The sequence below is a fragment of the Cynocephalus volans genome, chromosome 6 (assembly GCF_027409185.1).
Source record: "Cynocephalus volans isolate mCynVol1 chromosome 6, mCynVol1.pri, whole genome shotgun sequence".
In the NCBI taxonomy this organism is placed as follows: domain Eukaryota; kingdom Metazoa; phylum Chordata; class Mammalia; order Dermoptera; family Cynocephalidae; genus Cynocephalus; species Cynocephalus volans.
This window is the reverse complement of record NC_084465.1, coordinates 161,906,646-162,050,824: the sequence shown is the minus strand read 5'-3', so window position 1 is coordinate 162,050,824 and position 144,179 is coordinate 161,906,646. Positions and strand designations below refer to the sequence as shown.

The 144,179-nt window shown below is 43.2% G+C and overlaps 1 protein-coding gene and 1 long non-coding RNA gene across 3 annotated transcripts; one reads left to right on the top strand and one right to left on the bottom strand.

The window, feature by feature from the left end:
- Positions 1–2,474: 2,474 nt before the first annotated feature.
- On the top strand, positions 2,475–14,561 carry LOC134381121 (putative serine protease 47). Its single transcript, XM_063101168.1, has 6 exons — positions 2,475–2,766; positions 3,047–3,073; positions 3,898–4,060; positions 5,538–5,815; positions 8,644–8,810; positions 14,244–14,561. Exons 1-6 carry the CDS (start codon positions 2,475–2,477, stop codon positions 14,559–14,561), a joined length of 1,245 nt encoding a protein of 414 aa, XP_062957238.1.
- Positions 14,562–22,667: 8,106 nt separating this feature from the next.
- LOC134379786 (uncharacterized) lies at positions 22,668–133,057 on the bottom strand. Of its 2 annotated transcripts, none has more exons than XR_010023829.1 (6): positions 132,734–133,057; positions 131,021–131,147; positions 79,191–79,292; positions 61,131–61,302; positions 26,376–26,534; positions 22,668–23,204 (listed from the first exon to the last, which is right to left on the bottom strand). It is a non-coding gene; the product is annotated as an uncharacterized LOC134379786 (long non-coding RNA). The 2 variants fall into 2 exon arrangements; XR_010023830.1 differs by lacking the exon at positions 22,668–23,204 and adding an exon at positions 24,244–24,392.
- Positions 133,058–144,179: the final 11,122 nt, after the last annotated feature.

Below are 144,179 nucleotides of genomic sequence, written 5' to 3'. Positions count from 1 at the left end.
AAAAGCACATGATTGGCACAACATGCTGACATATCAGGATAGGATGTGGAGGGGCATGAGAGACACCAGGAATTCATCTGTACGACAGGGAAGGAGTTACTGGAACATTCCAGAAGTGATGTCAGCACTTTTTATTGGCAGGAGGATTCACATAAGCAAGAAAAGGCCAGAAGGTCGACCTCAAGGGACACAGACCCAATTCCTCCTCTTAATTCCCACGTTTCCCACCCACTATAGCCAGGCTCAGCCATGCATCCCTGTACAAGTTGGCTGAGACCTCCACCTGCAGCTCGGTGTACCCCAACAGGAGCACATGAGGAGGCTTCCCCCACCTCACCTGAGGCTGTGGCGAGGCTGGCTCCCCACACTCGGTATCTAGCTTTTGTCCCAGGACCCGAGCCCATGAGAACTCAGGCTTCCTTGCACCTGCTCTCCCCAGGCCCAGGTTTTTAGGTCATAACTGCTTACTTGTCACTTTGCTCCTAGAATTACAGCTGAGGTCCAGGCACAAAGCTGTGTCCAACGCCTCCCACTGCAAAGCTGATGCAGACCCTTGTCCCCAGGGCAGGAGCTGCCTTGGACTACTCAGTCTGAGTGCTTATCTGCTGTACAGATTTTCAGAATAACGTGGCAGACGTTTATTTCTGGCTTCACCAGGAGAAAGAAGGGGACAGCACATGCCTTTGACTCCCTTTTTTGACCATGGCCACTGAGACATGGCTCCTAACACAGAAACCAAAGATTACTCTCAGGACTGGGGACCTGCTGGGGCCTTTCCTGTTCCCGAAACCTCAGGTTTCCATGGAGATAGATTGTTTGAGAACTGGTGATACAGACACCCTGGAATCGATCTGCATGAGGAGGAACCAGAAACCACCAACATTTATGTAGATTCTTTGGCCTTAAAGGATGACCCAACTGGTTAGGAGCAAGGCAATGACTCAGAATGACCAGGGTCAATACACACACACACACACACACACACACACACACACACACACACCAGTGGTGTGCTGGCAAATGCTTCATAAAATGTTCTCTTGGGAGAGGTGTAAAGGCCTTGGTTTGTGGTGTTTACCTGATATACATATCCCAGCAGGACTGATTTCAAGTTACCAACCTGATGTCACTGGTCACAGAGCAGGGACAGATGTGCACCATCAGCTGCCCGAAGCTGGTACAAGCCAGCTCCAGCACACTCATGTCCACTTATAATGAATGAGTTATATGATATACAAATATGTATTATATACATTAATAAGGAGTCTTACATAAATACAGATCTAAATTATACCTAATTTAGTATTTCTATGGTTTAAGTTTATCCCATGCTGTCATTTACTGGCTCCTTTTTCTTATTTGGCTCCTTCGTATGCTTTGGTCTCTACATTTAACGTGGTTCTTATGCTCTTCACCCCCTTTGAGATCAATCTTATATTCCCTTTCACAACATGTATGAATTCTTCTTTCAGTCCTTCTAAAGAAATATATATTTTTCCCTACACTAACGTACTTTTGCTAAACCCTAGATACTGGTTTAACAATTAATTGAAATTAAGTCCTTAATAAATAAGGCTGTGTGACCTTTGGGTTCTGCTTTCATTATAACAATTATTAAACTGATATTTTAGTGTATGTTTGTTACTATTGATTATTTAGCGATATTGATTATTAAATTGATATTTTCATGTATACTGTGTGCAGTGCTATCTCCCTTATGCCTAGACTTAGTGGTGAATAAAATAATAATTTCCCCCGGTTGTCTGGAGTTTACAGTGTAGTGATGAAGACAAAGACAGAAATAAATGTAAAATGAGAGGATCTCACTTCTAATAGAAACAAATTCAGAAATTACATCATGAAATACGAGGGCACCTCAAAACGTTTGCAGAAAAATGGAATCGAAAGACAATATGAATCTTTGCATGAATTTTTGAAGTTCACTCATAGAAACGGGGAACGTGTCTTTGAAACTTAGATCCCACTCCCTTTCCACCAGTCTATGGAGAAGTCACTGATTAACAAGAGATTGGAGATCTTTATCGCTCTCATAAAATGTTTGCCATTGATTACTGAAAATGACACGTTAATGTTCATTTTCCACATAACTAGTTAGACTGAACGTTTTCCCCTGTGTATGGGTCTTTTAATTCCTTCTCCCGTGAATTACCTTTTTAACATCCTTTCCCATATTTCGTGTCATTCATGTGCAGGAGCTCTTGATTGCGTCGTGGTCGTGCCATACTCAGACCGGTCAGGGGCGGGGTCAGGGTTGGGTCTGAGGCTGGGCCGGGCAGGTGTCAAGGCTCTGAAGAGAGTCAAGGTCTGTACTGGGATGGGGTCGGGGTGAGGTCAGCCTGTCTCTGAAAGTTCAGGGCCTGTCTGGGGCTGGGGTCAGGGCGGGGTCAGGGCGTGGCCAGGGGCGGGGTCAAGGCCTGCTCCCGCTTCCCACCCTCTGGCGCGGGTGTCGAGCGATGGGTGTGGAGTCGCCAAGGACCCGAGGCCGGCCGGGCCGCCTGCTCTGGCCGCTGCTGCTGCTGCTGCTGCTGTCCCCGAGACAGGAGGAGGCGGCCCCCAACCAGCAGCCCCGCGTCCCCAGCCCCTCGCAGGCTCCGGGGGAGGCAGGAGCGAGCCCGGGGGCTCAGAAGGGCCGGGGACCCACGGGCAGCGGGCCCCAGGGCTCTGCAGCCCCAGACCAAGGTCCCTTTGAAGCAGACCGTGTGGGGCGGAGCCGGGCCCCGGGCAGGGCTGGCACACTGGGCTGGAGTGGGGGCCCAGACTGGGGTGCTGGAGGGGGCGATCAAATGGCGGTGGGCGGGGGCCGAGGGCGGCTGGGGCTGGATGGGGCTGGATGGGGCTGGATGGGGAGGCTAGAGATGGCCAGGGAGGCCCAATGGCTGGCTGGCTGGCTGGGGGCCCAGACTTGACGGGGCGTTGGGAGGTGCTGGCCAACAAGGGGAGGAGGCGGAGAGGGCCGGCTGGAGGCCAGGTGCCCTGTGCTGGAAGTCACCTGAGGCTGTCCTCTCTGCCCTCCCCTCTCAACCAGGTGGCTCCACAGACAGCATCAGCCAAGGTGGGTTGGGGAACCTTCCTCAGGGCCTGGTGTGGGAGGCGTGGATCTGGACAGATGACAAAGGCCTGGCCCTGGGGCTGGGCGGAGGGAGAGAGCGCCAGGAGTGCTGCTGAGGGGCCCAGAGTCAGGTGGGCCCAGGGGCCTCATGCCCCCTCCCTGAGGCCGGGGGACCACAGGCCTGCACCAGGGCACTGCCTCTCAAGGCTGCAACCACAACTCCCCTCCCAGAAGTGTCTTAGAACCAAGGTTGCCTTCATTAGCCCACCCCCTTCCTTTTAGAAATGGAGGATAATGAATCAGAGAGGGGTAGTGACTTTTCCTGGGTCACACAGCACAGACTCCTGCCAGTGATTCTCTCTCCCTGGGATACTGGAGTGAGGTGGAGGGGGCATAGCCACTTAGAAGCCATGACCTTGAGCAAGCACCATTAGTAACCTCTGAGACCTTTGGTTCTTTGACCTACAAAGCAGGCATCCAGGCGTGCTGGGGGAAGGAAATAAAGGCACAGGGCCTGGGTCCCAGTCCACTGCCCTGGCAGGTCCACTGAAGGATGAGCTGCTGTGGCCACACTCAGTCACCCTTGCCCCATTCCCCCCAGGCCCCTGGGTCCTCTTTCCCCCAGAGCTTACTCAGTTGTGCTCGGCCATCTGTCCTTGGTGCTGGCCACTGAAGGCAGAAGCCGGGCAGCCCTCAGTCATTTGGCCAGGTCACTTGTCCTCTGGCCTTGGTTTTCTCATCTGTGAAGTGGAGGAGGGGGCTCTTTGGGGTGGCCTTCGGGGGCACCACCTGTGTTTCTAACAGGTGGGTGGGGGGTGTCTCCACAGTGTGCGGGAAGCCCAAGGCGATAGGGAAGATCTACGGTGGCCAGGACGCGGTGGCCGGCCAGTGGCTGTGGCAGGCCAGCCTGCTCTACAAGGGCTCGCACCTCTGCGGAGCCGTCCTCATTGACTCCCGCTGGCTGGTTTTGACCTCCCACTGCTTTCTCAAGTGAGTCCTCCTTCCGTGGGGACCCCAGCAGAGGGGCTGGCAGGGGAGGATGATGTGGGGGAGGAGGGGGAAAGAGGGCTGGGGTCCTGCGCCTTTCTCCTCAGGGCTTCCCTCTGGGGCAGGCTCCTGCCACCAAACACACGTGTTTCCCTTTGACCTGCAGAACCCTACACCTGGACTGTCCCCACTCGCCACCCAGTGCTCCTTCATGTGCCCAGACCCTCCTCATCCTTCATCCTCAGCTCCAGCAGGGAGCCCTCGGCCTCCTGTGTCTGTCCCCCCAGCAGTGACATGCCCCAAGAGCACTGGCAGTGGCTGCAGGGCTTCTCCTCACTGTCCACACTCCTGAGTCACACTCTCGGCAGGGACCTGGGACTCTTCAATACCACCAGTGCCAGGCAATTCCTTTATCGTTCATGTAAAACTGCATGCCTGGGAGGAGCCATGGCGGTCACAGTCCCTGAGTGCCAGGTGGGAGGGGTGGGGCCCTTGACCTTGGAGAACAACGTGGACGGGCAGGAGTGTAACTCCTCTGACCCTCCTGGGTCTGACTCAGTTCCCAGCTTCTGAACAGATGTGGAGGGGCCCAGGAGTAGGGTCCCCACGGTCCAGGTCAGGAGTCACAGATGGGAGCTTCCTGGCTTTGAGACCCCAGCTGGGTTCTGTTGGCAACTACCCTGTGCCACTCTCACCTGAGACCCTCTATGGCACAGGGGATGGCAAGACCCCACATCCAGGGGTCTCCATCCTCTCAGGAAGGCGAGACACAAGCCCCAGTCGTGTGATGCGGCGGGAGAGAGCCCAGAGGGGGTGAGAAGGGCAGGCTCCCAGGTGGGGGGTCGAGAGCGAGGCGGCTGTCGGGGAGGCCTGGGGGCTGCAGGGGCTGCCCGAGGGAAGACGGGCACAGGGAGTGTGGGGAGGGCCTCCCCGGTGGGCGGTGGGCGCCTGTTGAACAAGCCATGAAGGCAGGGAGCGGACCCGTCGTGTTGGGGAGGCAGGAGAGCTTCAGTTTCGGGCCCATCTGTGCGCTTAGCCAGGCCCTTCTGAGCGCTTCCAGCGACGCGGACAACACCCTCAGGGAGGGGAAGGAAAGGTGGTCAGGCCAGGGGCGGGCTGGCCTCGGAGGCCCTCAGAAGCTCGGGCTGGAGCTGGGATTGAGCCAGAGCTCCTCTTGAGTGACATAAAAGGGCTTGGTTTGGAGACCTTAGCAAGGACCCATCCAGCGGTAGGATTCTCTGCTCCTCCGATTCAGGGTATGATGGGAAGCCACGTATCCCGAGACTGTGAGTAGAATATCCTTCAGCCTCAAGGAAGAAGCGGTCCTGACTGTTAAGAAGGGGGCGACAGAGCTGCTGGGAATGATGGCGAGGTGGAGGAGCCCGGGAGGTGTGGGCAGTGAGATGAGCATTCAGGAAGAGGGTGCTGGCCCCACACCTGGGGACAACTGTGATCATCATAATGGCACTTCCTCCTCCAGCAAATCCCAGGCCCCGGAGGACTATCAGGTTCTGTTGGGAAACACCCAACTGTACCAGCACACCCAGCACAGCCAGAAGATGTCTGTGAACCGGATTATCAGCCACCCGGATTTTGAGAAGTTCTACCCCTTCGGGAGTGACATTGCCATGCTGCAGCTGCACCTGCCCGTGAACTTCACTTCCTATGTCATCCCTGCCTGCCTCCCACCCCCAGACATGCAGCTGCCCAGTAACACGTCCTGTTGGATAACTGGCTGGGGAATGCTCACCGAGGACAGTGAGAGGGTGTGGGAGAGGCAGAGGCTGAGGGAGGGGAGGACAGGGGAGGAGGAGGAGGAGGGAGGCGAGGGGAAGAAGGGAGCAGAGGCTCCACTAGGCAAGGAGGCCCAGGCTGGTTTCTGAAGCCACTGGTCCTTGGCCTGATGTGCCTCATTTCCATGACCTGAAAGATGAGGACGGGACCACCTGGGGCCATTCCCATTTTGCAAGTGTGCAATTCCATGGCTCCAGAATCCCGAGTCCCAGGCTCTGAAAGTCTGCGAATCTTTGACTTTCAGCATCAAGGGTCTGGGTTCTTTGGGTCTTCATGGTCCTTGATTTTAATGCTTTTAATCAGCCATGGGTCTGAGATGACTTGATTCAACTCAAAAGTCAAGCTTGGGGGCTGGCCCATTCCAGGTCCCCACCACACACCTCGATTTTCCCTTGCCGTAGAAGATACGTGGGGAAAAGCGGAGAGAAAACATTGTGGCTTCTGACCTCTGAGCCCGAACGATCAAGTCAGAATGGTTACAACACGGGGGTGCCGAGCCTCTCCCGACCTCACTTCACTCTTATCCTAACCTAGGCCAATGTCTACTTCATACTCTCATTAGGTGAACTGAGTAACAGAGAAGGAAGTTTTGTTTGATTAGATTGAAAGAAGAAAAATGTAGGCAAAGACTTATGCATAAGAGTGTTTATTGAAGGAAGTGTTTATGGTTTGGGGAAATGCTTATGTTATAATGTTAAGGGGGAAAGAAAGAACATACTTGTAAATGTTTTGGGAGTCATAATTTGTTACAGAGTTTCTCAACAGAGGTGCTACAGGTATTTTGGACAGAACATGACTTCATCGAGTGGGGCTCTGCTGGCATCCCTCGCCCTTGCCTAATAAAGCCAGGAACACTTCCCAATCATACGACAACCAGCCTCCTGCATTTATATACACACATGCACACGCACACACACGCACATACACACACGACTGCTTACTCTCTGACTTGGTTGCACTGCAGTGCTACCATCTTCTTGCCTGTAGCCCCTGAACTGGCTTCCCAGCTTCCAATCTTGTGTGCATCCACACAACTACCAGAATATTACTTTAAAACTTTGGTCATGTCACTACCCTGTTCAGTACCTTCCAGTGCCTTCTCATCTGTGCTTAGAATAAAATCCAAACTCCCCACCTTGGCTATAAGGTCTTGCATGGTGCCGGCACCTGCCATCTGCCTCATCTCCTACTGCAATGCCTCACACACACACACACCCCAGCCACATGGGCCTCCTTGCTGCTTCTTGAATATGCCAAGGCCGTTCCCATTGCAGAGCCTTTAGCTTTGCTGTTTTTCTGGCCTAGCTCACTCCATCGTGTCATATTCGCATGACTGGTTTCTAGTTTACATTTATAATTCAGCTCCTCTCGTGAGTTTTACTTAATCATTTATATTAGTCCATTTCATGTTGCTATAACAGAAATACCTGAGACTGGGTAATTTATAAAGAACAGAGGTTTATTTGGCTTACGATTCTGGGACAGCTGCATCTGGCACAGGCCTCAAGCTGCTTCTACTCATGGTGGAAAGAGGCAGGCAGCCGGTGGGTACAAGCAGATCACATGGCAAAAGGAAGCATGAGAGAGAGAGGAGGTGCCAGGGTCTTTTAAACAACCAGCTCTTGTGGGAACTAATACAGCGAGAACTCACTCAGACCCCCCCCGCCCCAGGGAGAGCATTAACCCATTCATGAGGGATCTGCCCCCATAACTCAAACTGCCACACTGGGGATCAAATTTCCTCATGAGTTCTGGGAGGACAATACATCCAAACTCCATCATCATTTGAGCTAAAAGAGGCCACCCCTACTATCACATCTCTGTTTTATTTCCTTTATACCACTTAATAGATCAAAAATAATTTTATTTATTTATCTACTTCACTTACTGTCTCTCCCAACTAAAAATGTATTCCTATGTCATTAGTGTCTAAAAGACACCGAGCATGGGGGTAGATGAAGAGAAGAGTGATTGAGTGAGTGGATGGATGGGTGGATGGATGGATGGAAGGAAGGAAGAGTGAATGGATGGACATATGGATGCGTGGATGGATGGATGGATATATGGATGGATGGATAGAAGGACCAGTGAATGGATGAATGTATATGTGGATAGAAGGATGGGTGAGCACATGGATGGATGGATGGATGGGTGGGTGGTGTTTATGTGGGTAGATGGATGTGTGGATGGAAGGATGAGGGAGTGGGTGGATAGTGGGTGATGTGTTGATAGATGGAGGGAGGATGAGTGGGTGACTAATGGAGGGATGGATGGAGAGATGGATGGAAGTGCCGATGGATGGGCAAACGGATAGAAGGATGACTGGATGAATGGGGTGTGTGGGAAGATGGTAGATGGATGAAGGAATGGGTAAGTGAGTGAATGGGTGGGCAGGCAGGTGGATGAAGAGATGGGAGAAGAGTTAGTGATAGATGTGTGGAGAATGGATGGGACAGTTCATGAAAGAGTAGGTGGGTGAGAGAATGTTTGCTAAGCTGCAATGAATGGGTCGTGTGTTGGCAGGTTTTGCCTCTTGTGGACTAGGAGAGGTGTGGCCTGTGGCTGTAAGAGAGGTGGAAGTAAAGGGTGAGTATGTGGAAAAGTTTGAGAAAAAGGAGAGGAGCCTATCAAGGATGGTAGAAGACTCAAACAGTGTTGAAAGCCCAGCTGTTTTGAGAAAACCCACGTCTGGGGGGTAGTGGGGTGCAGTGGGAAGAGCGGCAGTGCAGAGTAGCCTGGGCTTCCTTGGCTCACCTACGCTGCACGTCACTGACCTCCCCTTATCTTTGCAGTGCACCTGTCACCGCCCTTCTCTCTACAGGAGGGTAAGGTAGGCATCATTGAGAACACGTTCTGTAATATGTTATATGAGCAAAGAACTGGAGAAGACAAGAACTCCCCTGTGCGGGAAGAGATGCTGTGTGCTGGGGACTTCTCGACGGGAAAGTCCATCTGCCGAGTGAGTGAGGCCATGTCGGCTGTTCTCTTGCCTGTCCTCTGGACTTTGGTTTCCCCAGGGGGACCTGTGTCGTTGCCTCTGCTCTCTGTGGAGCCCCCTGCACTTCCTGTTTTCTCCCTTCTGCATGTCTTCCCGGGGCTCCACTTCTCAGCCATCTCCCCCAGACTGTTCCTTTCCCCAGCCCATCCCAGCGTGATGGCGTCTGCTGGAAGGATCCACGCACAGCCTCCATTTTTGTTGCATTTTTTTTTTTGTCTTTTTCGTGACTGGCACTCAGCCAGTGAGCGCACCGGCCATTCCCATACAGGATCTGAACCCGTGGTGAGAGCGTCGCTGCGCTCCCAGCGCCGCACTCTCCCGAGTGCGCCGCAGGCTCCGCTCTGCATATTTTAAATTTTTACTGAAGCATAACATACATAGGCAAGAGTACACGATTCATAAGTGTATAGTCTGAACTTTCCCATACTGACAGACATGTTCCCAGCACCCCACAAGCCCCGCTCATGTCCCCTTCTTGTCACCAGTGCCCAAGGATGACCACCATCTTCACTTTCAACCCCTTAGAGTAGACTCTGAGTTTATAGTTGTTACTCTGTGGTGTCCTAACGTCGTACGTGTGAGACTCACCCACACTGTGACACAGTGACAGCTCGCGCTTTCTGGCTGCTCTGTAGTGCACTGTGTGTGCACTGGACTCTGTTATCTGCTCTACTCTGGGTGGGTATTTGAGTAGTTTCCAGGTGGGGGGTACTACAGGTAGCAGTGCCCTACACACTTTGTACTTGTCGTTGGGACACAGATGAACACCATATATTTCATATTGTCCACAGAAGCCCACAGGCACGACCTCTGGAGGAAAGGCGTGTGCCCCGGCTGGGGACAGTTAGCCCGTAGCCTGCCACAGCGGCCAGTGGGGAGCTCGTATCTCAACAACACTCGGCGCTTCCATTTTTTCTTATTTGGGCCGTTTTGGAGAGAGTGTAGTGATTTGTAGTTTTAATTTACATTTTCCTGATGACTAATTAAGTTAAATTTATTTCCATAAGTTTATTATCATTGGATATCTTCTGTGGTTTCAAGTTTGTTTGTCCCCCCCTCTCCCCATGTTCCTGTTGGGTCGACTGTCTTTTTCTTCTAGGAGCTCTTTATGTATTCTGGATATAAGTTCACTATTGGACATAGGGATTGTGAAGATCTCCAACCCTTTGTCATGTCCCTTTTTACAGATGGGGAAACTGACACCCAGAGATGGAAAGTGGCTAGTCTACAGAGAGGAGGCACAGCCTAGGCCCAGGTGTTCCGACTCCGAGGCCAACCCTGCCTCTACCACACCTGCCACAAGGTCCAGCCTCCTGAGCTGGCATTTGCAGGTCGAGCATTTGCATAGAAGCCACCATGGAGTGGACAGGAAAGTGTTAGGACCCTGTAGTCAGAGACATTGCTCTGCTGCCTGTGCCTGCCCTGTGACTTCAGATGGTCTCTTCACCTTCTGAGCCTGGGTCCTCCTCTGTAGTGTGAGATTCCGAGGTCTCCTTCATGGGCTTGTTGAAAGGATTGTGTAGTGGGTTGAGTAGCATCTGCCAAAATTCATGTCCACTCAGAACCTCAGAATGTGGCCTTATTTGGAAATAGGGTCCTTACAGATGTAATTAGTTAAGAATCTCAAGACGAAGCCGTTCTGGATTTAGGGTGAGCCCTAAATCCGATGATTGGTGTCCATATCAGAGGGAAGGACAGAGAGAGACACACAGAGAAGGCCACGTGAAGAGACTGGAGTGATGTTGCCCCAAGCCGAGGATCACCTGGGGCCACCAGGAGCTGGGAAAGACAAAGACGGATCCTCCCCTAGAGCCTTTGCGGGTAGCCTGACCCTGACAACACCTTGATTTTGGACTTCTGGACTCCAGAACTGTGAGAATAAATTTCTTTCTAAGCCACCAAGTTCATGGCAATGTGCTACAGCAAACCCCTGGAAATGAACACATTTAGTTAAGGCCACAGCACTAAACAAAAGGACAGATTGAAAACTAGAATGAGGTCTTGTTGTCCCACAGTCTGAGCACTGAGACCCCTGGCCCTAAGAAGGGCCCGCTGACAGCACTGTTGTCATTACTGCCCCGTGATCTGCCTGAACCAGAGGGGGGAGCTCGGCCCACCTGCCCCGTGGTGGGAAACAGCCCTGGGTTTCTTGGTTCCCAGGCCACGTGCCATCTTTCCTTCTTTCCAGCTGTCTTGTCTGGCCCACCCTCCTCACAGAGTCAGCTGCACCCACAGGTGAAGGGAGGAGACTGTGGCGTGCAGGGGCCGGTGTGGGGGGGTGTCTGCCACTAGCCCCCAGCCCAGCTGGAACCCGGGCCTCCTTCACATCGTTCTCCACCTGGCTTCTCCTGCGAAGGCTGTGCCCATGGGCTCCTGGGCAGCGACCTTGAGTGTATGCCTGTGGGACGTCCCATAGTGCCCCCTGGACCCCGCCCCTTGTCTAGTTCCTTCTGCAGGGTGAGGACACCACTGAGCAGACACCCCTCCCCCACTCTGTGTCTTCCCTCCTTGGTCTTTCAGTCACCACAGCTTGTCTGTGAGGTTCTGTCTGGACTCTTATCCTGCTGAGTCACCTGCCTGGCATGTGCCGTGATGAGCTAAGTTTTCCTCAGCCATGAAATAGGGTCGCTAACAGCCTCCACTTCGTAAAGCTACTGTAGAAACTTAACTTTACATTACATCCTGGCATAGCAGGTGCTCAACAGGTGTTGGCCTTTCTGTTCCTGGCCTGGCCCGTCGCCCTCCACCTGCGTTGTGCTTGTTCTTCTGGGCCTGCAGGACCTTCCTTTCACTCAAGGTGGAACTGACCACTGTGGCCCTGGCCCCGCCTCACACGCGCCCCCTGTGGTTTCCCCTGTCTCTACAGTAGTGCCAACCGCAGCTCACTTGTCATGGGCTACACTAGTGTAGGGACTTCTTCTGCCTTCTCAGAGCCCCCAGGGGCCAGGAGGCTGCTGGAGTCCTTCCCATTCTCCCCAGACTGGCTCAGAATCCAGCGTGATGTTGGCAACCACATGGCTCATCTGCGTGAGTTGCTGAGGCCTGAGTGAACAGGAGCCACCGCCTGGAGGGTCAGGCCTGCCTGTGGCCTGGAACGAGCTGGATGGTGGGACACTGTGAGGAGGGGCAGGGGCACTCTGGATGGGGAACCTCGAAGGAAGGGCTGAGACAGCGAAGGCACATTCCCACTCTCAAGAAGACCCTGTGCATGAATTTGCTAGGGCTGCAGTAACAAATCACCACAAACCGAGTGGCCAGAGAACAGTTCTGGAGGCTAAAAGTCTAAAATCAAGGCGTCAGCAGAGCTCATTCCTTCTGGGGGCTCTTGGGGAGACTGTTTCCCGGCCTCTTCCAGCTTCTAGAGGCTGCCGCATTTCCTGGTTCGTGGTCTCTCCCTCCATCTTCAAAGCGCATCAGTCTTACCTCTGCATCTGTTGTCACATCCTCTTCTCTGACTTTGACCCTTCTGCCTCCCTCTTTCCCTTAGGAGCTCTTTGTTACCTATCTCAGGGTCCTCCACTCAACCCCATCGGCAAAGTCCCTTCTGCCCCATAAGACAACATATTCACAGGTACCGGGGGTGAGGACGTGGATGTCTTGGGGGTCCTTAAGCGATGACCACACTGTGTCACACCCTCTGTACCCTTCAGGCCTCCGTTCCTCAGCCCTGACCCTCCTCGCCCTCAGCTCACGTCTTCTCATTTCACTGAGGAGATGGAAGCAATGGACTGGCACTCGCTCATCTAGGCCCACAGCCACCCACCCCTGCCCTGGCCCGGTGTCCCAGAGCCCTCATGGCCCAGCCGGGTAGGTACTCGGGCTCCCCCCGGCTCCATGTCCTCTGCTTACCCCCCACATCTCCCACGGAAATGACAGCAGCAATCCTCTGCAGCCACTGCCCGATTTCTCTGCCTGCCTCCTCTGGAGTCTCCTCCCAGAGCTGACCGCACCAGAGCTCTTTAACCCACTCCACTCCGGCTCTGTCCACCCGTGGCATGGAGCCATTTTGTCCATAGCTTCTGTCTTGCCAGAGTCATCACTCCCTCGCCATGTCACTTGTCATATGCAGCCCCTCCTGAGTGCCACACCCAGCTGCCCCACTTGGACTCTGCCATCCGTTCCCCTCAGGCTTCAAAATGCTGAAGGCCCCAGAGCTCAGTCCTCAGCCTCTTCTCTTCTCTCTCTGCACCTTCTCCCTGGTTGGGGGGAAAGGGTTAGATGTGACATTTCCTTTGGCTCCTTCTTCAAAACACTGTCCCAAATCTGACTGTCTCTCACGGCCTTGGCCACCTCCCTCCTGCAGTGCCTCCCTGGTCTCCCCTCTCGACCTGGTGCTTGACATCCGTCCCTTCTCCACACAGCACCAGACTGGCCCATTTGAACAGGTCATGTCCCCTGCACAATTCTCCAAACTCCCCCCACCATGCCAGCCTGTGACTCCCTCTGTCCCTGCGCTGCAGACCCCGTGGCTACTACCTCCTCTCCTTGTTTGCACCAACTGCACCCTCTGTTCCTGGACCTTGGAAAGCCAGGTTCTGTTTCCTATTTCCACTCAGCTCAGGAAAGCTTTCTGTGACACAAAGGCCATGTAAAGGGTCTGTTTGCTTGTCTACGGTGCCATGGGGGAGGGGCGTTGTCTTTTCACCCTGCGTTTCCTAAGAGCAGTGCCTGTGCCAGGATGCTCAGCAGGCCTGTGGGTTAAGTGGACGGAGGAGCCTGCTGTGGCCCTGCCACCTCCCACTGCCAAGGCTAAGGCCCTTTCTTTGGGCCTCAAATTTTGGCCTCTGAAGTAGGGACTTTCCAGCTGGATGATCCTACCCTGCAGCATCCCAGGACTCCAGTAACTCCCAGCAACTTCCTGGAGATCCTCCCCCACTCCCCTAGTGATGTGGGCTACCTCCCCGAGGCCTAGGCCTGGGTATTTTCTAAAGATGCTTAACAAGGAGTTGAGAGAGACCCAAAGACCCAAAGGAACAAGAAGGGGACCGGACAGGTGCACTTTGCTGCGGTTCAGGTTTACAAGAGCTGGGGTCTGCACAGAGGCATCAGCTGGGCCGGCTCTGCTCACAGGCTGAGCCCCTCTTGGGCCCCATCCATGCAGAAGTCTCCTCTGGGCCCCAAGCAGCATGATGTCTTGGGCCCCTGGGCGATGGGTGCAGAGGGTGGGGTCCACGTGTGGGCAGACTCAGATCCATGACTGTCCACCATTAGGATCAGCCAGGAGCTTCTTGATGCTTGACTCCAGTGTCCCAACCCTGAGATTTTGACCTGATGGGTCCACAGTGGGATCCTGACTCAGATAGTGGGTCACAGAGTACCCCATGGTGGCACCTGGTGTCTCTGATGGCCCAGTCTCCCACCCCCACCGGTGCTAACCCCCCTCTCTCTCCTCAGGGTGATTCCGGGGGACCCCTCATCTGCTACCTCCCCAGTGCCTGGGTCCTAGTGGGCCTGGCCAGCTGGGGCCTGGACTGCTGGCATCCCGCCTACCCCAGTGTCTTCACCAGGGTCACCTACTTCACCGACTGGATCAACGGAATCAGGAGGCTCACTCCTGTCCCTGACCCTGAGTCTGCTCCTCTGGGCACCAGTTCCCCCCCACTGCCTCCGAGGGCTGCTGCCTCACCCGGGCCCGGCACCACTCTTATGCCTCCTCAGACCTTGCTGCTGCCGCCACTCATCCTCAGGGCCCTGCAGCCGGCCCTGTGGTGACCTCGGCCCAGTCTCCATGCGGGACCCCTCCTCTCTCAGCCCACCGTCTCTCTAAATGCTTCTTTTTCCTCAGCTTTTCTGTCCATTAACTGTCTTTTCCCAACCAAGCCTGGCAAAACCAAACTAGACCAAATAAAAGCCCCGCCTGGCTCCTCCTGAAGCCACACAGGCGTCCGGGCCCTTCTGCTCCAGTGCCCGCCCTCCCCTGGGGTCAGCGATTTGCCTCTCTGGGCAAGGATCTGGACCTTGCCGAGGGCTTCCAGGAGGAAAACAGGAGAGGGGGGCACGTTGAAGGGACGTGGCTGCTCGCAGGCTGCTCATGACTTGGGGAGGTCGTTCTTTCAGAGGAGGCGAGACTTTGCACCCCGTGTGCCAAGTCTGGGGGAGCAGGGGCTTCCGTGAAGCAGAGGAACAGCGCTCCTGGGGCATGTGGGAGGGAGGGCTGACTCCCAGAGGAGACGGAGGGAGGGAGGGGAGACCCTGGAGCATGCAGTGACTGAGCGGGAATGGGGTATAGGACCCAGGCCATGAGGAAGGGGGTCGGCCAGCGGCTAGAGGGCTTTCAGATGTGGGTGGCTGGGGAAAGGGATGGGAAGCAGGTGGAGGAGGCCCCGATGACTGGCCGAGGGCTGACGTTTAGGCCAGAAATGCTCAGATCCTTATTCATAGCGTCAATTCCCAACACCTTCCTCACCTGTCCCCATAGGTCCTGCTCTCCCCAAGTCTGCAGGAGCCTGGCCCCCCACCCACTAACCTCTAACCCTGCATGAACCTGCTCCCTGCTGTCCAAGGCCCCAGGCCAAGCCTGCCTGGAGTGTCCACATACCTCCAGCAGTTGGAGCCTGGTGTCACTTTTGCTAGTTAGCTGACCCAGGACTTAGTGGCCTGGCAATAAGGCCTGAAGTAGTGTCCTAGGCTGTCCTTCCTACAAATCTGTGGGACAGAGTCCTGGTGCAGCCAGCAGGAACCTGGCAGGCCTGAAGGTGCAGCCTGCCCCAGCCTACAGAGCCCACAATAAAAACTGAGAGCTCCCACTTAGCACATGTCCATATGGATCGGGTGCCAAAGGGTTCAGTGAAAATTCTTTATTATCTTGGTATTGCCCAAATTTCTGGACCCTCACTTGCAGGAGGGTGCAGCTGGACTCACATGCACACCAGCACCAGGATCTCACTGGTTCAAATCCTCTGCTACTCATGCAGGCACTCTCATCCCAGAACAATCTGTAGGACCTCAAGAGTGTTTTCACAGGGTCTCCTCCTGTAGGGATGTTTCTGGCAGTTCCTGTGTCCAGCTGGAGCTACACCACTGAGGTTCCACTGTGCCTAGCTGTACACCTGCTGCTAGTGTCTGGCCTTAGAGCTCAGCAGTCTCTGAAGGGGGTGGCAAAAGCATTCTCTCCCCTAGTGGTGAGTTCAGTTACAGACCCTGGGAAGACAGGGAGTCACGGAGACAGCGTGTGGTTCACACGTGTTCTCCTCAAGGTCAGGGAAGCGTGGGCGGTTCGGTTAGTATTAGCAACGCCACTTGCCCCAGAGTTACTGTTCTCCTCCCAACTGTGGCGGCCTCAAGTGGCCCTGGGGGCCTAGGAGTCATACACCCTTCTCCAGGAGTTAGGTGTTTCCTGTCTCCCCAGACGTCCTCAGACCTTTAAACCAAGGAACTTCAGCACATGCCTGGTCCACACGACAGACCATCCAAATCTCAGCTCCAGCCCAGCCAGTTACCCAATTACCCAAAACCAAACTAAGTGCTCAGTATTATTACCCTGGTTTAGTTTCTTTTTATTTTTTTATTTTTATTTATTTATTTGTTTTTAAAAAATTTTTTATTTTATCGATATACATCGTGGCTGATTATTGCTCCCCATCACCAAAACCTCCCTCCCTCCTCCCTCCCCCCCTCCCCCACAATAATGTCCTTTCTGTTTGCTTGTTGTATCAACTTCAAGTAGTTGTGGTTGTTATATCTTCTTCCCCCCCTCCCCCGGTTTGTGTGTGTGTGTGTGTGTGTGTGTGTGTGAATTTATATATTAATTTTTAGCTCCCTCCAATAAGTGAGAACATGTGGTATTTCTCTTTCTGTGCCTGACTTGTTTCACTTAATATAATTCTCTCAAGGTCCATCCATGTTGTTGCAAATGGCAGTATTTCATTCATTTTTATAGCTGAGTAGTATTCCATTGTGTAGATGTACCACATTTTCCGTATCCACTCATCTGATGATGGACATTTGGGCTGGTTCCAACTCTTGGCTATTGTAAAGAATGCTGTGAAGAACATTGGGGAACAGGTATACCTTCAACTTGATGATTTCCATTCCTCTGGGTATATTCCCAACAGTGGGATAGCTGGGTCGTATGGTAGATCTATCTGCAATTGTTTGAGGAACCTCCATACCATTTTCCATAGAGGCTGCACCATTTTGCAGTCCCACCAACAATGTATGAGAGTTCCTTTTTCTCCGCAACCTCGCCAGCATTTATCGTTCTGAGTCTTTTGGATTTTAGCCATCCTAACTGGGGTTAGATGGTATCTCAATGTGGTTTTGATTTGCATTTCCCGGATGCTGAGTGATGCTGAGCATTTTTTCATATGTCTGTTGGCCATTTGTATATCTTCCTTAGAGAAATGCCTGCTTAGCTCTTTTGCCCATTTTTTAATTGGGTTGCTTGTTTTCTTCTTGTAAAGTTGTTTGAGTTCCTTATATATTCTGGATATTAATCCTTTGTCAGATATATATTTTGCAAATATTTTCTCCCACTCTGTTGGTTGTCTTTTAACTCTTATTTTTTCAGGGTGTATATTTAAATCCTTAATCCATTTTGAGTTGATTTTAGTATACGGTGAGAGGTATGGATCTAGTTTCATTCTCCTGCATATGGATATCCAGTTATCCCAGCACCATTTGCTGAAGAGGCAGTCCCTTCCCCAGTGAATAGGCTTGGTGCCTTTGTCAAAGATCAGATGGCAGTAAGTGTGTGGGTTGATTTCTGGATTCTCTATTCTATTCCATTGGTCAGTGTGTCTGTTTCTATGCTAGTACCATATTGTTTTGGTTATTATCGCTTTGTAGTATAGCTTAAAGTCAGGTAGTGTTATGGCTCCAGCTTTATATTTTTTGCTCAGCATTGCTTTGGCTATGCGTGGTCTTTTATTGTTCCATATAAATGACTGGATAGTTTTTCCCATTTCTGAGAAAAATGTCTTTGGAATTTTGATGGGGATTGCACTGAATTTGGGTAGCATGGACATTTTCACTATGTTGATTCTTCCAATCCAAGAGCATGGGATATCTTTCCATCTTCTTGTATCCTCTCTAATTTCTCTCAGCAGTGGTTTGTAGTTCTCATTAGAGAGATTTTTCACCTCCTTGGTTAACTCAATTCCTAAGTATTTTATTTTTTTCGTGGCTATTGTAAATGGGCAGGCTTTCTTGATTTCTCGTTCTGCATGTTCACTATTGGAGAAAAGAAATGCTACTGATTTTTGTGTGTTGATTTTGTATCCTGCTACTGTGCTGAAATCATTTATCAATTCCAGCAGTTTTTTTGTAGAGGTTTTAGGCTGTTCGATATATAGGATCATGTCATCTGCAAACAGGGACAGTTTGACTTCATCTTTTCCAATCTCGATGCCCTTTATTTCTTTCTCTTCTCTGATTGCTCTGGCTAGTACTTACAACACTATGATGAATAGGAGTGGTGAGAGTGGGCATCCTTGTCTAGTTCCTGTTCTTAAAGGAAAAGCTTTCAGCTTCTGCCCATTCAGGATGATATTGGCAGTGGGTTTGGCATATATGGCTTTAATTATGTTGAGATACTTTCCCTCTATACCTAACTTATAGAGGGTCTTTGTCATGAATGAGTGCTGAACTTTACCAAATGCTTTTTCAGCATCTATAGAGATGATCATATGGTCCTTGTGTTTGAGTTTATTAATATGGTGTATCACATTTATTGATTTGCGTATGTTGAACCAACCTTGCATCCCTGGGATGAATCCCACTTGATCGTGATGAATAATTTTACGTATGTGTTGCTGTATTCTGTTTGCTAGTATTTTAGTGAGGATTTTTGCATCTATATTCATCAAGGATATCGGCCTGTAGTTTTCTTTTTTGGTTATATCTTTACCTGGTTTTGGTATCAGGATGATGTTTGCTTCATAGAATGAGTTTGGGAGATTTGCGTCCGTTTCAATCTTTTGGAATAGTTTGTAAAGAATCGGTGTCAATTCCTCTTTGAATGTTTGGTAAAATTCTGCTGTGAATCCATCTGGTCCTGGGCTTTTCTTTGTTGGGAGCCTTCAAATAACAGCTTCAATCTCCTTTATTGTTATTGGTCTGTTCAAATTTTCTACGTCTTCACGGTTCAGTTTTGGGAGCTTGTGTGTGTCCAGAAATTTATCCATTTCCTCCAGATTTTCAAATTTGTTGGCGTATAGTTGTTTATAGTAGTCTCGAATGATTCCTTGTATTTCAGATGAATCAGTTGTAATATCGCCTTTTTCATTTCTAATTTTTGTTATTTGAGTCTTCTCTCTTCTTTTTTTTGTTAGCCATGCTAATGGTTTGTCAATTTTATTTATCTTTTCAAAAAACCAACTTTTTGATTCGTTGATCTTTTGAATTGTTTTTTGGTTTTCAATTTCATTCAGTTCTGCTCTGATCTTAATGATTTCTTTCCGTCTGCTAACTTTAGGTTTGGATTGTTCTTGTTTTTCTAGTTCTTTAAGGTGAAGTGTTAGGTTGTTCACTTGCCATCTTTCCATTCTTCTGAAGTGAGCGTTTAATGCAATAAATTTTCCCCTCAATACTGCTTTTGCAGTATCCCACAGGTTTTGGTATGATGTATCATTGTTTTCATTAGTTTCAATAAATTTTTTGATTTCCTGCTTGATTTCTTCTTGGACCCATATGTCATTAAGTAGAATGCTGTTTAATTTCCATGTGTTTGTATATTTTCCAGAGTTTCGTGTGTTATTAATTTCTAGTTTTAATCCATTGTGGTCTGAGAAGATACATGGGATAATTCCAATTTTTTTGAATTTATTGAGACTTGATTTGTGACCTAATATGTGATCTATCCTGGAGAATGATCCATGTGCTGATGAGAAAAATGAATATTCTGAGGTTGTTGGGTGGAATGTTCTGTAGATATCTGCCAATTCCAATTGGTCTAGAGTCTTGTTTAGATCTTGTGTTTCTCTACTGATTCTTTGCCTAGATGATCTGTCTAATATTGACAGTGGGGTGTTCAGGTCCCCTGCTATTATGGTATTAGTGTCTATTTCCTTCTTTAGGTCTAATAGAGTTTGTTTTATAAATCTGGCTGCTCCAACATTGTGTGCGTACATATTTATGATTGTTATGTCTTCTTGATGGATCAGTCCTTTTATCATTAAGTAGTGTCCCTCATTGTCTCTTTTTATGGTTTTTAGTTTAAAGTCTATTTTGTCAGATATAAGAATAGCTACTCCAGCTCGTTTTTCTTTTCTGTTTGCATGGTAAATCTTTTTCCATCCTTTCACTCTTAGTCTGTGTGAATCTTTATGGGTGAGGTGGGTCTCTTGTAGGCAGCATATAGATGGGTCCTCCTTTTTGATCCAGTCAGCCAGTCTGTGTCTTTTGATTGGGGAATTTAAGCCTTTTACATTAAGAGTTGTTACTGAAAGGTGTTGATTTATTCCTAGCATTTTATTGGTTGTTTGGTTGTCTTAGGTGTCTTTTGTTCCTTGCTTTCTGATTTACTGTTTGGTTTCTGTGTTTGTTGGTTCCTTAGGTTGTAGATAGCGTTTTTGTTTGCTTGTTTTCTCTTCATGAATGTCATTTTTATTATACTAGTGGGTATTGATTTTTCTTGGGTTTTTTATGGCAGTGGTAGTTATTTTTCAGGAACCAAACCCAGTACTCCCTTGAGGATTTCTTGTAAGGGTGGTTGTGTGGTGGTGAACTCCCGCAGTTTTTGTTTGTCTGAGAAATATACTATTTGCCCTTCATTTCGGAAGGATAGCCTTGCAGGGTAGAGTATTCTTGGCTGGCAATCTTTGTCTTTTAGTATTTTGAATATATCATCCCATTCCTTTCTAGCTTTTAGGGTTTGTGATGAGAAGTCTAATGTTAGCCTGATTGGGGATCCCTTATAGGTGATTTGACGCTTCTCTCTTGCAGCTTTTAAGATTCTCTCTTTGTCTCTGAGTTTTGCCAATTTGACTATGACATGTCTTGGAGAAGGCCTTTTTGGGTTGAATACGTTTGGAGATCGTTGAGCTTCCTGGATCTGAAGATCTGTGATTTTTCCTATACCTGGGAAGTTTTCTGCCACTATTTTGTTGAATATGTTTTCAATGCAATCTCCATTTTCCTCCCCTTCTGGAATACCCATGACTCGGATATTTGAGCGCTTAAGGTTGTCTGATATCTCTCTCAGATTTTCTTCAATATCCTTGATTCTTTTTTCTTTCTTTTTGTCTGCTTGTGTTATTTCAAACAGTCCATCTTCAAGTTCAGAGGTTCTTTCTTCAACTTCGACAAGCCTGCTGGTTAAACTCTCCGTTTTTTTTATTTCGCTGAATAACTTCTTCAGTTCAGCAAGTTCTGCTACATTTTTTTTCAGGACATTGATTTCTTTGTACATTTCCTCTTTCAGATCCTGTATACTTTCCCTCATTTCATCATGATGTCTAGCTGTGTTTTCTTGTATCTCATTCAGTTTCCTTAGAATTATCACTCGAAATTCCTTGTCAGTCATTTCAAGGGCTTCTTGTTCTATAGGATCTAGAGTTTGAGATTTATTAACTTTTGGTGGTGTACTTTCTTGATTTTTTGTATTTCTGGTATCTTTTTTTTGATGTTTATTCATTGTGGCAGGGGGTTTCACAGTCCACCGGTTTGAGACTAATAACTAACTAGGATGTTGCTGTGGTTGCCAATATCGTATGGCAACCTCCGTGGCTGCTCAGTTGGCCTCTAGTGCCTTGTGTGTGTGGTTGCCTCGGGTCTTGGGCTCCTCCGGGGAGCCACCTTTCTGGTCAGCTTGGACTCTGCTGGGCTGGTGGATCACGTACCACAGGGTGTGTGATCGCTGTTGAGCTTTCACTTCCTGTGCAGGATTTCTCCCTGTTCCGTGTGCTCTAGCCCAGGCTGTTGGATCGTGCAGTGGCGACCCCACCGGGTGTGTGGTTTCTGTCAAGTCTCCGCCTCCCTGGCCGCACGTCTCCCCACTCTGTGCGCACTGTGCTGGGCTGGGGCATGTCTTCTGCGCCCCTCTTCTATCACCTGGGCCTTCAAGACCCTGCTCGGCACTGCCTCGCCCAGGAAGTCTACCAGGTTTCTGGTAGGCACAGATGACCGGTCGCTCTGGGTGCCTTTGTAGCACTGTGTAGATCTTTCTCAGGTCTTGTTCACCTTTGTATCCCCCCCGGTATAAATCGAGTCTAGCGCCCGCCTGCATCCAGCTCTCCGGCAGGTTCAAGTGGACCTGGGAACTCTCCTACCACACTATTCCCAACCAGAAATTGGTTAGGCTTTTTTCCGAACCGGTGGCCACAGAGATGGTAACTGCCTCCCAGTAACAGGAAGTTTACCGGGGGCCGGGGTCCAGGGTGTGGTGGAGTGACAGTCGGCCCTACCGTACTTCCTTGCCCTCCCGACACTGGCCGGGGATGCCCCACGCCACCAACCCGCCAGAGAACTGCGGAGGGAGTGGGAGGGGAGGCCGGTCCGCAGGCTCTGGGAAGCCCCGCGCCGGGCCAAGCAAGTGTGAGGGCTCAGTGGCGGCCGAGCCGGGCGGAGCTGCCTGGACCTGGGAAAATGGAGGCAGCCCCGGGGCGATGAGTGGCCCCCCAAACAGGGCTGGTCCAGGGGTCACTCACAGGGCTGTGCCAGGTCAGGCGCTCACTCTCTGCCTCTGGTTTGCCGCCTTCCCTGTTCTCAGCTGCTGCCGCCTCGGGCTGTTCAGTTGTGGCGCGGCTCGGGCGCTCCCAGGAATCTTCTTTAATGCCAGCCTGAAACCTTGAATCCTGAATAGGGCAGCTGGCCGCCTTCAGCGCGGCCCCGGCCTCCGGGATCCTGTCTGCATCCACAGCAGCCCTGGCTCCGTGTTCCCTGTTTCGAGACTCGCTTTGGCAGCTAAGAAACAGTTCTTTTCCTGCTCCACACTTCAAAGCTGTTGCCTGTAAGTGAGGCAGCCTCTCCTGCCGGGGGCAAAGTGGCGGTCACCCCCCACGACCGGCCAGCAGCAGCGGTCCTCCCTTTTTAGTTTCTTTTTAAAGATCAACTGAAGCCTATGAGGGATGAGTAGCCTTTCAGAGATGACATAGGTAGTAAGTAGTAGAACAGGAATTCACACCCAGGCCCCTTCTGAGAGAGCTGGACCACCTGTGTTCTTCCTTTCCCATAAGCTTCCTGTTCCCAGATGCCTGTTACACAAGCCCCAGACACCAGGAGAAACTTCCTCTGACCTGTCCCCAGAGCAAGCTACTGAAGAGAGAGACTGGGGTGGGGACTGGAGGGGCCCTGGAGGTGTCATTGGGGGAGAAGGACTTGAAAGGTCTGTCACGGGGACTCCCTACCCTCCCAGATGGTCAGCGGCATGGGCTGCTGCTCTTATTGCTAAAGTCAACCCCCAGACAGGCCATGGAGCTGAAAAAAAAAAAAACAAAAAAAACGAACCAAGATCAATTAGAGACTTCTGGTTTCCAATACGGAGTGTAAGGAGCTTGGAAGTCATGACTTCCATTCTCAAAACAAGAAAAAAGCTGAACAAACTGAAAATAAATAACTCTTCTTAGATTCATCAGAGAATTGAGGTCACAAGTCAAACTGCTGCCCTCAGAATTGGAGAGACAGACAGGTACAAAGAATTACAGCTTACCTGAAGGCAAGCTCAGGAGCAGACACTGACTGCTGGAGTCAGTACTGGGGTAGAAAAACCTAAACTGTAACTGATGAAGTGCTAGAGGCTCAGCGTGGATGACCTTCAGACTTACAAACTCCAGGGAGGTTCAGTCTCAGGGACCCCCACTTTCATGGGTTTTACCTCCAATAGCCCTATCATATTCTCAGGGTATAGATCAGAGGAAAATCCTCTTCTGATTCTGGCAGGAGGAGGAGAAATACAACCAGAGCATCAGTTCTACTTTACAAGAGCCTGCTCCCATGAAAAACTGTTTTACCAGAGCTTAATCTATTGGGTTATTATCAGAGCCTAATTGGCTTGGGGGAGAAGAAATGACAAACTCCAGCCTCCTCTTGACTTCCCTGTCCCATTGAGGGTGAGTTTGGGGGATACCGAAAAGCACACAGGATGGTCGCAGCCTAGGGGTACAGGCTCACTCTATGACTGACACCAAGTCATAGGACTACAGAATCTTCCCCTTCCACATGTACACCTCACCACCACATCAGTAGGGCTCTTGTATGATAACAGGGGAGTGCAACAGAAGGAACTGCATGTCTCAGCCTTTTTTTAATAAGGAGTCTCTAGAAAAACTCAATGGCAACAGTGGAGACCAAAACAACACCACCAGAGGAAATTTGGCCTCTGACACCCACAGCAATGCGAAACAGTAAGCACAGCCTAACTACTAGCCAGATAAATATTAAATCTCACACTAAAGACTTATTATCCTCTGTCCCTATTACCCAAATTATCATGTCTGGCTTTCAACTAAAATTACAAAGCAGGGGCTGGCCCCGTGGCTCACTCAGGAGAGTGCGGTGCTGGTAGTGTTGAGGCTGCGGGTTCAGATCCTATATAAGGATGGCCAATTCACTCACTGGCTGAGTGTGGTGCGGACGACACTGTGCCAAGGGCTACAATCCCCTTACCTGTCAAAAAAAAAAAAAAAAAATTACAAGGCAGACAAAACAAACAAACAAACAACAACAACAACAAAAAAACAGTTTGAAAATACAGAGCAAGCTTCAGAACCAGATTTAGGTATGGCAGAAATTTTGGAATATTCAAACCAGGAATCTAAAATAACCTATTATTAATGTGCTAAGCGCTCTTATGAAAAAAATGGACACCATGCAAGAACAGATCTTCATGCTACCCCTTAGTAGTCATGCCCAGCTTCTCACCTATGCCATCTGATCCTGCAACCAATTAATCTGTTTTCAATTGCTACAATTTTGTCATTTTGAGAATGCTATGTAAATGAAACAATAAATATGTGACCTTTTGAGATCAGCTTTTTTCATTTAGTGTGATGCCCTTGAAAGCCCTCCAAGTTGTTGCTATATCAATAGTTTTTGCTCATTGATTGTTCCTTTTTACTGCTGAAGCGTATCCTGTTATGAGTGTACCACAATCTGGTTAATCATTCACCTATTGGGGGGAATTTTGGTTGTTCCCAGTTTTGACTGTGGTAAATAAAGCTGCTATGAACAATCATACACAGATTTTTGTGTGAGCCCAAATCTTCATTTTTCGGGGATAAATACCCAGGAATGCAATTGCTGGGTCATGTGATAAGTGTATATTTAGTTTATTTAAGAAAGAGCCAAATAGTTTTCCAGAGTGGTATCTCATTTTACAATCCCGTCAGCAATTTATGAGAAATCTAGTGTCTTGGCATCCTCATCAGCATTTGGCAGTGTCACTAATTTTTATTTTAACTGTTCTAATTGGCATGTAGTAACTGTCATTGTGTTCTTAATTTGTTTTTCATTAATGGCTAGTGATGTCGAACATCTTTTCATGGCTTATTTGCCAAACATATGTCCTCTTTGGTAGAATGTCTCTTGATGACTTCTGCCCATTTACTAGTTGGATTGTAATATATATATTATACACTGCCCATGCCAAAGGACCTCTTGCTTCCAAAAGGGCTCCGGTGTTTCAACTTTTGGCTTTTGAATTCCATGGAGGGAAGATTTTTGGTTTCTACAGTGCTCAAGGTCATCTGGAGAGGTAGTCCCTTCTCTCTACGTATGCTCATCTTACATCCTGCAAGACAACTCATGAAACAATTTGAGATAGGGAAAATAAACTACTTTCAACTAGTTTTAGGAAGTTCAATTATATTTCCAAAGACCCTGTTCAAAGAATAAAAAGAAGCTACAAGCTCAGAGAAAATATTTGCAAGCCACCTAACTCACAAAGTCTTGTATCTAGAATATATAAAGAACTCTGTCTTCTACCCCCAATATATAAAGAACTCTCAAAACTCAACAGTGAAAAAAGAAACAATTTGAGCTGGCTCAAATTTTTATAAAATATATACATATATATACAATACATAAAATACACACACACACACACACACACACACACACATATGGTTTTTGTTTTTGTTTTTGCTGGCAGGTACAGGGGTAGAAACCTGGACCTTGGTCTTCCCAACACCACACTCTAACCAACTGAACTAACCAGCCAGCTCAAATTGCTTCTATTTGCTTCAGATTGCCTTGAATGCAGATGGGAGGGGAGCTGTGTTAAGGACAAGGGTAGGTGTGTGTCCAGTGCAGACTCATCACCAGACTAGCTAACATTTATGACAAGAACTCACAGCACGCCAATCACTGCTCCAAGCACTTTACACAAATTCACTCTAATCTTCACAACCCTGGAGAGCTAGCCTATTACCCCCCATTCTACAGAAGAGGGAGCTGAGCCTCAGAGAGGTTAAGCTGCTTGCCCAAGGTCACAAGGTCATAGTGCCTAACTGGGGCCTCTGGGATTTGACAGTCTGGATCCAGAGCCTGTACTAGTCGCTTGACCCAGCTGCCCCTGGAAGAACCTCCCAGGCCTTGGAGAGGTGCTGAGTGCAGAGAAGGCACTTCATACAGGAGCGACACCTTGGTTACCTGCTCTGGAGAGGAAGCTCCACCAACACTGAGAAGTCCCCATGAGGAGGGTCACCCCTCCAGGCATGTTCCACTTTCCACTCTCAGCATGGGCAGCAGTCTCCACTCTGGGAGGACACGCCATCTCTTGCTGCTGCTTCCTGTGTTTCTGGGGTGTTCCTAGAGAAAAAGCCCCGGGCTTTCTTAAATATTCCAATTCTAATCTCGGGACACCACCGACATATGTGTTCCTCAAAGGATGGGTGACTGAAGAATTGGCCTGCGGGAAGGACCTGGACCTCTGAGCCCCAAGCTGACATTCCCTTAGTGTTACCTGTTATTTGTAGCTTCAGGAGGTGAGTCTGGGAAAGGGGCAGAGCATGAAGGACTCGTGTTGTGGGTGGGGGATTTCATGATCCCTGACTTGCTCCCTGGACCTCTTCCTGCAGAGTCTGAGCCTGCCTCAGTCTCCATTCCTGACCCTGGCTTCCGCCTGCTCTTTTCTTAGTGTCCCACTGACCCCCATTCTGCTGTCCTGGTCTCTGCATGCTGAGCTTCCTCCCTCTGACCCTGTGACCACAACCTCTTCCCTTTGACCTCAGGCTCCTCCAGCAGACATCAGAATGGCCTCCTTTGTAGAGGCAGCTCCTCAGTGGTCACACTGTCACCTCTGGGTGTCTTCAGACCCACTACTGTGTCATACAGGGCCCTGGGACCCACACTCCAGTGTGGACTGAGATGGGTACAGATCCTTCTTCCCTTCAATCTCTGCTAAGCAGAACATTCAGGGACTTCTAAGGGCCTGGCCAGAGGGGCTACTCAGTACCATGCTGAGGGCTTCTTCTGTCCAAGGAGAGAAGGAAGATGCAGGGGATGCTCCATTACATACACCCCCCAAAACATATTGGCCCCAGAACACCCAGCTCAGTCCACCTCAGCCATTCTGGAGAACAAGTGGAGAAAGAGAAGTAGTTCGGTTTTGATGACAAGATCAATCTCTTGGACACATAACTAAACATAGAAAAGGAATTGAAATAAAAGTCTACATTAGTCTATCCACTGTATACCATCAACATTACCAAATAATCTTCTGTAGCAGGTATGTCATTATTTCACACACTCCGTGATCACTAACACTGTGGCGTGGTCAGATATACTTGCCAGGGGGAAGCCAGATGTCACTAAAGGACTGTGTGAATCAGTGGAAATCTTGCAACTTGCTCTCAGAGATATGGCCATCAAATGAGATATTTCATTGGATCATGATACTGTCAACGTGTATCAATACACAAAGGGGCGGTGGAAAAATTCAGTAAATTACAAACGTGTAAAAAAGTAACACCTGATGATCTCTGGAGTTACATCTCATCATCTTATCTTCAATGTCATCCTACTGCTTTCATAGGCTATCATACCTGTGTTCTTTCAGGGTAACATTCTTCATCTTAATTAGTAAATGAATCCTTTTGCAGTGGTTAAGATTTGCTTATTATAACACACGGTATTCAAATTATAAGCAAACTTTAAAGTGCTTTTAGAAATGTCTTCTTCATTTTATATTATTTCTCACTGATATTCACTGGTTTTCTGAGGGACGGGGCTGGGGAGGTGAAACAGAATGCTTAGTTCACAGCTTGTACTGGGAACTCCAGGACTGATAAAGCCTGAAATCCTAAGCTAAGGGAATCAACAGGTCCAAGCTGAGACAGTACCTGAGGTACAGAGAATGAACCAAAATTTTATTGGCGAGCCTAACAATTATGAATTTTAACAACATCAAAATATAACAAACTATAGACAGAGTTTGGGAGCAGGAAAGTTAAGCCCATATTAGAGGGCACATTAAAGTCAGCAAAGCATTTCACTCTGTTGGTCTGTTTCGTCCTTCATATATTGAGTTTGACTATAAGATCTATATTTCTTCACTGATTTTTAAAGTCTATAATTATGTCACTAAATTGAAGCTAAAAGCCTCCCTCATGGTTTTTTTTTTTCTGGAGAGAGGAAATAAGAGCAGCTGCTCATATCCAGAAGTGGGCCTGGTGCTCACAGCAATGGCACCAATGTCACATAAGGGTATGCTGAGACCATGATAATGTGAGACAAAATGAAGAAAGCTTGTCATGTCTTCTAAGTACAGAGAGAAAACAAAGTCACTGTGCCACCCAAAACATACCAAACAGTCTACGCACTTGGTTAAAATGAGTGGTATCTACTTTTTTTTTTAACCAGTAATGACTTTTCCTGGCTATAGTCTGCCCTCGCATGGATAGATAAGGTTTTTGACATACTGAATCACAAGATTGTTTTTGCTTTCAGACAGCATCCAATATAGTGACAACACCCCCCAACCCATGTTTAGACCCTCCCCCATGTCACCCAGTCAAAATGCAAGTTCTGTAATAGGCTTTTTCTAACACTATCCTACAGAGACACCTCATGGTTCCCCATGGCGTGTGTCCTCTTCTCTCACTGCACTGAGCAATAAACCCGACTTGTTCTAGGTTCGGCTTGTTCACAGGTGTGCTCCTGGTGGTCTCTTACAGCACACCATGAATACTGGAATGAACTCTTCTTACCCAGTTGAGTCTGGTACTCAGGATGTACCCCCATGCTCCAGCTCTTGCCCTAAGCTCTGCTTACTCCAGAAAGTCTTCTCTGACTCCCCCAATGAGCTCAGTTCTATTCTCCAGACCCCTTGCACTTCTTCCCTTATGACAGCCACTGCACATGTGGACATGTTTCTCCCAGTAGGCTGAGAGCTCCCTCGGGGCCCTAGTGAGGGGTGAGGTTTGCCCGACCACATCCCAGTACTTACTCTAGTGCCTATTCTAAAGCGTTTCATAAAAACTTAGTGAATGGATACAGGAATCAATGCTTTTGAATCTACCTTACATATAATAAGTCACACCAGTGTAATAACACGTTTTAAATGGCCTTAACTCTTTCAAGTAGCCAATATAACATTTTCAGAAGAATGTGTAAAAATGAAATAGCATTAAAACTTCAACCTTAATTGTGTGCAAAGAATCTTCCAAATTATTAAATCCAAGTCACTTGTTTTATAGGCCACATGTGAATATCCTTGTTGGTTTTGAAATTCTTCAGTGTAAAACTTAAGTGTTTACAGAATACAAATTAAAGTGCAATTTTACTTCAAAATATTCTTTCTATTACAAGACAAATTCATTTTTAGAAAAACCATACCAAAAGAACGTATTTCTTTAACTTAAATCTGCAACTTGCAACACATATTTGTTTTTAATTTAAATTTTTAAATTACTATTAACATATTCATTCTTACAAATCATGATATTTGTTTATGCCCTTTGCCTGACTTATCACTTCCCCACCCCCCTCCCTCCCTCCCTCCCATCTCTAGTATCAGAGGAGAGAACAAACCTAAGGAAACTTCAACATATTGTTGTGGTCTTTTCTTCTTTTCTTCCTTCCTTTCTTCCTTCTTTTCTTTCTTTTCTTCCTTCCTTTCCTTTCTCTTTTCTTTTTCTTTCCTTCCTTTCTTCTCTTTTTCTTTCTTTCCTTTCTTCCTTCCTTCCTCCTTTTCTCCCCCTCCACTCCCTCCTTCCCTCACTTCCTCCCTTCCTAGCAACCTGTTATGAGTGAGAATATGTGGTATTTCTGTTTCTTTCTCTGGATTATTTCTCTTTACATAATTTTCCCCAGACTCATCCATGTTGTTGCAAATGGCAGAATTTCATTCTATTTTATGGCTGACTAATATTCCATTGTGTATATGTACTACATATTCTTTATCAAGTCATCTATCGCTTAGGATGGTTCCATATTTGGGCTACTGTAAATAGAGCTGCAATAAACATGGGAGTGCAGGTATCCCTTCGACATGATGATTTCCACTACTTTGGATATATACCCAATAGTGGGATTGCTGGATCTTGCGGTAGCTCTATCTGTAGTTGTTTGAGAAACCCATTGTTTTCCATAATGGCTGTGCTGATTTACAGTACCACTTATGGGGTAGAAGAGTTCACCTTTCCCTGCATCCTCACTAGCACTTGTTATTCTTGGTCTTTTTAATAATGGTTAGTCTAACTGGGATGACATATCTCAATGTGCTATTGATTTCCATTTCTCTAATGACTAGAGATGCTGAGCATTTTTCATGTATTTGCTGGATATTTGTGTGTCTTCCTTTGAAAACTATCCATTCATCTCCATTGCCCATTTTTTAATTGGATTATTTGGTTTTTTGCTGTATAGTGGTTAAGTTCTTTGTATGTTCTGGATATTAATCCCTTGTCAGGTGTATAGTTTGCAAATATTTTCTCCCATTCCATAGGTTGCCTTTCTGCTCTGTTGACTGTCTGCTATGGAGAAGCTTTTTAATTTGACATAATCCCATTTATTTTTTTCTTTTGATGCTTGTGCTTTTGGGGTCTTATTCATAAAAGTCTTTGCCCAGTCCTATTACCTGGAATGTTTATCCTATATTTTCCTTTAGTAATTTTCAAGTTTCAGGTCTTATACTTAAGACTTTAATCCATTTTGAGTTGATTTTGGTAGATAGTGAGATGTACAGATCCAGTTTCTCTTCTCTGCATATGGATGTCCAATTTTCCCAGCACCATTCACTGAAGAGACTGTCTTTTCTCCAATGTATGCTCTTGCTGTCTTTATCAAAGATCAGTTGGCTGTAAGTACGTGGGTTGATTTCCAGGTTTTCTATTCTGTTCCATTGATCCAAGTGTCTGTTTTTATGCCATTATCATGACATTTGGTTACAAAAGCTTTGTAATATAATTTGAAGTAAGGTAGTGTTATGTCTCTGGCTTTATTTATTTACTTATCTGCTTAAGATTGCTTTGGCTATTCGGGATCTTTTGTTATTCCATATGAATGTTTGGATTGCTTTCTCTGTTTCAGCGAAGAATGTCATTGCTATTTTGATGGGGGTTGCATTGAATCTATAGATTGCTTTGGAGAGAATGGACATTTTCACAATGTTAATTCTTCCCTTCTGTAGTGGATTAAATTATGTTCCCCCCAAACTCACTAAAGCTTGAATTGTGTCTCCCAAGTTTTATATATTAGAAACTCGATCCTCACTGTAACTGTTAAGATGGTGGGAAAATCCTATTGTGCTAATTGAAAGGTATATTGAAGAGGTGATTGGATTGTAGGACCATGCCATAGTGGTGTATGGATTAAAAATCTTGGTCAGGGGCATGGTTCTGAGGGCTTTAAAAGAAGAGGAGAGTCTTTCTTTCGCTCCCTCTGCTCTCTCTGCGGCTGCTTCCACCATCTTACAATGTGAGACCCCTGGGTCACTGTCGCCAACACCAGATGGACTTTGGACTTCCTAGCCTCAGAAACCGTAAGCAATAAATTTAGTTTTCTTCATAAATCACCCAGTTCCAGGTATTTTGTTATAAGAAACAGAAATAGGCTAATAAACCATCCAAGAGTATGGTGTGTCTTTCCACCTTTTTGTGTCCTGTTTAATTTCTTTCAGTAGTGTTTTGTTATTCTCTTTGTAGAGATATTTCACCTCCTTGGTTATATTGATTCCTAGGTAGTTTATTTCATTGGCAACTATTGAAAATTGGCTTGCTTTCTTGATTTCATTTTCTGCTAATTTGTTATTGGAGTATAAAAATGCTACTGATTTTGGGGTGTTGATTTTGTATCCTGTGACATTACTGAAATTGCTATTCAGCTGTAACAGTTCTTTGGTAGAGTCTATAGGTTTTTCTATATATAACATCATGTCATCAGCAAACAAGGACAGTTTGACCTCATCCTCTCCAATATTGATGCACTTTATTTCTTTTTCTTGCCTGACTGCTCTAGCTAGTACTTCCAAAACTATGTTAAACAGGAGTGGTGAGAGTGGGCATCCTTGTCTTATTTCTGTTCTTAAGGGAAAAGCAGCTTTTCCCCATTCGGGATGATATTGGTGATTGCTTTGTCATAAATGATTTTTATTGTATTGAGATAATTTCCTTCTATACCTAATTTGCTGAGAGTCTTAATCACAAAGGGATGTTAAATTCCTTTTTTTGCATCAGTTGAGATAATCAAATAGTTTTTGTCCTTGATTTTGTTGATATGATGTGTCACATTTATTGACTTGCATATGTTGAACCAACCTTGCACCCCTGGAATGAATCCCAGTTGATCATATGTATAATTTTTTTTTTTTTGATGTGTTGCTGTAATCTGATTGCTAGTATTTTGTTGAGGATTTTTGCATCTATGTTCATCAAGGGTATTGGGCTGTAGTTTTCTTTTTTTGTTGTGTCTTTATCTGGTTTTAGTATCAGGGTGATGCTAGTCTCATCAAATGAGTTTGGGAGAATGTTTTCCATTTCAATTTTTTGGAAAAGTTTGAAGAGAAGTGGTATTAACTCTTCTTTAAAGGTTTGCTAAAATTCAACTGTAAAGCCATCTGGTCCCGGACTTTTCTTTGTCAGAAGATTTCTGATTAGCACTTTAATCTAATTCATTGTTATTGGTCTGTACAGGTTCTCTATTTTTTCTTGGTTCAGTCTTGGTAGTTTGTATGTGTCCAGAAATTTATCCATTTCCTCCAGATTTTCAGATTTATTGGTGTACATTATTTATAATAATCTCTAATGATTCTTCATACTTCTGTGGTATCAGTTATAATGTCTTCCTTTTCATTTCTGATTTTTGTTATTTGGATCTTCTCTTTTCTTTGTTTTGTTAACCCAGCTAATGGTTTGTCTATTTTATTTATCTTCTCAAAAAAACCACAATTTTTTTTCATTGATCTTTTGTATTTTTTGGGGGGGGTCTCCATTTCATATAGTTCTGCCCTTATCTTGATTATTTCTTTCCATCTACTACTTTTAGGTTTGTATTGTTGTTGTTTTTCTATTTCTTTGAGGGGTAGGGTTAGGTTATTTATTTGAAATATTTCCATTCTTTTGATGTGAGCATTCATTGCAATAAACTTCCCTCTTAGTACTGCTTTGGCAGTATCCCACAGGTTTTGGTATGATGTATCTCTATTTTTGTTAGCTTCAAGAATTTTTTTGATTTCCTGTTTAATTTCTTCTTTTACCCACAGATCATTCAGGAATCTGTTATTCAGTTTCCATGCTCTTGAGTAGTTTCCAGACTTTTGCTTATTATTGATTTTCAGTTTTAATCCATTGTTTTCTGAAAAGATACTTGGAATGATTTCAATGTTTTCAAATTTGCAAAGACTTCATTTGTAACCTAGTATGTGGTCTATCCTGGAGAATGTTGCAGGTGCTGATGAGAAGCATGTGTATTCTCTAGTTGTTGGAGGAAATATTCTGTAGATGTCTACTAGGTCCAACTGGTCTAAGGTATAGTTTAAATCCTATGTTTCTTTGTTGACTTGTTGCCTGAAAGATTTGTCTAATGGTAAGCAAGGGGTGTTCAGGTCACCCACTCTTACTGTATTTGGGTCTATCTCTTTTTGTAGGTCTAAGAGTGTTTGCTTTACATATCTAGGTGCTCCACTGTTGGATGCATACATATTTATGATTGTTGTGTCCTCTAACTGGATAGATCCCTTTATCATTACATAATGGCCTTCTTTATCTCTTTTTACGTTTTTTGGGTTGAAGTCTATTTTATCCAATATAAGAATAGCTACCCCTGCTCATTTTTGGTTTCCATTTGCATGGTATATCTTTTGCCATCCCTTCACTTTTAGTCTGTGTTTGTCTTTATAGGTGAGGTGGGTCTCTTGAAGACAGCATATAGTTGGGTCTATCTTTTCAATCCAATCAGTCAGCCTGTGTCCTTTGAATGGGGAGTTTAATCCATTTACATTTAGGGTTGTTATTGATAAATATTGCTTTACTCCTGTCAATATACTGCTTTTTGTTTCGATGAGTTCAATCATTTGGCCTTTTCTTCCTCTTTTATTTTTCATCTTCACTGTTAGATTTTTGAGGTGACATTATACAGCTTATTTCTCTTTCTCATTTGCATTTTGGTTTTAATGGTGCATTTTGCTCTTTCTTGTGAATCTGTGATATTGATTATCATTTTTCAGATTCAGGATGCAGTTTTCCTTTTAGTATTTCTTGCAGGGCTGGTTGAGTGATAGTGAACTCTGATAATTTTTGTTTGTCAGGGAAATATACTATTTCTCCATCATTTCTGAAGGATGATCTTGCTGGATATAGGATTCTTGGCTGGCAATTATTTTCTTTTAGTCTTTTGAATATATTATTCCATTTTCTTCTTTCCTGTTAGGTTTCAGTCAAGAAGTGTGCTGTTATAGTCTGATGAGGACTCCATTATAGGTGACTTATTGCTTTTCTCTTGCTGCTTTCAAAATTCCCTCTTTGCCTTTGAGTTTTGCCATTTTGACTATCATGTGTCTTTTTTTTTTTTGTCTTTTTCGTGACCAGCACTCAGCCAGTGAGTGCACCAGCCATTCCTATATAGGATCCGAACCCGCGGCGGGAGCATCGCCGCACTCCCAGTGCCGCACTCTCCCGAGTGCGCCACGGGCTCGGCCCTTTAAGAGGATCTTTGGACTTCCTGAATCTGATGGTCTACATCCCTCCCTATACCTGTGAAGTTTTCTGTTATTACTTCCTCAAATAAGGTTTCAATGCCTTTTCCTTTTTCCTCCCCTTTTGGAATATCCATGATTGATTTTTGTGCACTTGATGTTGTCTACTAGCTCTCTTAAATTTTCTTCATTTTTTAAGATTCTTTTTTTCTTTTTCTTGTCTGCCTCGGTTATTTCAAAAAGACCATCTTCAAGTTCTGATATTCTTTCTTCTGCTTGCACTAACCTGCTGCAAAAGCTTTCTGTTCTGTTTTTTATTTCATTGAGAATTCTTCATCTCTAGGAGTTCTGTTACATTCTTTTGTAAGTTATTAATCTCTTTGTAAATTTCCTCCTTCATGTCCTGGATACTTTTTCTTGTTTCATTGTGTTCTCTAATTGATCTCTTATTTCTTGGAGTTTTCTTAAATTCAGTGCTCAGTATTCCTCTTCAGACATCTCAAGGCTTTTTTGCTCTATGGGGTTGGTACTTGAAAAATACCATATTGCTTTGGTGGTGTCATATCTTCTTGTCATTTGTAGTTCCATTATTTTTACTCTGATGTTTGGCCATCTGGTAGAACACTTATTTCTTGTATCACTTTGAAGTAGGCTATGAGGGGGAAGAACTCATACTCTGTAGTTTCTGCTGGTGACTCTTCTTTTATCAATACAGTTAAGTGTGCAGTTGGCTGCCTTAGCTCCTGTTTGGTCAGTGTGTGGGTCCTGCATGTGTTCAACTGTGTGGCCCATGTGGTGGTTCAGTGGGGCCTTCATGCCCCTCCAGTGCTTCGGTGTGGGTGGGGCCTGTGGCTGCATCACTCCCTGGGTGCGGCTCAGGTCCTGCACATTCTCACCTGTGTGGCCCATGCGGTCAGCTACATCTATTGTAAACCTATCCTTCTAAAAACAAGGAGCAACTATCTCTTCTTTAATATGCTAAAAAGTCTGTAAAACCAGTTGTTTATTAACAATCATATGTAAGAGAGTAGTGATAAATAGTTCTCCATGCATTCTTTCCTCTTTAAAAGTTATTTTTGAATTATTGAAAATAATTGAAAATGTTTCAAAACACTTCTTGTTTAGAAGATGTTTAAAAGAGAAGGCAGAAAAATATGACTGCATGCTTCCTGCCTAACAACTTAACTTCAGCTACAAATAAACACATAAAGATAGATGTTTAGCTCAGTTGGTTAGAGCACCCTTGTAATACAAAGGTCATGGGTTTAGATCCCTGTACTGGCCACCTGGAAAAAAACCCAAAAAACTAAAAACTAAAAACAAATACACATACACACACAGACATATGTACATGCGTGTGTGTGTACATATGTGTGATTATGTATTTTGACATACTTAGATTTGTATTACCTGTTTCATTTTTTTTTCCTGGGAAATACTGTTTCATTATTCTACAAAACATGGCACTTCATAACTAATCAGTAGATTTGCAGCCCAGCTATCTGTTCTACTTCTCTGTAGCAGTTACAGCCAGGTCTGCCTGTCCTTGGGTTTGGGGAATTCTCTAGCTGTTCCTCTCCACTGGCAGCATCTCCAGCTCACTGTGATGTCCATGGTTTCGCCCCTAATTCTCCAGAACTTTCATGAGCATGAAGAGAGATTTCCCCTCAGGAAAACACTGGATAGCTTTGCTGCTGATCAACTATGGGCTTATAATGAATGATCAATCCATGTGATTTGTCTGTAAACCTGAAAGGGCACATTGAATACTGTTCTTTTTTCTCAGAATAAGTGAAGGTATACTTTATTATTGAAAACAAAAATTCACTAAAAGATACTTATGAATAAATAGGAATCAAGAACATTTTGTCTAGCCTTAGATCCCAAAGATTTTTTCCTAAAAAATTTTTTTGAAAAGGTTTATATACTATTACATTTTATATTTAACTACGATCCATTCAGTTAATTAGCATGTAAGGTGTGAGGTTTAGGTTGAGATTTGTTAGCCTGCAAATGTCCATTTTCTCCAAACCATTTGTTGAAAAGGCTATCCTTCCTCCTTCGCTCGTTTTTGTATCTCTGACAAAAATGAGCTGGACATATTTGCATGGCTCCATTTCTGGGTTCTTTTGTTCTGTTCCACTCATCAACTGGTCATATCTCACTAATATCACTGTTACACCTCCCCCTGTGTAACGGAGACAATAAAAAGAATTATGTGATTACTCAAAGCACTATGTATGCATTGAGAAGCCCAGAAGGACTGTACTTCAGTAATTTCCCCATTAGGAGGAGAAAACTGAATGTCACAGTAGCAATTCAAAGATAACCTCTCCCTTTTATTGTAAAGACAAGGAAGTTGCACAAGAAAATTCAGTAGATTTAATCATTATAAAAAACACAAGGATATGGGCAGAATTATGGCTAAGTACAGAACAAATGGAAACTAGTAACATAAGTGAAATAGACAAAGTGACATTCCATAATGCAATTTGTAAAAAGTTAAGTTGATCCACCAACAAAAGCTTTTTCTTAGCAAACGCTGTCTTTTCTTACAGCAATTTCCTTAGTATTTTTACACAACAATCAACCAACTTTCTTAACATATCAATTGGTAAATTAACCAAGGACATCTGTCCTTGAGCCAGCAATTTTGCTGTGTTACAATTCTTTATCTACAACAGAGACTTTAGCCTGGGGAAAGTTTCCTGTCTTTTGCAAGCTTAACATTTCTATATGTAATTTTTAAAAGTTAGGTTATACCTGAAACTACAGGGCTTTGGAAGCTAGGCCCTGTCAAATACATTTGCTTTATTAATGTTAATACACTCCACATATCACACTAGCAGAGGATAACTAAAGGAGCAGAGGACTTAAACAACATGATAAGTCAACTAGATCTAACAGATGTCTATGAAACCCCTTACCCAATAACAACAACATACACATTTCTCTCCAGTGCATGTGAGACATTTTCTGGGACATACCGTAAATTAGGCCACAAATTAAGCCTCAAAAGACTTTAATAAATAGACATCATACAAAGTATCTTCTCTATCTACAATAGAATGAATTAAAAAATCAATAAGAAAAGTAAAACTGCGAAAATCACAAATTTGTGGAAATTAAACAACAGAATCTTAGATAACTAATGGAAAAAAAAGAAGAAATCAGAAGAAAATTTAGAAAATACTTAGAGATGAGTGAAAAAAATAAAACACACGCAAACTTATGGGACATAGTAAAAACAGTTCTAAAGGGAAAATGTAAAGGTATAAACACCTACATTATAAAACAAGAAAGAGATCAAATCAGCAACCCAACTTTACAGTCTTAGAAAATAGAAATAGAAGACGAAAACAAACCCAAAGCTAGTAGAAGAAATAACACAATAATTAAAGCAGAGATGAAGAAAATAGAGAAATTAATAAAATCAAATTGTGGTTCTTTGAAAAGATCAAGAAAATTGACAGCCTTTAGCTAAACACTTAGAAAAAAGAGAAAAGACACAAATTCCTGAAATCAGAAATTAAAATGGGACATTCTACTGATTTTAGAAAATGAAAAGGATTATCAGAACACCATGAACAATTTATGCCAGCTAATTGGATAACCTAAATAAAATGAATAAATTTTTAAAAACACAAAACTTACCAAGGCTAAATATAAAGCAATAGAAAATATGAATAGACTTATAACTCCTAAGTAAACTGAATCACAATTAAAAATATCCCTACAAAAAAATCCTTGGATGTGAAGTCTTAATGGATAAATTCTAGCAAATATTTAAAGAAAAACTAAGTCCAGTCCTTTCTAAAACTTTTCCAAAAGATTAAGGAAGAGGGAACACAGCTATCTCAATTTATGAGGTATTCATGACCCTGATACCAAAGTCAGAGAAAGACACTACAAACAGTAAAGCAAACTACACACCAATATCACTTATGAATATACATGCAAAAATGCTCAGCAAAATATTAATAAACCAAATTCAGCAGTATATTCAAAGGATTGTACACTAAGACCAAGTGGAATTTATTCTTGAAATGCAAGGATGGTTAAAAACACAGTAAAGTCAATGTATAAACCACATTAACAAATTGAAGAACATCATGATCATTTCAGTTGATGTCAAAAAAACATTTGATATAATCCAATACTCTTTCATGATTTAAAAAAGTCAATAAAGTAGAAATAGAAATAAACTACATCAACATGACAAAAGCCTTTTGAGACAAACCCTGAGAAAACATCATACTCCATGATTAAACACTGAAAGCTTTTCCTGCAGAAAAAATGTTCACATTTGTCACTCACATTTCTGTACAAAGTTACATTAATCAAAATAGTGTGTTACTGGCATAAAGACAGATGTACAGACCAATAGAATATAATAGGAAAAAAAAGCAGAAATAAAACCACATATATACTCAAGTGATTTTTGAATAGGGTTTTAATACCAGTCATTGGAAAATGGACTATCTTTTCAACAAGCAGTGCTGGGGAAACTAGAAATCAACAAGCAAAAAAATAAAGTTGGACCCTTATCGATCGACTCAAAATGGACCACAGATCTGAATGTTAAGACCTAAAACTGTAAAACTCTTAAAAGAAATATAAAATCTCACAAAGTTGAATTTGGCAATGATTTCTTGAATAGGAGAGGAATGGTGGTGATAGGTGCACAGGCAACTTCAAGAAATTGAGAAATTAGACTTCATTAAATTTTTTTTTAATTTGCACATGGAAAGATGATAGAATCAGACTAAAATGGCAAGCCACTGAATGATAGAGAATATCTGCAAATAATATATCTGGTAAAGAATATCCAGAATATGTAGTGAACTCCTAACTCAAGAATGAAAAACCAAGTAACCCCATTTGAAAATGAGCAAAGGACTTCAATGGACATCTGAGTCAGGGAGATATACAAATAATCAAACATATGAAAAGATGCTCAATATCACTAATTATTAGAGAAATGAAAATCAAAACCACAATGAGATATCACTCCACACTTATTTGGATGGTTACATAAAAAAAAAAAAGTTAAAAAATAAAAACAAAAACAAAAAAGCAAGTGTTGGTGAGAAAGTGGAGAAACTGGAAATCTTGTGTACTGTTGATGAGCAAGCATGTAAAATGGCAAAGCTGCTGTAGAAAATATGGTTTCTCACAAAGTAAAAATAGAATCACCACATGATCCAGCAACTGAACCTCAGGGAATATATTCAAAAAATATGAAAGCACAATATCAGATATGTTTGCACATTCATGTACAAATGTAATGTAGAAGCACTATAAACAATAGCTAAAATGTGGAAGCAACCCAACGATCCATTGACAAACAAATGGATAAGCAAAATGCAGTATATTTTCATAGAATAAAATATTATTCATCCTTAAAAAGGAGGAAAATTCTGCAATATGTTACAACATGAATGATCCTAGAGGACATTATAAAATAAGCAAATTACAAAAAGAGAAACACTGGTTTCACTTAGGTGAGACAGAAAGTAGAATGGTGGCTCCTTGAGATGGGGTAGGGGAGGTGAGAAATTATTTAACAGGTACAGAGACTCAGTTTTACAAGATGAAAAGAGTTATAAAGATGGATGGTGGTGAAGACTGCACAACATTACAAATAAATTTAATAACACTGAATGCATAAAGGTGATTCATTTTGTTACGTATATTTTACAATAATACAAATATTAGAAAGAAAAATATTTTAAACAAAAAACAAAGTTTCTCAGATGAACAAAAATTGAGGGAATTTGTTGACAGTAGCCTTCACTTCTAGATATGTTTAAAGAAATTTTTCAGAAAAAGGCAATTGATATAGGTCAGAAACTTAGGTCAACAGAAAGGAAGAGCATTAGAGAAGGAATAAGAGAAGGTAACAAAACCTTTGTTTCCTGTGCTAAATTAATTTTACACATAAAAATTTCCTCAAAATAATAACAGAATAACAATGTACTTCATGATTATACCTTACATAATGAATGACAGTAACAATTCAACTAACACAAGGGTGAAATTAAGAATACTTCATTATTATAATGTACCTGTACTACCAGTTAATTGCTAGAGTAGCTTTAAAAGTGGACTGATTTACACATTGTGGGAATTCCTGAAGGAGAAGAGAGAGTGAAGTGGTCAGAAGAGATATTTGAAAAAATAATGGCTGAAAACTTCTCAGATTTGATGAAAAACATTAATATAAACATCAAAGAAGCTCAATGAACTCCAGGTAAGATGAACTCAAAGAGACCCACACTGAGACACATAATCAAGAGATCCTCAGTAAGATGATCAGAAGATTTATCCTCAGAAATTTTGGAGGCCGGAAGGCAGTGGGCTAATATATTGAAAGTACTAAACAGAAAAATCTGTCCACCAAGAATCCTATATCTAGCAATACTGTCCTTCAAAGTGAGGGAGAAATTAAGATACTCCCAGATAAATAAAAGGTAAGGAAGTTTGTTGCCAGTAAACTGCCCTTCAAGAAATGCTCTAGAGAGTACAGAAGGGTGAAATGAAAGGATACTAGACAGTCACTTGAAGCTCTATGAATAAAAATCTTCATTAAGAAAATTAATTGGCAATTATAAAAGCTGTATTATTTTAACAGTGGTTTGTAACAAATATTGCTTTCTGCAAAATTTAAGAAATAAACTCATTAAAAAATGATCAGTCTGAAAGATAATATTATTATAACTTTACTTTGTAATTCCATATTTTGTTTTCTATATAATTTAAGAAACTAATGCATTTTTAAAATTATTCATTTATGTTTTGGGGCACACAATGTACAAAACTGTAATTCTGTGACATTAACAACTGAAAAGGGTGGAGAAGAAGCTGTAAAGTTTGTATGTTATTGAAGTTAAGCTAGTGCAAATTTGAATTAGAGTGTTATAACTTTAGTATATTAAATGTAATCCCAATGGTAACCACAAAGGAAACACCTATAGAATACATACAAAAGGAAATAAGAATGGAATTTAAATATTTCAGTACAAAAAGTCAACTAAACACAAAAAAAGATAGTAAGACAGGAAATGAGGTGCAGAAAAAGGTGTTAGTATACAGAAAACATCACAAAATGGTAGAAGTAAATCCTTTGTTACCAGTGATTACTTTATATGTAAACAGATTAAACTGTCTATTCAAAGGCAAAACTAGCAGAATTAGTAAAAACATATGATGCATCTATATGCTCTCTACAAGAGACTCACTTTATATTCAAAGAGACAGACAGAACCTTAAAGAATGAAAAAAGACAGTCCATGCAAATAGTAACAAAATAAAGCAGGGGTGGCAATACTAGTATCAGACAAAATAGATTTTAAATCTAAAAAAAAGGACTTTATATATTAATAAAAAGATCAATAGAAGAAAAAGATACAATAATTTAAAACATTTATGTACCTAATGACATGCCATCAAAATATATGAAGTAAAAACTGACAGAATTGAAGGGAGAAGAAATTCTACAATAATAGTTGAATACTTCAATACCCCATTCAAAATGAACGGAACACCTAGACTCAGGATACTAAGGAAAGAGAGGACTTAAAAAACTCGATAATTCAACTAGATCTATACAGAAGATAACTAAGGAAATAGAGGACTGAAACAATACAACAAACCAACTATATGATATATAGAACATTCTACCAATAACAACAGCATACACATTTTGCTCAAGTTCACATAGCATATCTTCTAAGATGGACCACAAGTTAGGACATAAATTATGTCTCAATAGACTTAAAAGGATAGAGATCCTACAAAGTGTCATCTCCAACCATAAAAAATTGACTTTAGAAATCAGTAAGAGAAATAGAAGTGGAAAATCTACAAATCTGTGGAAGTTAAACAACACCATGTTAAGCAACCAACAGATCAAAGAAGAAATCAGAAGGAAATTAGAAAATACTTAGATATGAATGAAAATGAAATTACATCATGCCCAAACTTATGGGACACAGCAAAAGCAGTTCTAAGGGTGAAATTTATACCTATAAAGAGACAAAAAAGATCTAAAATCAACATCCTAACTTTACAAATTAAAAAACTAGAGAAAAAAAAAAAAAAAAAACAAACCCAAAGCTAGCAGAAGAAAGGATATAATAAAGATTAGAGCAGAGATCAATGAAATAGATCCCTGAACACTGAAAGAACTAATACCAATCCTTCTCAAACTTTTCAAAAAAAACTGGAGGAGGGAACACATTCTAACCTATTCTGTGAGGTAATCATTACCCTGATACCAAAGCCAGACAAGACACTACAAGAAAAGGAAAGTAGAAGGCAATATTCCCATGAACACTGATGCAAAATCTTCAATAAAATACTAGCAAAATGAATTCAGCAGCCTATTCAAAGTATTATAGATCATGACCAAGTCAGATTTATTCCTGGAATAGAAGGTTGGTGCCACATACAAAAAAATCAATCAATGTAGTACATTACATTAATAGAATGAAGGGGGGAAAACCACATGATTATCTCAATTGATGCAGAAGCATTCAGTATAATTCAACACCCTTTCACGATAAAAACACTCAAAAAAGTAGGCTAGAAGGAAAATACTTCAACATGATAAAAGCTGTGAAAGTATTCAGAATCAAAATGGAGTCATTTGTGTTCTAAAATCCCTAACAAACAGAGCTGGAAAAAGGCTATGAAGCATAGCGGGCAGGGTGGGGGAGGGGAAGCACAGGGGGAGGACAGTTTTCACGCACTTACACCTGATAACAAGAACTATCACAAAAGACTCTGCAAAGCCACAACCTGGCACAGAAGCCATCACCACCTTAATAGAAATTACTTCTGCAAAGATATTGCCCAGCAACTGCCTGTCAAACCTTGATCTAATGTTTATTCCATTAGGTCTAACAGTAATTGCTTTATGTAACTGGTTGCTTCTGAGTTGGTGGCACATATATTTCCAATTGTTATATCCTCTTGTTGAATTGATCCCTTTATTGTTGTATAATTTATTTTTTTACTTTCCTTGACTGGAAGTCTATTTTATCTGATATAAGTATAGCTACTCCTGCTCTTTTTTGGTATTCATTTGCATGAAATATCTTTTTCCATACCTTCATTTTCATTCAGTGTGTGTCTTTATACGTTAAGCGAGCTTCTTGTAGGCAGAATATTGCTGGTTCTTGTTTTAAAATCCATTTAGACATTTTGTGTCTTTTAAATGGGGGCATTTAACCTGTTTACATTTAGACTTATTCTTGATATACAGGAACTTCTTGTTGCCATTTTGTTACTTTTTTATGATTACTTTGTAGATCCTTTTTTCCCTTTTTTATGACCTTACTGTCTTCCTTTGTGATTGAGCAGTTTTCTCTAGCAGTATATTTTGTTTTCTCACTATTTATTTTTAGTATGTCTCATAAGTTTTTGTGTCACTTACAAAAAACATGTTATAGCTACAACAGATTATTTCAGACTAATAATTTTGTTATTTAAGAAAAAAAAAAAAAAAAAAACAACCAAAGGAAATTCTGCTTTGGCATCATACCCCACCACACACTTTTTGACATTTTATTGTTTCATGTTACATCTTTTAATATTGCCTATCTCTTATATGATTGTTGTATGTGGTTGTCTTGTTAGGTTGGTCCTTTAGTCTTCATACTAAGAATGTAAGTGGTTTATGCATAATCCTCATAATATGGGCATATTCTGACATTGTCTGTGGACTTACTTTACTAATGAGTTATATACTGTCAAATGTTTTCTTGCTGCTCTTTACTCTTGTTTTCTTCAGATTGAAGAACTCGCTTTAGCATTTCTTGTAAGACAGGTCTAGTGTTGATGAATTCCCTTAGAATTTGTTTGCCTGGGAAAGACATCATTTGTCCTTCATATCTCAAGATTACTTTTATTGGATACAGAATTCTTTTTCCTACAGCACTTTGAATTTGTCATTCCATTGAGAGAAATCTGTTGAGAGACATATTGAAGCTCATATTGAGAGACAAGTTGAATATTATGTGTTTTTTTCCTCTTGCTGCATTCAATATTCTGTCTTTTTTTTTTTTTTTTAATGATTGATTATGACGAGGCTTGAGGTTCCTCCTTGCATTGAATTTAGTGACCTCTGAGTTTCCTGTATTTGGATGCTATTATCTTTTTCCATACTTGGGAAATTTTCACCCATTATTTCCTTGAATATGCTTTCTACATATCTTCCTTTTTCCTCTCCTTTGAATATGCCAATTATGCAGAGGTTATTTCATTTCCCATATTTGCTGCATTTGTTTCATTTTTTCTTATCTTTTTCTCTTTGCTCCTATGATTGGATAATTTCATGTGTTCTGTCTTTGAACTCAATGATTCTTTCCTCTAAGTCTGCTGTTGGAGCTTTCTATTCAGCTTTCAGTTCAATAATGTATTCTTTATTTCTAGAATTTCTATTTTTTAAAATTGTTTCTATTCCTTTCTCAAGTTGCTCATTCTAGTCCTGAACTGTTTGAGATATCGTTTAGTTTTCTATCTGTATTTTCTTGTGACTTCCTGAACATCCTTAAGGGGGCTGGCTATTCTGAGTTCTCTGTCAGATATTTCATAAATCCACTGTTCCTCTGGGTTCACTGCTGGTGTTTGGTTGGTTTTCTTTGGTGGTGTCAAATTTCTCTGTTCTCATTCTTTGTGTCTTTACATTGATGCCTGGGCATTGGAGGAGACTGCTACCTCTTCCAGGTTTTATAGGTCTTCTTTGGTGGTATTAGACCTTTACTGGTCAATATCAGGGCTTTTGCTCTGGTGTTTTATTTTTTTCTTTCAGTTCCACGGTAGATTAGCTACCATCACCACTTAAACTCTGCACTGGAACTAATTTATGGTCCTTTGGTTAATTCCCAAACTGGGGCAACTTCCCACGGGGACCAGCATTTGAGCCCTGTGGCTGAGCTAAGTTGCTGCTTTGCTTTGGCCTAGAACTGAGTCTTTCCAGCAAAATGTACCCCCTGCAGTCCTATAACCCTGATCAGTCTCCAATGAGTGGGCCTGTGTTGATTAGATGCAGAGCCAGCTGCCCATGTTGAACCCCAATGTTCCCCCAATGCACCAGCTTATCCACTCTCCCACCCCCAAAAGCTTTTTCATGGGGCAGGCAATGTGCAGGTATCTTAAAAAGATTCACCAGCCTCTGGGTTGCTCCTTTCTTCAGTCAGCTGTGGCCCCTTGCTCCTACATGGGTCCATGAGTTACCCTGTTGGTGGTCTCACTGGTCTGGGGAATGGGATGGTGCACTCCAAGACACTATTCTCCCCTGAAGATTATAAGCAACTTCATACAAAAGAATTCAGATACAGTTTTTGCTAGATGCTGCTCTTTGTGCTGTAGCGTCTTTCTGCCCCTCACCAGGCCACCCCTGAAGCAGCCATGGCTCAAAATGATCAGACTGCTCCCTCTTCTGTCTGATTGCAGCTTCTCCCACCTTCATGAATTTCACAGGTCTCTCTCTTCCTCTTCTGCTGAGCTCTAGCAGTCCCAGGTTGGCAGTCTTTGCTCTTACATAGTTGTAAATTGATTGACTGTCGGGGAGAGCAACACTGGGGACCACCTATTCTGCCATCTTGATGATGTCACCTAATCCTCTTTAGTAGATATTTTATGAAAATAAAGGTCTCTTCTACTCCTAGTATGCTAGAAATTTTAATATTCTCAAATTCATTTTCTATATCTAATAATATGGTCCTATGATTTCTCTTCCTTAGTGTTAATGTGATGTTATATTGAATTTTTTATTTTTAACTCAAATTTGCATTTCTGGAATAAATGTAACTTCATGATCCATAACACATGCACACACACAGTTTGCTTGTCTTGGCTCAAAAATTATATGCAATACTTAAAAGCAAATATAAGTATAGACAGAAAGTGTTTAAGAAGAGTGTAGGGGTGGAAAAATGTGCTTCCCTCCACACTTCTAGGTTTTTTGGCTGTTCTACAAATTAAGTTGATATAAGCCAAACTAACAGGAGTAAAACCATTTTAATTACATATGGATGCACTGGAGCCCTACAAAAATATGAGACTCAAAGAAGGGCCAGGTGATTAACAGAAAAGAATATGGGTTTGGGGCTTCTGGGGATGGAAAAAACTTGGGGGAGGGTGAAGGAAGGAAATGTCTGATGAATAAAGGTTGCCTTCTTATGCAGAATAAAGTCTCTCAGGTGATAAAAGTTGTCTCGGAGCAGCTCTCTTCCTGGTACCCATATCTTTCCTAATGAAGATTTCCTTTAAAGATGTAAATTCCCTTTACAAGAAGGTAGTTTTTCAGAGCTATGCCTGTGTCTGCAGTTTCTCAAAATAATCATCTCAAAATAACCAATATGCCTAAAATGTATATTTTGGGTGGCATGTTCTGGTCCCCTACAGTCCTATTTTGGGGTGGTACATTTTGATCCCCTACTTGATGTTCACACATTTTGTAAAATCTTCAATAAAAGATGAGATGGACTGACCAAAGGAACAGAAGAGAAAGTTGAAAATGAACACAAATATACACGATTTGAAAAGTAAAAAAAACAAGAAACAAAAAAAGCTTTCACTAGCACAAAAAAGTGGGTTTTTAATAAATGTCATAGGGATAACTAAAAAGCAGTGAGGAAAAAGAAAGTTAGACCTATATCTCACACCATGGAATAAGATAAAATTCAAATAAATTGAAGACATAAATGTTAAATATAAAATGAATCAAGTTCTGGAAGACTATATGGGAGGATTCTTTTACAATGTAAGAGTGGAAAATGCCTAGTATGACTCAAAATCCAGGAGTCATAGAAGAAAAGGCTGTTAAAATTGACAATATAAAACTCAAGTTTCTTTACAGCAAAAAAGGATATACATATAATCTCCTAAATATACACACTTCATATGACTGTGAAGACACAATTATCATTCTGAGGAACCATGGTAATTACAAATTCATTATCAGCTATTCCATACATTGGGACAAGCCTAGGAGAATAAATCTGAGGGGGATTTTCAGTTGACAAAGCTACTTGCACATGCTTCTTCACCTTTCACTATTTCAGCTTTAGTTATTCACCCTTTATTTTTACAGGAAACAGGACCCAACAACCCATCAGGAATTTCATCTGACTCAGATAAAATCCCATTTCTCCCACATTACACAATTAAAGACATCCTGGCCTACTCCTTTCTTCTCACCCTAGTTCTATTTCTCCCTGAATTTGTAGGAGATCCAGACAATTATATCTTAGCAAACCCCCTAAATAAGCCACCCCTTATCAAGCCAGAATATTTCCTATTTGCATCTGCAGTCCTCCAATCTATTCCTAATAAAATGGGAGGTGTCTTTGCCCTTGTTCTCTCTATCCTAATCCTAGCAATTATCCCAATACTTCAACTGTCCATACAATGAAGCATGATATTCCAACTATTAAGTCAATGTCTGTCTTGAATTTTAGTTTCTGACCTCCTCACACTCACATTCATTGGAGGTCAACCACTAGAATACCCCTTTATTATTATTTGACTGAATTAGTTTCTGTCACTTATAACAAAATACATGGAACGGGGTATTTTATAAAGAAAACCAAATTTATTGCTTACAGTTTTGGAGGCTAGGAAGACCAAAGTCCAGGGAACACATCCAGTGAGGGCTTGTGGTGGTGACACTGACCCAAGGGTCTCACATGGCAGAAAATGGTGGAGCAGACAGAACGTCTCCTGTGCTCCTCTTTTAAAGCCCTCAGAACCATGCCCATGACCACCATTATTAATCCATTCACTATGGCATGGTACTACAATCTAATCACCTCTTCAAGGCTCCACCTTTCAATTACCATAATAGGATTTCCCACCCCACCCCCAACAGTCACAGTGGGCGTCAAGTTTCTAACACATAAAACTTGGGAGACCCAATTCAAGTTTCAATGAGTTTGCGGGGGACACTCAACCCACCACATGGACAAATACCATCAATCCTTTACTTCATCATTATTCTCATCCTTGTACCTCTTACAAGTCTAACTGAGAATAAACTCCTCAAATGAAAAGTCCTTGTAGTACAGAATATTACCTTGGTCTTGTAAAGCAACAACAAAGGAGAAGAATGTCTCCCCAGGGCAATCAAGGAGGAAGCATTCCACCCCACCATCAGCACCCAAACATGGAATTCTACTTAAACTATTCCCTGATTCTTTTACTTGAGAGCAAAATTAATTGCCTCAAGTACTATGTCAGTATTGAAAGAACAAATATAAGTTTATAAGCACCCTATGTATGTCATCCATTAAGTGGCTTTCCCCATTAAAAATGTACTAGTACTATATATGCTAGATCACACATGGTACATATAAGTCCTATCATGCACAAAACTATTTACCCCACGCATACATTCTATATACAGTACTTAAAACATTAAACTAGTAATCATAATAGAAGTGTTCAGTTCATGAATATTCTTATCCCACCTAAATTCTAAGTGTATATAGGACATATCATTATTAATCATACATAGCACATTAAGTCAAATCGATTCTAGACACCATGTGTATCATCTCCAATCATAGTTTATTTATCACCTAATTTTGAGAAATCAGCAACTTATTTGGGAACTGGCCCTCTCCTCACTCCAGGCCCATAAAACTTGGGATTTTCTAGCTGAGACTATACTTAGGCTATATATATAGTATATATGTGTATATTATATGTGTGTGAATGTATATATGTACACACACACATATAACCATGGCCAGAATATAAATAAGTTGTGGGAAAATTTGTGATTTGTATCACAAACAAATACTAATCTTCCTAAACTATAAGTAAAAGATCAGCAAAACAAAAAATAAAATCAGGATAAAGAATAAATAGTTCAAAAAAAAGGAAGTACAAATGCAGCACAAAATAAAACAATATTCTACCTCACTCATAATAAATGTTTACAAAACTCAACTGAGATATAAAACTAAAGTTTTTTATTGTACTGTCAAAAATCCAAAGTTTGACAGTACAATATCTGCAAGGCTATGGGGAAACAGGCACTTTTATGCTGCTGGCTCTGCCCTCAAAACATATCCAGAATCTGACTACAAGATACCACCATTGCTAGCACACTTAATAACACTAATCCTTCCTGGGATTACTCAAATAGCTTTTTTTTTTTTTTTTTGACTGTAATATGGTTCCCCATATTTATTTATTTATTTATTTTTTTTTTTAATTTTATTTTGTCGATATACATTGTAGCTGATTATTGCTCCCCATCACCAAAACCTCCCTCCCTTCTCCCTCCCCCCTCCCCCCCAACAATGTCCTTTCTGTTTGCTTGTTGTATCAACTTCAAATAATTGTGGTTGTTATATCTTCTTCCCCCCCCCCCGGTTTGTGTGTGTGTGTGTATGTGTGAATTTATATCTCAAATAGCTTCCTAACTTATTCTTGCTTCCACCAGTGCCCCACTAGAATCTATTCTCAAACAGGAGCCAGTTATTCTTTTGAAATGTAAATCACATCATGTCCCTTCCTAGCTCAAAACTCCTTACCACTAAATAAATGAAGAGCTATATTGTGGTTAGGGGATTGGAAGATTCAATATGGTCAAAATACCAGTTCTTCCCAAACTGATCTATAATAGATCCAATGCAATCACAAGCAAAATTCTATGAAGCTTTTATGCAGTAGACAAGATGATTCTATATGAGGAAGCAAAGGACTTAGAATTTAAAATAATTCTGATAAAAGAACAAAGTTGAAGAACTCACATTCCTGGTTTCAAGAGGTAACATAAATGAACAGTAATGAAGACACTGTTGTAACAGCAAATGATAAATACAGATGAACTGAGAATAGAGTTCAGAAATAAACCAATGTACAGTCAGTGGACTCATAACAGAGGTGTTGAGGCAATTCAACAGGAAAAAAAGTACATTCTTCTCAATGAAAAGTATACAAACATTAAACATATGTTCAGCAATTGTTTTGAAATTTTAACTTAGAAATGGCTCAAACATTTTATATCTATTACTTAATTTAACATAAATGACTTTAATATTTCAAGTTACTGAAAAATATTTTTAAAACTATGACAAGTTCTTCTATAAACCTTTGTCCCATTTGCATTCACCTAATTACTCATTCTTAATTATGCTTGAATTGCTCAAGGAAAACAAAGCTAGCTATCACAGTTTTTTTTTTTTTTTTTTCTGTTGTTGACATGAGGCAAGAATCAAAAACATCACAAAAGGAAAGAAACTAAAAAATTAAACATTATTCTTCCTTCACTTTCTCATTTTTGTTTTCATGGCACACGTCTGTGAACCAATTAAGTAATTCATTTTACTGTGCATTCTGTTATTAGGTTGGGATTATAGCTTATCACCTTATACACCTAGGACATAACAAGCTTGTTTGACTAATAAATGCAGATTTTAAAAAATGTATTCTTGAATTATAATTAATGCTGACAATTCTGAAGAGACTCCTGTTTTCATTTTACCAACAAGTTTCAAACTAGCTTTACTTACCAAAGAGTATCTCAGGTCACAGGAACTAAAAGGCATTTGGGTTAGCTTCTATTGCTTCTAAGAGAATACTTGATTTAAGTGCTTATTTACTTTTCTTGTCTTTTTTTATTTCTTTTTTAAATTGGTTATGAATATTTGTGAGATGCAAAGAAGACCGTCACCACTTGTGCCCAAGATGTGATGGCCAGATTCATACTGGCAGCATGCCCATTACTACAAATTGTGCTTATACCCCATTTCCCCCACCCAATTATTCCTGACCTCCCTCCCCATCCCCCACTCCACTCTGTATCCCCAGGTAGGCTCTCTCCCTCTGCAAATCCAACACAACAGTGTGGTCTTTCTCTCCTTCTTTCTCTCTTGGCTCCCACTTATGAGTGAGTGCATGCGGTGTTTATCCCTCTGTGCTTTGCTTATTTCACTCAGCATAAGTTTCTCCAAGCTCATCCATCCATGTTGTTGCAAATGGGAGAATTTCATTCTTTTTTATGGCAGAGTAGTATTCCATGGTGTATACACATGACAGTTTCCTCATCCAATCATCCATCAATGGACATTTAGGTTGGTTCCCTATGTTGGGTATTGTAAACAGAGCTGCAATGAACATGGGAATGCAGGTATCCCTTCAACACAATGCTTTCCATTCCTTTGGGTATATACCCAGAAGTGAGATTGCTGGATCATATGGAAGATCAATCTGCAGTTGTTTGAGAAACTTCCATACTGTTTTCCATAGTGGTTGTACTAATTTACAGTCCCACCAACAGTGCAGGAGCGTTCCCTTCTCTCCATACTCTTACCAGCATTTGTTATTGTCCATCTTTTTTATTACAGCCAGTCTAACTGGGGTGAAATATCTCAATGTGGTTTTAATTTTAATTTGCATTTCCCTGATGACTAGGGATATTGAGCAGTTTTTCATGTACCTGTTGGCCATGTGTATATCTTCCTTTGAAAAATGTCTATTCAGCTTCTTTGCCCATATTTTAATTGGGTTACGTGTTTTTTTACTATGTAATTGCTTGGGTTCCTTGTATATTATGGATATTAATCCCCTGTCAGATGCACAGTTAGCAAATATTTTCTCCCACTCTGTAGGGTGTTGTTTCACTCTGCTGATTGTTTCCTTTGCTGTGCAGAAGCTTTTTAGTTTGATATAGTCATATTTGTTTATTTTTTCTTTTGTTGCCTGTGCTTTCAGGCTCATGTTCATAAAGTCTGTGCCCAGACCTAGTTCCTGAAGTGTTTCACCTATATTTTCCCTTAGTAATTTTACAGTCTCAGGTCTTATACTTAAGTCTTTAGTCCATTTTGAGTTGATTTTAGTATATGGTAAGAGATGCATGTCTAGTTTCATCCTTCTGCTTATGGATATCCAATTTTCCCAGCAGCATTTATTGAATACGCAGTCTTTTCCCCAATGTGTATTTTTGTTGCTTTTGTCAAATATCAGATGGTTGTAAGCCTGTGGGTTGATTTCCGGGTTCTCTATTCTGCTCCACTTGTCCAAGTGTCTATTTTTATGCCAGTACCATGCTATTTTGGTTACTATAGCTTTGTAGTATAATTTGAAGTCAGGTAGTGTTATGCCTCTGGCTTTACTTTTTTTGTTCAGGATTGCTTTGGCTATTCAGGGTCTTTGGTTGTTCCATATGAATGTTAATATTTTTTTCCCATTTCTGTGAAGAATGTCATTGGTATTTTGATGGAGATTGCACTGAATCTGTAGATCAGTTTGGGTAGTACAGACATTTTCATGATGTTAATTCTTCCAATCCAAGAGCATGGAATGTCTTTTCATTAAGCTAATTGCATAGAGCTCTTTATAAATTTGTGACGATGGCAACATCATCCAGGAGAGAAAAATATCACATACACATAATGTATACATACAGAAGCAGGTTTTATAGCTTTCATTATAGTTTTTCATTTCCCAGTTTCCATATAGTTTCTCTACCCCTTTTACACTATCAGTATTTCAATGACCTATTTCATTGCCCTAAGTAATAATGTTTAGCCAGGACACCCTAAATTTGTACCTCCAAAGGGATGACTCCTAGGTAAAAAATAACTCCACCTCAAAAGTGTTGCTTTGTGTTGCTTTGCCCCCCATGGATTTGTCACCCCACTTCCCCTGGGTGATAGAGACACAAAGGATTACTCACAGCCCATCCCTTCTGAGCAGTGAGAGACCCTGAAGCGGTTAACTTCCCTTGAACCCTCCAGCAAGAGGGATCCCTTCTTCAGGAAATTAAGCCCGAATTGGGGTTCTCTTCCTGCACTTATTTTCCAGACCAGGAAGTTACAGGAAGAGAACATGGGGGGGGGAGGTTATAGTTTAACAATATAGGCTGGTAACTTTCAGTGAAACAAGTCAGATGACATTCCACTAAAGCTATCAACAAAAGCTCAATCTTAGCAAACATTCCTTCTTACACCAATTTCTCAGTATCTTTACATAACAATCAGTAACTAGTCTGTCCTTGAGCCAGCAACCTTGCTGCGCCACAAATCTTTATCTTACACCAGAGACTTAGAGCCTGAGGAAAATTTCCAGTCCTCTGCAAGGTCAATATTTGAAACTGCAAGACTTTGGAAAACCAGGCCCCGTGAAGTACAAATGCTTTATAGTATATTCCACACAAAGCAGTGGAAAAGAATGCAAGTTTTCTATAAGAAAGAGCCTAGGGCACATTACCTGCTATCAGGGATCAACTTTATAGAGGCTATGGACTAAATTTCAGGTCTGAATGTCTCCAGACCTCATCTGTGTGAACAAAACATCCATTTTTGCTAAAACTGGCTTTGATACGTTTTCCTTGAATTTGGTCTTGAGGTTTCTCTATGGATAGTGACTATGAACTCTATCCCTACCCTGACATGGCTATCAAGATAACCGCTCTGTAGAAGAGCCCTGAGTGGAAGGAGAGTTGGTTCATTTGTGCTAGTCCAGTAAGAGGCAGGAGATGATTCAAACTGGATGCTGAGGCAACAAAAGACTGTAAGAATTCTCAACAGGATTTTACAAGGAAGTACACAGATGAGCACAGGAGAAAACTGAGAAGCCTATTCAAAATAACTGAAATACCAGAAAGGTGTGTTTTGGAGACTGACTTAGTTTCATAGGGAGTCTTTAACGTAGCTTATTTCTTCACTAGAATACCGACTCTAGGGCTGAGCCCGTGGTGCACTAGGGAGAGTGCAGCGCTGGGAGCGCGGCGACGCTCCCGCCGCGGGTTCGGATCCTATATAGGAATGGCCGGTGCACTCACTGGCTGAGTGCCGGTCATGAAAAAGACAAAAAAAAAAAAAAAAAAAAAAATACCGACTCTAGGCAGAGACCATTGGCTACAAGGACAAATGAAGCATTTTCTTTCTTTTTTTTTTAAATTTATTTTATTTATTGAATCAAAACCGATTATACATATTTTTGGGGTTGAACACTGAGATATGTGGATTAAATCAATATTACTAGCATATATGTTGTTACAAATCGTAATTATTCTTTATGCCCCTGGTCCAACCACTCTCCTTCCCTCATTCCCTCCCCCTCCCCCCACTAATTGCCCTAGGTTTCTTCTCTCCTTCTGAAAGAATAATGGTTACTCTGTTAACTTGTTGCCTAGATGATCTGTCCAATGCTGAGAGATGTGATCAGGTCCCCCAATATTACCATAGAGCGGATGCTTCTTCTGTCACTCAGAAATGGGTTTTGTGGAAAGAGACATCCTCTTCTTTTCTTTGTCTCTGCTGGTGACCCTTCTTGTGTGAATGCACTCCAGTGGTTAGTGGACCATCTACGTGGTGGCTGTGGCGTCTAGCCGCTTTTGCAGCAGCCATGGTTATTGTGGTGGCTATGGTGGGCCACCCACGTGGAGGTGCTGTTTTTGGCATGCTCCTTGGCACTGGCGGTATGCCTGGTTGTGGGGTGTGTTTTGTCCCCTTCTCCATGCCTCTGGTCCCTGGGCAGGCCCCAAGGCGCTGGCGCCATGTGCCTGCTTTTGGGAGAGGGGTCCAGTCCCCTTCTCCATGTCCTGGGTTCCTGGGCAGGCCCCAAGGTACTGGCGCAGTGTGCCTGGTTGTGGGAGGAGGGTCTGGTCCCCTTCTCCATGCCTCTGGTACCCAGGTGAGCCCCGAGGTGCTGGTGTTTTGTGCCTGGTGTGGGAGGAGGGTCCAGTCCCCTTCTGCATGCCTCTGGGCTGGGTGGGCCCTGAGGTGCTGGCACCATGTCCCTGGTTGTGGGACAGAGGTACACTCCTCTTCTCCTTGCCTTGGGTCCCTGGGTGGGCCCCGAGGTACTGGTGTGGTGTGCCTTGTTGTAGGAGGAGGGTCTGGCTCCTGGCTCTATGCCTCGGGTCACTGGGTGGGACCCAAGGTGCTGGCTTGGTGTGCCTGGTTGTGGGGGAGAGGTCCAGTTGCCTTCTCCATGCCCTGGGTCCCTGGGTGGGCTCTGAGGTGCTGGCATGGTGTGCCTGGTTGTGAGAGGGTGGTCCAGTCCCCTTCTCCATGCCCCAGGACAGTGGGCAGGCCCCGAGGAGCTGCTTGGTGTGTCCGGTTGTGGGACAGAGGTCCAGTCCCCTTTACCATGCCCTGGGTCCCCGGGTGGGTTCCGAGATGCTGGCATGTTGTTCCTGATTATGGGAGGGAGGTCCAGTCCCCTTCTCCATGCCCTGGGTCCCTGGGTGGGCTCCGAGGTGCTGGCATGTTCTTCCTGGTTGTGGGAGGGTGGTCCAGTGTGGGCGGGGCCCAAGGTGCTGGCACAGTGTGCCTGGTTATGGGAGAGAGGTCTAGTCCGCTTCTCCATGCCTCAGGCCCCCGGGTGGGCCCTGAAGCGCTGGCTCAGTGTGCCTGGTTGTGGGAGAGAGATCCATTCCTCTTCTTCTTGCCTCAGGTCCCCAAGCAGGCCCCAAGGTGCTAGCGTGGTGTGACTGGTTGTGGGAGAGAGGTCCGTTCCCCTTCTCCTTGCCTTGGGTCCCCGGGCAGGCCCTGAAGCACTGGCACGGTGTGCCTGGTTGTGGGAGAGAGGTCCATTGCCCTCTCCTTGCCTCAGGTACCCAGGCAGGCCCCAAGGTGCTGGCATAGTGTGTCTGGTTGTGGGAGAGAGATCCAGTCCCCTTCTCCATGCCCTGGGTCCCTGGGTGGGCTCTGAGGTGCTGACATGTTGTGCCTGGTTGTGGGAGGGAGGTCTGGTCCCATTCTCCATGCCCTGGGTCTCTGGGTAGGCTCCAAAGTGCTGGCATGTTGTACCTGGTTGTAGGAGGGTGGTCTGGTCCCTGACTCCATACCCCGGGTCCCTGGGTGGGCCCCAAGGTGCTAGTATGGTATGCTTGGTGGTGGGAGAGAGGTCCAGTCCCCTTCTCCACGCCTCAGGTCCCCGGGTGGGCCCTGAAGCGCTGGCTCAGTGTGCCTGGTTGTGGGAGAGAGGTCCATTCCCCTTCTCCTTGCCTCGGGTCCCGGGCAGGCCCCAAGGTGCTGGTGTAGTGTGCCTGGTTGTGGAAGGCTGGTCCGGTCCCCTTCTCCATGCCCCGGGACCATGAGCGGGTTCCGAGGTGCTGGCTTCATGTGCCTGGTTGTGGGAGACAGGTCCAGTCCCCTTCTCCTTGCCTCGGGTCCCGGGCGGCCCCAAGGTGCTGGTGTGGTGTGCCTGGTTGTGGAAGGGGTGTCCAGTCCCCTTCTCCATGCTTTAGGTCCCCAGGCTGGCCCCAAGGCACTGCTGCAGTTTGCCTAGAAGTGGGGGCCCAGTCCCCAGATCCAAGCCTCCAGTTCCCAGGCAGGTCTCAAGGGGCTGGTGGTGTGCCTGGGCCAGAACTAATTTTTTGTCCTTTGCTTCTAACATGGGGGAACTTCCTGTGGGAACCAGTATTTAAGCTGTGTGGTTGTTTCAATTGCTACTTTGCTGCTGTTTCTCTACGGAAGGATTTTTGTGCAGCTCAGGGTGTAATGGTTGACCTTACAGGTACTTCTGACTCTCCAGAGACCCAGTGGATCTGTGTTCTGTAGAATCTCTGATCTGGGCCTGAGTTTTTTCATCAAACTGAACCCCATGCAGTTCTGCATTCCTGACCAGTCTCCTCTGAGTAGTCCTGTGCTGATTGGGGGACAGATCAGCCGTCCTTGCTGTGTCCCAGTGTTCCCCTGGTGGGCACGTCTCCCCCACTGCCCATGCTGCAAACACTTCCCATGGGATGGGCCATGTGCCAGTCCCTTGCGATGACTCACTGGCCTCTGAGTGGCTCCTTTTTTTCAGTTATTCTGGCTCCTCGCTCCTGCATGGGTCCATGGGAACCGTATTAGTGGTCTTGCTGTCCTGGGGGCCGCCAAGGCCCTCTTCTCTCCTGCCGCCTCCAAGTAACTCCATCTGAAGGGCACAGCTGCAGCTTCTGCTGGCTCCTGCTCCACACGCTCAGCAGCTCAAGCCTTAAAGCATCTGCAGCCAGAAATGCTCAGAGCAGCTTTTTCCTTCTCTCATAGTGGTTTCTTCCATTTTCATGAACTCCGTAGGTCTCTCCTCCTCTTCCACTGAGCTCCAGTGGCTCCAGTCTGTCTGATGTTACATTTTTATAAATTTGGTTGATCTGTGGTAGAGAGTGATGCTGTAGACCATCTATTCCGCGATCTTGATTGGATCTCCAAATGAAGTATTTTCTATGTCTGAACTCAGCATGGATCATTCTGGAAAAACCTGCTTGACCTGAGGGCCTAATTTTTATAAATACTTCATCTAGCTTTCTCTTTTTCACCTTTGGATGGGACAGTAACAAAGCAAATACACTGTCAGAGTCCTTTTTTTTTTTTAAACCAATTAGTCACTTAAGCTTTTCATCTGCCTTTTGTAAAGACTCTTTAAAAAAAAAGGCAATAAGAATGTTTTGTTTAAATCTTTTTAGAAGCTTCTGCACATCAATAGGCATCCCTGCATGCATCTAATTCAGGAGCCCTCATTTTTAAATCTGCTTCTTCAAGTGCAGTGGTCTTCATACAGAATGTTCCACATTATGGCCATCATTCTAAACTATCTTTTGTAAGATTTTACCAGTTTTGTAAATATTTGCAGCCTCTGGGGCCATAATTCTTGTACATGAAAAGTGCAGATACCCAGATCTTTAGAGATTAAGGATCTTGTTTTTAAGTTGAATCTTGGGTCTCTCAGAGCTGAGATAAAATCCTAAGACAGAAACGTCACAGGGTTGGGTCATGTAATGCTTTCATAGTGTACCTCACGGCACAGATATTTTTTTCAGGCTCTAGGGCAACCTAATGTCACCCAGCCCATTTTGTGACCAGCTTATCTTTTCATGGAAGTCTTATCTTTTGATGGTGAGCACTCTAATAGCTCTTAAGTGTCCAACCAGTGCCCACTTTGTATCTGAGATCCCAGTGACCAACTTGGCCAATAATTCTATCCTACATAAGTGTGCAAGAAAAAGAAACAAAGAGGATCAAACACAAAATCCCTGCCAGTTCCCAAAAGCCAGAGTTCACAACCCCTGCAGTAATAACCACTTACTGCAACCACAGGTACCTTTAAATCTACAGCTATTGCCAGTGACTTGTTCACCACCACACACCCCAAAAGGTCATATGCTCACTCACAGTATAAATTAACTCTTAGTCCCACCACAAGGTCATGAGTTCTATCAAAGCACAAAGTAACCCGGGCTTTGAAGGCAAAAAAGATCAAGGTTTCAACACAGAAAGAGCAGAGTCCAAGAGGAACTAACAAACCTTGAGACTCCAAGAGGAAGACTGGGAACCTCAAAAGGAGTCAGCAGCACCCCTCCTGCATTCCTCAAGAGGTCCTGAGAGTTGTCAGCAACATCACTCGGGTCCCACTGTCATTGCCAGAACTCTCAGACAAAATTACAATGAACTTAGTTACAGATCTAACTGGCTATTGCTTATGATCTGAGAGTCAGGGCAGTCTCTTTTCTAAAAGATAGAATGAAAGCTCCCACTACACAATAGCAGAACAGTGGGTTTTGTAAGGTGGGAAGAAGAAAACAGAAAAAAATAGGGGGAAAAAAGCTGACTGGTAACATCAGGTTACTTCAGGTTACTTTTTGTAAGAGCTACAGCAGAGGGATATCCTCAGTATGCTGACTCAGGAAGACTATAACAGCGTGTTTTCTGGGAAAGAAACTGATCTATCTGCTTCCTTAAAGTTTCAGTTTGATTATGTGGCATTTAGCATAAGGAACTCCATTTTGGTTGGTCTGGTCTGTTGGGGCCTAGTACAGGAGCTCAGTCCAAACCAATAGCCTCCTGTAATTTTTGTTTAACAGAACCACACCTTGAATCTTAAAAATTGAACTCAAACTGGTCATAGACCTAAATGTAAGAACTAAACCTATATAAACTTGCAAAGGAAAACATAGAAAATTCTCTTTAACCTTGGATTAGGAAACAATGTCTTAGATGAGACCAAAAAGAAACAAAAGAAATAAAAAACTATAAAAAGAAATGTTGATATATAGATAGATTTTACCTGCTATTTAGAACATTTCATTAAGAATATAAAAAAGACAAGCCACAGGCCAGGAGAAAATATCTGTAAATATATTTCTAATAAAGCACTTTTATTCAGAATCTCTAAACAAATTCTTAAAACTCAGGAATAAGATAACAAATTCAATGGGAAAAAAAAATAAAAGAACATTTGAAAAATTTCACCACAGAGGAGGTCCAGATGGCAAGAAAGCAAATGAAACAAAGTTCAACACCATCAGACATCAAATTAAATAAAAAACAAAATGAAATATCAGTATGCACCTGGTATAGTAGCTCAAATTAAAAAACAAAACAAAAACCTGACACTACCAAAAGCTGACAAGGATTCATAATGTTAGCCAATTATGTTATGACCAATGTCAGTCTAAAATGGCGGCAGGTGGACAGGAAGAACACCCAAAACAGCTACGGAAAGTTTCACATTTTCTGAGACCCACAAAAGGCCCCCCTCCCCCTTCTCCCTCACTGCCACATCACCTTCCCATGCGTGAGAAAGTCCCAGCTTAGCTTAAACTCTCACTTGGTCCTCTTGTCTGATGACAATGAGACAGCTCAACCTATTAGGATATATAAAGCACTCCCTAGTTCTGCATGCGGCTCCTCCCGCTTTGAGAGGGCAGCCCACCCGCTTGCCCCTGAAACCCTCCAATATACATTCTGGCTGAGTATCTGTCTCTCGGTGTAAAACTTTGCGACTCTGGGCCATCCCTTTCACATAACAACTGGAAATCTCATACACTGTTGGTAAAATATAGAACAGAACAGCCACTTGGAAACACAGTATCTTATAATGGCAAACATGCACATGTTACCAGACCCAGTAATTCCACTCACTCTTAAGCACTTTCCCAAAAGAAACACAGACATATGTCCATGCAAAATGCCTGAAAAATAAATACTTATTTTCTCAGAAAGCCAAAGGCTGAAAACAACCCAAAGGCCCTTCACTGGAAAATGGACTAACAAATTCTGCTATATTTGTTAGGCAATCATGTTCTACCCGAGGACAGTCTAAGATGGCAGCAGAACGCCCAAAATGGCTGCAGAAAAGTTTCAAGGCCCCTAGAATAGCACATTTTCCGAGAACAAAGACCCCCTCCCCCTTATTCCTCACTGCCACATCCCCTTTCCGACTGCGTGAATTTCTCCACCTATAGAAAAATCCCAACTCAGCTTAAACCTCGCTCACTGCCCTCCCCTCCCTCCCTAGCCAATAAGAACAGTCCAGCTCACCTTAACGGGATATAAAGGGCCCACTCCAACTCTCCCTGCTGCTGCTCCCACTTTCGAGAGAGCAGCCCACCTGTCCATCTTGCCTTCTTAATACGTCAGGGTTGAGCCTTTGTCTGCTGGTGTGTTTCTCATTCTGTGTTTGGGCCGGGTTTTTCCTTTCAATATCCACTCACTGGAAAAAAATGGAACAAATCACTGATATGTAATAACATGCATGAATCTCAAAGGCATTATGCTAAGTGAAAAGTGAAAGGTATGATGGCCTTCAGTGCCCCGCATGATCTGTCCTCCTTCCCCTCTTCAAGTATTCTCCAGCCACACTGTCCCACCTGCTGGTCCTGCTGCTCACAGGATGCCTGGGGAACCACCCAGCCTCAGGTACTCGTGCTGGCAGTTTCTTCAGCATGAAGTATTCTCTAGATACCCGCAAAGCTTCTTCCCTCATATTCTTCAAATATTTTTTGCAAATGTCTGCTCAGGAAAGCCTCTCTTACCACCTTATTTAAAATTAAAATTGGCCCTTCCCAACATAGGCCTTGCTCTATATCTTGTACATAAATTATCAAATAACATAGTTTTAAAAAACTGTTTATCTCCCCTCACCTGAATATAAGCTAAATGAGAGCAGAGATTTTGGTCTACTGTGTCCACCCAGTAACTACAACAGTGCACGTAGCTTAGTAGGTGCTAAATACATGAATGGTGAATAAACAGATACTTTGCACATGTAAACACAAATGTTACAACCACTATGAAAGACAAATGTGCAATATTTAACAAAATGAAAACTGCTATAACCTCTGACCATTTTAGCCTATAGTCTCACCCACACAAAAGCATGCCAGCTGTTGGTTAAGAATGGGGAGAAAATTAGAACACAAACATATTTGATTGTCTCTTTAAAAATATACAATGTAAGGTTATGATAAACTTACAAGGAAAAATGGTAGAGGACATTGGGTAGACAGGAACAGGGATGCTAGCTGGAGCAGAACTTTCCAATGCACACCTTTCACCCATATGATTACATTACTTGTCCAAAATTAAAAAAAAAAAAAAAAAAGAGTTGACATCAGGGGGGTACAGAAGTAGAAGCACCAAAACACTAAGTATATGTTCCCTTAACTAGCAGCACTTAGTTTATGTATGATGAGCACAAAATGCCAAGCCCACCCTCAGACCCAAAAATTCTAGGTTTCACATCTGGGCCAAGTAGAACATACTTTTGCACATTTATGACTAAAATAAGATCTTAGCAAACTGTAATAAAAGGGACTCTATTTACACTGATAATAGATATCCATCAACAGCCAACAGTATACATCAGAATTAACAATAAAACAGTGTATATTGTCCCTAAGGCTTAACTTGATCTATTTTTACTTTTCCATTTAATGTATGGACACCTTATAAACTTCATAAATCCATTATAACACAAACGAGAAAATGAATAAAGAGTTCACTTGAGATGTGTTCATTTCCTACATCTCCTGGGGAATTGTGAAGGTGCAGCTGGGGGTTTAGAAAGAGGACTGAGATCACAAGATCTGGCCTGCCTTACAGTACCTAGATGTACTTCCCCAACGTCTCAGCACGCCAGCTGGGGAGCACCTTCCCTATGGGAATAGGGCCTGTTGGACCTTGAACAGCATGGTAAAGACTAGTAGAGAGGACACGAACTGTCCACATGAGACTCTGAAATGATTGTGGGCATATAAACCTATAGGTTTTCCACTGGATAAATACAAACTTTTTTCTATAGATTTAAATAATTAACAGGGAAAAAAACCTAACAAATAACGAAAGCATGTAAAAAGATAAGGAATTGCTTTCTTATTAAAACTAATGTAGTAGAAAAAAGACTCAGGGTGCATCTTTATCCATTGTGCTAGTAATAATGCATTCCCCCTTGAGTTAGAGAACCCACAGAAAGAAGGGTAAAGGGGACAGGAGTGTGGACAAAGCGCTGACAATCTCAGACTCTGTATTACCTTACTCAACTGAGATTTGTGTTTGTCTATTTTAAGTGCAGATGGCTAGACAGACTTCATAGGAATAATGCATGCTGGTACTTGTACTGGGCACTTGGGTAAATGCTTCACAAGTGATATCTCATCTAACTCTCAGAGCAACACCATGAAGTAATCTTTATGAATATCCTCATTTTCTGAGGAGTGACCTTTTACCCAAGCTCCTTAGCTCGCTCCAACTTGCAGGTGACAGAGCTGGAATTCACCTGGGTCTCTCTGGGCTCCAGAGCTCAGACTGTCTCCACACCCGGCCACATCCAGCCCCTGCTCTGATGAGCACACAGCCCTACCCCTGCCCCAAGATGTCCCACCTAGGGGTTTCCAGGAATTTTCATTCCTAAACTCCAAGGTTTCTGGATGGTTTTCCCCTTTGGCATGGAGTGGAACGGGAGGAAGGGGCTGAAAATGCTTATGCACAGAAGGAGCCTAAAGATTCATTCCCAGAGTGCTGCAGTAAGCCAACTGGATTCAAGACTACACTTCCTATGACCACCTTTGCGTGAACTTCATTGTAACCTTGCAGTGTTGCTTTTTCAAATGTTGAGAGGATGTGGGACACTTTCTCTCCTCTCTGGGTTTACTCAGATTCCCTCAAATGTTTAAACTTGGCCTTTATGGACAAATGCAATGTGTGGTCCTGGATGAAATTTCAACTGAAAAAACAACAGCTGCCACAGACACTGGAGACAGTTCGTGAAATTTAAATACGGCCTTGAGAATTAGATATGTTGAGGAACATGCAGTAACTCTTGTTAGTTGTGAAATCACTGGTAATCACATAGGAAAACCTACTAACTTTTTAAAAAGGCATGAATAATGAAGTAATTGGGATTGAAATTATAAATTTGTGAGTTAGACCACTTTTTTTAAGCAAAAAGGACAACATTTTCTAATTGAATAATGGATGTTTATTTTGATATATTCTAGTTTTCTGTGTGGGAAAGTAGTCCAAAGTTAAAAAAAAACAAAACAAAAAACAGAGCTTCTCCAGCAGTGTGCCTTTTCAACTCTCAAGGTTACAAAGAAGCATAAAATATTTCTCAGGATTAAACTTGTGAAATGTATACAAATTCCTAGAAAACAGAGAACGATAAAAGACTACCTTTATCAAAGGGAAGGAAAATAGGGAAGGGAAAGTATGCACACTTTTCAAGCACTAAGCAACATGAAAAAATACACAAAGCAAAATTTTAAAATGACCATACAAATGACCAGGGATATACAAATCATGTTTCTTTCAGATTTGGCTGTGCTTAAAACTTAGAAAACTGAAGTCACCAAAGAAAATTGGATCAAATAATAATTTCCTACATGAGAATACTAGAAATTTCTTGCCAAAATTCCAATCAGAATATCAAATTACTATGTTTATTTCTTTTACATTTTTGTATTTTGTTTGATAACCAAGAAAAACTGCTCCAAATTAGATAAAACTTATAATAATGATTAGAAATGTGCTGACAAGATCATCAGGTAAAGATTTTGGTACTGGCAGGAATAACAGTACTTGAGGGTTTTCATATGGGAGAGATGGCATTGCAAGGCAGTGGGGAAGAGTGCAACAGTCCATAAAACTCCTCATGACTTGGCATTAGGCATGTAGAACAAAACCTCAGACATTAAAAAAATAAGTAACTTTTACAGGTTCAAGACACAAAAAGAGCTAATATTTTAATTTCAGTCTGAAAGTAGGATAAGATCCATTTATTGGTTCATTCAGTTAGGCAGAAGAAGTCCCTTCTTACTTGTATGAAGGTCAGCCTTTTTGTTTTATTTGGGAGTTTGACTGGATGAGGCCCTCCATGTTAAGAAGGGCAATACACTTTAGAAACCAAAACTACAATAAACCTAGCTTATATAATTGTGCATATATTCACTTTTACTGAAGATCATTATTTCTTACATGCCTCCAAGTTACTTTCTAGGTTATAATATAATACCTTAAGGTTTTGATTCTTCTTAATGTTGAAATCTTATTAACAAACTAAGGTGGTAGACTTGTGAATGAGTTCTCATCTTTAAAAAATATTATGGTAAAATCCACCTACCATAAAACTTACTGTCATATCCATTTTTAAGTGTACATTCAGTGGCATTAAGTACATTAATATCACGGTACTATCACGACCAACAACCACCCACAGAAATCTTTTCATCTTGCAAAACTGAGACTTGGGGCCTTTTAAAAGTACTCACAGGTGAGTGAAAAACTTATGTCCACAAAAAGACCTTCACGTGAATATAGCAGCTTTATTTATAATTGTCAAAACTTGAAACCAAGATATTTTTGAGTAGGTGAATGAATAACTAAAATGAAATAAACCATACAATATTATATCCCTCAGCACTAAAAAGAAATGGACTATCAAGCTATGAAGAGAAATGGAGGAGCCTGAAGTGCATATTACTAAGTGAAAGTAAGCAGACTAAAAAGGCTACCTACTATGATTCCCACTATATGATATTGTCGAGAAGGCACAACCACAGGGACAGGAAAAATATCAACAGCTGCAAGAGGCTGATGAAGCACAAATGTATAGATGGGGCACAGAGAATTTTTAGGGCAGCAAAATTATCCTGTATAATACTATAATGTTGGATACATATCAGTATACATTTTTCAAAAGCTCAGGGATGCACAACACCAACAGTGAACTCAAACTATGGGCCTTGTCGATAATGATTTGTCACTGTAAATTCATTGATTATAATACATGTACCACTCTGGTGTGAAATTTCAATAGTAGTAGGCTGTGTATGTGTGGGAGGGGTAAAAGGGATGTGTGAACACTTCACTTCCTGTTGAATTTTGCTGTGAACCTAAAACTGCTCTAAAAAGTCTATTAATAACTTGTTTTTTAAAAAAAAGACATTCAATAGATGCAAACACCAAGAAGGCAAATAGGCCATATTTATTTGATGAAGAATTGAAATATGTCAGAATCAAAACACTTTCGCAAGCAGTTGCAAATATGTGTGGCACAAACAATAAAAGGAAAGTCTCACCAAAGAAATAGAAGACATGAAGAAGAAACAAATAGGAATTTTAAAACTGGAAAACACAATATAAACTTTTGTATGTGCTCCATGCAATATAAAGCTCAATGGATGGGCTCAATGGTAGAACAGAAGAAACAGAGGAAAGAAATAGTGACCTTCAAAGAGAAAAAAACAGAAATTACCAAGACTGAAAAACAGAGGGAAAGTAGACCAAAATTTTAATGAATGAACAAAGCCTCAGAGACCTCTGGAATCATTAACAAAAAATCTGACTTTCATGTCACTGAAGTCTGGAAAAGTAGTAAAAGAAATGATGGATGAAAATTCTCCAAATTTGGCAAGAGACATAAACCTACAGATTCAAGAAGCTCACTGAACCCCTCAACAGAATAAAGACAAAAAAATTCATGCCACGCTATATTTTAATTAAAAAAATGAAAAACAAATAAACAACAAAAAAAATGAAATCAACCAGATTTGTATTGATAGTAGAATAGACTAAATATTTTTCTTATACCCCAAATTCATATGTTGAAACTCAAATCCAAATATAATGGTACTTGGAGGTGGGGCCTTCTGGATGTAATGTGGTCATGAAGGTAGAGCTGTCATGCATGGGATTAATGCCTTTTGGCCATGTGAGAATACAATAAGTAGTTGGCAGTCTGCAACGTGGAAGAGGCCTCTCACCAGAATGCAACCACACTGGGACCTTGATCTTGAACTACCAGCCTCCAGAATAGTAAGAAACAAATTTCTATTTTTTTGTAAGCCACCCAGTCTATGGTATGTTGTTATAGCAGGTCAAACTGACTGAGAGACACCTTACCTATGGATGGAAACAATTTGAATGACAGCATGTTTTTCATGGAGGCTAGATGGCAAAAAGTATTTGTGTTTTAAAAAAACACACGAGGGATAATTCTTCAGGATGAGGAAAAGTAAGAGAATTTGTCACCAGAAGAATAAACCTAACAGAATGTCTAGAAAGAGTTTTCTTAACAGAAAGAAAAAGAACAAGAAACCTTAGAATATCAGTAAGGAAAAAAGAACACAACAAGCTAAAATGTAAATAATTATGGTAGAAGTTTCTTATTCTCTTGCTTTTTCTAAATTATATTAAGATGGTTTAAGCAAAAATTACAAGTGTTTGATGTGCTTCTAAATGTGGGTAAACATTTAAGATGATTTTATAGTCTTAAATGGGGGGTGGCAAGGAATGTAATGGGAGAAGGCAAATAAACATAAAAGGAGATGAGGTATCTATACTTTATGTGAGGTGATAAAATGTCCACACAAGGGGATTATGATGTTTGGTTTATACTCATATAATGTAATACCTAAAGCAAACACTAAACAAGATATACAAATAGATATACCCCAAAACACTAGTAAAGTCAAAATGGCATTTTTAAAAATGTTCCAGTAAGCCACAGGAAGAAAGAAAAAACATATAGAAAACAAACAATAAAATACCTGACATAAATCCCAACATATCAATGATTACATTAAATGTAAATAGTCTAAACGTCCTAATTGACAGACTGGCAGAGTGGATTATAAAATGTAACCCAACTGTACATAGTCTACAAGAAAATCATGTTAGATATAATGATATAAGCAGGTTGAAATAAAAGAATTAACACCAATGCTACACATTCTCTTCCAGAACAAAGAAGAGGAAGCACACCCCAACTCCTTTTATGAAGACAGTATTACCCTAATAAAACAAAATTTAAAAAAATGAAACTACATACCAATATCCTTTATGAATATTAACATAGAAATTCTTTACAAAATTTAGTGAAGAGAATTCAACAATATATTGAGAAAGAACCATACAACATGACCAAGTCAAGTTTATCCCTTCAAGGCAAGGCTTGTTCAGTATTTGAAAATCATTTGTAATTTAACATAAGAACAAGCTAAGGAAGAAAATCATGTCATATCAATCAATGCAGAAAACTGATTTGACAAAAGTCAATACTCATTTGTGATAAAATGCTCAGGAAAATAAGAATAGAGTAGAACTTCAACAAAATAACGAGCATCTACAAAATTACACTGTAGCTGTCATTGTATTTAAAGGTGAAATAAATAAACAACGCTCTCTGCCTAAGAAAGGGAATAGAACAAGAACTTCTCACCACTCTAGCTCAACATAGTGCAGGAAGTTCTAGCCAATTTAGTAAAGCAAGAAAAGGAAATAAAAGGCATACAGATTGGAAAGAAAGAAAGAAACTATTATTTGCAGATAACATGATTGGCTATGTAGAAAGTCCCAAGGAATCTACTTTAAAAAATCTAAAAACTAATAAATGAGTTCAGCAAGGTCTCAGGACACAAGGTAAAAACACAAAATCAATTGTACATCTGTATACTAGTGATAAACACACAGACATGTCAAAGTTAAAAATACAATATCACTCACAGTTGATAAAAAAAAGAAAAACTCTGATCTAATTTTAACAAAATATTTATAACACTTGTATCCTTAAACTAAACACTGATAAATGAAGACAAATATTTAAATAAATGAACAGATATTTTACATGCATGGATAGGAAGATTCAACCCAGGAAAGATTTAATTCTCCCCAAATTGATATAAAGGTCTATTGCATTTCCTTTCAAAATAAGCAAGATGTTTTTATAGATATAAACGAAATTATTCTAAAGTTTCTATGGAAATCAAAGAAATGACAATACCTAAACAACTTTGAAAAAGAAGCATCAATCTACCCCATTTCAAGACTTATTACACTAGAGTACTACAAAGGTTTGTGGAAAAATTCAATTAAAAGATAATAAAAATCTTTCCATGAACTTTTTGAAGTATGCTTGTGTATCTGCCACTATCCAGACTGTTTGGTGTTGGTGGAGTGAGAGAAACATAGATCAATTAATCAGAAAAATGCAGACCCACACCAATATAATCAACAGATTTGGACTAAAAATCAGTTAAATGAAGGAAAAATAGTCTTTCTAACACCTACCATATAATTTGGCATCTATCTAACAACACGGCAAAAACTTAAACCTTGACCTAAATGCAACACTCTATAGAAAAATTACCTCAAAATAGATCATGGATTTAAATGTAAAATTATAAATCTTTCAGAAAAATACATAATAAAAGAAAAACGTCAGGACCTAGGGCTATACAAATAATTTTTTAGACTTTACATCAAAATTACCATCTATAAAAACAAAACTTGATAAACTAGACATCAACAAAATTTTAAGTTTTTGCTTTTGTTCTATGAAACACCTTGTAAAGACCAGGGAAAATACAAACTAAAGACTGGGAGAAAGTATACGTGATGGAGTTTGGATGTGTTGTCCCCTCCAAAACTCATATGGAAATTTGATCTCCAATCTGGCAGTGTTGGAAACTGATTGAGTCATGGGGGCGGATCTTTCATGAATAGATTAATGCACTCCCTGGCGGGGAGGGGTAGTGAGTGACTTCTCGCTCTATTGGTTCCTGTGAGAGCTAATTGTTTAAAGGACCCTGCCACCTCTTCCCTCTCCCTCTCCCTCTCGTTTCCTCTCACCATGTGATCTGCTCATACCCACCAGCAGCCTGCCACTTTCTGTCATGAGTAGAAAGCAGCCTGAGGCCTGTGTCAGATGCAACTGTCCCAGAATCGTAAGCCAAATAAACCTCTGTTCTTTATAAATTACCCAGTCTCAGGTATTTCTGTTATAGCAACACAAAACAGACTAAAACAATACATCAAAGAAAGGACTAGCATCTAGAATATATAGCAAGAAATTGGTACGAGTCACAAAAAATAACTACACTTTATAAAGATGAGAATACTAATTATCCTGATTTGATCACTGCATATTTGTACGCAGGTATTGATATTCAACTCTGTACCCCAGAAATGTGTAAAATCAACTATGATTCAGTAAAAAAAAATACATGTAATATATATATTTAATATACATAATACATATATATTTAGTATATATAATATATATTTAATATATATATATGGAGCTCTCAAAACTCAACAAGAAAACAAAACAAACCAGTTAGAAAATGAGCAAATGACATAAACAAACATTTCACCAAAAGGCAAATACAGATATGAAAAAGCACACAGAAAGATATTCAACACCATTTGCCATTAGGGAAATGAAAATTTAAACCATGATGAGATTATACCACTACACACCTATCAGAATGTCTAAAATAAAAAAGTGACCAGTGACACCACCAACTGCTGGCAAAGATGTAGAGGAACTGGACCGCTCATTCATTTATTGCTTTGGGAATGTAAATTGATACAGCTACCCTGGAAAATGATTTGGCAGTTTCTTTAAAAGGTAAACAAGCAACTATCATACAACTCAGTGATTGAGCCCCTCCACATTTGTCCCTGGGAAATGAAATTGTGTGCGTACAAAATCTGCACACAAATGTTTACAGCAGGTTATATCTAATAACCCAAAAGTGGAAAAACAATCACAACAAGAAAAACAAGTTTCTTCAAGAAGACAATGATTAAACAGATGGGGATACAGGTATACCATGGAATACTACTCAGAAGTAAAAAGGAACAAACTATTGAGACAAACAACAACCAGGGAGAATATCCAGAGAATTATGCTGAGTGAGAAAGCTGACGTCAATAAGCTCCATTCCACATTGTATGGCAGGTTTTATATGGTGCTCTGAAATGACAATGTTATAGAAATGGAGACTAGATCAATGGCTGCCAAAGCTAAGGCAGAACTGGGGTCAAGAGGAAAGTGGGTGTAGCTATAAAAGAGAACCATGAGGGGCTCTTATAATGATAGAAATGTATGTGGATTGCATGAATGCCCGTATCCTAGTTATAATATGGTAGTTTCTCAGTAATGCATCTCAATATTAATTCCATATTAACTAATTTTCACCTATACTTTACAGTAATGCAAAATCCCCCCAACATGAGGCAGTCTAGGTGTTGTGAGTGGTCATGTTTTCAAATGCAAGTTCAAGTTCTCCTGACTTTGGATGTAACTGATGAGAAACATGGACACTGGCTAATGTACACTGCAAGGAGCCAGCTGGCCAAATACTCATCTCTCTCTAGTAACTGCTTAATAGCCTTTACTTACTATGAAGTGGTCTCGAGTGACTCTGGGGGTTCATAAAGGTAAATGATAAGTAGTCACCCAACCTGGTGTGAGAATACTGCACGCAAATGACAGTCAGGAATCGAGGCTGTCTGGATCACAGCCCTCTGAAACCTCATTCACCGGGGCAACTGCATTATTTTAAATGGAGACAGCAAAGTAGGTCCTACATCCAGAAGTTACAAGATTAGCTCACCGGTGAACCGGCAGTTTGAGAGTGGTGGGAGTTCCAAAGCTCCATAAAGACTTGGTACCTTCTATAGATTTGTAGTCTAGTTTGAAGTCAGGTAGTATAATGCCCCTGGTTTTATTTTATTTTTTGGCTCAGGATTGCTTTGGCTATTGGGGTCTTTTGTTGTTCCATATGAATTTAGGATTGTTTTTTCTATTTCTGTGATGAATGTCATCGGTATTTTGATGGGGATTGCACCGAATCCGTAGATCACTTTTGGAATTATGGACATTTTCACAACATTAATTCTTCCAATCCATGAACAAGGAATGTCTTCTCACCTCTTGGTGTCCTCTTTCTTTCAGCAGAGTTTTGTAGTTCTCATTGTAGAGATCTTTCACCTCTTTGGTTAAATTTATTCCCAAGTATTTTATTCTTTTCATAGTTATTGTAAAAGGGCTGGCTTTCTTGATTTTTTGTTCCTGCTTATTTGTTGTTGCTGTATAAGAAAATTACCAATTTTTATGCATTGATTTTGTATCCCGCACAGTACTGAATTTGTTTAGGAGCTCTAGGAGTTTTTTGGTAGAGGTTATGGATTTTTCTATATATAGGATCACGTCCAATCCTGTGAAAACTGACGTTTTGATTTTGTCTTTTCCAATGTGGATGCCCTTTATTTCTTTCTCTTGCCTGATTGCTCTGGCTAGTACTTCCAGTAGTATGTTAAATGGGAGTGGTGAGAGGAGCATCCTTCTCTTATTCCTGTTCCTGAAGGAAAAGCTTTCAATTTTTCCCCATTCAGGACAATGTTGGCAGTGTGATTGTCATATATGGCTTTTATTGGGTTGAGATATTTTCCTTCTATACCTACGTAGTTAAGGGTCTTTATCATGAAGGGATGATGCTGAATTTTCTCAAATACTTTTTCTGCATCTCTTGAGATAATCGTATAGTTTTTATCCTTGCTTTTGTTGACATGGTGTATCACATTTATTGATATATGTATGTTGAACCATCCTTGCATCCCTGGGATGAAACCCACATGATCACAGTGTATAATCTTTGTGATGTGCTGTTGTATTCTGTTTGCTAATGTCTTGCTGCAGATTTTCGTGTCTATGTTCATCAAGGTTACTGACCTGTAATTTTCTTTTCGGTTGTTGTGTCTTTGTCTGATTTGGGGATCAGGATGATGCTGGCCTCATAGAATTAATTTAGGAGAATGGCCTCTGTTTCAATTTCTTGGAGTAGTCTGAAAAGGATGGTTGTTAATTCTTCTTTAAAGCTTTGGCAGAATGCAGCAGTGAAGCCATCTGGTCCTGGGCTTTTCTGTGTTGGGGTACTGTTGATGACTGCATCACTCTCATTGCTTCTTATTGGTCCCTTCGGGTTTTGTATTTCTCCTTGGTTCAGTCTTAGTAGTTTGCATGTGTTCAGAAATCTATCCATTTCCTCCAGGTTTTCAAATTTGTTGGAGTATAGTTGTTCCTAACAATCTCTAATGACTCTTTGTATTTCTGTGGAATCGGACGCAATGTCTCCTTTTCCATTTCTGATTTTTGTTATTTGGGCCTTCTCTCTTCTTTTTTAAGTAGGCTGGCCAACAGCTTGCGTAGTGTGTTTTTCCCCTAAAAAAACCCCCAACATTTTGCTTCATTGATTTTTTGCATCATTCTTTTGGTCTCTACTTCATTTAGTTTGACTTTGATCTTAATTACTGCTTTACATCTACTAGGTTTGGGATAAGAGTGTTTTTGTTTTTCTACTCATTTGAGATTTAATGTTAGGTTATTTGAAGTGTTTCCATTCTTTTGATGTAAGCATTTATTACTGGCAACTTATCTTTGACAAAGCCACCAAGAATATACACTAGGGAAAGGACGGCCTCTTCAATAAATAGTGCTGGGGAAACTGGATATCCATGTGCAGAAAAGTCAAACTAGGCCCATACCTTTCACCATACACAAAATCAATTCGAAATAGATTAAAGACTCCAATATAAGAACTGAAACTATAAAACTCCTAGACGAAAACACAGGGGACATACTTCAGGATGTAGGACTGGGCAAAGACTTTATGAATAAAACCCCAAAAGCACAAGCAGTAAAAGTAAACAACTTGCATTGTATCAAACCATAAAGCTTCTGCACAGCAAAGGAAGCACACAGACAAGGGGCTAATATCCAGAAATATAAGCAACTCAAACAACCCAAGAGCACATAAACAAATCATTCAATATTAAAATGGGCAGAGACATTTTTCAAAGAAAGACAAACAAATGGCCAACAGGTGCATGAAAAATGTTCAATATCACTAATCATTAGGGAAAGGCAAATCAAAACTACCCTGAGACATCCTTGCACCCCAGTTAGACTGGCTATTTTAAAAAAGACAGAGAATAACAAATACCAGGGAGGATGTGGAGAAAGGGGAACCCTTCTACACTGTTGGGGGGACTGTAAATTAATACAACCATTATGGAAAACACTATGGAGGCTTCTCAAACAACACATAGAACTACCACACAATCCAGCAATCCCACTTCTGGGTACATACTCCAAGTAATGGAAATCATCATGTCGAAGGGATACATGTTTGTTGCAACTCGGTTTAAAATAGCCAAGATATGGAACCAACCTAAATGTCATCTACAGACAAATGGACAAGGAAAATGTGCTATACACACAATGGAATACTACTCAGCCATACAAAAGAACGAAATTCTTCCATTCGCAGCAACACGGATGAGCTTGGAGAAAATTACGCTAAGCGAAATAAGCCAGGCACAGAAAGAGAAATACTGTATGCCCTCACTTATAAGTGGGAGGGAGGGTGGGAGAGAGGAAGGAAGACCACAGTAAAGTGTTGAAAAGGGAACAGACCTATAGTTACTACAGGTCAGAAAGGAGGAGGGGCAGGATGCTTAGGGAATAATTGGGCAATGGACACAAAGAATAATTACAATTTCTAATGATGAACACACTAGCATTGATTTGATCATCCCATACTGCACACAAATACCAATAGTCAACTCTGTACACCATAAATATCTATAATCAAAATTAAAAATTAAACAAACAAACACACACAAATAAATAAGAAGACCTGGTACCTTCACACTCAGTTACTGAGAACATCATAAAGGAGCCAGTGGTATCTGAACACAGTGTTAGGTTTCCCTGTGAGGCTTGAGAACGCACTTCATCCCGGTGCCTTCGGGGCACTGGTGGCTTCAGAAAGCTGATTCCTTGCACACCTCCTTTCCCACTAATCCGACACTCTTAAAATTAAAGATATTCTATTTCTACCCACCCCACCACATTCTAAAAGGTCATGAAGTGACTCTAAGGAATGACAAGGAACATGACACATCCTCTGTAAAAAAAAAAAAAAAAAAAATTTACGGCCATTATTTTTAAATTTTTTTCTGATTACAAAAGGGAGACCTCATTTGCTTGGTCTTTGGAGACCATGAAGTATGATGTCTAAGAACAAACACTTAGAGAGATTCATCAGATTGGTACATCTCACTACAAAAAAGAACCCATCACTTATTTTAGACCTACTCAAGATACTGGAGCAGAGTTTTTAAATTAAAAAACAGTAGTCATTTCAAAGGGAGAAATAATAAAGAAATGCATATAAACCCATTCGCAAAGGCCATCGTTATGCATCTTCTTAAAGAATATTACGTAATAAAATAGGAAACTAATGATTCGTAGAGATGTGCATAAACCCAAAAGAGGAATATGAAAGAGTAACAGCATGATTTAACAGCATGATAAACACTTGAAATCTGTGTTTCACACACCAGAGTAAAAAAAAGTTCAAATGATTCTAATTACCATTAGCTTGTTACTGTCTCAATCTCCACAATGCTGCCAAGATAGCATACAACTTCACCTCTGAATATACAACTATATTCAGGGTAGAAAGATGAACGATGCTCACTTATGACTACACATGTTCCTTAAAAGAAATCAGAAAGAAATTGCAAATGTATTGCCCCATCTGTCCAACAAATGAAATGTTCTGAAACAAATGTAGACAGACATAACAATGGAAAGTGCATCAAAAGGAGGATTATGGAAGTATCAACTGTGAGATCTCGTGAAGACATAATATCACTAACTGGCACTATGGGACAAGCATACAAGCCATGCCACTGAACACAGTACCTTTCAAATAAGTTCACTAGTGGAGCCAACATTGTCTTTGCAGCTGGAGGAGAGCACACAGTTCCAAAAAAGTGAAAGAGAGGCCATTCTCCCAAAATCATCCTATGAGGCCAACATCACCCTGATCCTAAAACCAAAGGTGCAACAAAAAAAGAAAACTACAGGCCACTATCCTTGATAAACACACATGTAAAAATCTTCAACAACATATTAGCAAACAGAATGCAACAACACATCAAAAAGATGACACATCATGATCAAGTGGGTGGGATTCATCCCAGGGATGCAAGGATGGTTCAACATATGCAAATCAGTAAATAAGGGAAAAAAATAAGGTTCAAATAAATAAATAAAAAGGGAAATAAATGAGGTTCCAAACATATAGGGAACTCCCGAAAACAGCAACAAAGAAAAAAAAATTCCAAAATGGACAAAGGACTTGAATAGACATTTCCCCATAGAAGATATACAAATGACCAAAAGACCATGAAAAAATGCTCAGTATCAGTAATCATTAGGGAAATGCAAATCAAAAGCATAATGAGAAACCAACTCATGGTCATTAAAATGCCTACTATTTAAAAACAAACAAACAAACAAAAACTGTTGGTGAACATGTGGAGAAACTGGAAATCTTCTGTACTGTTGGTTTAAATGGAAAATGGCACTGCTGCTATAGAAAACACCATTACTGTCTCTCAAAAATTAAACTTAGAATTACCATATGTTCTAGCAACTCAACCTCCGGGTATATACTCAAAAGAACTGAAAGCAGGGTCTCATGGAGATATTTTCACACCCATGTTCACAGCAGCACATCCACAGTATCCAAGATGAGAGCAGAGAAATGGAGGTTGGCACTCAACTTTCCCACCGGTCTGGGAATCCCCATGGGAAGCCCGTCTCCAGACACTTCCACAGGAACATCTGGAGTGCCCTGAGGGCTGAACATCCAAAGGTGTACTGTTGTGGAACCTCAGCAGGTGTGCTGTGTTCTCATCGGCAGAGCTTCCACACAGTGCTGCGAGGGGCACGATCTGTGGGAAAGACCCAATTCCTCACCAAAGTTCTCACACAGATTATGTGCTCCTGTCGAGTCATTTCTTGACCTAAAAGTGACTAAAAGGTCAGAAATTAATTCCGGTGCTGGCCATAGGTCTTACCCAGACAGGGAAAAATAGCAGAGCAGCAACTTAGTTCCAAAGCAGTGATCGAGTTCCAGAAAACCGGTCATGCCTTTAGAATGAAGACGAAAAGACGAACCTCTTAAAGATAACAACTGCAAAAATGGTATAAAAGCAATGAAATACAAAAAGATGTAAATACAAACATTAAAAAAGTCAAAATGTGGTGAGAAATGATGTCAACGTGTAGTTTGTTTCTCACTTTTTTAATTCTCTTGCTCTTTGCAATCTAAGTTAAGTTATTATCAGTTTTTAAAGTTTCAAACTACCCGTTATAACTCTAAGACGTTCGCAGTAAGCCTCACAGTAACCATAAAGCAAAAACATGGAATAGATACGCTAAAAATAAATAGCATAACATAAAAATATACTACTAGACACAAATCACTTCATCACAAAGACATAAGATAGGAAAAAAGGATTTGTAAAGCAACTAAAAACAACTACAGGGTTTTTCTGAGCTTTAGCCACCTGATCTCCATTACTTGGCCTAATAATTAAAACTTCCATTATTCCCACTGCACATTGGACACACGGACCTAACTATGGTTCTATTAAATTCGCAATTCCATACACTATATACATACATATATATATATATATATACATTTTTTTTTTTCTTTTCTTTTCTTTTTTTGGCGGCTGACCAGGTACAGGGATCCAAACACTTGACCTCTGCATTACAAGCTGCACTCTAATCAACTGAGCTAACTGGCCAGCCACCCCATACACTACCAAGAAACATATAATCCATCCACCTGCTCATGGATATACACACAAACCAGCATCCACGCCCAAGACATACAGAGATGGCTCTGACATACCATTTACAAATACACATAAAACCATGCCCAAATCCCAAATTATCTCAGTCCAGTAGGAACCGGCTTCCACATCCCCAGATACTAACAAATAACCATATGACATAGCTCTAATACAGATAAATACACTTCTCCCACTCCCCCCCCGTATAAACAGAGAACCCCAACTCTCTAACAGATACACATACGCTCAACTCCCAGAATATATAACCCTATTGAAACCTACAAACACACACTGCCCAAAAATATTCATCCATACCACCATGCCCCTTCAATACACACACAAACTCGACACACATGTGGCTCTCCACCCGCCATACCCTCTGGTATACCCACAATTACCTAGCGCATGACAAATATGCAAACATGCCACCTTATGCCCTCAAATATACGTACATCCCCACGCTATCTGCGAATACAAAATCGCGGATAACAAATACTCATAGTATTTGTAGTACAACTTTTCCATCTTCCAGAATACACGATCAGACAAATCCCACCCTGCACCTGCACATATTCATCCTACTACTCCCCACAAACAATTATACATCTGCCCTCACCCACTGAAATACTCATACACATTTCCTGAAGATCGCAAAAAACAAACACACATAACAATGGAGCATACCCTGAATACACAAAAGTTAAAACACTTAACAACAACATAATACTCAGAAACAAAATGATGGAATTTCTGGTCTTGGACATGTAGGCGACACAGCTGTCTGTCATGAATTTTCATGGCTTTGCAGCAAAGGGGATCGTAAGTAAGGCCAGTCCACGGGAGTCTGCAGAGGTCGCAGCAATGGACAGTAGCTGAGCGTACAAGGACTGCTTCCTACAGAATGATGTGCATACAGCAACCCAGCCCGCTGGACGTGCTGAGACAATCCAAACCTATTTCCAGACACTCATTCCCCTTACCTCCCTTACAATCCCTGTATTTATCAGATTCCTTGTTCTGAGCTACCTTCAGAAAGTGCAGCCACTCTACAGCAGGGTTGGCTGAGGGGCACAAAAACTGGTTTGTTGAGAAAGAAATGAAGTGAGTAGAACACCAGGCAGAAGCCTTGTGCTGTGAATCTGAGAAACAACTTGAAACTTGCCTCAGAAGCACACACCCACTGTGCTGCCCCTGCATAATCTGAGGGACCTTCAGAATCCTGCCTACCTGCCAGAACCCTGCATGGCATGTCTCCCCACCCCCACCAGCCCAACTGCCCCCACCCCGCCCCCACTGCAGAATTCTGGAGAGCTATATTCTAAGCCTGTTGACATTTAAAATTGGACCCTGAGCATCTGCAGTTGACAGTTTGCTGTCTGGGTCCTGCGCTTGACTTCTCTCACTGTGGAGACTGCCATGCCACCGTGGTCAGTCCCCAAGCCTATGGGGATGGCTTCAAAGGGAGGTAAGTCTACAGGGTCTGGGGTGTGTTATCACACCCCTGTCACCCCTCAAATCCATGGGAGTTCAGATGTGACACTTGCCCTGGGACAGCTGGTTGGGTGGAAGTAGAGGAAGAGAGAGCACTGGACTTACCCAAGGACATCTCACCCGGGAGACGGGGGAAGCCACTGGCATCCTGAGGCTGCAGGGGGAAGGGGGCTTCTCACAGGTGGATCCAGATGCCTCCGGGGAAACCTACCGGGTGATGAAAAAGGACACAGCAGTTGTACTGACTGTTTCCAGAAGGGAAACAGGTGACTTATGTTTCTAAGTCAACACAGGTCAACGTGTGTTTGTAGGCAGTGGTGGATTGTGTCGTGCTTGTGCCACAGGGGGGCTCAAGAACAAAGCCTGAGTCCTGTGTCCTTTCTTCAGACACCTGGAGCTTGTGCTATGGTACTGTCCTGAGGGATACCAAGTGGAGTCTTCTAGATCTTAGAGGAGTAGCGGGGAGAAACGGTCTCAGCCAGAAAACCGTTCAGTGGAACAGTTCTCTCTGACCAAGATTACCGTGAAATATCCCCTCTGTCAGTGAGGCTGGAGGTCGCTCTAACTGCAGCAGTCCAGTCTCGGCTCACTTCTGCCCAGAGATGGCTTCTCATTCGGTCCAGATCGCTGTTGTCTTTCTTCACCAGGGACAGTGCAGCCAGGAACTGCAAACAAGATGGGACTTGCTCTTCCCTGAGCTGTTCTGAATTGCTGTCCCTTTGGGGGACGCTCAGGTCTTCAGACCCATTCATCTTCCACCCTGTCTCATGGCCTATCCTCTGCGCTACATTTCATGTGGACATGAAGACTTTGCTCATACTCCATGTCTAGCCCATCATGAACAGGGGACAGATGAGGCGTGCTGTTGGGTTTACAGTGGAAGGTTCTGAAAGGCTGGTTTCCTTTTCAAGAGAGGAAGCAGAGCAGCACACCATTAGGAAGATCTTCTATTATTATCACTGTTATTATTCAAAGTTAGGACATACGTCCTGATTAATTAGGACCATGTCCTATGGACCTTGCTCTCCTTGACTAGGGTTGACCTGAAATCCTAGTGAACAGGGATGTATCCAGACAACTTTGTCACACTGGCTCATGCCTGGTTCTTTGTGGGCCATTACTGAGAGCTCAAAGGAGAAGGATCACAGAAGGTCTCCATTACCCATGGCCAACTCTAACCACCAGCAGCTGTTCAAACCTCTCTGAACCTCCACTGGGAGCCACAGGGCTCCGCATTTCCTGGCCTTTCTAGTCCTCTGCAGCCCTCTCTGGCTGTGCAGTGACAGGGTCTCAGGGAATTCATCATCTAACTCACAGACCGCCTCCTGACAACAGAGCTGCCTCAGTGACAGCACGAACCACTGTGCATGGGGACAAGTGTGCCCCGAACCTGGCCCCTGTTCGATGATTGCTGTGGGTGGTACCAGGAGAAGCATGTCCTCACTGGGCTACTGCATTTTGGGGTACCATCAGGGCTCCTGGGCGCTCGTTTGGGGACACATTTTGTTCAGGTTCATTTGTTTGGGTTACGACGGGTTTATGAGGAGCATCAGGAAAAGGAGCACTGAGAAAGAGAAGGGCTCATAACCTTGTGAATCTGCTGGCTTCACATAGGCCATGTGGGCGCCTGCAACTGGCACTGGAGAAGGTGCCCTTCGTGGGGGTGCGCACACTGAGGGGCGTTGTGCCACCAAGCAGAGTCCACCCCGACTCACGTCGAGGGGCAACCCCACGAGGCTGGCGGGTCCACGTGCCGGGGACACCCTGGGGAGCTTCTCAGAGGCAGGGGAAGCTTAGGTGTTACTCCCTGACTGACGGGTCAGAGGGTCTCAGTGAACGAGAAGCAAGTTCTCTAGTAGAATGATCCTCCACCTGAGGGGGACCCTGAAATTCACTTGGGGACAAACTGCACAATTCCCCGTCCTATGGCCCTCACCTGCTGGGATGCCTCGCTCTGGTTCACGCTGACTCTAAGGGAAGGGAGAGCCTCCGTCCTGGTGGCCACGTCTCCTACTCATTCGCCCCTCTCCTTTGTCTCCACAGCATCTACAGTGCTGGGGCCCAACGTGACCCTGAACCCTCCGTTCACTTCCTTCGGTCCGCTGTTTCCCACGCCTGCTTCCGACCCAGTCCCCGGGCCGCCCTGTGAGCAGCCCCAACCTGCCCTCGTGATGTCAGCGTTCCCTCCTGGTGGCCCCCTGGTGCGGTCTGCTTTCCCCAGGACGCCTCAGGGGGTGGGAGCCGCTGGCCATGGCCCGAGTGGGGCCGGGACTTTCAACATCACTGTCCCAGTCAGGACACAAGGGGCTCCCGCAGAGCCCTCTCACACTCAGACCACTGTCCTGGCTCAGGCCCCACTCAACTGGAGTGCTCCAGGGGCCCTCTGCGGGGGTGCCCAGTGTCCTGCTCCCCTGCTGTTGGCAGCTCCTGCTGTAGGGACCGTGATGCCTGCTGTATCCATTGGGGGCACGCGGGCTGGCGAGGGGTACTGGTTCCCAAGCCACCCCCTCCCAGCCCCCATTCCAGCAGCCCAGCCGGCTCAGACCCTGGTCCCAGGGAACGACGGGACACATCCACATGGGGCTGGTGGGGAGGGCGGCAAGGCCCCCTCCCAGGCCAAGCCGCGCCAGAGGACTCCTGTAACCCCAGGAGTGTTTACGACAACTTCCGACGCTGGCAGCGCTTCAAGTCCCTGGCCCGCGGGCACCTGCCCCAGAGTCCTGATGCTGAAGCTCTGTCCTGCTTCCTTATGTGAGTGCCCTCCTTGGGGGATGGAGCTAATCCCACCGCTCCCACATGAAGGGGAACGAAGGACAGACGAGGAGGGCAGCCTATTTAGGGGAACTTGGATGAAGGTCACGTGGGCGATGGCCCATGCATTCTCAGCAATTTAACTAATGTCCCACTCTGGTTCACGACGTACATTCAACTGATCCCCAACACCCTGTGAGTCCACCAAACTTGGTTTTTAACAATCACCATCATATGCAGAGAAGATAAAGGCCAGAGTGAGTTTCTGGTGTGACATGAGCCACAACTTGGATTTAAGTCTCTGCCTTCACCCGTGAATCCTCCCCATGTCCTCTCATGCCCAGCACAGGACCTGAGTGCGGATGGCTTTGGGACGTCACATGGAGGGACTGGGGGGAGAAGGCACAGGACACAGGAGCAGCCTTATACATGTACCCCCTCACTCTTCCAGAAAATTCTAGCAAGGAGACTGAGGTAGTTAAGCCACACATTGGGAGCTGATTGGGCCCCCATCACTGGGTTTGGATCCTGCGCAGAGTCGCCTTCTTTATCCCTGAATGCCTCCTAGACAGACAGACAATTCCACTTCATTTGGAGGATGGGAAGATTGTCTGACTCATGTCTGATGCACTCAGCAGAGTCTCTGGCATGTGCTGTCCCTCATTATTGTTGTTTTCGTTATTATGATGAAGATTATTATTAACGTCATCACTAAGAACAGGCAACCTAGAATAGGAAAATTTTCCCAAAGTCACATATCCCACCACAGGGAGTGAGGGGACCTTGAGCTCAGGAGCCCAGGACCAGGGGCTGAGGTGATGGGAGGCAGTGACGTCCGTAGCCAGGAGCGTTTGTCTTTCCCTCCCCAACACCTGCCTCCTTCCACCTGCAGGCCCTCGTGGTTCTGGGGCCATCACATGGAGCATGTATCATAGTCCACGGGACACGGGACATGGCTGCATACCTGCCCCGCTCCCACACTGGCTGCTCTCCACGGAAAGCTGCACACAGTGTATAAATTAAAGGGGCCCCCAAATCCTTGTCCCCAATGATTTCAGTGTCCCCCACATCCTGAGCAGTCGGAGTTCCCCTTGGACCAAAGTCCCAGGTGCCCTAGGCTGTCCTGAGTCCCTAAATGGAGCCCCCCCAGGCCTTACCCGGTCACCTCAAGCACCAGTCTCCTTTGGCTCTGGATCCCCGCACCTGCTCTTCACGCTGAGGGACTCGGACGCTGTGTCCCCAAGGGCTGCCTCTCTAGAGAGTCACCAGGAGCTGATTAAATGCTCAGTCCTGGGGCCTTGGAACGGTCATTCTAGGCAGTTCTCGGTCAGCTCAGGCTGCCATAACAAAACGCCACAGGCCAGGTGCTTTAGACAACAGACTTTCATGTCTCCCAGTTCAGGAAGCGGAAGTCCCAGATGAGGTCCCGGCAGATTCAGTTCCAGGCGAGGACTTTCCGCCTGGCTTTTGATGGCTGTATCCTCACATCACAGGGAGTTCTGGTGTCTTTTCCTCTTCTCACACTGACAGGGACACAAATCCCATCACGGGGCCTCCCAATTATCTAATCTAAACCTGATGATCCCCAAAGGCTCCACCTCCAAATACCATCACATTGCAAGTTAGGGCCACAACACGTGAATTTTGGGTACACATATATTCAGTCCGTAACACACAATAATACTAAGGCCTCAAAGGGAAGTCAGAGAGGCCAAGCAGTCCCTTGGTGCTGAGGTTGACACACATTGGTTGTCCCGGAGGCTGAAGAGCCCACACTGGGAGGACAGGCACAGGTGACAGGACAGGTGTGATGTGGCGGGGCACGGGTGTGGGCCGGTCAGCTGGGATGGAAGGAGGGCGGGGCACTGTGACTGACACTGAGGACTTACAGCCCAGTGCTTCGATCCCTGGCCCTGCTGAAGCCCACCATGAGCCTGGAGGACGGAGTGCGGCGGGCCATGCAGAAATGGCAGGGCACGAGCAATTATGACCGAATGAACTATTATGACATGGCAGCAAAGTGAGTCAGGGATGCAGGGCCTGAGGGGCTGTGGGGTGGGCTGAGGGTGGGTGAAAAGGGGAGGGGCTGGTGCAGTGGGCTCATTGGCAGGGATGTCACGAGGAGGGGGATCTGCTAGGTCCGGCCCCTCCCTGGGGCCCTGCCTCCTCTGGGAAGCTCTCCACCCACCTGGGTGCTTGGGCTTCTCTCTCCTACCCACCCCAGAATCTCCGCCTTCCCCTGGCCTCGGGTCAAACCCTGCCCAGATACTGAAACGAGGATGGGGAAGAGTAACCAGCACAGCCCAGTGGGGGTCAGCTCCAGCTGTGGGGACCCTGCAGAAGGGAAGCTAGCGACTACTGACAAAGTTGGGACCACGTCTCTTCATGAAAAGTGGCCAGAAATGGGTCACCTGCCATCCCAGAATGGGCTGGGGTAGAAGAGCTTGGGCAGGGGAAGCCAGCACCTCACACACCCCCAGACACGTCTCTGGCCTTCCTGCCTTTGCTGCAAGGCAATCCACTCCGTGAACACGAATCACCCTCACAGAAAATGCACCCTCTCCTCTCAGCTTAGCTCCCACTTCCTGCAACATCCCCGGGGCCGTTCTCTCCCAGGCTATTGTCAGGGGCTCACAGTACCAGTCCAGGATTCCTGGATCCGGGCAAGGATTCCTCATGTCATTTGCAGTCAGTCACATCTCTGACCTAGCTTCTGGCTGTCAGCTCTTCTGAGTGGCCCTGGGCAGGGATAGGAGCAGGGTCCCCTGAGAGCCGGGCCAGGGTCACATAGGCCTTGATTCAGGAAGCCCCCCTGGATGTTGTCTGCACTGCAGGTGTAGGTGAGCCAGCATACCCCTGCAAATGTTCTGCAGGTGGGGGAGCAGCCCAGCCCACCCAAAGCCCTTCCTCCCCCATCCCTGGCCAGGCCTCCCTCTCAGCATGGCTATGGCTCTCCCTCTGCCCGCCAGGTTCATGGAATTTGAAGCTGAGGAGGAGATGCAGCTCCGGGTGCTGCAGTGTGTGAAGGGGCCCCAGGGCCTACCTCCTCCAGCCCCACCAAAGCTTGCTCCTCCAGGGCCACCAGTCCCCAACACTGTGCCACGGTCAGGTACGGCAAGCATATTCCCACAGGAGCCAATACAAAGGCCTAAGGGGCCCTGCGGAGGCCTTGTGCCCTCATTTTGTCCCTTTCCTGCAAGGGGAGGGGGCGCTTGCTCTTTCAGCGAGAGCAGCCAGTGAGAACCTGGGGCTCCACTGCCCTGGATCAGGAACTAGGTATTGGCCTGGTCCAGGAGTTTCATAGCTGCTATCTGCCTTGGCTGTCCAGGACCCAGTGTACAGTCTTCCCAGGAAGCAGTGCTGGGTGGGGAGGAGTCCCAGAATCTTGGTGGCTCCAAAGCCTTTCCAGGTTACTCAGTCTCACATGACCCACCTCTTGCAGTGTATCCTCCCACGGGGCCTGATGTCCAGCCTGGACCCATTTCATGGCCCTCAGTTCCCACCTCCCCCAGTGTGGCTGGAGGTGGCTGCTACAGCCCAGCCACGCACCTGTCCTCCCTCTTGTCCTCGGGTGTGCTCCCAGGAAGGCTGGCCACAGGGCACCATCCACTCGCCCGCTGTCACGCAGACCCCAGCAGCTGACCCAGGCCAAGGCACCCAAGGAGATCCGACCAAAAGCTGTCCAGGAGTATGTGGATATCATGGAGGCACTGCTGGGGCCTCATGCAAATTGGGAGGATGAAGATATTGAGGAGCGGCAGGAGCAGGACAGGACTGACCCAGACCCAGATCTCCTGAGATACATTAACAAGCTGTGCTCCCAGAAAGACTTCATCACCAAGGTGGGCTGGACTGGAGCCCTAGTGTGGGGAGGTTTTCTGGGGAACAGCAGTCCCAGCCCCATGGAATTCAGTTCTATTCATCTCTCACACACACACGGAGCAGTGTGTGTGTGAGAGACAGAGAAAGTCTGTGTATAGCTGCTAGTGGCCATGAGTTAGAACAGCCCTGCTGTGTGGACAGGAGAGACAGGCATTACTTTCTGCTTCTCCTCGAGGTCCCCCTGGCTGCAGTTCAATCCCTGCCAAAGACACTCACGCCCCTTTCCCCCTGCTCCAGGTGGAGGCCATCGTCCACCCCCGATTCCTGGCAGCTTTGCTTTCCCCAGACCCAAACTTGGATCCCTTGGCTCTGACTGAGGTGCTAGAGCAGGAAGAAGGACTCACACTAGCACAGGTAACACAGGGGAGGCAGGGACACCAGGTCACCCAGGCAAGGGAGGGACACCAGGGCACCCAGGGGAGAAAGGGCCACCAGATCACCCAGGGGAGGGAAGGGCACCAGGCAGACCAGGGGGAACACGTGACCCTGTGCCCCTGAAGCCCCCGTGATTTTGTCTAGTCTTACCCTGCTGGAGGTGCATGGCCTCCTCAGGGGAACTGCCTGGATCAGAGGAGCAGGTGCAGAAGAGCAGGAAGGAGAGGACAGAGCCAAGGAGGGAGGGCAGGGGGCGAAGCTGGAAGGAGGCCCAGCAGGGCACAGCACAGTCACAGTCCCTGCCTCTGACACCAAGCCAAGCGTCCTCTCACCTTCGCCACCTCCCGCCCAAATGCAGGGTCTCCACCATCCTGCCAGCCCCTCCCCACACCTGGGGCAGAGCCAGTGAGTGCCACTTTGCTCCCCTCAGCTGGTGGAAAAGCGCCTCATGGCCCCAAATGAGGCAGAAGGTGTGGGGGCCACCCCAGGTCATGGTGCACCCCAATTGGAGTCACATCCTAAGACTGCAGCATCCATGTCCCCACCTGCCCCTGTGCCTTTGTGAAGTGTGAAGAAAGTTAACTCTTGGTGGTGGGTCACCTGCCTGCCGCCCCTCCTATTCCCAGGTGGGTCTCCACATTGGAGAAGGCCTCAGAGCTTTGCTAGATTAAGACGGTGTGGTGTGAAGCTGCACACCACGGCCCTCAAGCCCAGAAGCTTCCAGAACATCATGCCATGCAGGTCTTCGTTGGTGGCATCCTCAGAGGAACCAACTACTGTCCCTGCTGTCCAGCTCAGCACACACATCAGGCGCTGAGGGAAAACGCGGGGATTGAAGGCTGGAGCCCTGGACCCACTCCTCACTAGTCCCCCGACTCTTCCACATTCAGAGCTGTCCTCAGGAGCCCCTCTTAGGTTTTAGGAATGTAGAGCAAGTCGTGTTTGGAGGGGACTTGGCCCATGCCCTAGCATGTGTATGTAGGCACTCAGTCGAGCACAGGCATCATCTCGGTCACACCTTGGGGCTCCTGCTGCTACTCCTGTCCTCGCCACCTGACTGCTGTCTGTCCTGGGGCCCTTTCGTGGTTGAACAGTTCCCAGGAGGAGGCAGAACCTCTGCTTCCCCAGCACCATGCCCTGCCTCAACCTTACAATCTGCCCCTGGACCCTGTACAGTGGGGCCAGCTGGAGGGCTGTTACAGTCTGAATGTCATGTCCGCCAAATCCGTATGTTGAAACCCTAAGCCCTATTGTGATGGTATTTGGAGGTGGTGCCATTGGGATGTTGTTGGAGTAAGAGGAGATCATAGGGTGGAGCCCTAATGATGGGGATTAGCGTCCTTATAAGAGTAGGAGGAGACACCAGAACTTTCTCTTCCCCATGTGATGACACAGCAGGAAGGGGACCATCTGCAAGCCAAGAAGAGGGCCCTCACCAGGAACTGGCCGTGCTGGTACACTAAACCTCGTACTTCCAGCCTCCGGACTGGGAAAAAATTAATTTTTGTTGGTTAAGCCCCCTGGCTATTGTGTTTTGCTAGAGCAGCCCAATCTGACTAAGACAAGGTCCATAATCTCCGGAACTTTCTTCCTGACAGGCAGCTGGAACTGTGGCTCGCAGACCACCAGAAAAATGAAGAAAGGCTTAACATCTTACTAGTGTCAGTACATCTCCATCACAGAAAAATAAACAAGACATGAAACTCTGCAAATATGGTGTATGAGATAGGGATCGGGAAAGTGGTAAAACAAACTGACAGAGAATGATAAAAACTGGCCATGTCACTGCATCCAACCTCAAGGAAAATCATGATGCTTGTACACAGCAGGCGCTTCATGTGTGCTCAGTGCTCTCCTCTATGCTTCACCTCCTCACTCATGGAGTCTCCACAAAGCCTGTGGGGAAGTGATACTTATTGTTCTGTGAGGAAAACTGGTCTCTGGAGGTCAACTGACACTGGGAGCAGGTCACACTCTAGGAACTAGCATGGCCAGGTGGCTCCAGAAGGTTTAGCTCCAGAGCCCTCTCCCTTCCCCGCTGGGCAAGATCCCTGGAAGAGGCAGTGACATCCTAGGGAAACTCCAACTGACAGCCTGAGCGAGACCCCCACCATTACTGAACACACTATGCTTTCTGACAGTGACAGGGGTGGACCAGCTCCATGTGGCTGCCCTCTTGTAGCCACATGTTTGTTCTAACTTCAGCGTTGCATGGTGGCCTACAGGTCCCTGTCCTGGGCAGTACTGGTGAGAGTCACTTGGTTTGGAGGACCTTGGCCAGGCTGCTCCATCCTGGCCAAGCAGCTGATGAATGACTCAACCTGCCCATGTCTGCTCAGTCAGTCACTGGCCAGCCTGGGCACAGATCTCACAGGAGACTCGTGGCAGAGGGGACACTGGGTCAGGAGCTGATGCCGACACAGTGTGGCACACTAATGCCCTTCCACAACCTCCCAAAGTACTTGCGTGAATATTCTGGGCTGTAAACAAAAGAGCTTGGCAAGTCCCCACTTGGGAGCTCCCATGACCTGTCAAGACCCTCACCCTACACAGACTCTCAAGAGTCCCCATCACCTTAGCACATCCGCTATTAGGCACTTAACGAGCTGTTTACTGAGTTCTGAGTTCTGATGCCACTGAGAATGCTTTATGTGCAAATCTGTGTTCTTTGAGTTTATTTCAGTCGAGTGTATTGTCATTAAGCCTATAGTAGCCAATGGTTCACTTCCCGTGCTCATCTCTGTTCTTTGAAAAACCAGGTCTCCCTCTAATACCATGATCCTTTCTTTAAAATATCTTACTTCATTCCAAAGATCAAGATTAAGGGAGTTGTACTAGGTGAACTTATAAACGTGTATGGTGATTTAAAAGACGTTCTCTGGCAACAAACACAAATAACAGAATAATACCCAAGGTGAACATAGGATCCTGAAGTTCCTGAAAAATATAGAGGTATTGGTCATGGTAAATTTCTCCTGCCTCTTGCAATCTGCTCATATGAAACTGTCCAAACACAGATTCTTCTCCTCATAAAAATGCAGAAGCAAAGCCTCAGAACTGTCAACAGTACAAGCCAACTCACACCACTGGAGCCCTTTGGAAGTCATCAGAAATGGCTGGATGATACCAGGACATTTCCCATCCTCCTACTCCTGTGTCCTCCTTGCACACTGACCCTGGCTTTGCTGGATCCCTGTGTGCTGGCTCAGACAGCAGCGTACAGTGGGACCCACAGCCTTCCCACTGTTCCTGTCCCTGTGAGCTTCTCCTCATAATCATGTCTCCAGCAGCCATAGGGTCATATTTTCAGGGCCTCCCTACTGGTTACGTTACTAGTGCAAAAGACTGAGAACTGCTACATAATATTAGTACTGGGAAAGTATACTTCATTGATATTTGAAGAACCTATAAAAAGTAACTAAGCAGAAACAAAAGTAACTAAGAAAACATAATTGTATTTTACTGTAATATGTCAATAGCATAGGCTTCAAATTATATAAAAATGAAAATGAGATAAAGAAAGCCTCCAAACACTCGGAAATTAAATGCACACTTCTGAACAATTCATGATTAAAGAGGAAGTCCCAAAGAAAATTAAAAAATACATAGAAATGAACGAAAATGAAAATAAACATATAAAATATGGTAATGTCCAGATAAAGTATTACTATGAGGGAAATAAATGATGCTGAAGGCTTATATTTGAGAAAAAGAAAGGTCTGAAATCAATAATCCATGCCTTCACATAAGGAAACCAAACCAAAAAAAAAACCAAAAAATAAAAAACAAAAAAATGTGCAAAATAAATCCAAACCATTCAGAAGGAAGGAAACACATAATAATACACTATGACCAGAGGAATTTATTCAAGGAATGCAAGCCTGGTTCAATATTCAAAACTCATCAGTGTAATCTACCATGTTAATCTCAAGAAGAAAATGCAAATGGTCACAAGTTAATGCAGAAAAAGCATGGACAAAATTCAACATGCATTCATGTTAAAAATTCTCAGCAAACTAGGAATAGAAGGGTACTACCTCAACCTAATAAAGAACATCTACAAAATATTTTATAGTCAATGTATACTTAATGGTGCAAGAATGAATGCTTTCCTTCTAAGTTCAAAACCAGCAAGCTACAGGGTGCAAGATCACATGGCAAACGAGGAAGCAAGAGAGAGGGGGGGGAGGTGCCAGGGTTCTTTAAACAACCATCTCTCATGGGAACTAACAGAGCAAGAACTTACTCACAATCCCCTCCCAGGGCATTAATCTATTCATGAGAGATCCGGCCCCCCACAAACTAAACAGCTCCCAAGGCAGCCACATTTGGCACCACATTTCGACATGAGCTTTGAGGGGATAACATATCCAAACTATCAGCAGCTGACAGGCTGACAGCTTGGCAAACTATGGAGACAGGACTGTAATCCAGGAACTGCCAAAGGTGGGGTTGGTGGGGGAACTGGTAAATCCACCTCACATTCAGTTAAATCCTCAATTGTTGAACTCAGAAGCTGCGGGAAAGGGGAAACAGCCAGTTTCTAAGAAGTGTAGTGTAGCTAAACTTCAATTCATCTTTATCCCTAAAACTGAACCAAGGTGATCCCAGACTGCACACTCCCTCATATGCCTGGCAGAAGCAAGCACAAATCCTTTGTGGGAATATCACCCTAGATCCCAAATTATTCAAGCAATACTTAAAATGTAATCTACTAGATGTGTGTGCATGCATGCACACACACGGAAACTAGGCACACAAGGAGACAGAATGAATAAAAATCAGCAGAAACAACAAATAAGACAAGAGAAAAATAGACCCATAGGGCTGCCAGGTACTGGGATTGCAAAATCACAATTTCAAGTAAGCTGGGAGAAGAATGGTACATGAATAAATAAAATTATTAAATGAAAAATAGAACACCAAGGTCAAGGATTTGGATCCCTGTACCAGTCAGCCACTGGAAAAAATAAATAAATAAATAAAATAGCTATAATTACTATGTTCAAAAAATTAAAACATAATATTAAATATTCTGCTAGAAAACTATCAAAGAATCAGAAACTGTCTTTAAGTGTACCCAGGTTTTGTATTTAGCAAAGACTTCAATGTAGCGAGTGAAAGGAAGGAAACCATACTTAACTCAAGGAAAGTGTAATGACAATGACTGAACTGAAAAGTACAATGAGAAATTAAAAACTCACTGATGGATGTAACAGCAAATTTGGGATGGCAGAAGAATCAGTACACTTGAAGATCACATGATCTGAAGAACAAAGACAAGAGTTTGAAGAAGAATGACCCATGAGCCATCATCAAGCACCCCAACATATGTGGAAAAAGAGTCTCAGAAAGAAAGCAAAGGGAAGAAATACTTGCAGAAATACTTGGTAGGTGAAAATGTAACAAATTTGACTTAAGGGTAAATAGACTTTATAGATTAATGTTTTAATAAAAGAAAAACAAACATATCCACTCCTAGATATGTCATAGTCAAACTGTGGAAAGACAGAGAATCTTGAAAGCAGCAAGAGAAAAATTCTCTTCTTGTACAAAGGAGCACAATAAGATTAACCACTGACTTTTGATCAGAAACAACGGGGGGAAGGCAGTCAGAAGGCATATTCAATGATTAAAGAAAACAAACATTGTCAGACAAGCATTCCATGTCCGGCAAATCTACCCTTTAAAATGAAGAAACGAAAAAAAGAAATTCCCAGATAAACAAAGACTAAAAAAATGTGCTGCTGTCAGTCCTACTCTACAAGACATACTAAAGAAAGGCCTTTGAACTGAAATAACATTGGATTCTTAGATTTGCAAATACTGAATTGATTTGTCAAAGGGGGTATGTGCGTGCATATAAAATGTTCCAAAATTTCTTGTGAACTTTAACTTTTATTGATTTTAGAAGCAAAAATACAGGAAATGTATAAAAAATATTTTTGAAGCTTTCATTCCAATTTTTTATACTTATTTAAGCCTTGTGAATTTTGTATAGTACTTTTAAGTCTCTCTAGCTGAAGGTAGTAAACATTAATTGAAACAAAAATTTATAAAATTTTATTCAAACAAAGCTAAAGTACAAAAGAAATTTAAGTTCTATGTCTAAGTTGATGGAAGGCAAGAACATACAATGTGGAAAAGTGGAAGTTGCAGACAGAGGACATCCTGAGAGTAATAATCCCTGGGAAATAAGAAAAATTTCAGGGACAACTCCAAATTTTCAAAAACTATGAAATTCATGGAGCTCAAGTGGAGATCTCCAAATAAGCAGGTAATACCTGGGTTCCAAGAGGAAAGAAAAGAAAGCTGACAAATGTTTATCTGTGACAGGTGGAGCAGGTAGAATTGGAAGGAGGGATCTAGGAGCCCAAGAGGATGGAGGGACCTACTAAGCTGGGAGGTGGTTCAGTCTCTTCCTCTTTTTACCTCTCCCTCCCAGGAGCCCTTTGTGATGAGGCCACAGCTCTGTGATGCAGGCCTGGCCTGTAGAACCAAAGGGAACTTCCAGGGCTCAGTTGCCTGAGGGCAGCACTGCGATTCAGAAGATGGAGAATCTTCTCTTCACTCTGAATAGCGTTAGTACCACCTGGCTGAGCCCCAGCTCCACTGCCTGGGTGGTGGAGATCACCTTTGCCTTCCTGGGTGGGGTGGGGCTCTTTCTTCTATTACTCCCCTGTCTCCAGAAGGATGGATCCTTACCATCAAATAGGAAAAAGAGAAACATGAGGAAGGTAAGCAAACCTCTGCACAAACCCACCAGACACTGAGTCTCTCTTTTCTTCCTATTACTATTTCCACTTTTCCAAGTCACCTAGAGAGACTTCTGAGATGGGAAATGTCAGGAAAGATTAGAACATCATCCTTCTAGGGACAGACAGGGCAGGGAAGGACTGAGAGTGGGCACTAGGGTTTCTGTCCAAAGCTCTCAGACCAGCTGTGCTGCTGAGCTGGAGGGGACACAGCAAGGGCAGACACTATGACTCGGCTCGGTGGCCCAGGATGGGATTGCTGAGAGCTGAGATCTCTGCAGGACAGCTGAGCACTGACTCTTCAGTGCCTTCCCATGACAGGTCCCTTGGGCCAAGACTTGACTCCATGTCAGGTTCATCTAAGGGCCTTGCTATGCTTCTAACCGCCTCTAATCAGAGGCTGGAGGTGACTCCAGCCTTGGGAGGCAGAATCCTACTAACAGCTCAGATGCGGGTCTAGCCTGTGGGTTTCTAGACCAGAGGAACTGAGGACATCCATGCTGGATCTCTTTGCATTTTTCACAGAAGGAAAACAGGAAATACTTTTTATTCACTTTAAAAATGAGCAAAAGCCAAGAGAAGAGACTGGGGCTCCGTTAGTTAAATATAGAAAGTCAAGTTGTTCGTGAACACTGTGCGTCTGCAGCTTGTCTAGGGGGACGAGGGTGAGACTCGGGTCCCAACCCCTCGTTCTTTCTTGTCTCAGCATCGGGTGGAGACAAGGAGCAGCAGGAGCAGGAAGAGTGGCTCTCTGCAAGGGAAGGCTCTGCCCTTCTGCTGGAGCCCTGGAGGTAACTTGACCTCGCACACTGTCCCTGAGCAACAAGGGACACGTCTGTGAGGATGTTGTTACAGAGGCCTGACAGGGAGGGTCCTGGGAAGGAGATCAGAACCTGGGGTACTCCTCAGATTCTGGGCCGGGAAGGAAGCCACGGTGGGCCAGGGAAGGGGTGCTGCCCAGCAGGGCCAGGGGTGGGGGGTAGTGGACCAACACTGCCTGGATCTGGAGGTGGGGCCTTGGGCCCAACTGTGGGCATGCTGCTTAACTTTGCCAAGGCTGATTCCTCTTTGACATGACCCTGTCCTTCCTCCCCCAGAAGGTGGTTGTGAGGACCATGGGGTAGAAGCACATTGTAAATGACAAGGCGCTACCCATCTGTGTGCCTTTCTGTCACTGCCCAGGATCGTGTGGTCTTGGACACTGGTGCTGCGGCTCCACAGTCTGCCCTAAAGGAACATTCCACTAAGACTCCTGTAAGATCCCCAAGCCCCTCCCTCCACCATAACCCAGTCTCCTGATTTCAGCCTGCAGAGATGGCCCGGGGCAACTGAAGGAGGTTCAGGGCCTGATCTCATGTCTGCAAAGGTGAGGAACTTTCCCTTTCTTTCCCAAGTCCTCCTTCCTACCAGGGCCTATGATGTGACCCCAGGGTCTCATACTAACTTGGGATGAAAGCAGAGGGAAGGGGATGGGATGTGACTAAAGCCCTGCGGCACGGGTGGCAGGAGCTTTCTGGAGCCAGTGCACGGGCAGTGGAGGGGCCCTGGGTGCAGGTGCCACTCCTGGCCCATCTGCTCATGGCTACAGCACCTGCCTCCTGTCTCCTGCAGCCACCTGGCGGAGATCCCTGACCCTCCAGCTGAGGTGTGCAAACCAGCACCTGCCAGAGCCAACCAGCCGTGCACGCAGAATGTGGAAGACACTGCTCCCGCCACCTTGTCCCCACTCGCTGCCCTGGCTCCTCTGGCTGAGCATCCTCTGCCTGTGGCCTCCACCCTGTCACCAGGGTCAACAACCTCTGTGGTTTCTGTTAGTTCATACTCAACCCTGAGTGCCTCTCAGTCACCAGAGCCTTTGCTCCCCCTTGACACCCTCTCAACCCGGCCACTTGTGCTTCCTCCTCCCCCATCACGACCCCCTGACCCTGTGGCCTCCCACCTGCCTCCAGCAGACTCCAACCGGGCTACTTCTCCGTGTCACACAGTGGCACTCCCGCTGGGCTCCATCCCACAGAGCCTGTCTCCACACAACTGCTGGTTGACTTCTCCCATCCCAGCAACCTCAACCCTTAGTCACTCAAGCTGTCCCATCTCAGCTCTCTCCTGGTGGCAGGTGGTTGCCAAGGCCTTGTGCTTCCCCACCTCATCACAGAGTCAATCCCAGGAAGAGGGTCTTTCCCACCGCCCACCAGAGGCCTTGTTTTTGGGAGACCCCACACACAGGCACAGGGAGGCTGGTGGCCCCTCTTTGGTCGACCCCAATACCCAGATGCTATTGGAGATACTAATCACCAAGAGAGCAGGACAGAAGATTTGGAACGACAAAAAAAAGAAGGAATCAGACTATCACCTCGATTCTTTGAAGAATAGATTCAAGTCCTCAGGTGATGAGCAGGACACCAAAACCCCGCAACCCTTCTGGACCATGAAAGACAAACAAGGATGGCTGCCTGGTCCTCAGCAGCTCTCTGATCCCAAGGTGTTGCAGGGCCATTTACAGGAGAAACACAGCCAGCTCTTCTGGGGCCTTCCCTTTCTGCACAGTGAATCCCTGGTGGCTACAATTAGGGTCTCTGGTTCCCCACTGGAGTTTCCCTCTGTTTTATTCAATGAACTTTCTGAAGGCTTTCCAGTACAAATTCAGACTCAACTATCTCCACAAAGTTTTCACACCCAGTTCTGGTCCCCCCATGTGGCCCAACCCCAGCCTCTGACTCAAGCCTTGCTGCTGTCCCAGCCCTCACCTCTTGCTCAGACCCACAACCAGCCCCACACCTCATCCTGTCTCCCCATCCCACCGTGCTACTCACAAGAGACCATGGCCTGGGGAGCAGCTTGCCCTACAGACCAGCAGCAGGCCCAACCTCTTATCCCAACTTCCATCCCATGCGTGAACCTTTTGAAGAAGGAACAAGAAAGTAGGACGGATTTACCCTGCATGGTTAAGAAACCTCAGGAAGTCTTTAGCCAACTCACCCCCGACAGTGAGGCCTTCCAGAACCATGAGTCAGTCTCCCTCCTCCCAGGGGACTTCATCAGCCCTGAGCTCCGGGAGAAGCTGGAGGAACACCTTCAACAGAGGTTCACACAGCACTGCTGTAGACTGTCCCCCAGGCCCCACATGTCTCTGGAGCTGATACAGCCTCAGAACGAATTCCCAGGGACTTCTCAGGTAAAGGACAGGCATGGCCCCTCCGTGTGCATAGGTGGGAGCAGCCAGAACATGCAGAAAATGGAGCCCAGAGGCCCAGTCAAATACCAGCTCGGGAAGATCCCAAGCAAGGATCCAAAACACAGTCTGGGGAGGGTCCGAGAAGACCTATCCAGGGCTTCGGAAAGCAACTCATGGAAGGTTCCAGGGGCCAACACTGAGAAAAAGTCAGAAAGGGAATGGATGAGGTCATTGGGAAGTGACTCAGGAAAGGATTCAACAAGGAGCTTGGACATGAAGCATCTAGAAGACAGTGCAGAAGTCCTTTTGCACAGAAAAGTGGGGAAGGTCAACGAGGACATGGTCCCTGTGTGTGCTCATCATCCCAGTCTTGCTAATGGCCATGTCCTGTCTCTGGAAAAATCAAACACTCACATGGAAACTGGAGATATAGTGCCCTCCAAGGGTGAAGTGTCTCACGTGAACACCTCCCAGCAGCTTTCCTTCCTTGATGTGCACACTCGACAGGTGCTGGAAGCACATATTAAAAGGTTTCAGGCAAGGCACGAGTGGGGCCAGACCCTCAAGGTCCACAAGCCCCCACATCTTCTTAAGGGACAAAAAGCTCAACCCTTGTCCCTTCCACAGCCTGCCTTTCCCTCATCAGCCAACACTGAATCTGGGGCCAAATCCACAGCTGAGGCTGCCAATGTCCCGGGAGTACCTCCTCACAAAGATCCAGGAGAGAATGTGGCAGCAAAAACATCAGTTTCCACCCAGCGTAGTCCTCACCCTGCCCCCTTGCCTATGTGTAAGGAAGCCCAAGGGTCTACATACAAGCCAGAGACCCCATCTGGTGAAAAGTCCAGGCCCTCAGAGGCCCCTCCGACAGGACAGGAGGACAGGTGGCCTTCTCAGCCCCTCATCTGTAATGTCATGGGCAGAACCTGGCACAGTGCGAATGTGCTGGGGGCTGGGAGAGGCAGCCTAGAGCTGAGTCCAAGTCCAGCAATGTCCAGGGGCAGCAAGGGGCAGCAGGAGCCCAGGAACCCAAAATTTCAGAACCTACGGAAGAGGCCGAGTAAGATGTTTGGCCCTATTGGCAAGAGAGAGGGCCACAGGAGGCCCGCACAAGGGATGCATGAACAAACGGTCACAGAACTAAGCCCCCCTGCCCAGGACAGGGAGTCAGTAGAGTCCTTAAGTAGCCAGTCTTCCCAGCTCCCACCAGGGAAGGGACAGGCATCTCCAGAAAGCCACTTCAGGAAAAGGATCAGGCGCTTTCTGCAGTGGATTGTCCCCAGTGAAAAAGGCAAAGGGCAGAAAGATCCCCTGCAAAAAGACAATCCTGCATCAGCCCTTGCCCGGATCCGGGGACAAGTCCTAACTGGACTGTTTGAGGACAACTGTGTGGCTGAAGCCCAGGCGCTCATGACCACTGTTGGACAGATCCTAGAGGAGAAAATGGGGCTTCACCATGAACTTTCTGCCTCGACAGCCCCAGTGGGAGGGCCTTTCTGCCACCACAAGAGTCCCTCCTACCCAGAGCAAAGAACAGTGATGAGAGATATGGTCTGCAGTCACCATGCCACCCCCATGGGCCACAGCCATCCAGTCAAGTACAGGTGGATCAGAGACGGGGACAGCAGTGGGGCCTCACTTCCCAGGGAGCGTGTGTCACCAGCCAGTCCCTGCCGGCATAGGCCACTGTTGGTGAGAGCCTCAGGCTGCTCCATTCACTGCCCTAGACACTGTCGTCTTCAGAGAGGTGTCTGGTCTGGTCAACCAGATCATGCTTCTCACCTGTTTCCTGGTGGGAAAGGTTTACCCCATGAAAAACTTCCATTCTCACAGAGAAAACCCGTTTTCCCCAATGTGGGCACACGCTCTGTGTGCTGATGGCTTCTTCCTCGCAAGACACGCACTATTTCCTAATAAATGTTTTTCCTCCTCAGAGATAGTGGCTCTGTCTGTGCCCTGTGGGGCTTCCCAAGTGCAGCTTCTAGAAGGTACTGGGCCTGCGGGAGGCTGACTGTGGCCTTGCACACCCACCCTCACCCCGGAGTCACTCCCTCAACCTCGTTTTCATGATGTGACCATTATTTGTCAGGATGAGCAAACCCTGGGGTAGGGCTCACTCATCTCCCCTGCTTTTCCTCAACCTTGAACTTGCTGTGTTGTGGGGGATGGGTCTACAGAGGCCGATTCTCCTTGGCCTGGAATGTCAGAGCCAAGTAGCCTCACCTGTCACAAAGTGAGCTCAGGAAGTTTGGGGGGGGCAATGCTGGCCCAAAGTCCAGAGGGAGAACTGTGACTTGGAATTCTCAGGGGGGCACACTTGCCTGCCCTGGGTCCCTCTGTCCTGTGACTGGGGATGGAGGTGGACCCTGCTGACCCCTCTCAGCTCTCCTTGGTGACATGACATGGCACATCACCCTTCCTGACCAGAGTAGCAGGATGGGCCTAAAGTGGCACCTGACTCCACTCATGCCGAGCCACCTGCCACACCCCCTGGGCATGACCATGTGTCCAGTCACATCCAATGGTGGCACACAAAGGACCGAGGGTGAGCTGTGGGAGAAGAACTGCACAGCTTGGAGCCAAGGAAGGAGCTGCATGGCCTAGGGGAGCCATTGTGGCACATGTCCCATCCTGTTCATAGGCCTGGAGGGGACACATCAAGGCTGCACTCACCCTGTGCACCCCAGGGTCCCTGCTCCAGCTCCAGTGTCACAGGCCTGGGAAAGCTGCCTTCAGCCCAGAGGGCCAGGCCAGGGATGATCGTTTCCAATGGTCCATTGGAGGACCTCACCCTGTCCCCTGCAGCATCCTTGAAAGGAGGCACTGGCCCTGGGACAACCAGCACTGGTGACTCACGTCACTCACAGTCTGATCATCTCAACATGTGCATAGGGCCCAGGACTGTGCCCACGGGACAGGTGGGGACTTACAGGGGACAGGGGCTGGCCTGGGGTCATACTACAAGTACTCCTGTCTCCTCGGCCAGTAGACAGGACTGTGCCAATGAGGGGCCAGAGTGACCTGTCCGGTGTGGGCAGACCAGGGCCGGGCCAAGAGTGCCACTCTCAGCTGTCCCTCGACAACATCACTGTTGCTTCTTCCCTGGCCCAGGGTATAGGGAGGTGGAACCACCTCCTCAGGTCATTGCTTAAGCCCAGTGGGCCTCACTCCACGGGGCACAGTCTTGCACCAGGAAGGGCTGCAGCAGATGATGGGATGGCATTGTGCCTGCACCCATCAGGACACCACCAGGGACATGATGGCACCAGGTGGAAGGGAGCAGGTGCTGCAGCCTGCAGCAGGGTCCAGTCACACTGTGACCCAGGCGGCCTCCACGGCAGCTCCACAGTGATAGGACCAAATGCAGGGCTGGGCCTGGAGCCAGGAACATACCCTTAGAGATCCATTATAAAGACCTTCCAGAGACTTCTGACAGAGGCCCCCTAGAGACCTCTGACAGAAACCTGTGACAGACACCCCCCTAAGACCCCTGACATATACCTCCTGCATTTGTCCACTTCAGTTGCTTATAACAAAATACCTGAAACTGGGTAATCTGTAGAGAAACAATATTTATTGCTTATAGTTTTGTAGGCTGCAAAGCCCAAAGTCCAAGGAACACATCTGGTGAGGTGACTCTACAGCAATGGTGGGTGTCATACGGCAAGAACGGCAGAGCAGACAGAGAACTAACCTTCTCACTGGCTTTCCTTTTAAAGCTCCTAGAACCATACCCATGACCATTAAACCATCAATGAATTAATCCATTTATTAGGGAATAGTCCTCACAATCTAATTACCTCTTCAACGACCCACCTTTCAATTACCATAATAGGGTTTCTCACCCTCTTAACACTGTCACAGTGGGGGTTAAATTTCTAACACATGGACTTTAGGGGACACAATTCAATCCAAGGCATTTGGCCCCTGGACCCCAAAGTTGATGTCCTTCTCACAGGTAAATACATTCATTCCATCCCATAAGTCTTGTTTCAGCTCAATAGTCCAAAGACTCAAGGTCCCAACTGTGAAATCAAACAAGGTATCTACTTCCAAGACATAGTTGTGGGACAAGCATAGGGTATATACATATCCCCATTCAAAAAGGGAGAAATTCACCAAAAGAAAGGAATAACAAGTCCCAGACAAGTCTGAAGCCGAGCAGGGAAGGCATTACATCTCAAAGCTGGGGAATCGTGTCACCTTGTCTCCATGTTTGGCATTCTCTGCGCACTGGCACAGGGGTTGGGTTCCCAACTCCTCAGGCAGCTTTGCTCCTATAGCTTTCTTGGTCTTAATCCATTCTTCAGCTCTCCCAAACTGGCATGGCATGCTGGCACCGCCACAATTCTGGGGTCTCCATGGTGGTCCTGCTCCCAAGGCTCCACTAGACATGGCACTAGTAGGGATTTTCGGCTGTAATTCTGATCCCAGTTTCCTCTTGCCATTGCTCTAGTGAAAGCTGTCTGTAGTGACTCCGACCCTGTGCCAGATCTCTTCCTGGGTCCCCAGGCTTTTCCAAACATCCTTTGAAATCGGGGTGGAGCCTCCCAAGCCTTCACAGCTCTGGCATTCTGCAAGTCTGCAGACCTAACACCAAGTGGACACAACCAAGTCTGCAGGCTCGTATCTTCCAAAGCTGTGGGTACAGCCATAACTGGGGCCAATTTACCTATAGCTGGAGCAGTGGGGGTGTGGGGAGCAGCAACCTGAGGTAGCCCTCGACAACGTCCCTGTGAAAAGCACCTTGTGCTTGTTCAGTGAGATCACTGTTCTATAGGCCTCTGGATCTGTGGTGGGAGGGGCAGCCCCCCCAAGTTCTATGAAATGCCTTCCAGGTCTTTTTCTCTTCTCTTGATAATCTCTTTCCTCTGTACTAATCTCAGCAAACGGGTCGCTGGGCTACACCATTGCTATCTCCTGTCAAACTCACTTTCTCACTCTATGTGGCCATGCTGAGAATTTTCCAATTTTTTGCCATCTGCTTTCTCTGGACATAAATCCTGACTTTACCTCATGCCTCTTCCGCCATAACTTAGCATAAGCTGTTGCAAGTAGCCATGAAGCTTCCTGAATGCTTTGCTTTGCTCCTCAGAAATTTCTTCTGCCAAATACCCTGGGTCAGCACCTTTAAGTTCCACATTTTGTAAACGTTTTGGGCATGAACAGAATGTAGCAGGTTCCTTGCAAGTTCATACCAAGGGTGCTCTTTGCTCCAGTTTCCAATAAGCTCTTTCTCATTTACATCTGAGACCTCCTCAGTATGGCCCTTTACTGTCCATATTTCTACCAGCATTCTGGTCAGCTCCATTTAACAACTCTCTAAGACCTTCCAAACTTTCCTCACCAGCCTCTATGCTTTTCCTAGCCAGTTCCTCCAAATTATTCCAGCCTCTCTGCAACACCCAGTTCCAAAGCTGCTTCCACATTTTCAAGTATTTGTTATGTGCAACACCCAACTTCTCTGGTACCAATTTTCTGTGTTAGTCTGTTTCTCTTGCTTATAACAAGAATATAACTGCAACTGGTTAATTTGTAGGGAAACAATATTTATTGCCTACAGGTTTGCAGGCTGGAAAGCCTAAAGTCCAGGGAACACACGTGGTAAGGTGGCTCTACAGCAACGCAGGGTGTCACATGGTGAAATGGCAGAAGCAAGAGGAAGAGCTACTCATATGCTATTCTTTTAAAGTCCTCAGAACCACACCCATGGCCACCATTAAATTATCAGTGGATTAATCCATTTACTAGGGCATGGGCCTCACAATCTAACCATTTCTTCAAGGCCCCATATTTCAATTACTATAATAAGGTTTCCCACCCTCTTAACACTGTCACAGCGGGGGTTATATTTCTAATACACGGACTTTGGGGGCACTATTAGTACAAGAAATCCCCCCACCAGAGACCTCTGATAGACACCTCTGACAAAGACCCCCACAAACCTCTGACAGACCTCCAAGAGAGTACTGACAGAAACTCCCTCCAGAGACCTGTGACAAAGATCTGGAACAGAGTCCCCCCCCCCACCCCAGAGACCAGCGAGAAAAACCACTGAGAGAGACCCCCACAGAGACCACTGACAGGTATCTTTGACAGAGACCCGGCTGACACCTCCACAGAAACCTCTGACAGAGACCCAACTGAGAGAACTCTGCAGAGACCTCTCACAGATCTATAACTGAGAAAGACACCTGACAGATCCAACTTAGAGACCTCCACAGAGACCTCTGACAGAGACCCACACAGAAACCTACAGACACTCTACACAGAGACCTCTGACAGAGACAACATACAGAAATATCTAACAGAAACAACATAAAGACATCTGACAGATTCCCACTTGGAGAGATCTCACAAGAGACCTCCCTCAGAGACCTCTGAGAGAGAGACTTTATACAGAGACCTCACATCCACTCTTAGGAGCTTGAGCAGTTACCCAGGGACAGGTTCTTCCCAGCAGATCTGAAAGTGCTTAGCAAACTGGGCACAAACAAGGGAGACCATCAACTGTGCTTCCCTGAGAAATGCTCATGTATTTTTCTTTCACGTGTAAATCTGTGAAAATCCTTTTCTTCACAGATTTTCATTAGCTTGAGCTCTGACCCACGATTTAGAGAATCACAAACTTTGAAAATGAGCCAATCTCTGCAGTATCTAATGAGGGAAAATATCTTATTTGTTCAATTTCAGTTATCATCCAGTCAGATGGCATCAGGGACCATACGTTCTCAGTGCACAAGTTCCTGCACTTCTTTACTTTGGAAACAGGAAGACGGGAGTCCTTGGCAAAGGGACTCTAGGAGCAGAATGACCCAGCGGAGATGCTTCTCTCTCACACTCACTCCTGGGGGCTGTGCAACTCACACATTATTTTGCACATAACAGCTTGTGTCAGGTGTGTGAGGTCTGCTTTATATTAAATGAAACAAACTACGTTATCAAACACATGTGCTGCTTTTTCAAAAATGAGAAATTTTTCTGGCAATATTTGTATTACATCCTCTGGCAAGTTGATTCTTACTGCTTGGTAATAATAGATAATTAAATGATAGTGTTTATTTTCCTCCTTAAAACTTGGTAATACCATCAAATGGTACAACACTTGTTTCCAGAATATGACAAAATCCTAAGGTTTGCCTAACATAGCTTAAACTGCTGAACTATTAAAGAAGGAGTTATAACTCCAAGAAATACACATTCTCCAAGACTCAGGAAGTCAGGTTGTGTTTTCTATTCTCTACAGTAGGACAAAAAGAAAACCTTGATTAAAATGACTTTGAAATTTTAGAAAATACTTCAGTTAATCAGTGGGGGAGACATACCTTCCTTCAATTAAATAACTTGAGAACTAGCATTTAAACATCTGTTGAAAAGTGGAGCTGGGGGGAAAGGAGGAGGGTAGGAGGAGGGAGGCGAGGGATAATTGGGTGGGGGACACGGGGTACAAATGCAATTTGTGGTAATGTGCATGCTACCAGTATAGATCTGGCCTTCACATCTTCGGCACAAGGGGTGAAAATCAGCTCTGTATCTCATGAATATTCATAATCAATAAAAAAAATCTGTTTAATGAAAGAAAATGTACACTTAAGCTGCATTTTTACATTATAATAATTAATAATAAAGGGCTCACTATACACCTAACACTTTTGAAATTGTGCACCTAGTTGAGACTATATATTTCTCGCTGTTGATAAGAATCCTGTTGCCCTTGACTTTGTAAAATAAAAATAAAAAACATATAACATACGTCTCTGATCAATTCTCTTTGATTACCCACAGCTATGACAGCATCACGGTTCCTTCCCTGAGATGGGAACAAACTGAAGTGAGCGCTCTGTGGGTGTATATTTATTTATTTCATTAGTAATTTGTTTATTTTTTGGCAGCTGGACAGTACAGAGATCCAAATCCCTGACCTTCGTGTTATCAACACTGCACTCTAACCAACTGGGCTAACTGGTCAGCCACTTTACTATTTAATTAAGAACAAAACATCCTCAGGCAATAATATATTTTTTAAAATTATAAGTATTAGTTTTTTGAAGTTTTCTCCCTGTGAAATTTTCTTATTATGTTATTGAATTACAGAACTATGACAAGTGGCCAGGAATGCCCTCTAATGTAATCAGGAAACAGTACATAGTAAATACTAACCAGAATAACTCAACACCTTCCTATGGACCTCCACACCCACAACCTCCCACAACCTCGAAAAAGGTACTTTCTTTTTGGAAGTAACAGCCATGTCTTCAAATAAGAGGAAGCCAAATTCTACAAAAACGAACAAAACAATGTAACCCCAGCAAACAGATGAGGATTTGGGAAAAGCTAGTGCCTTTCACAGAAAAACATGATGGCCTCATCTCATCCTGTTAAAAAAACATGTGAGCGACACAGCTCTTCCATCTAAGCTTTGTTGCCTTTTTGTTTTGCTTCAACTGGCCCTCTGGATTACATGCATTACTATTTCTGCTTTTTTTTTTTTCTTGCTTTTTCTTTCAAGAACTGTGGGCCAGAATATTTTTACAGAAGTAATATATGGGAAATGTGGCTTGTAAGGTTCTATAGTCCATTGGAATGGAGCATGAAGCCAAACACAATTACCAGCAGAAATATTTTCTGAAAAAAAGATTATATTCTCAAACTTTTCTCAGTAGAAGAAGCTGAAATATCCCTACCCCTCAAATAACTACATATTTTATAGGCTATGAAAGCTGGAAGGGCTCCCACAAGGCCGTCTAATGGATCGATTTGGTAGATCAGGAAGGACACACAGGTCTAGATCTGTTCACCATGGCCAGGACACCATCTGAAAGACCTGTGCATAATTTAAGTAGGAACCAAGGCAGCACTGCATGCTGTTACCTCCTTCTTTTGCTCAGGCACAACCCTGCCCTTCGCCAGCACCTCACCTCCTAACCACCAATCCCTGGCTGAGGACTCCTCAGCGACTTCAGGTAAAGAAGGCAAGGAGAGCAGCAGAAGTGGGAATGGAAAGGGAGTGAGAGGAGAAGGAAGAGCCATTATCAAACACTGATCATGCTTTAAGTCTCTTCTTCAGCCTAGTCACCTAATTAACAAATGGGGACCCTGAGTCACAGAGACATTCTCCAAACCACACAGATACTTGCTTTCTACATCTCCTGACGCAGACCAAAAGCTTCCTCTACTGCATCTCACAACCTATGAGAAACTGTCTCTTTCACAGACCAGCCAGGTGAGATCCTTAGAGGAAATTTATTCCCCAACCCCAGGTTATGGTACATATTACTACCTCAGCCAAAAACAAAAAACGTCACTTTGCCATTTAGATAATAACATATTTCAGAGTATGGGGACTCTTCTTGATAGCAGTCTGTTCTTTTGAATCACATTTTTAAAAAAGAAAATGACAAGCAAAAGAAATCTGCCTTTCTTAACTTCCACGAACAACTAGGCAGCTCAGTAGCCTCCACTTCTCTCTCTGGGACAGACTCCATCATGAAATGTGCACCTTTCTTTGAATCCTTAATCCACCTGCAATTCAAGGTAGTCATCACAGATATTGAGGAGTGGAGGCCAAAGTATCCAAAATCCACGTCCTAGAGAGGCTGACCCTGCTTTGCTCGCAACCCCCCACCCCACACCTCACATGACTGGCATGGAGGCTCACTGATCATGAGTCCCTGGGTGGTGGGCTCAGCAGCAGAAGGGAACAAGATGGTACACCGGGGAGCAGAAAAAAAACATATTAGAACTTCCATTTGCATTCTCTTCCATTTCACATTAAAACATATATATGTATATACACACACACGTGTATATAAGCTCTGTCATACATGTAAGTTAGACAACCACACTGCATGCATATAACTGACAAAAAAATAAATACACACATAGTGGAGTCACATGCTCAGAAAATGTTTTACTGACTAGGAGAATGAGAAATTTTGGAGAAACATTGATATACACCAGATCCCCCATCTTTTCAAGGGAACAGACCTATCAAGCAAACCACGTCTGGCCTGTCCAGTGAGAGCCACAAGTACACATTAGAAGAGCCATTTGATTCTTAATCTCTGATCAGTGCCCCCTTGCAGGTGAACGGTGAGAAACAGAGGTAAGTGGACCAATCTCCCTGCACTTGCCTGCAGAAACTACATAGCTGTGGGCCACAAAGGACACCATGTCAGTGGTGAGAGGCTATCTTGGGTGGAGCAAAATGAGGGGTCAGAATCAAGTAGAACCTAGTGCAAGAAGCTCAGGGCCTTCCAGGGTGGGCAGAGCTGCAGGGGACAGTGGGCAGGGAGTAGGGGGCAGGGAGCTTGGGGCACGGGGCACAGAACAGTGGAACCTCAGGCAACATCTAGCAGAGACTGGGGACCAGCAGCACACAACCGCACCCAGGAGAACCTGAGAGAGGCTTGCAGTTAAGAATGGTTTACGTGTACAATACATTGTTACAAGTATCCTATTGCTTTTGAAAGATAGGCTAAAGTGTGAAAGCAATAGTATTATTTACTAATTTAAAAAAACACTTCATTTTCATATATGGAACCATCAACTAGAATACGTTTGTTTTGGATCATTTAAGCAGTTCTGGGGAAAGAAAAGAAAAATGAACTCTTATGAACTAGGTCAACTACATGTAGCGGCTATACTGGCTTGACTAGTCAGGCAGGGGTATTAAAAATAGTGGACAAAAATCAAACATCAGATCAATATTCCTATGGTCCATATCCACTGATCATACTCACAAATTGGCAAATGTTGAGAAACAGTCCTAGCTACCAGGCCACGCAATCACAGTGAACAAGCTTGAGCATGGGCACACTCTTGCATGGCATTACTTCAGTGGTTGTGAGATAAGATTATGTAATTAATACCAGTTTTAAGGAAGGCTGCCTCTGTAGCTACACTTGCCACTGAAAGATGATGTCTGAAGCACAAGTGGAGAAAGAGAAGTAGTTCAGTTTTGAGACCAAAATCAATCTCTTGGACAAATCACTAGACATAAAAAGTGAATTGAAATAAAAGTCTACACTAGCCTATCCACTGTACACCACGTACATTACCTAGTAATCTTCTACAGTAGGTATGTCACTATTTCACACACTCTGTGATCTCTAACATTGTGGGGTGGTCAGATGAACTTGTCAAGGGGAAGCCAGACGTCACTAAAAGACTGAGTGAATGAGTGGGAATCTTGCAACCTGCTCTCAGAGACATGGCCATTAAATGAGGTATTTCATTGGACCATGATTCTGTCTTCATTGATGTATCAATATGCAAAAGGTGGTGGAAAAAAACCGTAAATTACAACTTGAAAAAAAGAAACTTGATGACCTCTACAGTTACACCTGACCACCTTATCTTTAATGTCATCCTATTAGTATCATAGGTCATCATTCCTGTTATTTTTATTGGGGTAACATTTTCCATCTTAATTAGCATATGAATAGTGTTTCAGTGGTCAAGTTCTTGTTTATTAAAACACTCTGTATTCAAATTATAAGCAGACTTTAAAGTGTTTTCATAAATGTCTTCATTTTATATTATCTCTCATTGATATTCACTGGTTTTCTGAAGGGACAGGACTGGGGAGGTGAATCAGAACACTTACTCCATGGCTTGTACCAGGAACTCCAGGACTAATAAAGCTTGAAATCCTAAGTAAAGGGAATCAACAGGTCCAAGCTGAGACATTATTTGTGGCATCGTGAATAAACCAAAATCTTACTGGTGAGTCTAACATTTACGAATTTTTACAACATCAAAATATAACATGACATAAACAGAAGTTCGGAGCAAGAAAGTTAAGCCCATAGTAGAAGGTACATTAAAGCCCACAAAGCACTTCACTCTTGGTCTGTTTCTTCCTTCATATATTGAGTGAGTTTGACTAGAAGATCTACATTTCTTCATTGATTTTTCAAATTCTAAAATTATGTCTCTAAATTGAAGCTAAAAGTCTCCCTCATGGTTTCCTTTTCTGGAGAGAGGAAACAAGAGCAGCTGTTCATGAACAGAAATAGTCCTGGCAGTCACAGCAAGGTATCTCAGGGTGTGGAGGATACTAACATTAATAAGCACATGTATTTCACAGGGTCTAACTTATAGCTTAGTAGGACTACACTCCTTAATTTTTAGAAGGGCCAAAGCCCTTAGCACAGGTTGTAGCTTAGTAGGTTGACAGCCCTTCGTTTTAGCAGGGCCAAAGCCCCGGAGTTTAGGTATAGCCCAACTTTTTAGAATTGCACATAGAAATGCTAAGCTTGGGAAAAACAGAAAACTTTCCCAGGACTAAAGTCTCTGTTGTAGGTAAAAAAAATTGTAACACAGCAAAAATGCTTGCTCTAAGGGCAGTGGTCCCTGGTGCAGCTGAACCTAATGATGAGAAACTATGTGAGCTAAAGGCTTCAAGGTTGATGGTTGGGGGATGTTCCTCATCTCGTCTTCAGCTGTTTCTTTGAGTTTCTTAGGGAACTAAGTTGTTGCTACTATGATTATCTCATTGTTCTTTTTCTTACCACCTGTGTTCCTTTTCTGTAACTTTCTTTCCTGGGCAATAAAAACTGAGAGGAAACCTGATTTGAGGGTTATTCCTAGGAAAGCTTCTCTCTTGAAGGAATTGCTCCTGTGATTAACCCCTTCTGCGCCTCTCAGTGCTCTGAAGAAATGGGCTTTGAGTAATCCTTTGCATCTCTGTCACCCTCCGAGAGGTGACAGCAGGGCACCAATGTCACCTGTTACTCTGAGACCATGATGAAGTGAGACAAAATGAAGAGAACTTGTCATGTCTTCTAGGTACAGAGAAAAAACAAAGTCACTCTGCCACTCAAAACATAATGAACAGTCCACTCACTTGGTCAAAATGAGTGATACTTCTTTATCAGTAATGACTTTTTCCTGGCCATAGTCTACCTTCCTATAGATAAGATTTATTGACATACTGAATCACAGAATTGTCTTTGCTTTCAGACAGCCTCGAATTTAGAATGACACCCCCCCACTCCCCCAAATCACCCAAAGCCTAAATTCTGTAATAGGCCTTTTCTAACACTGTCCTATGGAGACACTCCATGGTTCCTCATGGCGTGTGTCCTTTTCTCTCATTGCAGTGAGCAATAAGCCCAACTTGTTCTAGGTTCACCTTGTTCACAGGTGTGCTCCTGGTGGTCTTTTGCTACATGTCATGAATACTGGAATGATCTCTTCTTACCCGGTTGACTCTGGTCCTCAGGATGTACACCCATGCTCCAGCTCTTGCCCTAAGCTCTGCCTACTCCAGAAAGCCTTCTCTGACTCCCCCAAAGAGCTCAGTTCTATTCTCCAGACTCCTTGCACTTCTTCCATTATGACAGCCACCTGGACATGTTTCTCCCAGCAGGCTGCAGGCTCCCTGTGGGCCCGGGGTGAGGTTTGCCCGACCACATCCCCAGTACTTACTCTAACACCTGTTCAAAAGTATTTCATAAAAACTTAATGAACGGACACAGGAATCAATGCTTTTGAATCTACTTTATGTATAATAAATCACACCACTGTAATGCCATTTTTAAAAGGGCCTTAACTCTTTCAAGTAGTCAATATAATGTTTTCAGAAGAATGTGTAAAAATAAAATAGGATTAAAATTTCAATCTAAATGGTACAAAGAATCTTCCAAATTATTAAATCTAAGTCATATTTTGTAGGCCACAGGTGAATATCCTTGTAGCTTTGGAAATTCTTCAATGTAAAACTTAGGTGTTTACAGAATACAAATTAAAAAGCAATTTTACTTCAAAATATTCTATTACAATACAAATTAATTAAAAACAACAAAAAACTATTCTAAAAGAGTTTTTCTTTAAAATAATTTAAATATGCAATTTGTAAGAGCTACATCTAGAGGAAACTTACTGTTCTATAAATAAGGAGCAACTATTCCTTGTTTACTTAAATATGCTGGAAAGTCTGCAGAACCAGTTGCTTGTTAACAATCTATGTAAAATAGAAGGGATAAGTAATTCAGCATGCATTCTTTCCTGTTTAAAAATTATTTTTGAATTATTGAAAATAATTGAAAATGTTTCAAAACTTTTTGAAAGACGCGTAAAAGAGAGAGTAGAAAAATATGACTGCATGCTTCCTACCTAGCAATTTTACTCCAGTTACAAGTACACACGTGTAGCTGGCTGGTTAGCAAAGGGTCATGGATTTAGATCCCCATACTGGCCAGTGGCAAAAAAAAAAAAAAAAAAAAAAGACAAATACCCACATACACACACATTTGTATATTTCAGTGTGTGTGTGTGTGTGTGTATGTATGTTTATGTATTTCGACATCCTTAAATTTGCATTAACTATTTCATTATTTCTTCCCTAGGAAGTACTGCTTCACTATTCTACACAACATGGTCCTTCACAATTAATCCGTAGATGAGAAACCCAGCTATTCTATTTCTCTCCAGTTTCAGCCACTTCTGCCTGTCCTTGGGTTTGGGGGATTTCCTAGCTGTTCCCCTCCACTGGCAGCATCTCCAGCTCACTCTGGCCCCCCGGTTCCACCAATAATTCTCCAAAAATTTCATGAGCATGAAGAAAGTTTTCCTCTCAGGAGAACACTTGATGGCTCTGCTACTGATCAACTATGGGTTTATGACGAGTGATCAATCCATGTGATTTGTCTGTAAACCTGAAAGGGCACACTGAATACTTTTTTCCTTTTTCTCAGAATAAGTGAAGGTGCACATTCATCTATCATTGAAAGCAAAAATTCACCAAAAGATACCTATAAATAAATAAGAATTAAGAACTCCTTGCCTAGCCCTAGATCCCAAAGATTTTTTTCCTAGAATTTTCTTTCTAAAAGATTTATAGTACTAAATTTTATATTTAACTTTACGATCCATTCAGTTAAGTAGTGTGTATGGTATGAGATTTATGAAATTCTTAATCTACAGATGTCCATTTTCTCCAATACCATTTGTTGAAAAGGCTATCCTTCCTCCTTCACTTGTTTTTGTACCTCTGTAAAAAAGGACTTGGATATACTTGCATGGCTCCATTTCTGGGTTCTTTGTTCTGTTCCACTCATCAACTGGTCATATATCCACCAATACTACACTGTTTACATTACTGTAACTATAAACTAAACCTTAGTATCCAATATTCTTCTTCAACAAATGTTGTAGCTACTCCAGGGTCTGTGCCTTTTCATATCGATTTTAGAATAATCTGATCTATGTGCACACACACACAAAAAAAAGCTTGCTGGAGTTTTGATAAGATTTTCATTAACTCTGTAGATCAATTTGGAGACAGTTGACATTTTTGTTGTATTGGGACTTCCACACCATGAACAAAGTATGTTTCTGAGTGTATTTAGTTCTTCTTTCATTTCGTTCATCAACCTTTTGTAATGCCCATCACACAGATCTCTGTAAAAGTTTTGTAAGAATTATGCCTAAATATTTCATTTTCTTTGGAGCAATGGTAAAGGTATTATCTTTTTAATGTCTGTTTGCACATATGCGTTGTCAGTACATAGACATGTGATGGGTTTTAGACTGTATATCTTTTATCCTGTGAACTTACTGAAGTAATTTTGACTTCTGCAAACGCCCTGAAATTTTACATGGACAGTTGTGCAATGTGTAAATAGGGACAGTTTTATTTCTTCCTTTCCAATCTGTATACCTTGCTTTTTTTCCTGCCTAATTGTGCTGGCTAGAACATTCAGTGCTGTGTCTAATAGGAGTGGTGAGTGCAGACACCTCTGCCTTGTTTCCAGTCTAAGGGGAAAGCACTGTCTGTCATCATTAAGTATGATTTAGTTCTAGATTTTTGGTAAAAAGCTCTTGATAAAGTTTGGGAAGTCCACTTCTATTTCTAGTTTTCTGAGTTTTTATCATAAAAGGGTGGTATACTTTGTCAAATGATTTTTCTACATCAATTCACACAAATGACTTTTCTTTAGCTTATTGGTATAGTGTACAACATTGATTGAGCTTTCAATATTGAATCGGCCGTGCATGATACTTGAAACAAATCTCGCTTGGTCATGTGTGTAATTATTTTTATATACTTTGCTGGGTTCAATTTGCTAATATTTTGGTGTAGATTGTATGCCTAAGTTTATGAGAGATATTGGTCTGTGGTTGTCTATTTTTGTACTATCTTGGTCTGGTTTTGCTATCAGGGCAATAGTGGCTTCATAAAATTATTTAGGAAGTGACCCTCTTCAATTTTTTAGAAAAATTTGTGCAACATTGGTGTTAACTCTTTAAATGTTTGGTAAAATTCTACAGTGAACAATCTAGGCCTAGAGATTTGGGGGAACAGGGGGTTGTTTACTAACAAATTCAATGTCTTTAATAGTTATACAGCTATACAGGTCATCTATTTTATATTGGCCCAGTTTTAATCATTTGTGGTTTTCAGGAAATTGTTCCATTTCTTATAAGTAGTTGGACTGATGAGCATAACATCGTTAGTAGTATTCACTATCATTTTAACAGCTGCAGTGTCTGCTGTGACATTTGCTGTTTACTTCCATTAGTCCTCTGTAGTTTCAGATGAGAAACTTTCAGATGAGAAACTGTCATTCAAATTTGTATCTCCCTATAAGTCTGCATCAGCTCTCTTGGTATGCTGTCAAGAATTTCTCCTTGTCTTCAGTTTTCACAAGGTTTCAGATAACATGTCTTGACATAAATTTCTTTGGGTGTATCTGATTTAGGGTTCACTCACCTACTTGCATCTGTAGGTTTGTTTCTGCTAAATTTGGGAAGTTTTCAGATATTACTTTACTTTGAATACCTTTCAAGTCCCACCATTTCTTTCTATTCTCTCACTGGGTGTCTGACGATATGCTGCTAGTTATTTTGATGCAGTTTGACGGGTCTGTGAGACTTTTTTTAAAAAATCTTTTTTTCTCTGTTGTTCAGAATTGGTAAATTCTACTGATCTGCCCTTGAGTTCACTGATTCTATCTTCTGTCTTCTCCCCTTTACTATTGAGCCTATCCAGCAAGTTTTTATTTTAGCTATTGTATTTTTTAATTTTATAATTTCCATTTGGTTCTTTCTTATAACTTCCATTTCTTTGCCTACATTCTCAAGGTTTTCATTTGTTTCAAGAGAATTCCTAATTGCTCATGTGCACCACCTCACGCGGTCTCATTGCAGCTGGGTCAATGTGAAGTCTGTTTTCCACTGGGCCCTGCTGACACCAGGAATGGTGGGAAACCAGAATTCTCACTAGCCCACACTTGTACCACCTTGTCAGCGATTCTGGGTGGCAGTGGAGGCTTAGCCTCCTCCTGAGCTCCCCTGGTAGCAGGGTGGGTAGGCTGGCACCAGCCCTGCCACACACTACCTTAGTAAGTCCCGCTGCTTGCCTCCAGACCCCACTGACACTACCAATAGAACTGTCTGCTTTTGCCAGGCAAGAGATGGAAGAACAGTTCCAGAAGGAATATCAGAATGCCACCTGCCTTCCTCCAGTGGGAGACAGAAGATCAGCTCCCTGCTTGGACCCACTGGTACCAGCAGGCAAGGGAATCAAAGTGTTCCTGCTTCCTTCCACTTGGTGGGAGTGAAGTGGATAATCAGCTCACCACTTGATCCCACTGGAACCATGGTGACAGGAGGTCTTGCCATTGATGTTTGGCTGGAGCAGGGTGGGTACTGACAGAAAGGTTTTCTGTTACTTGGCCATTGTTTTTCAGGTCCTTTGGCTGTGGGAGGGGGCTTACCTTGGAGGGTTTTGTTTTGCCTGTGCCTGTTGGGGATTTGTGGTTGGAGGCTTCTGCACACTCTTTCCAGGGCACAGGGGACAAAACAGAAAAGCCAGGAAACTCATCACTGGGTCATTCCCCAGGAGTCCACCGTCTTTTTATCTTTCAGGCTCGTTCTATGCTTGTTTGTTGTTTTATATCAAGGGTTTTAGTTGGAATAGGGATGACATGGTAGTAATGGGGCTTTTCCATCTTGGCCAGAATCAGATGACTTTTTGTCTTAAAATTATATGAGCTCTTTATCATTTGAATACTTGAATAGATTGGTGAGCAGCCTGGAGAGAATTACCACACTAATTAGGAAGAAAAATACATCAATGTCACAAGAAAAGTAATAGTCATTCTGTATAATAACTTCATTCATCCGTTTTTCTTTCTAACCCTTAAAATGTAATGAATTGGAGATATGGATACAATGAGTGTTAATAGGACCTTATTTCCCATTATCAACATTGAATTATTTTTATGATAACTATTAATGTCATTACTTTTCTATAAATAAGCAAATAGCGATTTGTGGATAGAATTGCTAAATAATAAAACGGCTTTGAAATTGAACTATGCTCAAAGGTTAACCCAGCAACTTGGGGAAAAGATTTCAACAACTTAATCCATTGCTATAGAGATGAACACAATTTCCCAGGTCCACTGATGATTCTGAAAGAGAACCTGATCTCACGTGGCTCCAGTCCACCTGGCTGAGTGCCAACTGATAACCACAAATGAACTAATTCCAAAACTCATCTGGCTCTAGAGCAAAAGAAATACAAAGACCTGTGTGTGCATTTTTTATTGTTGCATAAGAAATTACCACAAATTTAGTGACTTAAGGCAACACCATTTATTAACATGCAGTTTCCAATATGGCTAGATTCTCTGCTCAGGGAAACAACAGGCTGAAATGAAAGTGCTAGGCTGGGTAAATGCCCTGTCTGAAGGCTCTAGGGAGATTTCTTCATCCAAGCTCATTTGGGGTGTTAGAATTTGGTTTCTTATCATTGTAGCGACTCAGGTCAGTGTTTTGTTCCTGGCTGTCACCCAGGGTCCAATCTCAACATTTTAAGGCCACTTACATTTCTCCTCCTGTGTCTTCCTCTACCTCCAAGCCAGCAATGGTATGTCAAATCCCCTTGTGCCCCAAATCTCTCTGACCTTCTCTTCTGCTGCCAGCCAGAGCAAGGACCATGTTAAGAATTCTTCCTACCAAAACCTACACCTATCAGTCTGTAAAGAGGAAAGTCCACTTTCAAGAACTTCTGGGAATTCCCAGAGGGGTTTTGCTGGTGAGACATTCTAGTCGGTCACCATGTGGTAGTCACTCATTAAAACTCTTTCCCTTCCTGGGCCCTGCAGTGTCCTTGTGCTCTTTCACACTCACAGGTTCTATAAACTTCCTCAAGGCACCACCACTTTCACCTGCTGTGGCTGAAAATGTCACCAGCACCAAAGCAAGTAATTCCGTGAGGAGTCCCGTGATGAGAGGTCGGTGGGGGAGATGGCCCTCTTTCCCTCTTTTGCTCACATGCATTAAAATTAGTGTTAAAACGTGAAAGCTTTCATGATGCAGTTTGTTGTTTTATTTAGCAGGTTTAGCTCCCTTTGCCACTGGGCAATATCCCTGGAAGAGGCAGCGGCATCCTAGGGAAACTCCGACCGATGACATAAGCGAGACCCCCACCGTTAGTGAACACGCTGTACTTTCTGACAGCCACTTGGGTGGACCAGCTCAGTGTAGCTACTCTTGTGCAGCCACACATTTGTTCTAACTTCAGCATTGCATGGTGTCGTACAGGTCTCTTCCCCAGACAGTACTGGTGAGTCACCTGGTTTGGGGACCTTGGCCAGGCTATCCCATCCTGGCCAAGCAGCTGATAAATGGCTAGACCTGCCTGTGTCTGCTCATCAATCATTGGGCAGCCTGGGCACAGGTCTCACAGGAGGCTCGTGGCAAAGGGGACACTGGAAGAGGGGTGATCTCGAGACACTGCGGCACACTAAAACCTTTCTGCAACCTCCCAAAGTACTTATGTGGAGATTCTGGCCTGTAAACAAAAGAGCTTGGGAAGTCCCCACTTAGGGTCTCCCATGACCTGTCAGGACCCTCACCCTACACAGACTCTCAAGAGTCCCCACTGCCTTAGCATATCTGCTGTTAGGTACTTAATGAGCCGTTTACTGAATTCTGAGTTCTGATGTCATGGAGAATGCTTTATGTGCAAATCTGCGCTCTTTGAGTTCATTTTAGTCAGATGTATTGTGATTAAGGCTGTACTGCTGATGGTTCACTTCCCACACTCATCTTGGTTCTTTGAAGAGCCAGTTCCCCCTCTCATACCATAATCCTTCCTTTAAAATGTCTTAGTTCATTCCAAAGATCAAGTTTAAGGGAGTTGTACTGAGTGAACTTGTAAACGTGTATGGTGATTTAAAAGATGCTCCCTGGCAACAAACACAAACAACAGAGAAATACCCAGGGTGAATACAGGATCCTGATGTTCCTAAAACACACAAATAGAGGAATTGGTCATGGTAAATTTCTCCTGCCTCTTGCAATCTGCTCATATAAAACTGTGCAAACACAGATTCTTCTCCTCATTAAATTGCAGAATGACAGCCTCAGAAATGTCAATGGCACAAGCCAACTTACAACATTGGGACCCTGTGGGAGTCATCAGAACGGGCTGGGTGAGACCAGGACATTCCCTATCCTCCTATCCCTGTGTCCTTCCTGGACACTGATCGTGGCTTTGCTGGATCCCTGTGTGCTGGCCCAGACAGCAGCGTGCAGTGGGACCCACAACTTCCCCCCTGCTCCTGTCTCTGTGAGCTTCTCCTCATAATCATGTCTCCAGCAGCCATAGGGTCATATTTTCAGGACCACCTACTGGTTACTCTACAAGTGCAAAAGATTGAGAACCGCAACAGAAAATTGGTATTGGAAAAGTTTACTTCAATGATATTTGAAGAACCTATAAAAAGTAACTGAGCAGGAAAAGAAAATTAACCTAGAAAACATAATTGCATTTTACTGCAATGTGTTAATAGCACAAGCTTCAAATTATATAAAAATGAAACTGAGAAAAAGCCTCCAAACACTTGGAAATTAAAATGCACATTTTTGAACGATTCATGATTGAAGAGGAAGTCTCATGGAAAATTTAAAAATACATAAAAGTAAGTGAAAATGAAAATGCAACATGTAAAATATGGTAACATCCAGAGAAAGCATTACTAACATGGAAATAAATGATGCTGAATGCTTATATGTGAAAAAAAGAAAGGTCTGAAATCAATAATCCTTGCTTTCACATAAGGAAACCAAACAAACAAAGAACCCATTCATAATAAAAAATAAAATCAAACCTTTCAGAAGGAAGGAAATAAATAATAATACACTATGACCAAGAGGAATTTATTCCAGAAATGGAAGCCTGGTTCAATATTCAAAGCTCATCAATGTAATCTACAACATCAATCAAAACAGGAAAACACAAATGGTCACATTAGTTAATACAGAAAAAGCATCTGATATAATTCAACATGCATTTGTGTTAAAAATTCTCAGCAAACTGGAATAGAAAGGCACTACTTCAACCTAATAAACACCATCTACAAAAAATTTTACAGCTAACGCTATACTTAATGGTGGAAGAATGAATGCTTTCCTCCTAAGTTCAAAGCCAAGACCGGAATGTCCTCTCTTGTCACTCCTTCTCAATTTAATACTATTGGTACTATCCAGTGAATCCCCAGGTGATGGCCCAGACAGTAGAAAAGGAAAGAAAGACGTACAGATCAGAAAAGATGAAATATTACTGTCTGTCTTCACAGGTGACATGATTGTCTACACAGAAAATCTCAAAGATTCTAAAAAAAAATTCCTGCTAAATGACAATATATTGCTTTATCAGAGTCTAATGATACAAGATCAACACACACACATTAATTATGTTACCAAGGAAGGGCTCACTGCCCAGTGGGCACAGAAGCCAGTACGACAGCACCGGTTTTCGGAGAAAAGAAGGCTTTATTTCGTGGGTTTGACGGGCATGGAGACGGGGCAGGGGGGCAAGACACTTCCAATCTTCCTCCACCATCCAGGATCCAAGGGAGATGAACTGATTAGCTGGCCCTGAATCAGGCCAAAGGATGGGGTGTAAGTGGCTTGGCTGAGTCAGGCCATCTATGAGGATGAAACTTCTGGATGCTGGACCTTCCTTGCTGCATGACCTCTCACTTCAAAAGGGCTCTGGTGTTCAACCTCCAGCATTTCAGTTTGACAGAGGGAAGATTTTTGGCTTCTATGGTGCTCAAGGTTATCTAGAGAGCAAGGTCCTCCTCTGTGTCTATGCTTGGCTTACAACCGGCATGAGAACACATAAAACAACTTGACATAGGGAAAATAATCCAGTTTCAACTAATATTAGGCATTTTCAATTATATTTTCAAACACCCCGTTCAAAGAATAAAAAGAACCTATGGGCTTAGAGAAACCATTTGCAAGACACCTACTGACAAAGTCTTGTATCTAGAATATATAAAGAACTCTTTCTTCTATCCAGAATATATAAAGAACTTGCAAAACTCAACAGCCAAGAAAGCAACAATTGGAACTGGCTGGTTAGTTCAGTCTGTTAGAGTGTGGTGCTGGAAAGAACAAGGTCCGAGTTTCTATCCCTGTGCCAGCCAGCAAATACACAGACATGTACACGCACACACACAAAGATAGACAGATAGATAAAGACAGATAAATAGGTAGATTTATGTATATATATAGATAATTGGAGTGTTATATATATATATATATGTATATATATACATATACATGTAAAAAAATCCAATGAGAAAAGGGCCAAAAGCCATTAAGAGATATTCTACCAAACAGAACATGTCTGGCAAATAAGCCATGAATAGATGTTCAACATCACTAACGAAGTACACATTAAGAACACTATGACAATTACCACATGCCACATACAGCAGTTAAAACAAGAATTAGTGACACTACCAAATGCCGGTGAGGGTGCCAAGACACTAGATTTCTTATATATGGCACGTGGGATTGTAAAATGATACACCACTCTGAAGAGCAGTTTGGCTGTTTTATTTAAATAAACTAAATACACTTCCCATATGACCCCAGAATTGCATTCCTGACAGAAAGGGCACCTTGCTGTTCTCTCTCGAGTGGAGACCTCCACATCATAAGATCTTGAATATGACACCTCCCTGCTATGGAAATGGCCCTGAGAGAACCAAAGGAAGGGGTAATTTATCAAAGCCTATGTCTCTCTCTGTTGAAGCATTTACTCGAAGATAAACACAAGTTGAAAGCACCTCATGTTTTTCCAGTGGACACTAGTATAGCCCTGTTGAATTAACTTCAACCAAGACTATGGAGCCATAGAAAAATGAAAGAAAAAAAAATCTGCTTCAGAAATAATAAAGTGTGAACCTTCTGCTTCAGATAAGATACTCATATGGTATCTTCAAGCAGGCCAACATTCCAGCTGTGACAACGTGAAAAAGATGAGTGGGTTCAGAGTCCCATTTTTTCAGCTGGCCACCGGGGGAAAAAAAAAAAAGGATGTGCATATAACAAAGATCATGCTCTTAATGAGATCAGAGAGCTTTATGAAAGCAATGAGGACTCGGTAAACTAAATTTCCAGGGAAGCTAAAGAATTCTGAGGTGGACTGTCCATCACCTGCCATTTTAACTTCCTGGAGCATTTGCCAAATCTGCACATCAGCTAAAGACCATCAAAAACCCACTTCCAGTAAAGCCAGTAAAACACTTAGTGGTCAGATGAGCCTTGATAACAAACTGGTAATTTGTTATCCAAATAACATGCTTGGCTTGGGTATAAGTCAGCTCAGGCCACCGTAACAAAATGCCACACACTGGGTTACTCAAACTATAGAAATTTATTTTCTCACAGCTCTGGAGGCTACAAGTCCCAGATGAGGATGACAACAGGTTTGCTTTCTTCTAAGGCCTATCTCTTTTGCTTATAGATGGCCATCTTCTCCCTGTGTCCTCACATGGCCTCTCCTCTGTGTGTGCATATCCCTAGAGTCTCTTTCTCCGCCTGTCTAAATTTCATCTTCTTATAAGGACACCAGTCAGACTGGATCAGGGCCCACCCTAAGAGCCTCATTGTAACTTAAGCACCCCTTTAAAGACCCTGTCTCAAAATACATCACATTCTAAAGTACTAGAGTAAGGGCTTCAACATATGAATTTTGGGAGAGACATAATTCATTGCATAACAGCTGGATATCTCACATGACAGCTGATGCATTCCAGTACCACATCCTAGTTCTGGGCTGGACAGTTAGGCTGAAAGCTTCTAAAAAGCAGAGTGAACTCTCTAGTCTCTTAGTTCTTTGGAAATAAAGACTCAACGGTAAAAGGGACCTACTTCAAACACAGTGTTGAGTCTCTCCCATGTGACATTTTTAACTATGTGGGGCAGGAAGCTAAAAAGCAACCTTCACTATCAGAAGAGCTAGATCTCCCAGTCTTTAAAGCTGATTGATGACGGGAAAGAAGGCCACGCTCTCAACCAAAAGCTTAACAGAATAATCCTCAAGAAAAGGGGATCAACTAAAGAAGGATTAGGTCTTATTTACTGCAATCCAGTTCCACTCAAAAATATATAGCAAATGAAATGAGATATCTCCCATGATAGAAGATATCATGATGGAAAGTATCATGAAGAATATCTACCTGTCCCTATATCTATCTAGACATGTCTTTGATACATGCCATCCAACATAAAAGAAAACATTACCAGGGATAAGATAAGGCAAGACAATGTTCCTGATGACATACAGAAAAACAGGTAATACAAGCAGACACGCAAGAAACCAATACACTGGAGCTACGATTTAAGTACTTTAACTATGAACTATATGTTAAAGAAAATAGACAAAAAGGTGGACAAAATATTTGAAAGGGCAGAGAATTTCAACAGTGAATTGAACTGTACTGAAATAACGAAATGGATATTCTAGTTATAAAACTAATTATAAAAAGATTCAAGTTAAGAAATCAAAGCGTTAGTGTAACTGCAGTTTGGAGACAGGTTCCAGGATTAATAAACTGCAAAATATGACGAGACAAAGTACCCATACTGAAATATAGAGTGAGAACACTGGAGGAAGAACAGAACAGACCTTCAGCGGCATGTGGAAGAGTCACAGATGACATTCAGAAGGAAAGCAGACAAAAAAATGGGGAAGAGACAACATTCAAAAAAATAATGGATAATTGGTTTTCAAGACTGATGAATGGCTTCAACTTAAATAATCAATAAGCATAATGTGTAACACGAAAGGTTAATATGCAGGTATTTACAGAACCATTAAAACTGAAATATTTAAAAGCTGTCCTTCATTTGCAGGCTGCAAAAGCAAAGTAAAAACAGGTAGCTAGGTAGATTTGGCAAAGAGGCTATAGTTTGCCAACACTTAGGCTACATTAGAGTTTGCTCTAGTTAAAACCAAGCCTCAAAAGGATCAAATTGTTTATAAGTAACTAAATCACATTCCAGAAAAAAAAAAAAAAAAAAAGAGCAAGGTCTCCAGTACAATAATTCTCAACCTTAGGAAGAGCATTAAATTCACTTGGGGAAAAACTGCACAATTCCCTGTCCTTACGGCCCTTACTTGCTGGGATGCCTCGCTCTGACTCCCAGTGACTCTCAGGAATGGGAGAACCTCCCTCCTGGTGGCCATGTCTCTTGCTCATTCGGCCCTCTCTGTCTCCACAGCATCTGCAGTGCTGGGGCCCAACGTGACCCTGAACCCTCTGTTTACTGCTCTGCTGTTTCTCCCACCTGCTCCTGACCCAGCACCCAGGCCACCCTGGAAGCAGCTCCCACACCCCCTCATGTTGGAATTCCCAATTCCTTTTAAAACTGAAAAGGAATATAGAGACAGATCAAAAAGAAAACACTAAAGAGTGATAACTAATCAAACCCTGCTTTTGTTTCAATGGTTGCCATATAACGCTTTGAAAATTCAGGGGAATTAGAACTTTTCCTAAAAGAAATCTTGCTCTCTTTCCAAAAAGGCTGTACTTAATTTGTTTGAGTTTTTGAAAGACACACCATCTTTACCTTAATCTCATTTCTAGGATAGCAGAAGTTATAAAGGTTTTTTTCAAAGATTATGGAAAATATCAAAGGAGCTTAACTACAAGCCCCCCAAAAGACAGTTCTGTATTCACAGAGACCCATCAACAGATGCTAAAACCATCAGGTGAAAGGTAGTTGGAGAACAAAATGTGAATGGTACCACAGACACCTGCTAACTACAAAGGGAGAAATTCTGCTTTACAAGGCGAGATCTGGCCCTTCAGTACCACCTTAGCAGATCAAACAACTTAACACCACTGAGTGAGTCAACCCCACTTTCTCCATTTCTGGATGTGATATGATACAAATTACACCACATCACTTACAAAGTGTTCCTGTGAAAAAATGTTTTACCTCCTGTTGCTTTGTGTTGCTTCGCCCCCCCCATGGATTTGTCACCCCACTTCCACTGGGTGACGGAGATGCAAAGGATTACTCAAAGCCATCTCTTCTGAGCAATGAGAAGCCCCAAAGTGGTCAACTTCCCTGGGACCCTCCAGCAAGAGGCAACCCATCCTTGGGAAATAATAACCCCAAATTGGGGTTCTCTTCCTGCATTTATTTTCCAGACCAGGAAGTTACAGGAAGAGAACATAGATGGGATTATAGTTTAACAATATAGGCTCGTAACTTTCAGTGAAACAAGTCAGATGACATTCCAGTAAAGCTATCAACAAAAGCTTTATCTTAGGAAACATTCCTTCTTACAACAGTTTCTCGGTATCTTTACATAACAATCAGTAACTAGTCTGACCTTTAGCCAGCAACCTTGCTGTGCCACAAATCTTTATCTCACACCAGAGACTTATAGCCTGAGGAAAGTTTCCAGTCCTCTGCAAGGTCAATATTTGAAACTGCAAGACTTTGGAAAACCACGCCCTGTGAAGTACATATGCTTTGTAGTATATTCCACAACCTGCATCCACTCAAGCCTTTACACCTAATTCCCAGTTTATAGGAAATACAGGTAATGTAGGAGCAAGTCAGAGGACACCATGAGAAAGCAAATTCAGAAAGGTGACGCTTGTAACATGATAGATGGGCCACACTCTTCAAAGAGTCAATGTCATGGGGGGAAAAAATGAGACATATTGCTCTAGATTAAAAGAAATTAAAGGGACCCAACAATTAAACACAATGAGTAAACCCTAAACAGATGGCTTGTGGGGTAAAAAAGCTACAGAAGACATTGAAGATAATTGAGAAAACCTAAGTAGGAACTGAATATTACATCTAATCTCAATTTCCGGTCTCCTTGTCCTTAAAGGACTTGAACTAACACAGTCTCAATCTGGGAACAACTCAGTATTGATCAACTCAGTATTGATCAGTGGGAGAATGAACAGCATTTCATAATAAATGAGTAACAAACTAGAACTACACATAACCCCATGAATAAAATTCATGATGAAATGAGTGGTAGTTACACAGATAGGGTCTGGAAAAACCACAAATCTGTAACTACTTTGTATTTACAGTATATTTCACAATAAGAAAAATATTTTTAAGGAAAGGCAAAACTGAGAAGTCAACAGTGCTCAAACCAAAGGGGAATTTGCAACTATTCATTCAAAGTTTAAGTTATTTGGAGCAAAGCAAACAACACATTGTTACCATTTTCCGTAATGCCCTCATTCCCACGTGCTCCATCAGTCCCATTCCCAAGAGTTCATCAAGGTTAAAAGATTGCTATGAATCTAGCAACATATTTTTATGCAAACAATTAAAGCGTAATACAGTTATACAAACACCTTAACACACACTAAGAACATACAGTTCTACAACTTGTTTCTCTTAGTAAATGTTACGCACTCCATGCAAAATAGTAAAATTATCCCTGTCAACCACTTATTTTTAATACTGGCAGAACATTCCAGCCCATGCATATGACAGTCATTTATTTTACCTTAACCCGTTACTGGACAATTGTTTCTACTTTTCACTAGCACAAACACTGCCATAATAGAAAACCTTACACATGCACACCTGTGCAATTCACTGATACAACAAATTCCTACCAGTGGAATTGCTGAGTGAGCAAACTATGTACATTTTAAATTCTGTTTAAATAGAGTGAAGCCACCCTCCAAAAAGATTCTATCAAATTATCATCCCATCAGCAATATAAGTTACTTCTTTAAAGGCTATATGTATTTTTAGGTGAACCTTACTTTGTGGACTGTTATTTTAAAGGTTCTGAAGAGTAATAATGAATGAAAAGTACATAGGATTACTTTCATCTTTTGCCTAATCAATTTAAACGAAAAATCTTACAGAGTTAAACAGTACAAAAGGAAACCAAAAACTCACCAAGAATTTTATGCCACAGATTAATTCTAACTGAAAAAGATCATTCAACAGACTTTTATACTTATTTAACAAAGACAGTCTTTTAATAGTGCATTCAGGAGCTTAAACTTTAATTTTTCTTGTAAAATTCACAATGTTCAGGACAGGGAATCAGTCATGATGCAAAAAGTGAATTAGACTTCTGCACAGAATTCTTCCAATTAAACATCAGCTGCACTCATTTATGGATCACATTTACAACCCAAACCATCTTCTAATAATTAACCTTAAAAATATTAATTTATCAAAATGGAATAAACTTAAAACCTCAACGTAAGAATGAGTATAAGAAATTGGTGAATGCATTCAAGCTTACAACAGAAAACTCAAAACTGGGTAATTTATAAAGAAACAAAATTCATCTCTTACCATTTTGGAGGCTGGGAACTCTCTACAGGGTCCTATGGCAAAGCAGGCATTCACATGGTAAGGACAGCATGAGCTCTTTCATGAGCTCTCAACCAGTACACACCCACGACAATCCATTATCCACCTATCACTCCACGAATGGATTAATCCATTCATGTGGAAATGGTCCTCACATTCCATTCACCTCTCAAAGAACCCATCTTTTAAATATTGTAACTGGACTTCCAACCTTCTTAACATTGTTACACTAGGGATCAAGTCTCCAACACATGAACTTTTGGGAGACACATTTGGCACACAGCACTCACCAATAAAGAAATGATGCCACTAGCTTAAGTACCCAGCTATCCAAGTTGGGAGGTGGGGGAAATCTGGAAATGTTGTGCATCAAAGCCATCAGAGTCTGATGATTTTTGTCAATCTGGGGTTTGTATTTTCCAGGATTTTTGCAATCAGTTCATCAAAATATCTTGAATACTAATTAACTTCACCCACAGATATACTTTTAAAAAAAACGTATTTTTACAAACAGTTTTCAATGGAAAAACCAGGCAGGTCCAAAATGCAAAAGCATTTGGGTCAACAAACATTTACTGAAGATGAGAAAACGAGGAGGTCAGAACACTCCAGCACCGGGAGACAAGGAACCTTTCAAGGAAGAGCCAGCATTGGCACAAGGGTGAATGGTACTCTCAGCTTCCTGCCTACTTTCTCTGCCTATCCAGATCACCTACGTTACTTTCTCACTACCCACAAAGAACATCCATCTTGCCCAGTTAAGCTTCTCAACCAGCATTTTGCAGAGCAAGGACATTTCTTCCATAAACAACAATAACACGGGGAGTTCAGAGACAGCACCTAAGTCATCTGTTTAAGCATCGAAGAGTGTTTTATTTAGTTCCTCTTTTCCACTCTTTCTCTTAACCTAAAACCGTGGTAAAATTTCCATTACCCTTAAATGCAAACCATCCTTCACTTGTGATACTCCACTGAAATCTGACCTACGATGTCATTATACAATGACTTTCATGTTATTAAATCATATGACCTCATCCAGCATCACTGGGTTTTACTCTTGCACCACCTGTTGTACTTTCTTTGTGCTTGTGACCACATTTCTTAGCTTTCCTAGCCTTTCCTCCCCTTGCCCTAACTCTCAAAGCCCCACCTCCAAGCTTTTCTGATTCAGCCTTAGGATTACTTAAAACCACAGACTACTGAGGTGACAGCATGTAGAACCGACAATGCCAAAGCTAAAATCCATCATCAATGTACAGTAGTCCCCCCCTTATCTGCACTTTTGTCTTCCGCAGTTTCAGTTACTCAAGGTCTACCACAGTCCTAAAATGGGTGAGTACAGTACGAGATATTCTGAGAGAGGGAGAAGGGGATAAAGGGGAGAGAGACCACATTCTCACAACTTTTATTAAAGTATATTATTATAACTGTTCTACTTTATTACTAGTTATCGTTGTTAATCTCTTACTGTAAAGACGTTACTAAACTTTATCATGGGTGTTGTATGTATAGGAGAAAACACAGCATCTACAGGACAGGGTTCAGTACTATCCACGGTTTCAAGCATCCACTGGGGATCTTCGAATGTATCCCCCACAGATAAGGGGGGACTAATGTATTATTACTGCCATCTGAGAGACGCAAAACTTGTTTAAGGCAGGTTGTTCCTAAAGATGGCCTAGAGGGGCTCTGTGAATCACCTGATATATGCAAAACCGTACGCATCTTTCTCTGGCTTCCTCAAAGAAATATGGTCAAAAAGAAGTTAGGAACTATTATTGGGAGCAGTATTATAAAATCAATTAGCAACGTCATCTTGAACCATCAGATACAATTCTGATACATTTATACCGTGTTGTTATCAATAACAATATTACTGAAAAAAATTTGACCCCTAAAGATAAATGAACAAAGATGAAAGTGTACAGTACCCCAATGATGAGATACCGAGTAAACAACAGGTTGGTATTTCCCCCACCCCACCCCCAAACACACTCTAGTACACAAAAAAAGGTCCTTCTCTGAAGGGATCTGGCCTTCCCCCTTCATTCAAAAGACAACAGGTCTGTGAACTGACACAAGTCTGAGAATCGAAGGGCCAGAAATTCTCTGTTCTGACAATTCAAGTCTGTCCTCTGGACTTCAAATTGCAGCACCAGGCACGAAGACACAGCTCCACAGAGACTGCTGAGCCAGCTCCCACACTGCGTGAACGCAAATGCCTGTAACAAATCCCCTCAAAAAGTAATACACATATTCATATCACTTTTTCTTTGCCCACCTTAGTGGTTCTATTTCTCTGACTGAACCCTGTGTGATCCTGAAAATAAATTACAATTAAAATTCAACAAATGTTTATGTAATTACCTCTCAATAATAAACACCTGTGCAGCAGACCAGACATTTAACTGCACAGCCTCAACTTCCCCATTATTTAATTCTAGCTACTGCACAGGGGAGTTGGAGCATTCACAGTACAGACACTGAGCTAAACACTAGAAAAGCAATTATGGGCAAAAACAGGAACAGTCCCTAGTTTCATGAAGCTCAGCCTTTTTGGGAAAACTGAAATTAACTAAATACATAAACTAACCTAACACTTTAATTTTGAAAAGCGCCAGGAGGACCTCACTTCAGGGAGGTCAAGAAAAAAATTCAAAGACATCAAGAAAAAAACTCAAGAACTTCAGAAAACTGATCGTTTTAGTGGCTGATAGACATCAATGGAGACTAATGTTTTAAACTCGCAAATTCACACAAAAAATTTCATGAAAAAGTGAGGCTTGAGCCAAACTCTAAAGGAAGACAAGGAATAACTGAAAAAATGTAAGAAAAGCTTTCCAGGCAGAGGAAAAGAACAAGTGCCAAGATCCCTGGTGGAAGAGAAGACGGTGAACACAGCAGACAGAGGAAGGCCCAGTACAGCTAAAGCAAAGAAAGTAAGGGGAATGCAGTTCACATGAGGCTGAGGCCCAAAGCAATTTCGCATAGCCTTGAGGCCACGTTCTGAAGTTCTGTCCTTAAAGCAATGGGAAGCCACTGACAGTTTCAGGAAAACTGGTAACTCCATCAGACCTGCCCTTTTTAAATGTAATGTTTTGATACTAAATTACAAATGTGTTTGCCTTTTACCCAATAATCTATCTTAATGCTACGCCTGCAAAAATACAAACCAATATATGCACAAGGCTATTCACTGCAGTGATATTTATAACAGCAACAGAACATAAACAACCCACATATTCATCTTCAGGAGAAAAGTGGAAAGCACAAATGAAGGTTGCAGAGCTTATATGAAGTGATCTCCAGAACACATTAAAAACAAGGACAGTGTGCATAGAATACTATCTTTGTGTAACAAAGGAAAATAAAAGTCCATGTATGTGCTTATATTTCCAAACATGAAACACCAGAAGAATAAATCAGGTATTAATATAGCTGGGGCAGAAAAGGAACTAGTGGAGGGATTCAATGAAGTGACACTGGAACACAACTTTTTACACAGTTCTGATACGTGAAGTACATAAATGTTCACATAAATATTTTATGTGTTGAAACACACATTAAAAATCCCTGATAGGATAGTGGTGAGAGAAAAACATACATTAAATAAAACATTAAAGCAATCTTTAAAAGTTAAGGATTTCATGCAAACAAACCAACTATCAAACTGGCAACATAATCAGAGAGAAAATATTTCCAAATGGCTTTATAATTCAAATGTCAACTGTACATACTTATGTCGATTTTTTTTTTTTTTAAGATGACCGGTAAGGGGATCTTAACCCTAAACTTGGTGTTGTCAGCACCACGCTCTCCCAAGTGAGCTAACTGCCCATCCCTATATAAGGATCCGAACCCATGGCCTTGGTGTTATCAGCACCACACTGCCATGGGCCAGCCCCTTATGTGGATATTTTAAGTATAAAAGAAACTGTAACCACATATAAGCCTCCAGTGGCTGTATAAGTAGTATTTTCAAACTACTACATTTAGATTGTAGGATAAAGAGATTATATTAATGTTGCTAAGAATGCACATTTTCAATACTAGAGGGGAAAAATGCATAAACTCAAAGTAGAAAATCTATGATGTGAAATTTGAGTTGGAAACCAACAGAAAATCAAAATTTATATACTTCCCAAGTCTGTCCAATGAAAGGAGGGGCACGCGAGAAGCAAAAACAACATACAGCAACCAGATTTTGGTATCTGAATTCCACTCCCCAATAAAAAGGATCTGAAAGAAATGGCCCATAGGTATTTGGCAAAAAACACACAAAGTGAAAAACTCAGACACCTTGTGTCACAAAGCAAGAAACTCTTCAAAGATTAATACGTCACGTCAAAGGAAAGAAAACTGGCTTGAAAGGACCTCCACATACCCAGGTTGGGACAAGCTGAGGAAACAGAATGGCTATTTGATTAAAACATACTGGATACATAAAAATGGACGGGTCTACAATGATCCTCAAAAGAGAGAAAGCAAAAAGAGGCAACTCAATTCCCACCTCAGCTCCCAAAAAACCCCCTGTAAACAGAAAAAGGGATGTTCTTTCCTCTCCTTATCACCTGTATTAGGACCCAACTCAGGCTAATAACAGCAATTCAGATATGCTATATATTGGGTCTCGTGACTGGCTTAGCTTCAACGCAGCCATGCTGAGCATTCTGCCCCCACATTTTCCTTTCTTTTCTGGGAACTGAGATTCCTCTCCTGGGAAGGGGTAAACATTACTGTTATCATTAAGGGAACGTCCTGCGGGCTGTGTCTAGGCGACTTTGAGCTGGAACGTTTTGTACAGAGATAGTGGCTAATCAGGAGCCTATGACTTAACCTACCAGATGTTATCGAACCACAAGGTCTATGTCACCTTGCAAACAAATGATTTCAAAATTGCCCATTACTCCGAACCCTCCCTAAAAGTCTTATAAAACCCCTGCTTTCCTTAGTTCAGGGGAACTGATCTCGCTCAGTCTCTCCTGACGCACCTGGCTCAGGTCTCTCTCTGTCTCTCTTTCTCTCTGTCTCTCCCTTTTCTCCATCTCACTGAACCTAACACTATAGGACACAATTAGTTACATCATTTCCAAATAGGTCCAACATTAAACCTACTTAAACTACAACCTAAAAACATCTCAAGTGGTATCAAACATACCTTACTAGTCTCTTCGTTTACTCTCTCAAAATTTGTATAACATCCATGTTTAATGGATCCCTCCTCCACAAGAAAAGCACATAAATATTTAATATAATATTTAACATTTTCAGTCCAGACCAATTCTCCCTGCCTCAAATGACTGTCCACTTCACTACTTGGCCAGACTCTGAAGACTAGGATCCTAAACTGGAAGATTCCTCTAACTCACCCCTCATACTGTTTTAAAACATGGGTCTAATCCTGTCCCTGACTTTCAATGGCTTCTCTCTACCTATAGAATAAACATCAACCACCTTAATGTGACATGTAGAATTTAAAACCTGGCCCCAAATTCATCCCTAGACAGACCAGCCATATGAAAGTGCAGGTGGTGTTAGCAGTGGGAACATCACCATCAATATCAACTGGCCACTTACTATATGCCAGGAGCCCTATTAATCACTTTATCTCATTGAAGCTTACGCCTGAGGAGGCAGGCGTTCTCACCCCGTATCACAGAGGAACACACTCACACTGGAAGAGTAAAAGATGACAGCAGTTCTCTTTTGGCTGGGATTCAAATCTCAGTATGCCTCTTCAGCTCTCTTTTCACACTTCCATTCCTGCTGTCCTCTCCACCTGGACTTCTTTCCTACTCTAAAATTCTGGACCCTAAAATATAGCACCACCTTCTCTTCCCAGACACCCTTCAGCACAGAATTCCTTCACTATATGCATGTGTATCTTCCCTATCAGACTAAAAGGTGTTAAGGATACATCTTTATGTATCATTTAATTTATATGTAACTTGTCCTAGAAAGGACTTATGGCAATTTTAAGGACATAAAGTAGACACCCAGTCAAAATTTAACTTAAAATTAAATTGGATTGAATACTGAGTCACAACTAAGCAAAATATTTACTTCAACATGAAAAAAAAAAAAATCATGCTAATAACTACAGCAAAGTTCTAAAGTTGAAAGGGGAAGGAAATCAACATCTACTGGCACCAGCTGCTGTATTTGAGGAAGTGTACCGGGAATTCTACAGATCAGAATTTCATCTAATTCTCAAAATAGCCTTATATGATAGGTTTAACCCCAGTTTACAACTAAGGAACTGAGGGTTTAAAAAGGCCATGTGGCTATAAATCAGCAACGTGGCTTTGGACCAGGAAGGAGTGGAGCTCCATTTCCACCCAGATTGTCCCTACCTCAAAGGCCATAGTGACTCCACTTCTAACTCCACAGTCCCCATTCTTTTCTCAATGTCATGTCTTCCAAATTGAACAAAATGCTTGGGCAAAATAGTTGATTTCTTCTTCTAACTTCTTTTCACCCCTGGAAAAGGAAAAGAAAATATGTTTAATTAAGCACCCAATAAATATAAAGGAGCATTTACATTTAAATCCTCTTTCTCAGCAAATTAAGATTCTGCTAACAGCTAACCCGGAAGAAGTGCCCAAAGATACTATTTTCAGCTTCTTAATAATCCACATGACAAGCTCTTCAGAAACAGCACTAACCTTTTTCCCCCACATATTTTAACACTCTAGGGGAAAATGCTAACAATTAAGGAGTGCAACCAGTAAACTTGTAAAACTATCTGCGCAATCAGGTAAGTCACTTGGAAATTAAAACACTGGAATTAAATTCCTTCTAGACTTCAACTTATAGCTTATCCATAAGGTAAGAGAAAAATTTGAGTACTACCCATGAAATGCACAGGCACACACAAACCACATCAACTTCTGGACCTCTCAGTTCACAAAGGAGAGGAACCATTATCTAAGACAAGACACCCTAGAAGGACACCAATGACAACAGTTCATAATGGCTGTTCTGGGGAACATCTGCTGTTTCCTGGATTTCCTGGGTATTCATAGAGATCACACCAAAACCAAAAAGGGTTCTGTGACAAAATCCTCCAATATGGTAAAGTGAACTGTGACCCTAAGAGGACAAGGAAAGGACAGCATTATACCCCAAACTTATTTGACCAAGGACCCATTTTTTTTCCTTGTAGCATCTCTTACAACTATTATCACAAAGAACGCCACCTTAAGCAACACTGCTTAAGATTTTCCAAAAGTAAGTTACTGAAATCCTACACTGTTATTTGTTCTGAATTGGTCACTATAGGTACTACCAAAAATAGTACCAGTGAAATTCTAGTATCAACCCAAATCTTTTTTTTAAAAAATGTTAAATTAAGCATAAAGAGATGACTGAGGCATATAAATTTCTTCCTCAGTATCTGCAGGGGATTGTTTCCAGGCCACCCCCGCACCCCCCACCCCAAATCCGTGGATGTTCAAACCCCTTATATCAAATGGCATTTACACACTTTTAATCATTTCTAGATAAATCGTTTCTACATTACTTATAAGACCTAATACAATGTAAATGTTACATAAATGGTTGTTATACTATCTATACTGGCTGTTTTATTTGTATTACTTTTTATTTACTTATTAATATTCCTGGTCTGCGGTTGGCTGTATCCATACTGTGGATACAGGACCCGCAGGTATGAAGGATCAACTGTACTGGCCCTTCTGGTGTCACAAGGCCCGACTCTAAACAACCGACCTAACCGGCCGGACCCTGCACTGGCCCTTTCGCCTGACCCGAGCCTGGCTGCGCCGACCCCCCCGCCCGCCTCGGAACAAAACGCGCGCGCGGAGGGCCGGGGAAACCTGGACCGGGACGGTGGGGCAGGCAAGGGTGGGGCCGGCGGACACAGGAACACGTGCCCACCCTGGACAAGCTGCGGCCCAGCCCGCAGGGGGCGATGAGCGAGCGCCGCCCGCCGGACAATGCGCCGCCGGGCCCGCGCCACCGCGCTCACCTCAGTCCCCGGCCGCACCCGCGCCCCCGGCTGCGCAAGCCCCTCACAGCCCACGCCCGCCCCGCATGGGCCTCACCTGCCCGCCATCGAGACCGCCGTCCGCAGACCCCCAAGCGCGCCGCCGTCCCCGCGTCTGCTCCGCCGCCGCCGCCGCCTGCTCCTGCTGCTGTTCCCAGGACTCGCCGCTGCACAGCAGCGTTCCTGCCGAACTGCAACTGCTCTACAGCCCAGGCTCCTGGCGCCAACGGACGCACTGCGCAGGCGCGACGGGGTGGGGCCTGGCTCCGCTCAAGACGGACAGCTGCTCTGGGAGGCCCCGCCCCCTGCCAAGTTAGAGCCAATGAACAGGCTCTGATGCTTGACAGGGAGCGAAGGGGCCAGGGCCAGGATTCTCGCTGTGTTCTTCCCAGTAAGGGCACCTGTTAAATGAAAGAGACATAAAGGATGCCGAATATACACGTACAAGTGACTGTCTGCACAGATGAGATCAGCCAGCCAGCTTAAAAAGCATTCTAAATCAAATTAAGGTTCACGCACCCATGAATTTACAAACTCAAGTTTTATAACATATACATTTAGAATTGAATAGCGTATGACTGTAATAGAGATATTAGGAGAACTTAAAGATTTCACAATCAAGTTTTACAATTTATTTCAGTAAAACTGTTAATTACACATCACATCTACTTGTTGTCAGGGGTTCGTTGACGGGTTATATTTGGGAAAGTTTCTCAAGGGAAAAAAAAACTTCTAAAGTATACGCCTCAGAAATGAGACTTTTGGGGGGTGGGGGAGGGGAGACTGGCTGGATGGTATGGGGATCTGAATCCTTGACCTCGGTGTTATAACACCGCCCTCTAACCAACTGCACTAACCAGCCAGCCCAGAATGGGACTTTCTAGCTCCAAATATGTGTTTGCCTATTCAGCCAGACCCAGTTGGTGAAGCTGAAGTAGTTGCTGGAAAGGGCTTGTGAGAAGCTGCGCTCAGGATAGCCCATGGGAGCCCCACGTCCTGAGATGTCACACCCTGATGGATGTGCTGGGGCAGCTGTGTCACCTCCCCCCACTCATATAGGGAGTAGGGTGACAAGAAGATGGGGTCACAGGAAGCTAAGGTTTGGACTGAGCTCCTGCACTAGGCCCAATACACCAAATCGAAATGGAGTTACTCATGCTGAAGTTCCATGCCACTAAGCCACAACTAAGCTCTTTATCTAACCTACCAAGAAATCAGGTGACAGAGATAATAGCTAAATCCCCAAACAGGCCAGTTTTAAGCAGGATGATAAGGGAGTCCCCTCTGTTCTAACCTTTACAAGGAAAATAATTTTGAAACAACCAATCTGATTTTTCTTGTTCCTGCTTTCTGTAGACCTATTCCATCTAGAAAGCCAACCTCCTCTTCTCAGCTCACTGAAACACTCAGTCTATTGGATGGAATGAGGTGTTGCCCAATTCTAGAGTCACAAATAAAAGCCAATTAATATCTTTAAACTAAAGTGTTGCAATTTTGTCTTCTGACATACTGCAGCACAGAAGTTAAAATAAATACTCAAGGTCATACAGACTGCAAAGTAGCATTGCTGAGACAAATTTTTCTAATTTAAAAATAAACACGTAGGTTTCTCCCATAAGGAAGTAGGGCTCCACAAAAAAATCAATGGCAATGTATTTGTCTCCAAAGAGATTGAGAAATGAATATTCAACATTTCAAATACGAAAGCAGTAATAGCCACAATGTAGAAGCTACATATCAAAATATCGGTTGCCAGCTGCTATCACTAAACAGTGCTTTATATATACATATATGTCAAAAAAAAGATTTCTAAAGCTGTCTAAGCAAAAATACTGCATCACTAATGGAGAAGTACACAAAAGCCAAACATGTCAAAAATAAACTGAAGTTTGGGCTGTCAACAAGTTGTCTTAAAATTGTTATCACGAGGATTACACATGTATGATAGAAGAAACATTTACTTTGGATCCAGCAACTGCACTACTAGGTATACAACAGTCTCCCCTTATCCATGCTTTCACTTTCCACAGTTTCAGTTACCTACAGTCAACCAAGGTCTGAAAATACGTGTGTACAGTACAATAAAATAGCTTGAGAAAGAGAGAGGCCACATTCACATAATTTTTACTACACTACATTGTTATAATTGTGCTGTTTTATTATTCATATTAATCTCTTACTGCATCTAATTTATAAATTCAACTTTAGCATAGGTATATATTTGTAGGAAAAAGGACAGGATGTATACAGGCTTTGGTACTATCTGCGCTTTCAGACATCCACTGGGGGTTTTGGAACATATCCCCCAAGGATAAGGGAAAACCACTGTATCCCCAACGAAAATGAAATCAGTATGTCTGAAAGATATCTGCACTCCCATATTTACTGCAGCACTAAGCACCATAGCCAAGATATGGAATTGACCTAAGTGCCATCAGTGGATGACTGGATAAAGACAATGTAGTATACACAAAGGAGTACTACTCAGCCATAAAAAAGAATGAAATCCTATCATTTGCAACAATGCAGATGAAGCTGGAGGAACTGTGTTAAGTGAAATAAGACACAAACAGAAGAACAAATACTTCATGACCCACCCCTACGGGGAAATCTAAAAAAGTTGATCTCATGGAAGTCGAGTGTAGAGAGGTGGTTACCAGAAGCTGAGAAGCCTACAGGGGGAAAAGATATCCATAGGTTTCACCAGATTGGCCAAAGGTCCATACCATAACCACCTCTGCCTAAAACCATGAATAACAAGCAATCCCTCCAGGTCCTTGATGCTTTTGTAAAGACCGCCTGCAAACATCATGTAAAGAATAGCCAACTCCTGCTAAAAATGGACTAGTAATTTAGACAATCCTGACAGCTACAAAATCAAAATAAAATTTAAAAGAACACCCCTAGAAAAACTACCAGGAACCAGAGTTTCTCACAGAAATGGCTAATTCCAGGTCAGGCGCAGAAAATATATGAGTCACTTGGAACATCTTGTTCCCTAGCAGAAGCAAGGAAGCCATCAAAGACTATTTATGGGAGTATGTCAAAGTGACAAAGGAGGTTCTTTTCCACTATTTTCTTGATTTGATACTACAAACTTCAATGACAGAGACTTGAACATACACACACTGGACATATGCTTAAAAGCATCACAGAACATAAAAGATCATGAAGCATCACTGAGGCAGGACCTAGGGAGGGAAACCCTGCATTTGGATTCACTTTTATTCCTAAGAGCAACCGTGTATGTGAGTGTGTGTGTGTGTGAGACAGTGTGTGTGTGTGTGTGTGTGTGTGCGTGCGTGCACATCTAGTGGATTTCGTTTTAAAGACAGCTTGAATAATTTGGGGTCTAGGATGATATTCCCAGAGAGGACCTGTACTTGCTTTGGCCAAGCACCTGAGGGAGTGGGCACTCTGGGATCACCTTTGTTACGTTTTAGGAATAAAGATATTAAGGGCAGCTTAACCCTGCCACATCAAATGTTAAGGGCAGCTGTCTTAGTCCATTTCTGTTGCTTGTAACAGAACACCTGAAAGTGGGTAACATACAATGAAAAGATGTTTATTTGGCTCAAGATTCTGGGACAGGTGCATCTGACAAGGGCCTCAGACTGCTTCTACTCATGGTGGAAAGCAGCATGCAGCCAGCTAGAGGGTTCAAGATCCCACAGTGAGAAAGGAAGAAAGAGAGGGGAGGTGCAAGGCCCTTTTAACAACCAGATCTCACAGGAACCAACAGAGCAAGAACTCACTCACTACCCGCTCCTGGGGTGTTAATTTATTCATGAGAGATCCACACCCCCATGACTTAAAAAATTCCCAACACTGCCACTGGGGATCAGATTTCAACTTGAGCTTTGGGCACAACATATCCAAACTCTAGCAGCCCACCTCTGGCCCTAAAAAACTCGTCCTTCTCACATACTCATGTCCTTCTCATGTACAAAATACAATCATTCTACCCCAACAGTCCCAAAAGTCTTAGCTTGTTCCACCAGCAACTTAAAGTCCAAAGTCTCATGAGACAAAAGGCAAAACTCTTTCCAGCTGTGAACTTGTAAAATTCGAAAACAAATTTATCTACTCCCAAGATACGATAGTGGAACAGACATTGGGGACATATTCCCATTCCAAAAGGGAGGAAGAGGTCAGAAAGAGAAACAGGCCCCAAACAAGTCCAAACCCCAGCAGGGCACACATTAAATCTTAAAGCTCCAAAATAATCTATGCCTCCAAGTCCTGCATCCTGGGCACAATGGGGGATTTGGGCCCCCAAAGCCTTCGGCAGCCCTACCTCCATGGCTCACTGGGCTGCGTTGGTACCTGCAGCTTTTCCAGGCAGGCATTGCATGCTGCCAGTGGCCCCACAGTTCTGGGGTCCTGGTGGCAGCCCAGCTCCCTTGGCTCCAGTAGACAATGCCCTGCTGGGGGTTCTCTGTGGGGGTTCTGACCCCACATTTCTGCTCTGCATTGCTCTAGTACATAGCTTCTGCAGAGGATCCATCCCTGTGGCAGGTCTCTGCCTGGGATCCAGGTTTTCCCATACATCCTCTGAAATCTGGGTAGAGGCTGCCATGCCTCCATTGCTATCAGGTTCTGCTCCCTTGCAAATTTAACACCACGTGGACACCATCAAGATTTCCGGATTGTGCTCTAAAGAGCTGTTGCACAAACCAAACTTGGGGCAACTTGAGGTAGGGCTGCTCTTGCCACAGCGGGCCGGGATGCAGGGGGCAGCTTCCTGAGAGCAGTGGCACCCAGGGTCTGTCCTCAAGAACAATTTGGTCCTCCTGGGCCTCTGGGCTTGTGATGGGAGGGGCACGCTTCCAGAGTTTTGAAATGCCTTCATGGCTTTTCTCCCATTGTCTTGGCTATTAGCACCACAGCCATGCTAATGTCTTCAGTAATCAGTCCCTCTGCTGCACCACTGGATTTTTCTCCTGAATATGTTCTCTCATTCTCTACCACATGGCCAGGCTCCAAGTTTTCCAAATCTCTCTGCTTTGCTTCCCTTTAAGTATACATTCTGGCTTTCCGTCATGCCTTTGCTGCCATAACTGAGCAAAGGCTGTTACAAGTTGCCACGCAGCTGTCTGAATTCTTTGCTGCTTAGAAATTTCTTCTCCCACATATTCTGGTTCCAATCTCTTGACTTCCACCTTCCACAAAGTCCTAGGGCATGGACACAATGCGGCCACATTCCTTGACAGTTCATACTAAGGATGATCATTACCTCAGTTTCCACTAAGTCCCTTCTCATTTACACCAGAGATCTTCTCAGAATGGCCCTTACTAACCACATTTTTTTCAGCATGCTGGTCACAACCATTTAGTCAACCTCAAAGACGTTTCAACTTTCCATTATCTTTTTGTCTTCTTCTGAGTGCTCCAACTCCTCCAAACTTTGCCTGTTACTCAGTTCCAAAGCCACTTCCACACGTTCAGGGATCTGTACAGCAACATCCCAAGCTCAGTATGAATTTTCTGTATTAGTACGTTTTTGTTGCTTGCAACAGAATACTGAAAGTGAGTAGTTTATAAAGAAAAAGAGGTTTATTTGGCTTACGATTCCGGGACAGCTGCATCTGGTGCAAGCCTCGGGCTGCTTCTACTCATGGTGGAAAGCAGCAGGCAGCCAGCTGCAAGGTACAAGGTCACATGGTGAGAGAGGAAGCAAGAGGGAGAGAGGGGAGGTGCCAGGGTCCTTTAAACAACCAGCTCTCAGGGAACTAACAGAGCAAGAAGTCACTCACTACCCACCCTCAGGGCATTGATCTATTCATGAGAGATCCACACCCCATGACCTATATAACTCCAAACATTGCCACACTGGGGATCAGATTTCGATATGAGTTTTGAGGGGACAACACATCCAAACACTATCAGCAGCTGACAGGAGGACAGCTTGGCAAAGTAAGGAGACAGGGGGACAGGGGAACTGGTAAACCCATCTCACTTTCAGTTGGATCCTCAATTGTTGAACTTAGAAGCTCAGGGAAAGGGAAACAGCCACTTTCTTAGAAGTGTAGTATAGCTAAATGTCAACTCATCTTTATCCCTTCAAACTGAACCAAGGAGATCCCAGTCTGCCCACTCCCTCAGATGCCTGGCAGAAGCAAGCACAATTCCTTTCTGGAAATAATATCCTAGATTCCAAATTAGTCAACCAGTACTTAAAATGTAATCTACTTGATGTGCATGCATGCAAACACACACAGAAACTAGGCCCAAAAGGAGACAAAAATGAATAAAAACCAGCAGAAACGACAAATAAGACAAGAGAAAAACAGACCCATAGGGCTGCCAGGTACTGCAAAATCATACTTTCAAGTAAGGAGAAGAATGGCACATGAAAAGATGAAATTATTAGATGAAAACCAAAACACCAACATCAAGGATTTGGATCTCCATACTGACCAGCCACCAAAAAAGAAAAACAAAAAACAAAGTAGCTATAATTACTATATTCAAAAAATTAAAACATAATATTGAAAACTCTGGCAGAGAACTATCAAAGAACCACATAGTCCAGAAGGGAAAAAAAATACAATAAACTTAATGAGTAGGATTAATAGCAGGTTTATCTTGTTAAAAATTTAGTGAACAAAGAGATCATCAGATGAAAGCATCCAGAATGGAGATGGTAAGAGACTGAAAAGATCTAACATGCATTTAAATTGACTCTCAGACGGAAATGGGGAAAAAGGGAGTAGCAGAAATACTTGAAAAGATAATGCCTGCAAATTTTTTATAACTAATGAAAGACATCCTTCCACAGATTCAATGAGACCTAAGAATTCCAAGCTGAGTAAATAAAAAGAAATATATACCTAGAGACATCATAATAAAACTCCTCTGCTGTCTTATCTAATAAAACTTGCGACCCTTTGCTGGGAGAGTCTGTGAAGTCACTCTTGGAGGTCTGACCTGATCCCAGTAGGATTCTTACTGACTGTCTTTTCCCCAGGTTCTCTCTGGTTTAGTTTAGCTTGTTATTGTCATAGAGTGTCCAGTCTCCCCTTAGTCACTTAACTACAAAATCTCTACGATTTTTCAGACTGCTCTCAAGTCTGAACTTCCCCATAGTCTTTTTCAAACAAAATCAGTTCTTCTGGGGAGAGCCCTTTGTTTTTGTGGACTGCCTCCCCTTGGGACAGGCTGACCGAGTCATGTCTCCACCGCTGAAGGTGGACTGACTTCCTCCCTTCATGAGAATGCCAATGTGGCCTTTTTGGCTTACATCTGCTTCTCCAAGCATGGATGCTTGGCCCAATGAGCAAGCTGGGACAGAGTGGTTGGGTCACCCTATTCTCAGTCTACCATGCCTAGGACAGTGCTCTGTTCTATAAGCAGGGCCTGGGTGGAGGAAGGAAGCACCCAACCGCTCACCACACTTGCCAGAAACTTAGTGTCTGTGATACAGATCAGGAGGTGATGAAAAATGCTTGGTCAGATTCCATATCCCTTGACTGAGAGCAGAGGGGAAAGGGAGACCCAACTTTCCGGCCATACACCCCTACCTCCTCACCTGGGGGACACAGGAAATAAAGCGAATGAGTTCTGGCTCAAGAACCACAGAGTCTTCCTGTTCTTACTAAGACTGCATAGACTTTTCTTCAATAAATGTTTATTGAATGCTCATAGGGCAACTTCCAGAAACTTTAAATTGTGCTTTTCCTGATTTTCAGCTGTTATTTTTGTTTCACTGGGAACAGGCCTGCAGAGCTTCTCAACTGCCATTATGGAAGTGGAACTCTCCTGATGGGAAAGATTTAACTGTGGTCAGAATGTGGTATGTGTAAGCACTTTTGTTTGCAATGTATTCCAAGCACCTAAAATGGTCTGGTATATGGAAGGCTTATGTAAACATTTGTGCGAAGAAAAAAGGAAAGAAACAAGGAGGGAGGGGGACAGGTGGAAATGAAGAGACAGACAGAGAGAGAGAGAGAGAGAGGGAGAATATAAACTAATTATTTGAAAAATGCTTTTACGTATGGACAACTCCTTGAAAAATAAATCAGGAGAATCAAATCGTGTTTGAAGTCCAACTGTATGGAACAGATCCTGATTTAATTTTCATATTTTAATTAACTAATAGTGCAGACCTAGTGAGATTTTATTTCATATGTGTGTGTTTGTATTTAAATTTGAGACATAAAGGTATACTAAATCACCCACAAAAAACAACTAGATTAATATATGCTGTTCAAATATAAATGTAAAATAAATATAAGATAATTTTTATAAGTGTAATATCATGTATTAAGCACCATGAATAATATGATTAGAAGGTTGGTCTTTTTATTTGATTGCTATTTCTTGATTTTTGTGCTAACTCGAAAAATCACTGTCAATTACTTTGGTGTTATAGTAATCACAGCAGGATGGGGTACCTATGAAGAACACTAGTTTTGGATGAGGAGATTAAAGATACCAGCAAACTCTCTCCCCAAAGACCAAGTATAAAGTGGGAACTCTCTGTCCTTACTGCTCCATTTTGCTGTGAACCCAAAACGGCTCTAAAAAAGAAAGTCTATGAAGAAAAACACAACATCAGGATGGGGTACCCATGGGGAACACTAGTTTTGGGTGATGAGATGAAAGATGTCAACAAATTCTCTTCCCAAAGAGCAAGTATAAAGCTGGACAAAATTGTCAAAAGCAACAAGTTCAGTATTCTGAAACTGACCAAATTCAGTATTCTGGTAATTGACCAAAACAGCCCAATAAACTAAGAAGTGATGACTCATGACAACTACTGAACTACAAGTCAGAACAATTCAAGACTGTGGTATTCCCTCGGGGTCTGCTAACAGTGCCCGCAGGCCCCAGCTCTGTTGGTTTGGTAGTTCAGTCGGGCTGGGGAAAGCCAGGAAGCCAGCAGCTCTGCTGTCACAGCCAGAGGGACTCATATGATTTGGAGAATTTTCAGACAAATTGGTGATTTGCTGCAAACCAACAGGAAGGACCAGCATCTCCACTAGTCTCATCAAAGACGAGTTCCTGCCCAAACCACCCATACGTCCCTGACTAATGCTGGAGCTGAGTTTGTGTGCAGAGAAGACAAAGCAGGAGGAGAGCCCGGTAGAAAGCACAGCCAGGGACACTGGGATTCTGAATGTACTCCCTGTCCACACACAGATCATCAGCAAATAGTGGCAAATTCACTGACTCAAGGTGTCTGTGCACAAATTCACACAGCTGTTGACCGAGTACCATGCATGCAGATAAAGGATTAACTCCTGGGAAGCCATGCCTGACAAGAAAAACAGAACAAAAATTTGAGCAGAGACCCCTGTGGCTATACATTGCTAACAGAATTCACAGATTTACTACAGGCAAGTTACTCAACAAACAAAACAATAACAACGACTCTCAGGAGGTAAAAATCAGAACGCAGAGTTGCTACAATATTTTATCTAACACATCCAGTGTTAAATGAGAATTCACAAAACATAAAAGAAACAAGGAAATATTTATCCATACTCGTGTGGAGAAACAATAAAAAATGATTAGCACAAACTGTCTTTAAGTGTACCCAGGTGTTGTATTTGGCAAATAAAGACGTCAAAGTAGCGAGTGTAAGTACTTAAAGGAAGTAAAGGAAACCATAAGTAATAACCAAAAGAAAGTGGAATGACAACGGCTCAACAAACTCAGAAACCCTAGAAATTATTTGTTAAAAAAATAGAAATTTTGCCATTGAAAAGTATAATCACAAGTAAAACTCTCACTGAGGGATGTAACAGCAAATCTGAGGTGGCAGAAGAAAGAATCAGTAAACTTGAAGATGCATTAAGAGCAACTGCACGATCTGAAGAACAAAGAGAAACGTGATTGAAGAAAAATAACCTGAGACATCATTGAGCACCACAACATATGTGGAAAATGAGTCTCAGAAAGAAAGAAGAGAAAAGGGAAAAACACTTCCAGAAATAACAGCTTAAAACTTACCAAATTTGACTTAAAGCGCTATTCTATAAAGTCAATGTTTACCCTTAATAAAATTAAAACAAATATATCCACTCCTAGACACATCATAGTCAAACTGTGGAAAGACAGAGAGAATCTTGAAAGCAGCTAGACAAAAAAATTCTCTCCTTCTTCAAAGGAGCACAATAAGGTTCACCCCTGACTTCTGATCAGAAACAATGGGGAGAAGGTAGTGAGATGGCAGTTTTAAAGCTCAAAGAAAAAAAAATTGTCAACCAAGGATTCCATGTCCAGAACATTGACCCTTTAAAATGAAGGCAAAATAAAAAAATTCCCAAATAAACAAATACTAAAAAACGTGATGCTAGCAGTCCTACCTTACAAGAAATACTAAAGGAAATCCTTGGAACTGAAAGACATGCTTGATTCTTACATTTGAAAATACTGGATTGATTTATCAAACTGTGCGTGTGTGTGTGTGTGTGTGTGTGTGTGTGTGTGTGTGTGTGTCTGTGTCTGCGTGCATGCGTGCATGCCTTTGCGTGTACAAAATGTTCCAAAATTTCTTGTGAAGTTAATTTCAATTGGGTTTAGAAGCAAAAATTCTAGAAATATATAAAAAAATTCTTTGAAGCTTTCATTATTTCAATTTTTATACTTATTTAGCCTTCTGAATTTTTGTAATATTTTTTAAGTCCCTCTAGCTGAAGATACTAAAGATGAATTGCTACAAAAATTATAAAAATTTTATTCGAATAAGCCAAAAGTATAAAAGAAATTTAAGTTCTATGTCTGAGTTAATGGAAGGCAAGAACATATTATGTGGAAAAATAGAGGTTGCAGGTACAGGAGATCTTGAGAGTAACAATCCCTAGGAAATGAAAATTTCAGGGACAACTACGAATTTGCAAAAACTGTGAAACTGATGGAGCTCAAGCAGAGATCTCGGAAGAAACAAGCAATATCTGGGTTCCAAGAGGAAAGAACAGAAAGTTGATGAGGTTTAGCTGTGACAGGTTGAGCAGGCGGAGTTGGAAGGAGGGATCTAGAAGGCCCAGGAGGATGGATGGACCTGCGGGGGTAGGGGGGAGGGGAGGGGCTGTGGTTCAGCCTCTTCCTCTTTTTACCCCTCCCCCACCCTCAGGAGCCCTTTGTGATGAGGCCACAGCTCTGTGATGCAGGCCTCGGCCCTAAGCTCAGTTGCCTGAGGGCAGCAGTGTGATTCAGAAGATGGAGAATTTTCTCTTCACTCTGAATAGCGTCCGTGCCACATGGCTGAGCCCCAGCTCCACTTCCTGGGAGGTGGATATCACCCTTGCCTTCCTGGGTGGGCTGAGGCACTTCCTCCTGTTACCCCCCTGTACCCAGAAGGATCCATCCTCACCACCACAAAGGAAACTGAGGAACATGAGGAAGGTAAGCAACCCTCTGCCCAGACTCGACAGACAGTGAATCTCCCTTTACTTCTTACTACTATTTCCACTTTTCCAAATCACCCAGAGACTCCTGAGATGGGAAATGTCAGGAAAGATTAGAACACCATCCTTCTAGGGACAGGCGGGGCGGGG

Excerpts from the sequence above, each read along its gene's own strand:
- LOC134381121 (XM_063101168.1), top strand. The coding sequence starts at position 2,475 with ATGGGTGTGGAGTCGCCAAGGACCCGAGGCCGGCCGGGCCGCCTGCTC. Across the intron at positions 2,767-3,046 it reads GGCTGGCACACTGGGCTGGA|GTGGCTCCACAGACAGCATC; the intron begins GTGGGGGCCCAG and ends CCTCTCAACCAG. Across the intron at positions 3,074-3,897 it reads CACAGACAGCATCAGCCAAG|TGTGCGGGAAGCCCAAGGCG; the intron begins GTGGGTTGGGGA and ends GTGTCTCCACAG.